Genomic DNA, 129471 nt, shown 5'->3' on the forward strand with positions numbered 1-129471 from the left:
TGTTTCTGCGACTGTCGCCTCCTTCGGAACGCGCTCCGCTTTTGAGTCGAAAAGATTGTCTGCTAAAGACGCTGGCTCTCGGCGCCGTATGCTCGTTCGTTGGCGGCGTTCGTTGCGCCATCTCTTGTGTACCGTGCGAAACGGCGCCGTGTTGTTTGAAGACCGGTGGCGTCGCTGCGTTTCCATAGGAGCTAAGTCTTTTTCTGTTTTTACTTTTTCCTCAGGTAAGTTCGCTCGTTGCAAATTTTACAAAAAAAAAAAAAAAAATGCACCATCTGTGGGCAACGCAGAACAAAGTCGTAGCGTGATACGTTAAGAAACCGAATTTTCCGGTCGATTTAAAGAGCCTGGCGTCTCCTTGTATCACCCTCTAGAACTGTGCCCGACGAGCACCTACTTCTCTTTCGCTGGTAGTTTTTTCAAGCAAAGTAGTGGTACCGCCATGGCAGCTGCTGTGTCCGGCACAGTAGCTAACCTCACAATAGAATGCATCGAGAAAAACACATTAAAGGGATGCTGAATCGAAATCTGGATTCCACAAAACACGCGGCAAAAGCGTGCAACGGGATGCTACAAACACCAAAACATCACTCATATAGTGAAATCTCGACCAGATGACCGTATTTTTCAAGAAAAGGAGGCGCATTTGACAGAAATGTTCACGTCATGTTTCTCCGAGAAGGAGAGGGAACGGCCTCGCGTCTTCTCCTCCTCGCCGCCTTGAGGGAGTGAAGCGAAAATAGGAGGAAACTAGGTATCTTCACGGTCACGCGCCTCGTCGGCTTGGTTCAATCTCGACCTCTTTTTTCAAAAATACGGCCGTCCATTCGAGATATCGCCTTACGATGTTGTAGGGATTGTAGCGTCCCCCCTACATCTCCTGCATTGTTATTTCTTAAATTCAAATTTCGGTTCAACATCCCTTTAAGCACGTCCTTTCCGACACGCACTATGTTTCTTCGCTATTGGGTACATCGATACTTTAGACCCATATGTTGTAAAAAAAAAAAAAAAAACTTTGGTCCAAAAACACGCTTTTCGTTCAAGGCACGTCAAATTATGAGGCACTAGAGACAAGCAGCCTTTTGCGTTAAGTCCTCAATTCGGACTCTTATTGTCCGCGTTCCGCCCATTGAAAAGCATGCAGGAAGGACCTCAGCACGCACCTGGTATATATCGCTGCGCCACGGCGTTCTTCCGCAACATAAAGTCCGTCTGCTTTCATCGCCGTCACCATGGCAACGAACGCTGAGTTAATGGAAGCACTCACGGTACCGCCGCGTGAAGCCAGAATCAGCTGTCGTCATTTTACGAATGCCGTCTGCTAGCCAAAGCCGAACGCGGTGTCTCAGATCGGCCGCGTTCGCCGGCGCGCCGCTGGCAAAGAGGACAAAGCTGAAACACGCCGACGGCGATTGAGCAAGCAAGAGCTTAGCGGGGTTGACGACTGCAACCGAGGCATTTATTGGGATCAAAGGCGCGAAATAAGCAAGATAAATATTTGTTTGAATCATAACGCGAGATTTCCTATAGTTGGGGACCGCATACCTCAGCTGGTTCTTTCCTGTGACTTTTTACGGCGACACGGGTGCCGCATTCAGAAAGCAGTTCCGTTTGCAAAATATGGGGGCCCCAAAAAGGGCTGTTTAGACCGCTACCAGGACCTAACTAACGTAACGAGCACTTGACAAGCGGTTGGCGCATAAGTCGTCTTTATGCACGCAAGCGGGCGACGGGCTCAGCGCAGTGCATCACTCGAAGTCACCGGGGCCGTCAGAATATTCGTCCTCCGCACTAGGGAAAGTCCCTGTCTGCGTCGAAGTTGTAGATTTCGGCGGCCGCGGCGACGAACGACTGAAACCTATCAGTGTTTTCGCGCGCCTTCTCTCTCCTCCAAAACATGAACTTTGCAAGGTGACCAGTGAAATGGTGGCTCTCTCGCCGTCCAGCTGGGAGAACGTTTTTGACGTGGGCCTGCAGGGGCCCTCCACCGTATTCGTGTGCGCACCAGTGTTCGGGTCGACAAAGTGCAGCTTGTGGTTGACGGTGAGGTGCGTGAAGCGAGCGTCATCTGCAAGTTTGCGATAGCCAGCCTACAGGCAGTTCTTGTTCCAGGGCGGGCCCACTCAAATATTAGCCCTTGCAGTGTTTTAGCGTCACGAGTCTCAACGGGTACAAGAAAGCAGCTCCCGCTGCCACACTCCACACTGCCGAGAACCCACTGGCCAGGCCTTAGATACTCGCGATGCTACTTTCGCCGCCCGAACATACTCTCGTCTAGTTCTAAAGTCCCACCTTCACCGCCAATTATATCTGTATGCGTAAAGACGGCATTTATCACAACCTTCAGACAAAGGCTCGTCCAATCAGTTATTGTCTTACTTGCGACATCAGTCTCCCACTGAATGACGGCGCACGGTAGGCTGGCACCAGAAGTAGATGATTTTCATGAGTTGGGGAAGCGTCATGTGCGATCCCTCGAAAAAGGAACCGCTGCGTACGGAGGCCTAGCCCCGGCACTGAACCTTGACCGGCTTCCTCTTGGGCACCTCACGAGTCATTCACACACTGCACTTCCATGAGTAGCCATCCGCAGATCTAGCGCGGACTTGCAGCGTCATCGCAGCTTCGCACTCTGGGCACGCACGAAAACCCAGGAGCAGGGCCCACGCCCTGAAGCAAATTAATTGCTTCAAGAGGGTCTTTCATGGCGTCATGAAGACGGCACAGGTTAAACGCCATGGCACTGCGATGCTCGCCTCTGGAAGAATAAAGGCCTGTTCACACTAGGGTGTTCACACATGAAGCGGAGCGCTACAAGCAGAGCGCTGACCTCGCGCTAAGCGCGTGCTGATGGGAGCCGGTTCTCACATTCAGCGAAGCGCTGATGTAGCGCTGCTCACGTGGCGTCAGCTACTTATCATCTGCCATGAGCAAGAGTTTTGACGGTACGATACAAAGTTGATGAAAGCTCCCGTCAGCACGCGCTTAGCGAGGAAAGGAGGAAAACTTTATTCAAAAGCTCAGGTCCGAGCCGTCTTAATCGTCCGTACTGGAGGAGGAACCGTCTTCTACGACTCGGTTTAGGGTTCTTCGTTGCGGAGGGTCTAGGATCTCCCGCACATGAAGAAGTAGGAGAGGCCAGAGCTCGTTTTGTAGGTCAGGAGGAGGAGCGGTCCAATATACCCAGGAGTAGGGGAGGTGGGCAGGGAAGTTCAGAGGAGTTGGGCGAGTGGGAGAGCTCGTGGCTCTTGGACAGAGCCAGTATGTGTGTTCGTTTGATGGGTATCCCCCGCACACCTGACACGAAGGCTGTCCGGGGCGGCCCTGTATGTAGTGATTGTATTGATCGCAAGGTAGGGAGTTAGTCTGTGCTTGGCGAATGAGGCTGGCGTCTGCTCTGTTGAAGATGGTGGAGGGTGATGAGAGGGTGCACCGCTGGTGCCGAAGCAGCCGGAGATGTTCTCTTCGTTCCTTGTGATTAGAGGCGCGAGCTTCTCGGGGGTTGTATGGTTCCGGCCAAGGCTTCGGAGGGCCCGGAGGATTGCTTGCGCGGGCCAGAGCGTGTGCACGCTCATTCTCCGGAATGCCTTGATGGCCCGGAACCCATTCGAGACGAACGTAGAGTTCAGGGTGAGTGGCCATGTAGTCCTGAAGGGTAGTGCGGGTGTGATCTGGCAGGCCTTGACATTCAAATGCTCGCAGCGCCGACTGGCTATCGGATCTGATTGTGATAGTCGAGGTCGAGTGGTCATGAAGGGTGATGGCTTCCTCGATCGCTTGGATCTCCGCCGCAGTTGGGGAAGGGACGCCGCAGTGTAGGCGGGTGGATGTGGAGTGGGGGCCGATGACTGCAGTGATGATCCGATCTGGTTGGATATGAGCGTCTGTGTAGTATGTGTCGTGAGATAGCGTCGGGAGGTAGTGAGCATAGTTTTGACGGCGCGTCTTGTTCCTATCTGGATCCATGTTTCGTGGAATGGGGCGTACTTCTATTCGTGGCACGCCGTCCCATGGCGGTGGGGGCGGAGGGATGGGGGGCAGGTGCTCCGTAGGATGGCCAAGGCTTTGAAGGATTGCCCGTCCCTGTCTGGAGGTTGAGAGACGGTGTAACTGGGCCTGGTGATGGGCCGCTGTTTTCTCTTCAAGTGTGTTGAAAAGTGCAGTGTCCGCTATTTTGGTATTGGCGGCATATACGGGAACTCCCAGGGCAGTACGGGTGAACTTGCGGAGGGAAGCCTCGATTTTGTTTGTCTGGGTGGTAGTGAGGGTTTGATATGGATACGCATACATGAGACGAGTGTACACGAGTGCCTCGATCACTTTGCGAAGTTCGTGCTCCCGTAAGCCGTGGCGTTGTCGTGTGATACGCCGGAGCATATGGAGAATTTGCTCTAGTTGTTTTAGAATGGTTCTTACCCATATCGTGCTTCGTCCGTCTTGTTGGAAGATGAATCCAAGAATTTTGATGTGGGTGCGACGGGGTATAGGGTTATTATCGATACGCAGTTGGATGAGGTTGCGGTATGCATCTCCTTTTTTGGTGTCATCGTTGGAGACCACAACATAAGCGGATTTATCATGGGAGCAGGTGAGGCCTACGCTGCGGGCGTGGCTTTGGATGATGTCGAGTCCTGTCTGGATAGTTTCCTCTTGTTCTGCTGGGCTGCCAGTTGAGGACCATATGGTTACATCGTCAGCATAAATGGCATGTTGGAGGCCAGGGACTTTTGAGAGTTTGTGTGGAAGATCCTTCATGACGAGGTTGAACAGTGTAGGTGATAAGACAGAGCCTTGTGGTGTTCCCTTGGTGAGAGGGTGAGGATCAGATGGGTTACCGTCCGGGCCTATGATTCTAATTGTTCGATCCGTAAGGAAGTTCTTAATGTAATTAAAAAGTCTTGCACCGGGGCGAGTGTCTGCGAGGTTGTGTAGAATTGCCGAGTGGTCTACCCCATCAAAGGCCTTTTTAATGTCCACTCCGGCGATTGTACGGAGTTGTGCTGTGCTTTTGTACGCGTATATATCTTCACGGATGCGGCGGGCGATGTCCTGAGTGCAAACATGGGAGCGGAATCCGACCATGGTGGGAGAAAGGTGGTTGTGAGCGTCGAGGTGCCACTCCAGCCGAGTAAGCGCCATCTTCTCCAATAGTTTTCCCAAACAGGAGGTCATGGAGATGGGGCGGAGGTTATTGATGGTGGTTGGGGGTTTACCAGGTTTCGGGATGACTAGGACGTTGGCAGTTTTCCACGACGCAGGGATGTTTCCAGAGCGCCATACCTCATTAAGAATTTCTAGGAGTTCAAGTAGCTTTATGTTAGGAAGATTTCGGAGGATTCCGTACGTGATTTTGTCAGGTCCAGGAGACGTGGTACGCGTAAAAGAACCAAGGGCTGTAAAGAGCTCCTCGAACGTGAAGTCCGAATTGATACCCTCTGCCTCAGGCTCGGGTGGTGATTGAGGATAGTAAAGGTTCTGAATGCTTTGTAGAGAGTGCGGATAGAAAACTTCTCTGATTTGGTTGGTGAGTTCCGATGACGACGCGTCTAATGCCAGTTGCAGTTTCTGTAAAGTGTTACGGGGTCGGTTCTGGCCGAGCAGAGTGCGCATGATCTGCCACACTCTAGGAGTGTGGAGGTGATCATTCATATTATCGCATGTCTTGAGCCATGTGTCCGTGGCTAGTTGGTCTGCATACTCCTGAGCTTCGTAGGTAAGGCATGCGATCTTCTCTTGGAGGGTGGTGCTGGATTTGTTCTTCTTCCAAGCCTTAACGACTCTGCGGCGTTTGCTCCAAATGTTGAGGAGGTGGGTGTCAATATAAGGGTGCTCTTCAGTGCGCTTAACATGGCGCGTGTATTTCGCCACGGTGTTCATGATGTTGGCGCACCATGCTGTTGGATCAGGGTTAGACGCGGGAAGGTCTTCAATCGCCTTTCTGGCTTTCGGCCAGTCTACAATTTGCGATATGGGGCTTCGTGAGTGCCGTTGCCGGGTGCCGTGCTTGGGAGTTAGGGTGATCTGTATGATATGGTGGTCACTACCTAGGTTCTCGTCAGTGTTATCCCAACTTGCACTCATGTCGCTGCGTATCCATGTAAGGTCTGGGGTTGTATCGTTTTCTCGGGCTGTGCCCTGGCGTGTCGGAGTGGACGTATCGTTCAGGAGAGTAAGGTGGTGAAGGCCTGCGAAAGCGTCCAGTTTCCTGCCGAGTGCGGAGGTCCTGTCGTATCCCCAATTGGGGTGCGGACAGTTGAAGTCTCCCAGGAGGAGGAGAGTCGATGGTGCCTTGGCTGCTACAACAGGGGTCTGGAGAGGTGGGAGGGGGGAGTCGTGACCACGTGGGGTCCAGTAGGCATTGATGATGGAGACCTTTTGTCCGTGGTAAGTGGAGTGGGTGATTACGTGCTCCTTGGTGGGGGAGTTGAGGGGCCCGGAATCATCCTGGATGGTTGGAATTTGTTTGCGCACGTATGTGACCGTCATCGCTTGGGGGGGAGGGGGTGTTTGGTGTCCTTTGTGTCTAGGGACGATGCTGGGTTGTATAAAACTGTCGTAGCCGGGAAGGGGAAAGTTGCCGTAGGTCTCTTGGAGGGCAATGATATATGGCTGCGTCCCTGCGTGAAGCATATACTGCAGGAGGGTGTTCTTTTTGCGTTTGAGGCTGCGACAGTTCCATTGCCATATGACGAGGGAAGTTTGGGTTGGTGTAGGGTGATGAAGGGCGTCAGGCATTTTGGGCCTCCGGGGTTTCTTCCATGGCGTTTATTTGGTGGTGGGCAGCACGTTTCCGGGGGTGCTCCTCTAGGGTGGTGAGGTATTGTTCGAGTTTGTCAATGCGGTCGGCTAGTCGTTGGACGGCTTGCATAATGGGGGCAAGGGCTTGTTGGATCATTTCGATGATGTCGCATTGGGAGGGGGGAGACGGAGTTGGTCGTAGGAGGGTTTGGGAATAAGTTGGGCGAAATGTGGGGCTACGGGCTTGAGGAGGGAGAGAGGCAGAAGCTGCGTGGTTCCCTTGTGGTGCCAGTGGGGTTGGGGTTGATGTCTTCGAGGGTCGCGACGTTCGGTCGGCCTTGGGAGTGTTGGAGTCCTTCTGCTTGTCCGGCTTTGGTGTTCGGTCCCGGTGTCGTGCGGTGTCGTGCGGTGGTTCGGTCTTGGTGTCGTGCGGTGGGCGACTCAGGCTGCGACTTTGGCTCCGCGGTGCCTGGAGGATGTCAAAGCGGTTTGTGGTAGGCAGGGCTGGCCAGCTCTGCAAATCCTGTGATGGCGGGGCGACCGCTCGAAAGCGGTGTCTTTTGTGAATGCGTTGCCACTTCTCAGCATCCTCGTCCGCCTTCGCCCTAGCCGGGCACGCAGAGGAGGACGGCGGGTGTTCCCCGTTGCAGTTGAAGCAGTGCGGGTCGCAGTCATGTGGTGTGTTCAAGGGGTCATGGTTATAGGGGAAGACCTTGCTGCAGATGGGACATCTTGTGAAGGAGGTCTTGTTGGGGCACACGTCGGCGCGGTGGCCAATGCCGTGGCACAACGTACATTGTTTACTTCTCGCTCGTTGAGGATAGATCGGGTAGGCTCCACAGCGAATGAATGCGTAACGGGGAAGGCGCGGCCCTTCAACGGTGAGGAGAATGGTGTTCGTGCGGCCGAGGCGGCGGATTCCGAGGAGTTTGGCGTTCTCAACACGAACGTGCTGCGAGAGGTATTCGTCAGTGATTTCGGCGGTGATACCATGTATTACCCCACGGGCATTCAGAGGATCGTTTGCTACGTAGGAGTTGGTTTCATGTGACTCGGCGTCGATGGTGACGTTCGTGAGTTGCAGAAGTTTCTGGTGGGCCGTCGGGCGAAACGTATCAATAGCCAAGAGATTTTGCGGTGCGCGGAGCCTAATGTAGGTGTCTTCTTGTTCGAGTTTAGTCAGTCTCGCTCCGTCCAGAATGGCGGCGCAGAGGGACGTGAAGCGAAGGGTGGTGATGTTTACGTGGTTTGCGAGTTTCATTATAATTGTTGTGCTTCTGGGTTGCTTGGGCGCGGGTGAGGTAAATTGGCATGAGAGAGGTGCCCCTCCAGCGGGCTGGACGGGCGAGCTTTCCGGCAATGTGTCGACAAGCATGGCGGTGAGGCGGTAGGCGGCCGGAACCGCGGCGCCGGTGTTAAGCGGGGTTCACATGCAGCGATTTTGGCCCTAGAGCGGCGCGATTTCTGTCGTCGCGGCGCTCGTGCCGCTTAACCGCTGGTGCTGGCCAGAGCGCCGCGACGGCAGAAATCGCGCCGCTCTAGAGCAAAAACCGCTGCATGTGAACTAGGCTTTAGGCTTAGTGAGGCCCGCCCCACAGGGGCGGCCTGTTTTTGCTCACTCGGTGATGGAGACGAGCCGTGGGTCTAGGATTAGGTTGACCAGGGTATGGAAGATGTTTGCGTACCTGTGTGGCGAGCTTCGTGGCCCTCGGAGTCGAGGAGCAGAAGAATAAAATGTTTAAAGCTGGAGCTCGGAAAGAACACGCCTCTGTCCTTCGAGCTTCTTCGTCTTTTTCAGCTTCTTCGTCTTTTTCGCTTAGCGAGGTCAGCGCTAAGCTAGTAGCTCTCCGCTGCATGTGCGAACGAGGGGGCTGTACGAGTAGAGCTGCGGTGCTCCTTTTCATTTATTATTTTAGGGGGCAGCTCTATATATCGCGGGGCAGCTCTATATACGCGGATCCGCTTCCAGTGTGAACGAGCGGTAACCGCTCGTTCACACTGGAAGCGGATCCGCGTTCGCGAAGCGGTTGCGAACGCGGTTGTATAAAGATCCAGTACAATTGCACGCGCACTCGATGTTATCGAGTGCGCGTGCAATTGTACTGGATCCTTAAGGCCCATACGCACATTCGCGTTTGAGCGCGGTGCGCTCCCACGCGGCAAGCGGACGCGTTGCGTTGCGAACACCGCTTGCGCCAAGCTTGTACGCACAGTTGCGTTGACACGCAGTCAACCGCAGTCAAGAGCCAATAAGAACGCGCTATCGTCGCTAGTGGCTCACCAATAGGAAGCGAAATCCAAGGCAACATGGCGGCACGGCGACAGCGTCGATGTTCGATCTTGGGACAATCTCGCCGGCTTCCCCGACGTTTTGCCATCGCAGCCTTGGAAAATAGTCCCCACCGCTCCCCAAAACGAAAAAGCAAGCACTGCGACCGGCGACCCGGATACGTCTCGCCGAGTCGGCCGGGTGGGGCGAGCGAACACGTCATCCCCTCTCCTCTTCGGCTTCTGATTGGTCGAACGCGCCCGAACGCACCGCAACGCTTCGGAAAGTTGAGCGAGTCTCTACTCGCTTGCGTCGCGCTACCGAGCGTCGCGGGAAGGCGCGCGTCGCTCTGCAAGCGACCGCGCCTGGCCGCAAGGACTCCGCAACGCACTCAAACGCGTTCAAACGCGAATGTGCGTATGGCCCTTTATACAACCGCGTTCGCAACCGCTTTGCGAACGCGGATCCGCTTCCAGTGTGAATGAGCGGTTAGGCGCCCGTTTCCGGCTTGAGCGGCGTAGCCGTCGGCGTAACCGCGCGGTGCATTATGCGTAAATTTTCCCGCTAAATTTAGAGGAAACCTTTCCTCGCTAAATTTTTAGTTGTTTGTTATTGCTTCGTTCCTGACGCCATCAAAATATGGGTGGGAGAAGTTAGCTCCACGTATAAAAAAATAAAAAAAAGTTTAGTTCATGGTCGGATTAGTTTGTTGATACAATTAGTTTAATAAAATTAGTCCAGTAATTAATTAGTCAAATTATTTAGCTTCGTTATTAACATCTTCTGTGTGCATGCTTGAAATACAGCACCAACGAGAGGACATGGGAAGAACTCTGCAACTGCTGGACCATATATAGAGCATTTAATGTCGCCAAAATCCTGGGCCGGAGAACTCTTGGCGGTATCAGCGTATCGTTTTGAAAGCGCTACAAAAACACATCGGAGACACTAGACTTCTGGACCAACTTAGAGTGTATGCGCGTGGGATTTGTGCGTATGCCGTTCTTTTCTCTAAACTTCTGTACTCCAGCTACCCTTCCCTGTGGAGTACCCACACCAAGAACTCGGGCTGACTTCCCTAGACTTTTAATAAATGTGCTATCCATCTCAGCAGATTACATAGTTGTGAAATAAAGGGCCCGAGCACTTTCGTGTTATAGCTCGTTTTCGCGGGTCCCTTTCACATGAGCAAATGACGTTTTAGGGAGCAGCAACGTTTTAGCGAATCGACGTTTTAGCGAGTAATCGGGGCAAGTATTACCCCCCCCCCCCCCCCCTCCCCCCGGGTTGCGCTTACGCCGCTTCGGGGAGGCAGTCTGCGGCGGCTCGTTACAACAATGTTAACCCACTTGGCCCAACCGTGAACGCTGCTTCGCGGCGGCCGACTATTCGTTAAAGTTTCATTCGGTGAAACGTCGGCGTTCGCTAAAACGTCATTCCATCAAGTGAGTGTCTCCCCGTCTTCGCAGTGAACACGTCCCAGCACTTCGATTGACGGTTAGAATGCCCGTGAACGTTTCTGAAAAGTTGCCCAACTATCAAAAAGTTTGTATCCCTAATGTGTCCTAACGCGCCACTATTATTCGCTAAGGCGTCGCTGTTCACTAAAGCGTCATTCGGTCATGTGATATGGACCCGCGAGAACAAGCTATGACAGGCAAATTCTCGGACGCTCCATTCCATAACTATATAACCTACTGAGGTGGATAAAAACATTTATTAAAATCTGGAGAAGTCAGCCCGAGTTCTTGGTGTGGGTACACCTAAGGGAAGGGTAAGCTGTAGTACAGAAGTTTAGAGGAAAGAATGGCATACACGCACATCACACGCGCACGCACTCTAAGTTGGTCTAGAAGTCCAGTGTCCCTGACGTGTTTTTGTAGCGCTTTCAAAACGACACACTGATACCGCCAAGTTTTCTCCGGTCCTGAATTTTGGCGACATTAAATGCTCTATTAAAACTTGTTGTTGGCCTAGTTGGTTCATGATGCAGTCTAGAGGTTTCTTGCGCGACACAAGGGACAATCACAAGCGAGTATACACGGACAAGCGCTTGTCCGTGTATACTCGCTTGTGATTGTCCCTTGTGTCGCGCAAAAAACCTCTAGACTGCATTAAATGATCTGTATATGGTCCAGCAGTTGCAGCGTTGTTCTCATGTCTTCTCGTTGGGTGCTGTATTTCAAGCATGCACACAAAAGATGCTAACGAAGCTAAATAATTGGACTAATTAATTATTGGACTAATTTTATTGGACTAATTGTGTATCCACAAACCAACCCGAACATGAACTAAACTTTTTATTTTATTATACGTGGCGCTAACTATTCCCGCCCCAATTTTGATGGCGTCACGAACGAAGCAGCATAGGGAGAACGCCCTTCAAACGAAAATAATAATAATTATGAAAAACTGCCGGGGGATCTCCGCTGGAAACTCCGAGGCACGGTGGAGTAGTCGTCACGATAAAAAATCTGAAGGAACAAAATAAATAGCCTAACGGTCATCGGCGGCGTCATGAGGCCTCGCCGAGTGCGGAGTGTAACGGTCTTGCAATACGGTATATATTGTGCATTCGTTCTTTCCTTTTCTTTTCGACTACGTCGAATTCTGACGCCAAGGCTATCTCCCCCCTCCGTTTCAAAGCGTTGTTTGTTATTAAATTAACAAATCAGCTTCAAATAAGGGTCGTGGTATCCTAAGGTAAAGAAACAAAAAAGAAAACAAACAAGGAACATTGCGAGCAGCACGGCCGCGCCTCCTCTCAACAAAGAACACTCCGTCGGAAACTTCCAACGGCTCCCTGCTTTTTTTTATTTTTTATTTACTTTGTTACTTCATTTTGTTGTCGGGTTTGACTGCTCCCTTCTCTGTGACGATGCCGTCGCAACCGTTGTGGCTATACGATAGGCGTTTGTTTTGTCACGCGATGGTGTGGTCCGATCGATCAACCAATGAGTTTGTTAGAATGGTGTCACAAGGTGTAAAATGACGGATCAACTAAAAAAAAATGAAAGACCTTTACAATCCCCTGTAACGCCGAATTAGAGCGCAGCTCTTGAGGAGGAGGAGGGGAACGTACGGAGAGAAGGCTATGCCCCTCCTCTTCTTCTGCTCGCCTCCCATCAGCACAAAATTTTCGCTAAACTGGGTGGGGAAATTTTTCCACTAGAATTAGCGGGGAAATTTTCCGCTAAATTTAGCCGTAATTTTTTTCGCTATACTTAGCGGAGAAATTTTTTGCCGCTAACTTTAGCGGAAAATTTTTTTCCGCTAAACTTTGCGGGAAATATTTTCTGCTAAATTTGGCGGGGAATTTTTTTCGATAAATTTAGCGGAAAATTTTTTCCGCTAAATTTAGCGGGGGAAATTTTTCTGCTAAATATAGCGGGGAAAGTTTTCCGCGAAATTTAGCGTGGATATTTCCCGCTATCTTTAGTGAGGAAAGTTTTCTGCTAAATTTAGCAGGGAAATTTACCCATAATGCACCGCGTGGTTACGCCGACGGCGACGCCGCTCAAGCCGGAAAGGGGCGCCTAAGAGCTGCGCTCTAGAACAATAAATGCAAAGGAGCGGCGCTGCTCTGCTCGTTCAGCCCCCTCGGCGATTTTTTCTTTCAGAGGCGAGCATCGCAGTGCCATGGCGTTTAACCTGTGCCGTTTTCATGACGCGATGAAAGACCCTCTTGAAGCAATTAATTTGCTCCAGGGCATGGGTCCGCTCCTGGGTTCTCGTGCGTGTCCAAAGTGCGAAGCTGCGATGACGCTGCATGTCCGCACCAGATCTGCGGATGACTACTCGTGGAGATCAGGTGTGTAGATGACTTGTGAGGTCCCCAAGAGGAAGCCGGTCAAGGTTCAGTGCCGGGGCGAGGTCTCGGTACGGGGCGGTTCCTTTTTCGAGGGATCGCACATGACGCTTCCCCAACTCATGAAAATAATTACCTCTGGTGATAGAGCCTACCGTGCGCACTCATTCAGCGGGAGACTGATGTCGCGAGTAAGACAATAATTGATTGGACGAGCCTTTGTCGGGAGGTTGTGGTAAATGCCGTCTTTACGTATTCAGAGATGGTTGGCGTCGAAGGCGTGACTTTAGAACAAGACGAGAGTACGTTCGGGCGGCGCAAGTACCATCGCGGGTATTTAAGACCTGACAAGTGGAGTTTCGGCGGTGTGGAGCGTGGCAGCGGGTGCTGCTTGTACCCGTGGAGACCCCTGACGCTAAAAAGCTGCAAGGGCTCATAGCCGAGTGGGTCCGCCCTGGAACAAGAATAATCACTGCCTGTAGGCTGGCTATCGCAAGCTTGCAGATGACCCTCGCTTCACGCACCTCAGCGTCAACCACAAGGTGCACTTTGTCGACCCGAATATTGGTGCGCACACCAATACGGTGGAGGGCACCTGGGTCTACGTCAAATCCATCTGGACGTTACGAGAGCCATCATTTCACTGGTCACCTTGGAGGAACGTTTTATGTCACATCCGGCAAACCTCTGGTTGGACTAAATGTCCTTAGGGGCTTGCAAATGAGGCTGGATATTGAAAAACATGCGTGTGACCAGCTCTCCGACAGAGGTATACAAAATCCTCTGCAGTATACAGAGATGTTTCCACAGCTATCCAAAGAGGGGCTGGGACGCGTGAAATTTTCGTTCACAAAGTCAAGACGCGATCATCGGTTGCCCCAGTGCAACAAAAACTTCGTCGTCTCCCTTTGACAGTACAAGACAAAGTCTCTGAGGCGTTGCAGAAGTTAGAAACAGCAGGGGTAATCGAAAGAATCAATGCGTCAGAGTGGGTTTCCCCTATCGTCGTGGCCTGGAAGAAAACAGAAGAAATCAGGCTATGCGTAGATCTACGAAGACCAAACGAAGCAATCGTCATTGACGGTCATCCGCTTCCACATCCGAAAGAAATCTTTCACCGGCTGACAGGTATCAGGGTCTTCCCCAAGCGAAACCTTTCATCAGCTTACCACCAAATGGAGCTGGCAGACGAGAGCAGAGACATTACAGCGTTTATAACGCATGAAGGTCTTTACCGTTACAAGAGGGTTTGCTTTGGACTAGCTTCGGCAGCATCAGCCTTTCAAAAGATACTGTCAACAGTGCTGAAGGGATGTCAAGGCACAGTTCACTACCTTGATGACATCCTCGTCGCAGGTTCATCACAAAAAGACCACGATGAAAATTTAAAGCGAGTCCTATCACGCTTAGAGAAAAGTGGGTTGAAGCTCAACACCCAAAAATGCACCTTTTCGGTCACAGAGTGGGGATATCTTGGACATCAAATATCAAAAGAAGGTATAAAACCAGCTGAAGAAACACTCGACGCTATCAGCAAGGCGCCATCCCCTACAGATGTCAAGTCCTTGCAATCCTTCCTCGAACTTGCATCGTGTTAGTTGAAGTTCGTTCCACACTACGCAAGAGTGGTTGATCCACTCCGTGCCTTGCTACACAAAGGTGTTGCTTTTTTGTGGACCGCTGAGCATGAACATGCATTTGAAGAGGTGAAGAGCCTGATAAAGAACTGTGGTACTCTAGCCATTTTCGACCCTACAATACAAACGATGGTGACAACAGATGCTCCCAACTATATGGACTGGGGGCTGTCCTGCAGCGGCTCCATCCAGAAGGCGTCAGGACAGGGGCGTTCGCGTTAAGGACATTGTCTGAGACCAAACGACGATACCACCTACGGGAACGAGAAGCTCTGGCTTGCCATTTTACGGTACAACACAACAGGCCCCTTCGCCTTCTCGTGGATCTCCAGCGAACTACCGTTTATTTACTCGTTACACTCCTTCCCCGTGCAAAAAGGCGAGTTTCCTCACTCAGTGGGATACACATCGTAACAGAAAGGCGCTAACAGTATAAAAAGCCATCATCCCTCCGTGGCGCCGGCACTCAACAAAGACGGTTCGAACCGTCACTAAGTTCCCTACTAGTATCGCTGGCATGCGGCGGTTCACCACATTCCTTGTCCGAGTTCGCTACTATTTTGGGCACCGGCTGAACACCCTCGAAAGGACTCCACAGCGTCGAAGAACTCTTTGTCATCGTTTGTGTCGAGGCCCATTCTTTGGGTCGGGGCTGGCTGGTCTCGTGGTGTGGTGGTAGGGTGTGTCGTATCTACCAAAACATCATCGGCTTCCTCTCTGGCGACGTAGGGTTTTAGACGTTCAATATTCACTATGTCACGCTTTCCCCGCCGGTTTCCCAGTTCCCAGTCGTTCTCAGCAGTTTGTCTCAGCAACCTGTATAGCCCATGGTAGAAGTGTAGCAACTTTGACGTCTTCCCCGTTGATAGGCTGGCTTGGGCACGTAGGCATGCCGTCTAGGTACGTCAGGCAAGCCTTCCAGCAGGAAACGCATGCGTGCGGCGTACCTGGTCATATCGAATCTTGCTTTTCTTCTTAACTCGTACCTCCCGTTCTGCAACAAACCTCCTGCCGTCTTGCCATTGCCGTACCACTTCATTGTTGGACAGTGACTTGGCCTGGCCCGCGGCGTCAAGTGCAAGCAGGCATCGATGGGGAGTGTGGGTTCGTGTCCGTATAGCAGGAAGAAAGGGAATGTCCAGTTGTTTCATACGTGGAGGAGTTGTAGGCGAAAACCACGTACGGGATGAACTGGTCCCAGTCACGGTGGTTCGCGGAGACGTACTTGCTAAGCATATCCGCCAAAGTTCGGTTGAAACGCTTGCAGAGGCCGTTGGTCTGCGGGTGATGCCGTTGTGCGGGAGTGATTCGTACTCGTCAGGCGGAAAAGTTCCTCCATCATCTCCAAAAAAAAGTGTTTTCCTCTGTCAGTAATGACACCCTCCGGCGCACCATGGCGCAGCACTATTGCATCTAAAAAGGCCCTTGCAGCACATGAAGCAGTTGCGTCCGGTGCCACAACGGCCTCCACCCATTCCGTATATGGTGATCCGTCATCACCACGACTTATTTGTTACCATTTTCTGAAGTTGTCATTGATCCAAGGAAGTTCACACCAATTCCTTGGAAAGGACGTTGAGCGGGCGGCAAGGGTTGGAGCAATCCAGCTGGCCTCAGGGGCGGTGTCTTCCTTGTCTGGCAGTCCGGGCGCGACATCACATATCGTATGATGTCGGCAAACATTTTTGGCCAGAAATAGCGCCGCCTGATTGCCTCCACAGTCCTCCGAATACCGAGGTGTCCCGCCATGATATCGTCGTGGTGGGCAGTCAGGATCTCTCGCCGGAGCCCTCTTGGTACCACCAGTGCAAAATCTCCTCAGCGAAACCCTTGGCTCCCCGGTAGAAGACATTCTCAATGATGGCGAAAGCCCGCGCCGCACGCTTGACTTTCTTGTGGTTGCTTCGTTCGGGCACCGCAGGTGCTTTAAGATTAGTCTCAGAAAAGAATCTGCCTCCTGGAGAGCCGCAAAATTATCTTCTCCTCTTGGCATCACCAACCGCGGTAGCTCTTCGTCACTGGTCGGAGCCGGATCATGAGGGATTCGAGATGGAGCATCAGCGTTGGCGTTTCTTGCTCCTGGGTGGTGCTTCAACGTGATATTAAAATCCTGTAGTAGCAGATTCCATCGTATCAGGCGACCTTTGGGATTCTTCACTGTCATACGCCACGTTCAGCTGACCTGGTCCGTGAGAACCGTAAAAGGTATGCCGAAAATATATGGCCGGAACTGTCTTGTGGCGTACACGACAGTAAGGCACTCTGTTCAGTAGTGCTGTAGTTTTTGGCAGCGTTCAGGGGGCGGCTGGCATACCCAATAACGTGCTCAATCGCGCCGTTTCTTTGCACCAGCACGGCTCTAATGCCGTAGCCACAGGCGTCCGTGTGGATTTCGACAGGCAAACTCGGGTCAAAAAGCTGGAGAACGGGAGCGCTTGTAAGACGCACTTTAGCGTGTTAAAAGCTCGCTGACAGTCCTCGTCCCAGCTCCATCGGATGTCCCTTTTGGTGAGTTCCGTCAAAGGTTGGGTGATATGGGCGAAATCCTTCACAAATTGTAGGAAATAACTACACAATTGAAGAGAGCTTCTCACCTCCTTGACATTCGTGGGTGTGGTGCTTTCCTAAACCACGTATATGTTGTCCGGATCGGGCCTGATGGTCTTGCCGTCAAAGATATGTCCCAGGTAGCGGACGCTGGTTGCTGCCACGTGACACTTCAGTGCCTGAAGCCGCAACCCTGATGCGTCCAAGGCTTCAAAGATATCTTGTAGATCCTCATGGTGTGCCGTCAGGGTAGGTGAAAAGACAATGATGCCGTCTAGGTACGCTAGGCAAGCCTTCCATGGCTGTCTTCAGAGTACCTTGTTCATCATTCGCTGGAACGTCGTGGGAGCGTTGCAGAGGCCAAATAGTACCACATTGAACTCATACAGTCCACGGTCAGTAGCAAAAGGCTGTCTTCTCTTTGTCGTTTTCCTTGATCGGAACTTGCTAGTAGCCCGATGCCAATTCCAGAGTAGTGAAGTATCAGGAACCTTGAAGTCTGTCGATAATGTCGTCGATTTCGGGCAGGGGGTGGACATCTTTGCGTGTCAAGGCATTTATTCATCGGAAGCCGACAAAAAACCTCCACGAACCATCCCGCTTGCGCACAAGAATAACTGGCAAGGACCAGGAGCTTGAGGATTTCCTGATTACTTCATCATGGAGCATTCCGGCGAATTGCTCGTTGATGGTGCTAAGCTCGAAGGCTGAACTGCGGTACGGGTTCTGATGTACCGGTCTGGACGTCCCAGTGTCGATCTCGTGTTCCATGAGGTTGGTCCAACTCATGGCGCTACCAGAATTCGCGAACAAATGAGAGTATTTCCCTATGAGTTGTTCCACCCGTTGTCGCTCCTCCGACGGAAGGTCGCTGCCAATTCTCACCTCGCCCGAGCCGCCGCTGGAGCCTAGGTCGCCGCTGTGCACAAGACCATATCTCGGAGAGGAGTTGCCCTCCCGATTGCAGTATCTCGAGGCATGACGATTTGGTAGGGGGTCGGGTTGGCGGCACGAACGACCGCTGTGCCACCTGTAACACAGGTCAGAGTCCGCGTCACGGTGACGCGAGAAGTTCGTGAAGATCCCGTAAGGGGTTCAACCAGGTACGGTCCCACAGTGGCAATCCTGACCGAGAGAATGATTTCTGTGCCAGGGGGTAGCTTGACCTTCTTAAGCCAGTAGGCATTGGTCACGACAGGGGTGTCAACGGTCTGGCTGCTTTCAAGATTACACGTGTTTCACGCGATGTCCCTGGAGCACCAGAAGGCGTTTCGGAAAGTCTATCACCATGTTTGTTGATCGGCAGAATGGCAACCCACAAAGTACCTCAGAAGGTAGACCCTTAAGCACAAGGATGTTTGCATAGATTTTCATTTCCCCTACTGCCACGTCGAGTGCCATTTGTCCCCAAGCGTTTACCAAATCGCCGTTCACACCATGTACCACCGATGCGGTTCATTCAAGACTCTTTCCAATTCGTTCTCCAAAGCTCACGGAAATAGCGTTGACGGCTGCACCGGCGTCCACGATCATTTCCACGTTGTGGCCGGCGATGATAGCGGGCATGGTCAGCAGCTGGGACTCGCGGAATGTGGCGTAGATGGCTTCTCCTTGTTTGTTTCCGGGTTCGGATTCCAGGACCCGAGCTCACTTGTTTCCCGGTAGCGGATACGAGTGACGTCCAGCAGAAGGCGGCTACGACGCCCGGCACTGGCGCATGATGTGACCCCGTCTGCCGCACTGGTAGCAGATGGCCTGGCCTGCCTGGTTCCGTGTTCTCCGGGAGGGAAATCGCTGTCTCTGCGAGGTCGTTTGGCGTTCCACTGCTGTTGTCAGCTCCTTAATGCTGTCTTGAAGAATGCTGATGATCTCGGTTGTGGCCTTCTCCTGGGTCGTTTGCCCTCGTGTTGTTCCCCCGCCATAGAGCATCTGGGAGACAGCTGGTCCGGGCTCTGCGACTGGGACGGGGACCGCCGCGGCAGGGGGTGATGTGACGAACCCAGGGAGCGGGTGCGATGGCATCGCCAAGAGGGCGTGGCGCGCCACAGCTCCGACGTGCGAAAGCCGCTGAAGATGGCGCAGGAACTCGGTGGGCGTTTGGGGGTTTGTGATGGCCACCCTCTCCGTCATTTTGGGTCGTAGTCCCCGCAGCAGGTACCGTACCGTGTTGACCTCAGACACATCGGGCTTCGCTCGGTCGCAGAGCTGTGGCATTGATAACACGCACTGTTGAGGTGTCTCTCCCAGCTGTTGGCACTTTTTTTGGAGCTGCAGGAACGCCCAGTCCTTGACTTGTTCACCAGCAAAGTCCCGCAGGATCGTCTTCCACTCCTCCCACTTCGGCGTCGGGCCCCGCAGTGTGGCGCTGTACCACCGCCGTGACTCTTTTTTCCAAGACAACGACCAGATTGTCTGCTTTCCGGGTGTCGGACCGTGTCAAGGCTTTGGAGTACCGGTCATATACGCGCAGCCAGTGCTCCAAATCTTCTTCGGTGCTCCCCTTGAATTTTGGCGGGGGACCGTACGGATGCATGATGTATTCGACGTGGGTTAAACGTGTGTTTTGCCGGATGCTGTCATTAGGGAGTTTTAGTACACCGTGTTTTCCCCTCTGCTAAGCACCTCCGCTACCCGGAACTCTACAGTCAAGGCCATCGGCACGCAGGCGCAGTGCTGGTTTCTTCGTTCCGGAGGGTTAGCGGAGGGGGAAACACGGTCTACTAAAACTCCCCGTTGCCGCCAAGGTCACTTTTCTGTTCCGGAGGATCCGCTCGTTCTCCCCTTGCATTCTCTATTTATTTTTGCTGAAGCTTTCGCAGAGTTGGAAGAGGTCAGCGAAACGTTCGCGGACGTTCCGAGCTTTTTGTTCGCCCTCAAGAGGTGTCGCGTCATCGTTCGTTGTTCGGCTACCCTGCAGTGTAGCACGGCGCACTCGCCTAGCAGCAGACTTAGACTTCGTTTCATTGTCCATTAAACGGGTCGATGGAGTACCCCGCACCTCCACCAAATGTTATATTCAGTTTTGGTAACAGAACAGACGACTCCGGGTACGTTTCAAAGTTCGCCGGAAACTGCCCAAGACCTTTCAGTTCGACAGAACGGCGTAGCCGGCCCGAAGGTTAACACAACGCGCTCGCCTACGTTTAAGGAGCGAGGAATGAAGGACCTCCAGAGTTCTCGTGACCGAGCAGCGAGCCTAACACACCGAGCTCTCTGTCGGGCACTCACTGCCTCGATCGGTCCTAGCGTCCCCTTTTTGTAGCTTGCCCTCTGCGCTTCCCTAGAAGGGAGCTCTTTTCCTCCAAGGTTATTTGCGCGAGCCCCCTCGATCTCTCGGGGTACGGGAGAACCCGTTATTCGTGAATTGTTTTTTGTAGGCAGCACTGTTGAGTGCCTCCTTGCATTTGACGAGGCTGTTCGTAAAAACACTAGGATAGAGAAGCTGACCCTCGGTCTATTCGGCATGGATGTTCCTAACTATTGTGTTTTTGTGCAAGCGCTGGCATGCAACGATTCACTTCAACTAGTCACCTTTCGGTAATTATCGGGCACTTCTTTCTATGACATCATATTACTCATGCAAGAGACAGGGATAGAAGGAAGATTGAGGATCGACGGTTGGATTGGTGACCCCAGGTATTTGACCAGCAGCCTGAAGAACTCCACAGACCTGACTAAGGTACGTTACTTCGCGTTGATCTGGTTTCCACCAGTGCTGCCAGGCACACTTCATCACCTGCTTCAATACCGTCACCTCTAAGAACTTAACATTAGACTGGGTCATCCGATCGAAATGGGGTCTGCCACTTCTTTGGCATTGTTTCTGTCGACCACCGGCAGCCTGAGGCATGTCGCTCTTGAGTTCCAAGTGAAGTATACTCGAACAATATCAAACAAGATTACCAATTTGAGCACGTGGACGTTCCAGTTCGGGGTCCAGGAGTTAATGCGACAGATTATGTTCACTTTGCATCGCGCCGTGCAAATTGTCATGGGGGCACATGGCCGACGCTTCGCTGAGGCTTTTAAACCGGTGTCCAAGGGCTCGACCCTTGTTAAAGCATTGAAGAGGGCTACCGGCGAATCGGACGAACTGATCGAAAGGAAGCTAGCAAGCAGCAGAAGCAGCGCGCACTACCTCGATGAACCTTTCCTGGCAGGAGCGGGAGTGGTCAGAGAGACCAAGGTGTGCGGTGAGAGCAGAAGAACTCGGCTGGATCGGATTGGCCTTGACAACTGGCTGTATATCCGGCAGTTCCTCAAGGTCACCGACATTATCCTAAAGCCCGGGGGACTCCTGGATAGCCCGAGCTGTTCCAATAAGCACGGCTGACAGATACGCGGTGTGAAGCTTTTGGGCAACCTAACTTGTTTTTTCTTGTAGCAGGTTTATTCTAAGGCTTTTTCATTGTTTATTTTCTAAGTTTGATGGCAGAGATTTTAGGAAAAGCCCTCAATCTGAGTAAGGTCTATACACCAACTCAACTCTCCTACGTCACGCCGCGGTGGTGGCGCGCCGGACGCACTTCCGGTCTCGGGCGGTGGGCAGAAGTCGCCGTGCCAGACATGCATTCCTGTGTTCCTTTGGAAGAAACGAGACAAAAAACCTGCCTTTTCGTCAAAATGCTGCGATGGGGGCTTTACCAAGAGAGTCTGGGAAGGTTTGAAGATCAGTTTTCATGTGTTTTTGCACCCTCCGTTCGTCCGAGAACGTGGATAGCAGCCGTGAAAAGGGCAAACCTGACGCTGTCGAACTACGATTGCGTGTGCGGGCCACAATTTGTAGTCGCCAGATGTGTTTGCTTTGTTCCAACATGACCGAGAGAAAACCCCCAAGTTGTCCGGACCACCCACGGATTCAGTGCGTCTTCAAATTCACACGGCCGCCTGATCGTTCGAACTTTCGTCTGCTCTTTCAAAGTTGTCTGCTTTTTGTCGTCTGCTCGTTCAAACAAAAGCGGCCCGTAGACCAAAGTTTGACCCGGTGATTGGAATAAGAAGTAATTGCAGGCCTCAAAAGACTTAAGTAGGCTCGGTGTAAACAGTAGATACATGTTAATTATTGGTACCGGTGGCCATCACCTACTTGTTACGCTTTGTCTGTTCCCGCTTCCGATTTTCAGTATCGATGTCGATCATCGCCGCTACCTTTTACACTTTTGCAGCACGAGCGGCGTCGCGACCGAAAATAGCTACAAGAATCTCATCATGGTTTTGGCGTCCATTCTGCAGCGTTCATGCGAATGAATCGCTGCACGTCAATTTACTTACGGAAAGTTTAGCGGCGTAACGAGCCTCGATAATTTCGCTCAGGCGATTGAAGTGGTAAGACATTGCGATGAGGACGTAGAATCGACAACTCCAACGCGAAAAAGAGTATGCAGACTCACACAGACGCCGACAACGTGACATTCGAATGGTTTGTTGACGCGGGACGCGGTGCTTCTTGGCCGTACTCCATTGCGCGTGCGTTCGAACTGTCGTCTGCTCTTTCAAACTTGGCTGCTTTTTGTCGTTAGTTCGTTCAAACGACAACGGCTCGTAAATCAAACGTTGACCCGGTAATTGCGATAAGAACTAAGTGCAGGCCTCAAAACATTTTTGAAGGTTGGTTGGGGTAAGTCGGCTAAGTGTAAACAGATACAAGAAGTTGTTGATCATTGTTACCAGTGGCCATCACCGACTTGTATTGCCCGATTCTACTTGAGGTTTTCAGTATCGATGTCCACCATCTCAGCTACGGTCCACGCTTTTGCAGTCCGAGCGACGTCGCGACTGAAAATAGCGAGCAGAATCTCGACGTGGGAGTCAGGCTTTAGCGCCCATTCTGCGGCGTCCACGTGAAATGAATCGCCGCACGTCACATTATCCACGCAAAGTTTTGCCTCGATAGTTTTGCTGAAGCCGCTCAAGTAGTCAGACATTGTTAGGAGGACGTAGAATCAACAATTCCAACGCGAAAAAGAGCACGGGGACTCCCACCGACGCCGACAACAACGCAATTCAATGGTCTGTTTATGGGCGACGGCGGACTTCTTGCCCACCATCCACGGCGCATGCGCGGCGCCGGTGACGTCCGCTAGGGGCGCTCCGGTTTGTTTGTAAACATGAGTTGGTGTATTACAGAATAAACGGTGATTTTGCCTGAGTTGGAGTGCAACTTGCACTTATGCCCTCTAGACTACTAGTGGGCAGCTAAAAGATCTGCCTCTTCTGGGTTTTGTTTGATCCCTGCACCTCTCCATCACTATAGTGGGTGACAGGTTAATAGTTAAGGGGAAGCTCCTCCCACTTCGTTCCACTTTATCAGGTCAAACGCTGGAAAGGAGGCGACCATATTCTCTCCAGCGTTCGCTCTGCTAAAGTGGCGAGAGAAGGGAGAGCTTCCCCGAACTCTTAACCCGCCACCCACTATAGTGAAGCCCTCTAATAATTTCACAGCTGCCAATAGTCTATAGTGAAAGGACTGAGTGGTCAGTGTGAAGGTTAGATGACAATAATTTTGCTCCTGGGATGAGCTTTTGGTTTGACTAGTGGTAGCTGTAAAATAGGTCTTGTAAGTTGTAGTTTGCCATGTGTGTAGGTCGGGGGAGCACAACATGTGGCCCACGGACATGAGACTGCGAGATGTGCTCAAGACGGCAACCAGTGCGATGATGCCAGATATTGAAAACCTGCCTGCCAGATATTGGAAATCCGCTTAGTTCCTAATAAACCTTCTTTTTTTTTTTGGCCCGCGTCATTTTTTAGTTGTGCACCCCTGGTGTAGGTATAGTTTTCATAAAAATGCATAACTCGTTTATTTTTTTCTGCATTTGTGTGTTTGAAGTTTATGTACGGACGTATGTGCCCCAAATAAAGACTGCGGTCGCTCTGGGGCACGGAACAATAAAGTATGAATGTATGTGTCTTTAATTGGAATAGTGCGACAGGTGAGCGTTGCCACGGTGCTGCAGGATTTCGCATCTGTAGCTCTGCCAATCAAAAACGTGCTACCGTGAGCTGGAGAGAAGGAAGGCAAAAGAGGTTGGTGGATCACTAGACCTCAACCGACTCCCGATCAAGCCGTGCCCCTTTCGACCCCAAGGAAGTCACACAATGCAACAAAGGAACGATGGAAAATGGTTTATACACTCACATATTCCACTTGGATCTCCTCTTGAGGCAGCAGGTCGCACACTCGCGCCCCCATCTCGCGCGGTTCTCAAACTGCCGATGACAACTTCAAAATCAAACCCTGAACCCCACATCCCGCGCATTTAGGCGCTTATATTGACATTGCTGAGATTTTTCCCGCCATCCGAGGAGCCAGTCAGATATCACTCTCTTTAGACCAATGGGAGCCACCCGGTACAAAACAAACATATACAATACAAAATCCCATTAAACCCTTTGAGTGCCACGCCCGAGTATACTCGGGCGCGCTTCCCCGCACATTCCCTGCCGCGCCCGAGTATACTCGTTTCGGGTTTTCAATTTACTCCCTGCCTCTCCCGGCTAAACTCGGGCTGACATTATTCTTCTAAACAGGAAGCGCCATCTATGGACAACCAATTGAATCAATGTTTTGAGTGATGGTTTCGCCTCTTGACGGCAGGTGGATATTTTTTGTAAAGGGTAAAGGCGACTTCCGTATGCGTTTCCGCGTCAACATTCTTCTCCAATGGCGAACGCACGTACTCCGACTTCGCGCTCCTTGACGGATGCTGAAATACAAGAACTTCTAATGAATTCAGGATCTCATGGCAGCGAAATCGAGTGCACTTTGTAGAGTGACGAAAGCGACGATGACTCGACGCCACCTGCGAGGCTACTCAAAAAGAAAAAAACAAACAAAAAAGCTGGACGGCACTGGCTACAACTGGACTACAGGTGACTTCGCTCCCATTCTCCCAGTTTTGACTCGTCGTCTATGGAGTCCGTACCTCGGGCATCACGAAAACCCCAAGTGAACTGGAGTACTTTGAGCTCCTGTTTCCCCAGATGTTGTGGATGTAATTGTTGCGCAGAGAAACCTTTATTACCGACAAGTGGTCGCTTCGTGTACGCCATCTGAGCAGTCGCGCATGCAACAATGGAAGAATGTCACCGCAAATGACGTGTACATGTTTCTGACGGTGACAATGCTAATAAACATACATATTGAAGCATGTAAATGTGTTATTACGCCCAAAATAAATTTGTTCGTACAGAAAGGGGGACACGTGCATATACCCCCGAAGCGTTAACCTCCTGGCGGTCGACCGCCAGCCGGACACCGCTTCCGGGAAAACTCCCCCGTCGGGCTGCAAGGACAGTACCGACGCTTCTTCTCAAAATAAAAAAAGGCTAGAAAACACCGAGGGGCCCCGCTGCGCTCGAGCGAGGCACAGCGCGTGGTACACACCCAGAGCGGGGGTCATGATGCCGAGTGCTCCGCGCTGTCGGTCGTCGAGCGGTTGGCCTCTGTGAGCGATCGGTCACGTTATCCACCCCAGTGGCACGCGCTGCGGAGCAAATCGAGCGTAACGCTCCCATCGCCACCGCTTTCATAGCGTCTGCCCTCGCTTTTTAAGTTTCGGTTCTCATTGCTATCTTGCTGAAAGCATAACGTTCCGATCGGAACTTCATGCTTTCAGTGTGAAACGGAATCTTAACGTCGGAACCCCGACGTTAAGACACCATTCATTTTCCTAACAGTTATATAAACCCGATGAAGACAACTAGAAGCACTTGTACGAGCGGTAGAGTGCAAATAAGCAATACCCAACACGTATGCCGTAAAAGATCATCATCTCCAAAGGAGAGTTCCATCTGCGGAGTATTTGGCGTATTGTCTTCTAATTATTTCAATTACATTACAGAGACAACAAAGACAACGAACAAATGACATACCTAGATCTTCATCCGAATATGTGCGCACAACGTCTTCGACGTAACGCGATATCTTGGGCCCGTTCGCTCGCAAGGCGAACGACTCAGAAACCACTTCACCGAGAACGGCTGCCTCGTCGTCACTCGAGCTGGAGCTGAGCTGGTATCTTCGTTGCTGATTTCGCTGTCACTAAGTTTTATTAGACCTCCTAAAATTAACTGCAACAATGTCATCGCGGCAGTATGCTCGGGCAAGTCGGTCATGACGAGAGGAACGAAAGCAAGCACAGCAATAGAGTCCACCTAGGAATCGATACAAAAAAGCCGCGAAACTCTTTCACTCCCCCGCGAAAACGTGGATAACGAAACTGAAATGTTGCGAGGGACTACAGATCGTACTCCTCCGAAAAAGCCTGCCCGGAGAACTACTCGGGACCGGCTCGACGCGCTCCGCCACATTCCCACAGATCGGTTGGAGCCGCAGGGAGAGATTGCTCGCTTCTCGCGCGGGGAACAAAAATCCTGCGCATAGTTGTAACCCGAGACCCGTATCCCCAGTCTCGGGTTACAGCTATGCTCAATTTACACCAGCTAGCCTGCACCCTCACCATTGCAACAAAAATCCGCTCGGCGAGCGCTCGGCGCGCGCTCGCTATTTGCTAGGGGAAAGGGGGGGGCGCTCCGTGCGACGACAAACCAGTCCTGGTGACTCCGCACGAGAAACATGGGTAGGGTGACCAGACGTCCCGTTTTGGCCGGGACAGTCCTGTCTTTGAGGTCCGCTTCTGCCGTCCCCTCTTTTTGTCCCAATAAGGAATCATGTCCCGTTTTCGGGACATTATTTCTTTTTGTATATAAGTGCGCAGACTTTTACAAAGAAGACAAACGGGGACATTAGGAGAAGGAGGACGAAGTACGGACAGTAGGAAAAGAACAACGGCTGGAACGCTCGTAACATCTTGGTGGCAGCAGTGGGATGTTCAGCATGAACGCCCGCTCCCAGCCTGCAAATCCGGAACCAAATTGGAAGCAACTCACCGAACAGCTTTACAATCGGTTGGTGGAGAAGAGCTCGACTGACGCTGCAAATATAATTGCACAGTTCGATGATCGTCTCGCCCCTCGCATTGCAAACGTAGAGCAGACTTTACATCAACAAGTCACCGATGTACATCAACACCTCTCATCTGTACATACTCGACTTAAGCACCTGGGACAGGCCCTTCAAACTGGTACGCGACTAGAAGGTTCGGGTGACCTTTCCACCAACCAGGAAGCAGCTGCGGTCCGCCATAGCAGAAACGATGAGCCCGAGATACAGGCAGAGACAGCTCCATCGGATTCCGGCGCTAGGCGGCTCGAACCCCCGACGTTCGATGGTCTTGGCTCCTGGAGGGGGTTCATCGTGCAATTCGAAACGGTGGCTCTACACAATGGGTGGGACTCCCATGGCAAGTCTGCTGCCTTAGTCGCCCAGCTACGCGGAAAAGCAGCAGAGTCCCTCGAGCGTATTCCGGATTCAAGTCGAAATACATATGAACATCTTTTACAAGCTCTGGACTCCCAATTTAATGATGCGCATCTACAACATCTACACCTAACGGCGCTCAAAACCTATCGCCAGGGAACAGAGTCGCTACAAGAGCTAGCCGACGCCGTCGAGAGATTGGCGAGGAAGGCTTTGGTAAGGTGCTCTGAAAATACACTCCACCTGATGAGCACTTCTGCTTCCATCGATGCCATCAAGGATCCCGAAGTTTAACGATGTGTACGGCTCGCGCGACCCTCCACGCTCCGCTCTGCCCTGGGTCACGCGTTGGAAATGCACGCGGTGATAAGAGCAACAGCGTCCACGGCGAGCCCAGCAAACCATATTGCTGCTACTGGTGAAACGCAAGACGGCCCCCACAGGCCTGACTGGCGTCAATGCTTTAACTGTGGACGACGAGGCCACCTTGCTCGATCTTGCCGGACCCTCTGCGCGTGCCCGACAGGGCGGGGTGCCGTGTGGTCTACGAAGTTCCCCTGGCTACAACATCGATGTGCCCATCGCTGACCCCACACGTCACTGTCTACCTAACTGGAATCGGACAATGTACCGATGCTATTATAGACACGGGAGCTGGGGTGTCCGTCATCGATGCTAAGTTGCTACGATCGGTCGACCGTATCGCATCAACAACAGACTAAAGAACTACGACTTCTCTCGCCAAACGGAAGCCACATTCCTCACATCGGACGCATCGAACTGACCGTGGAAACACTTGGGGAGAGTGTGACACTTTCATTCTTCGTTGTGCAGAATTTAAACCCTCCAGTTATTCTCGGATGTGACTGGTGTGCGGCAGTCAATCTGCTCGTCTCCTTTGAACACGGTCATGCACAGTTATCAACACAACGAGGATACAAGTCCCGTTGTACGGCTGCCGACGCATCAACGTTGGGACTTTGTGAGGATCTTAGGCCTAACATTAAGGAAACATCTGTGTACAAAGGTTTTTTCTGCTGCGCAGTTTTTCCTAATCACCTTCGTACAAAGAAGTTTGAACACTATGCGCCTACTTGCTGAAACGTTCAAGATTGTTTTACGCTCTTTGCTACCCCTCAAGTTCGTTCGCGAACCGTTCACGGGCTCAGTTGTTGCCACGGAAGACATTACGATTCCAAAGTCATTGGCGGTCTGGGTCCCAGCAACACTTCGTGGAGATAAGCTATCGGGAGACTTTATAATCGAAACTGTCCTGCACTCGCGCCCTGGGGCGGAATTCGCCACGCCCCGATGTCTCACCTCCTCTCGCCAAGGCGTCTTGGACATTCTTGTTGCTAACTTGGCCAGCGACGACCTTCACCTAAAGCGAGGAGACAGCTTAGGAGTTGCTTTTGAGGTTGAGTCACAAACGGTGGTTGCCACTCTTGTAAGTTGGCCTTCGGTTGCCGCTTCAGAAGAACAGTTGGGCAGAACCGGACCCCTGCCATGACCCGAGTTTAACTTTGGACCCAATCTAACCGCCGCAGAGAAAGAATCTATTCAGTCCCTACTCATGAATTTCCGAAGCTGCATCGCCGTTACAAAAGAAGAGCTGGGTTATACGCCCCTCGTGCGGCCATGCCATCAACACCGGTGACCACGCGCAGTACATCAACACCCACGACGTGTCTCTATGCCCAAGAGACGGGAAATCAACGCTCAAGTTAACGATATGCTCATGCTTCGAAGGGGCATAGTAACATCTTTTAACAGCCCGTGGTCGTCGCCTGTGGTACTCGTCAAGAAAAAAGATGGCTCGACATTTGTTCTGCGTCGACTATAGAAGGCTGAACAGCATCACTAAGCCCGATGTGTACCCCGTACCTCGACTTGATGATGCCCCTTGACCGTCTCCATGGCTCCCACTATTTCTCGACCTTGGGCCTCGTCTCGGGATACTGGCAAGTTGAACTCGATCCAGATGACACTGAAAAGTCAGGCTTCGTAACGCCTGACGGCCTGTTTCAGTTCAGACGTTTGCCGTTTGGATTGTGTAATGCACCGGCGACCTTCCGGCGTCTTATGGATAAAGTCCTCAGCCACTTGAAATGGACTATGGTTTTGGTGTACCTCGATGACGTAATCGTGTATGCCGAGAGCTTTGACGAGCATCAACATCGTCTTAGTCTTGTTTTAGATGCCCTCTCGAAAGCTGGACTTCGTGTAAAATCATCAAATGTTTCTTCGGATATGACGAAGTAATCGACCTCGGCCATGTCGTCAAAAAATACGGTATTCGTCCAGACCCTGCAAAGCTGTCAGATTTTGCTAATATACCCGTGCCCACAACGATAAAGGAACTAAAGAGCTTTCTAGGTTTGGCGTCCTACTTTCGCCGCTTTGTGGAGAACTTTTCAGTGAGGGCTTCTCCCCTAAACCGGCTCCTAAGAAAAGACGCCAAATTTGTATGGGGAGCAGAAGAAGCTGCAGCCTTCGCGGACCTCAAGAGAGCTCTTCTAGAACCGCCTACGCTGGCCCATTTTGTGGATGACACACGCACCGTCATCCCCACTGACGCCAGTGGAGAAGGCTTGGGTGCTGTCCTTCTTCAAAAGGACAAAGATGGTCGAGAACGCCCCGTTGCTTGCGCAAGCAGGAGGCTTAGTGAACCAGAAAGCCGGTACCACTCTTCCGAACTGGAGTGTCTCGCTGTAGTGTGGGCTGTGGAAATGTTTCGCCCTTACCTCTACGGCAAGACATTTACAGTGGTCACCGACAACTCTGCACTGCAGTGGCTCCAATCGAAGAGCAATCTTACGCCAAAGCTTGCTCGCTGGGCCATGAAACTTCAAGAGTACAATTTTGCAATAGTTCACCGAAGCGGAAGACACCATCATGACGCCGACTTCCTCTCCCGCAATCCCGTGGAGGATGGTTCATCAGTTTCTGTTTTAGCTCTGCTTGATTTGCATCCAGCTCAGTCAAACGACACAGAGACGTCAGCTATCATCAGTCATCTAGCAAACACAAACAATGACTCTTCTCGTCTTCACAGACGACGCCTGCAACGTTTGCGAGCACACTACCAGCTACGTGACGGGCTTCTCTGCCATCGATCACGGCAGTCAGATTCGTGGCTGTCTGTTGTTCCCACGAGTCTGCGCCGCAACATTATGGTCATGTCTCACGACGCTCCAACTGCTAGTCACCTTGGACAACGCCGGACACTAGAAAAAATCGCTCAAAGGTTCTGTTGGGCGGATTTGAGAGGTGACGTTCGGCGGTAGGTTGCTTCATGCACCACTTGCCAAATGCGAAAAACATTGCCGAACCAAAAAAAGGCAGGACTTCACCAGCTACCTCCCCCAAGAAGTCCGTTTGAAGTAATCGGTATAGACCATCTGAGACCATTCCCAAAATCAGAAGATGGCAACAGGCACATAATTGTGGCCATAGACTACTTAACGAAGTGGGTTCAGGTACACGCAGTTCCCGACACGTCAGCGACACACCTCGTCAGTTTTGTGAACAACCATCTGGTGTTGCGGCATGGGACTCCAGGGATGATCATTTCTGACCGAGAAGCATCGTTCATGTCTCGTGATTTCAAGGATGTCCTTAGGAACTACGGGATTGAGCATGCAGCGGCTTCAACCTACCACCCTCAAACAAACGGATTGGTAGAGCGCACTAACCGTACTTTGAGCGATATATTAGCTGCATTCGTAAATTCATCTCACAAGAACTGGGACCAATATATTGACACTGCTGCGTTTGCAATAAATACATCCCGTCAAGAAACAACGAGCCAATCGCCTTTCGAGCTGGTCCATGGAAGGCTTCCCACGCTTCCAGAGGAGACAGCGATGAACACGACGTGGACCCGCCGCGCGCGGGACTATAAATGCGACTTCTCTGGGCAACTGCATGAAGCAGGAGAAAGAGCTCGACTCGCCATCCTTCACAAGCAGTCACATCTCACCCAGAGCCTGCGCGCTTGAAGTTCCGGACCATCGTTCAATTCAGGAGATTTAGTGCTTCTTCGAAGTCACCTCAGACGACCGCAGCGATCCGAGAAATTGCTCCCAAGGTACTGCGGACCCTTCAAAATAAGCAGGCAACTCGGTCCTGTGACATATCGCTTCGAGGACTTGCGAGCGCTGCCTCAACGAGGAAGACATCGGACTCTTACAGCTCATGTCAGTCAACTCAAACTTTATGTGGTACGCGATGACTACGTTGGTTCTGTCCGCGACGGACAGTCACTTGGAGGGGGGCAATTGTAACGGGCGAAAGTACAGAAGACAAACGGGGACATTAGGAGAAGGAGGACGAAGCGCGGACAGTAGGAAAAGGACAACGGCTGGAACGCTCGTAACAAATATATTGTGAGGGTGTTTTGGGGACAAAGAATAAGCAGGCGGAGACGATGGACGACGATATGTGTGTGTGAGAGAGATTCACGCAGTGCCGGCTGCTCCGCGGCGATCGTTATATAAAACTATATTGAAACAGAAGAAAACGCAAAAGCAACATAACACATACACAAAAAGCAGATTGCGGAGGCCGCGGCTTACACGTACAATCGCGTAACACGCAGCCCTTGGTTACGTTTATCGCGATCTGTGGGGACCCACAAGGTATTAGAGCTCTGCACGGGGCCGGGCCGATTCGAAAGCCCGGGCCCGGGCCCGGCCCAGGCAGGGTAGCACAGGTTGTATCCGGACCTGGGCCGGGCCCGGGCCCGGGCCAAGTAGTACGGATTGTTTCCCAACCCGGGCCTGGCTCGGGCCCGGAAACACGCAAATACTGAAAAAGGTTGATCCATCGTGATTTTAGCTCATACTGGACTGCGTAGTATCTGTGACTTGCATATGTTCTATAATATCTCGAAACGAAACTTATCTTCGTCTTTTGAAGATAAATTGACATTCGCATTTTTATGCCGACACATAACGTATTGACAGTGTCTTTCACACCAATTAGGCAGGAAATGCATGTCTTTCATGCATACTTAGGCATGTCTTTTATGCCAATCATAAAGTAGGCCCGTGCAGTGCTCTACAAGGCACATAAAACATCAGATTGTAGCCCTATGGTGCCTTCATGATGTGTGCAATTCGAGTTGCTGATTTTAAGCCTTGTTTCATTACAGCCTTATATATATTTATTTTGTATTGTCTCTTTTTTTGCATAAGTCGACGGGTATTGCGGTAAGGACTGTCGCGGTTTCGTACGACGCCCTGACCCTTTACCTCCGCCTCGGTCAAGCGTAGTGTCGCTTTTCTCGCTGTGCTAAAGTGAACAAATATTGTTGAATAAGAGGCTGCAACCGAACGTGCTACTCCAAGTCACCGTCACGGCCCACCTCCCTCCTTAATAAAAAAAAATAAATAAATAAATGTTGAAAACAAAAAGAAAACCGTGTTCTCATGCAGAGCAATCCTCGCAATGACTTGGCCAACGACCGAAAATCGTTGCACCCGCCCCTTAAGCGCACTTTTAAGTGCAGTGCACACAAAGGGTGATTAGCACAGGGGCTCGCAAACTCGGTCGTCTGCGAACCCGTCCACCGTCGACCCTGGCAGGTTTTGACGTCGTCATTTGTTGCTCTGCCTTAAAAGATCAGCTGAAGTCCACCACCTCCCCGGTGCACGTTCGGTGAAACTTTGAACCGCAGCCACACTGATCATCATCATCTTACAAAGGACGCGGTGTTCGCGGCAGACAGTGGTGCCAACCTAAGGCATTGTTCCCTAGATCTAGGGATTTCCGTCATCGTTTAGGGGCAAAGGAAAATCTTTTCAAATCTAGGGATTGTTTTTTTCATGGATATCAGAGGGCATCAGATCACGTTCCTTCCCTTTTTTCTCCTCGCTTCGGCCGAGTGCAACGGGAAAAAGAGAGATAATCTGCAGTGGTAGTAGCAACGACGATTTTGGGAGGGGGGGGGGGGGGGGGGAGGGCACACAAACTTTAATTATGTAAGGAGGTTTGCACGAAGAAAATTTAACCTTTCAATGGCCACCTAACTACAGGAATATTAACGCAAATTAACACAATTTCTGAAAATCTAGGGACATCTAGGGAATGTTTCGACAAAATTTGGGCAAGAAACGATTGCAGAGGTTGGCAACACTGGCGGCAGACACAATAGGGAGTTTTAGGGAACCGACAAACACCCAGTCTTTGTTTGAGTGTGGAGTTTTAGCGGTTCGGTCTGAATGCCGGAGCTGCCCAACTTATCGTTATCTGATCGAAACGTTAGGACTCACGAGCGATTTTCCAAAATTTTGCAGCGGAGAAATGAGGCTCGTTTTTTTCCCGTATAGCAGCCGTCATTCGTCTCCGCGTATTTGTGGGCTCTGTAGGATGCCATTTTCTCGTTAAAAATTTCGGAAGGTTAAGTTTGGTACTTTGGCATCGTCTCCCAACTGCTCGCATATACGTTTGAGAGAAAAAAAAGACCAGAATTCGGTGATGCATAGTTTAGTTTTGCAGTGAGAAAAATTAGTTTATTTGCTTTCAAGCAACAAAAAGCGTCCCCTGCAGACCTAAAATAAAGCACGCATGACGCTTTTTTTTTCCTCGTAAAAAACATTTATTTGTTCCTATACCGCATATTTTTGATTATTTGATCGGCCAGTGTTTACCGTCGCCTTGCATGTTGAAAATTTGTTAACAATGACCAAAAACGTTTCACAAAAAACAACAACAACAAAAACACAAACGTGCACAAAATAAGCGGACTGAGTATTTACACACTTTGATCACATGGAAGACACACAACTGCCGAAATAAAAATAAAGGTCAGAGTTGTAACTAAAGCCACAGAAAAGCGAAATGGTCCACAAGAGGCAAAATGTAAAAAGAAAACTTGCATACTAAAAAGACTGACTCTTTTCATGCATTCAATCTGTAGAATCAGTTAGAAAACCTAAGGTGTGTGCGTTACTCATATGATTGGAATGTCTGCCCCAATGCATACTTTTGCACGGGATGTGATGTGGTCCATCGGTCATGCAACTAACTTTGCCGCGAGGAGCACAACAACAATTAAGAGTCTGTATACATGATCAATGCCTGCTTGAACGCAATGCCTTAGTGCTGACTCGTGACATGAGGTAGGCAAAAATCATCGCATCACGGCCACTTGATCAGTTTAGCCTGCAGCACATCCTAGACACAGTGATTGGCTCAACGGTACCGATAAAAACGCTACGTCACTGCGGCCCTCAGCCATTGGCCACTTTCTCATTTCACCTGCCTCATAACGTGACATCTTAATCGCTGACGACTTTACAATAACATGACGCAGCACTCCCCCCCAATCTCATTATCGGTGAACAGCCTGTCAGAGTCCCGCGTGATCTAGTAAGAACAAGGAACCAATGAGCGAACACCGACGTCACAATTAATCTCTTCTGGATAAAAGCGCAGCCTAGCGGTGGGCTGACTGTGAGACAGGCATGTAGCCAGGATTTTGTTTCCAGGGGGGGGGGGGGGAGCGATCATGACAAGCTGCTGCATGAGGAGAAAGGGGAGAGGAGGCCCCAGCAAAATGGAAGATTTCGGGGGAATGGGCCTCCCTCCCCCCCCCCCCCCCCCTCCCCCTGGCTACGTGCCTGCTTTGAGATACCCCTCTCCAAGCCGATTGAGTCAGTCAGTATGGAGATCAGCCGACGCCAGTGTCGTCTGCTATATTAGCAGCATTCGTTCCCACCAAAATACGTGCGTGCCTTTGCCGCTAGGTGGCGCAAGCTGCCGCTAATTAGACTAACTCAGACGTCTGCATTCGTTCATTCATCCAGCGCATACCTTTTTTGAAAATGTGCACTTGCACCGCCTTGTTTTTGTCAAGTCGTTAGTGATTGCAGGGCCCATGCGTCCAAAGAGGCGTTGACGATACCCGCTTGCATTCCGTCGCCGCGCATCGCGAGGCAGGCCTACAACAGTCAACAATATTCCCCGCACTTGCTGCGTGACAACACAGTTCCCGTTTAAACGAGTCCGAGCAACAGTGTCCGAAATCAGGCAAACCTTTACGAGGTACAATATTGCTTGAAGAGTGGTAACGCAAAAAAAAAAAAAAGCGTTATCACTTGGGCGTAACGCGACCACGTAGCAATTTAGAGGAAGTCCTCATTTGAACCTCGATGACTGACAACAACATGTTGAATTAGGGCTTGGATGGATCCGAAGGCGCCGGGCAGGGAGCCTTATGCCGGAAGGACCTGTCTGCACGCCTCCGGGATATCCTGGGTTTGCGGGTTGCCGGTTGCCTGTGAAAATAATTGCGGTTGTGGGGATATTTAGACAGCGTGTAGTTGGTCAGCCATTTCAAAGATGCGACGAGTCACTCGTTGTAGATGAGAACTTTAGCCAGTGCAGTACAACCGTTAGCATGGGGTCTTTAACGTGCACCACGCAGTAGTGGTACACGACCGCACGCCGGTATGATGCTCATCCAGATCGAAACGGGCAGGGGTGGGGATTGAGCCCAGGATCCCTGGGTTCTACAGCGCGGCTACACCTTGAGACGCGGCTCCCGAACGTCATCTATCAATGCGTGCGCCGAACACGCCCCCCCGCTCGACTCGGTCGTAAATGTGCAGTTGCACTCAATTACGTTTGAGGAGGGCTAGCTTTTCAAATAGCTTGCCAGTCAGCCGTTGCCGATGTAGGTAAAGCGTCACGTCGGTGAACGAGATTAAAAGGATGCTGAACCAAATTTGTAAGCGTCCATAATAAGTGGCGCACTATCTTTCCACGACGCACCAGCCGCCAGTGTGCGCAAGTACACGCGATGAAATTGACCTCAGCATCCAGCGTTCACACTTGATAGGGCACTGAAATGTGTGGGGTCCGGGGGAAAAAGGGAATAAAAACAGGCTTTTCATCTCCACAGATGGGGTCTGGCGATAAAAGGTAGGCGATTAATTGGTCTAACAAGCACGTATAGCTTCCGTTTGTGGAGATGAAAAGCCTTTCTTTCTTCTCCTCAATACGGACGTCAATTTCGTTGCGTGTGCTCTCGCACACCAGCGGTTGCTGGGTCGTGGAAAGATTGTGCGCCACTTATTATGAACTCTTAAATATTTGGTTCAGCATCCCTTTACGCTTCCACGGGTGCCGACGAACGCAGGTTCGCGTAATAAAATGAACGAAGACCGCCTTCACACTGGGAAAGTTTTGAGGCAGGCATTTCTTTAGTCTACATAATTATAGAAAGGCCTCGGCGCGGAGGTTGGTAATGGGTATAAACTTCGTTCACGGGGTTTGCACTGCAAATGCAAAAGGCAAATCCTCCGTTAAAAAGAAGAGGAAAAAATTTACTATACTTTGTTTTATATCAAGTCCACACGCAGTTGACGCTATGCAGCATCGAAAGCGCAAGTCACTTGGCCTTTTCTGATTGGTTCAGTGACGATATAACACGCAGATACGAACACCTTGATGCTTTTGACGCCCTCTGATTGGCCCTATGAGCTCGTAGCGTCGGCTGCGTCTAGACTTGAGCTAAAACTCAGTATAACCGTGAGATGCGCGGCCTGCAATTGAACACGGGCGTTCTCGAAGCCGAAATAATTTTTAGCGTAGGATTGGCATTTTGCTTTTAACGAGCTGTGAGAACCAAGAGAGCCTTCACTATAGGTTGGACTTTCCGTCCAGAATGAAGCGCAGTTCTTTAGACATCTTCACACCTTTGAAGCAAAATCGCACGAGCCTCTAATGCATCTTACTTAGGTCGACCCAAATTACCCCAACTGGGGCTCTCATCTGGGCACTTGGCAAAAAGTCGGCGAGGAATTCGAACGCCGTGATTAGCCGGTTTAAGGTCAAGTGAGGCGCCGGCCAATCACAGCCGCCGGGTTTCTCGCATGGACTTTGTTGCCAAGTGTCCAGGTAAGCATCCTCTAGTTCAATCCGGGCGCCTTTTCCCTGTAGTCATATCAAGACGTCGCCTCGGAATGAACTGGCGTTCTTTTGTCCGATGATCTGAAGGCAGAATTTTCCCCACCATCAAAATAAATGGGACAGGGAGCGCAATGTACTCTTGCAAAGGTCGCGCCCACAGCGGCTTTAACGCTTGGAATCTATGGAATTGTCTGCCGACTGATGCACCCCGGAAAACATACGTTATCATTGCAAAATAGGGAAGTGAGTCACCAACCTCGGGGACATTACTGCCTCACATTACTGATTTCTCAAACCTCGTAACGAAATGAACTGGCTCGTGATCGAATCGCGATACAAGAAATACTCAGATGTATTCCAACACAAATACCGATTGAAAATTTGTATCGCGATATAGAAACATAAATACTACAAAAAATATTTAAAAAATACCAACGCGATACGTTTGTATCGCGATACTGCCTCGTTCTCGCGCTATCCATCAGGCAGACCTGGAACACTTCCATCCAACCAGGATACAACTCTTGACTGGAAGTCTGGAGGGTATGAACAAAGATCAAATCTACGCAATATTTATGAGATCTAGTCGCTTATAACATTGTGTTGCTATTGTGTATTTTGTTGCTTTCTTTGAACTTCAGTTTTCCACATATGCTTGTGCAATAATAGGCCCCAGGTTGGGACCGCGAGCCTCCGTGGTATGGGCATCACTGCCTTTTGTGACCCTGTGTGCCTGGATCGAAAACTCCGAAGTGCGAAGAAAGTATTATTATTAGTATTAGTATTATTAATTAGGCGGTCGCTCGTTTGTTCTAAGTGTGTGGCGCTCTGCACAATTTCGTGCAGCCTAAAAACCAGGTAAAAGGAAGCGGCTTCTTTTTGCGGGTCATTCAAAGGCTGCCCTTCAGGCACACCGCGTCTTCCACACAGCTGAAGAACAATGAGAGAGAAGCGATAAAACAACCATAAAATGGCATAGGAAAGTTCCTTTTATGAAAGAAAAAATATCGAAGTTGAAAGTATATTTAGGTGCGCTGCTTCTCTTTTTACTAGAGTTCAAGCGAAAAGGGGATAAATGGGGGGAGGGGGGGGGGGGGGGGGGGGGGCTGGGCTGTTTCAAGAATATCTTTTGCCAACCACAGGCGCGCACATAATAAACAAAGTGCATCGTTCACTTCTGTCAGGCTGCTATAGTCGCTGGCAACGTGAGAATGGCGGGATTTGATACAGTTTTCCTGCCTCCAGCCCGAGCTTCCACCTTCGACAACGCTTCAATGTCTGGTGCACCTCAAGCGCGCGCACGCAGTCAAAGCACGGTGGAAGGCATGGAGTGCGTGCTAAAGGCCGGCCGGCCGTTCCAAATACACGCCCCTCCGTTTTCACATTCTGTAAGAGACATATGGACCTGCACGCTGTTTACAAACAGGTTCGCGTTTTTGCCCACAGTCCACGAGGGGGCGCTGCGTGTGACAGCAGGAACCAGACCCGCGTCAAGCGATACGTGTTGCGCATGCGCCGAGTCGACAGCAGCGCCACCGCAGCTGCATGACGTCAGAACCGCGTTTTAATGTATATACCTTTTCTTTATTTTTTTTTTACTGTGCACGTGAAAAAAGAAGACGAGCGTGCTCTTGGCGTCGGTATACCCTATCGGCATAATGCCTATCTCTGCGCGTTGTAGGTACGAAATCGTCAAAAACTGCACGAACTGTACACGCACGTCCGTTTCTCCCCTCCGCGCCTCGCAAACTATACAAACACAAAAGAGCAGTAGCCGCTGCCCCGGAGCGCGCGCGCTGCCGTCCCTACGAGCTTTTGCATCAATATCGGTACAGCCGCAAGATCTGCACAAACTGCGTTGAGAAAAAAACAAAAAACTCTGCCCCCCAAAAAAAACAAATCCCCGCCCACATGCAGTTGAGGGCTGCTGTGCCAATGGCCCTCCTTCCGGTAAACTATTAGTCGGTGGCAGGAATTTAAAAAAAACCGTCGATCTGACAATTCTACAGATTAAGTGATGTTGTGGATATCGACGATTTTCATCGCGTGTTTTTGAACCTATAATACTTTCACGGCTTCTTTAGACCGCTGCAGGCGCTGTAAATATCCGATTCGCTCGAGAAGGCTCGTGAGCGAACCTGCACCACAGCTTTTGTTCTAGCCACTGGGTGCCGTCGATTTCAGCAGAATTAGCCAATAGAGCCGCGTGTTTCGCGGTGTCCCATTTAGTGACACCAGTAGAATAGCGCGTTTCAACTAAGTAGGGCACTTTTATCCGGGAATTTCGGGGCGAAACATTCCCCGGGATCCTTCTTCGAAACGGACAATAGTAACGAAGAAATTACGATCGTGTACAGTAATCTGAATCCCGTAAGCTTTCCAAACAAACTCCTCGAGATAACCCCAAAACCTCAATATCGAAGTTTAGTTTTACAAGCCCTTTACTATACCGTCCCGAGAACGGTCCAACAAGCAAAGCACTCAACCGGCCCAGAACGCCTATTTTTGCTTCGGCGCTACACGCTACAATTGACTGCACTTACATCCGGGCAGGTTGTCTTGGCCATTCGGTCGTATTCTTCGCAGAGAGTTTTCTTGAACTCCGTGAAGGCGGAGAACATCTTGTCTTTCTGAAAGTGGGAGAATAAAAATGCACAACGTAAATACTATAATCTTTTTTTTGGAAGTGATAATGTCATGTACATTGCAGCGCAAGTTATTTTTCTCGTTTCAGAATTGACAAAAAAAAAAAAAAACTTGTCAAGTTAACAGACTAATATACAAGCACCTATACCCCCCCCCCCCCCCCCCCCCCCAATACACCCTTTAAAAACAAGCGAACGTCTGGCCACACCGGGTGTGGGCAGTGCGCGCGCGGAGAAACCAACATCACGTGATATTGCCGCGCGCGCAGCTTGCCAAGTCGGCAGCGCGCGGCAATATGAAGCATCTGCGCATGCGTAGTGCCGACAGCAGCACCACCGCAGTGGCCCGGTGACTATATACCGGAAGTGAAGCCGGGGGAGACTTCCGGTTTGCAGGGACACTCCCCCAACGGCGTCGTACTTACTTGCAGTTGACGAGAAAAACAATTTTGATAGTGCCAATCATGAATGGTGCAAAAGGTATGTTACACGCTCAGCAGCGAGGCCACCACAACACAGTGTTGGTGGCAACGGGTTACAGGTAACGGCGTTACGGGTAAAGCGTTGCTTTTTTTCAGTAACGTAGTAACCTACTCGTTACGTTTACAAAACCGTAACGAAGGACGCACTTACGTAACTTATTTTGAGTGACGGGTTACACAATTTGTAACCCGTTACATCTTCCCAAGACTTGACAAATCTGAACTTGCATTTTTTTCGTTCTTTTAAGCGTCAAGTTGTATGAATTCTTGCACTCCATGCCACATACCTCCAAAATCATAACCGTAAAAAAAGTTAACAGTTAAGGCTTGAAATACGGCGCTTATGCGTACCTGTAACCTCAAAACAGTAGCATGTTTTAACTCATAAATAAAAGTTTTGTGAATTACTTTTTAGTGGTAACCGTAACGGAAGCACGTTCCTTTTATTTTACTGTAGCGTAGGTTAGTAACGCAATTCTTTGATTTGCAAGTAACGAGTAATGCATTTAATTACTTTTTTTTTCGGTAACGCCTACAACACTGTTACAATGACAGCTAATGTGACGCCAGTGCAAGCCATGTATAGACTTGAGTTTACCCTCGTCACCCACCACGTAGCTGACAAATCCGGCATGCGGGGTGAAATAAAGCACAACGTTGCAGCTGGAACAAGCAAACAAATCTAGAAAAGGCAAAATAAGAGTTATAGACATTCTCGATTAAAACATGAGCTCCTCCCAGTAATGTGGAGAGAGCAAAACAATGTTTTTTCCGCAAACCGGAAGCTCCGCGATTAAAGATGGCGGCGCCCGCGTGGAAAAGGGTCCATGGTAATTGCCCACCGCTTGTTAACGACACGAAAGATCATGACTAACTCATTTTGCAACATTAGGCTTATGATATCGAAGAAAGTGGATTCAGATATTTGTTTTAGTACAGACTGTCACCTTGTTGTCCTAAGCAGTCGGCGAAACTCACCGAGTTCATGCGAATCCAGGGAACGAAGTCGAGGCGCTTCTTGGCGTTCACGCTCTCGGTCCACTCGGCGTACTTGACCATGAGGTCGTTGCCCTCCTTGTCGGTGTTGCACTTGGCTAGAACCTCCAGGTCAAAGCCTGACTTGAGGGCGCACTGTGGCACAGAAGGGAAAAAGAATTCAACGCTATACTCTTTATAGTCTTTTATAAGCTATATACTATACTTCGTTTCATGCTACGTCCTGTTGGACAAGTGTTTATTTCACCAATTTTTACGATAGATGAGCTGCATAACAAAAGATGGCGACACTTACGACGGTTTGTAATTTGGATAAGTATGCGTAAAATCCCGCACGAACGCCTTCACCCGAAAAATCGCCCATCCCGTTTTTCTGTCTAAAAGTAGCTACAAAATAGAAAAATTCGAAACAACGCCCCCCCCCCCCCCCCCCCCGCCCCCCCATTCCCGTCGGACATCACGATACGTACGACGGGAATCGGATCAACCGCACGATCTGCGGTACCGCTACGTGTGACAGGCGAGTTTGTAGCAGGTTCCCGCGGTTTTTGTCCGCGATCTGCGCGCGCGAACACGCGAGTTGTTCCCGCGTGTTTATTGCATCGTGAAGTGCGAATCTCCTGCGCCCGCGACTTGCGGTATCCGTTCCCGTGACATGCCAGCTCGTCGCGGGTTCCCGCGTTTTTTGTCCGCGATATGCGCGCGCGATATCGGTTCCCGTGACACGCAAGTTTGTAGCGGATTCCCGCGCGTTTCTTGCACCGCGAAACACAAATATGCTTGCTTCCGCAATCTGCGATATCCTTCCCCGTAACACGTAGCAATTCGTAGCGAATTCCCGCGTGTTTATCGAACCGCGAAACGCGAATTTGCCCGTGTACACAATCTGGGGCATCAGTTCCCGTGTCACGAGGCTTGTAGCGGGTGCCTTTGTGGTTACCACTAATTTTTAATGGGAATGCGTTAACTGGTACCATCCAGCGAAGCCGGCGCCGTCTGTTGGCTGAGCGAAACGGCACTTAAAGTCCCACTGGCTGCGACGCGGAAGCCCGCGGGGCCGCTCGAGACCGAAACAGACGCGCCTCAGAAATAAAACACAAAGAAAAGCACAGCAACGCAGATGCATCGTCCCCGAAGCCGTGGAGCCGGCGGTGCGCCGCGCCTCTGTAGTGGAGGAGAGTAATGCCACCGCCGGAACGCCATTTGAAAAAGGAGGGCGTGGCGCGCTGCTCGTAGAAATGCGCTACGTGTAGGAATGCTTTCGCATTCCTACACGTAAGCAGTGTCTCTGTCGAATTTTTTTATAAAGCATTGTTGTCTCATCTTCAAAGATAGCCCACCCGATATTTGTTCCCTAATTATCTTCTCGTTTCGGGTGGGCGTTCTTACGGGATTTTATGCTATATTTATGTCAACAATATTTACAATAGGTGAAATACATAATATATGGCGACACTTGCGACGTTTTGTAATAATGCATGACGATAGATGGCGACACTCGTCAGTCTCACATTTCGATCGCAGCCGACGCTACGAGCTGATAGGACCAATCGGACAGCGCATACATATAATAATGTAAAGTGTACCATCATGGTGTTCGCATGCCCAATACCTTCGCTGAACTAATCATAAATAGAAAAAGCCCAACGACTTGCGTTTTCCCTCGGGGTATAGCTAGATCCACTAAAAAGGCTGCGCCCGGAGTGTACGCACTCCATTGGAACTCATTTTCTCGTGAACGCCGCCATTTTGGTGCTCAGTTCGAAAATGCGACTTCCTGTGCTCGGGCGATAACGTCTTGCTCTGTCGTGGACTGTGTTTAACATTTCTGGAGGATAGAAAAGCGTTTCCTGCACATTTCTTTTTCTTTCTACTGGCACCGGGTGTTGACTGCCCTTGTTGTATAACACCTGAGAACCAGGACGGGCACGGTGCTATTGTTCCGAACTGGGCTACGTTTTACTGAAGTCACTGGATAGGAGGGAACTTTACGTTTTACTACAGCGTGACAGGTGATTACACGTATAAGCCGTTGATTTGTGGTTGAGCTCTTTAATGCTATTTGCAGGTTTTAAGTAGATCCCATTTGTGTACGAACAAGAAGGCCGGAGGGCTGAAATTTCGACATCATCTAAAGAGGCAAACGCTGTGCGCAAACTGGACATGGAGCGCCGCACTTTTGTTCGGCTGAGACCAGTCTCCTGCCAAACGCAGTACACTCGTGTCTAACCAATACCTTCAAGAAGACAAAGGCGCCTGCGCACGACGTCGTTATTAGCAAACCCACGACCTGCCACCAAGCGGCAAACACGCCGAAGCTTGACACGAGAGTCGCCGCAAAGCCGCAGGCGCGTCCGTCTTGGCGCCACCGCGTTTCTATAGCGTCGCGCTCGTTGTGAGAACACTGCCGAGACGCGTCGGCAGCGACGCTGACGCAAGCTATAGGCGTCGCTACGTGGAGCGAGTTCGTCTGCAGCTTCTTGCGCAGGAGCTGCGGTGACGTCAGAACGACGCCGGGCTCCAATTGGCTTTGATCGAAAGGATAGTGGGTGAACCTCAATGCTATAAACGCCAAACCGTCTGCTCACTATTTTTTTTTTAATCAGCCAATAAGAGTTCGGCGTTGTGACATCATCGCAACGCCTGTGCAAAAAAGCGGACGAACCTGCGCTCTGCATAGTGATGGCGTTTCGGGCTTCTAGGCGACATTGGTCTAACCCGTGCCTATGCCGTTTGCCTCTTTAGATGACCTTTGAAATTAAGACCTCCGCGGGTTTGTTTGAAACCTAGGATTTGGTGGAATCCCCCGGCTTGCACAACTTAAGTAAAAGAAAAAAATATAGGTTTAAAATGCTAAAAAGATATATAGAGATGAGAGGTGAACAACTCTTACCCTCCTGTAAGCGCTGTTCGGAGAGCTTGATTCGAACATGCAAGCAATGAACGGAAGGTGGACACTGGGGTCAGGATGATACTGGATTGCACACGCCTGGAAAGAAAAAAAAAAAAAGCAAAAAAAAAATAAAATATATATATATATATATATATAAATAACGAGTCGAGCAATTATTTCGCCGATCCGCGCGGTGTCTTATACCTGGTAGAGGTTTCCTTTGCATTCCTCGTCTCCGTGTTGACAGTCGAAGGTGTACCATTTTGTACTCGGCACCTGTCGCCTCTGTAGAAAAATATATTCACAAGAGGTGTTAAAAGCGCAAGCACAAAAGCCCAAATTGAACTCGCTATACGTACGTGTACGTTTCTTCTTTTTTTTTTTTTCGCTATACCAAGTACGTTTTAGCAATGGCTTTCAAGAATAACAAGGCGGTAAGTTGGGCTAGTTGGTTTAACATAGTCAAACGTTGAATTAGCGCAAAAAATTGAACAAAGGACAAGTGAAAGAAGTGCACGGACAAAGCGCTGACTGTCAACTAAAGTTTAATTTTCAGGCGGACCAGAAAAATAAACACAGAGCATAGAAAAGAACCAATAAAGACACAAAAAAATTTACAACCCAACCGACAAGATTTCTACCACGTCATCACCCTCACACATACCTGCCATTCTCCCATTCAAGAATCCCTAAAAATAGGGTGCTTGAGGGGTGAAAAAAACACAAACCATTATAGATCAATTTCTTCTTTATCGATATTTTCTAAAATTATTGGAACTATTATAAAGAATAAGCTGGAACGACTTCTTCAATAATCACAAAGTCACAAAGTCTTCTAGATTAGACTTCCAAAAACACAAGCCTACGAAGCAAGCTGTTCTAGACGTCAAAGAACAAATAATTGCGAACACTGAGAGTAAATTATATACTCTTGTTTTTTGTTTTTGTTTTTTTTACTTAAAAAAACGCATTCGATACTGTGCAACACGAAATATTATTACGGAAACTTGATAAATACGGCATACGCGGAATAACACAAAAATTAGTACAAATTTATTTGACCGACCGATATCAGTATGTAACTATCAATAAAATATCTTCTTCGTACCTAAAGATACAGCATAGTGCATGGTGTAAGCAACTGCTCGCTTTCTTATATATAGATTGTTATCATTTATATTCACTGTTTTTGTGCAAAAAGAGTTATTGTATTCTAAATTTTTCTTTCTCATTTTAGCAACATGTATTCGAAAAAAATTTGACAAATGCCCCTAGAATAAACTTGCACATAACTCTTGTGTTTTAGACTATTGGACTATTCCATAAAAATGTATCAAATTTTAAGTTTTTAGTGTGTCTAGGTGGTTGATTATTGATTTTGAACTATTTAGGTTGTCATTTTTTGTGATTTGATTTGACTATTGAGCCTATTTGCAATTTCGGTATGGCGCGTTTTTGTATTTTTTTTTCCTTTTGAGACTTTTACCTATATGATGACCGCTGCATATAAGAGGGGGCCAAGGCCTTGTCAGGCACTCGCGCATTTTGCATTAGGCCCCCCGCTACAAAACAAGTAGCCGAAAATACACACAAAAAATTATGTAAAGAAATTGTGAACAAGAATCGAAAACAAAAACAAAAACAGACTACTTAGCTAAATAAGTAGTTAAATTTACTAATTAACCTTTTAATTAATGAAAATAAACGCACGGTTCCAATGAGAAACTTGCTAAGCGTTAAGGCCCGTTCACACTCTTGCGACTGAGTACGACTGAGAGAGACGAGATCTCTTACAACTTCTTAAATGTTTTTAGAATGAGGGAACATACTGACATTGTGGCGCCATCTATGCGGTGACCCTGGAACTGCATTTCACAAGAGCAAAGGTTTTGCGGGATTTTCGAGGTCAAATGTGCGTAATACCCATAGAAAGGCTCGTTTATAACATTGTCAAAAGTTTTTGGAGCCAAGAAAGAAAGGATAATTCTCGAGAAATAAAAAAAATATGCCGGACCGCCGAGTTTACACTGCTTCCCAATAGATGGCGCCAGTGTGTTTTCTGGTTTAACAAGTTTTAAGGAACCCAGGTTTAAGAGGTCGCAAGAGTGTGAACGGGCCTTTATCGAAAACCATGAAATCCAGTCACTTTAGAAATATATACAGAAAGGGGTTAGTATGGCGCACGTGACGAGCAACACACGTGCGCCATACTAACCCCTCCTTCCCTCCCCTTTCCCCTCCCCCCTTCCCCCCTTTCTGCGAGAGAGGCGACGAGGTGGTGGCTTCACGCCTCGAACACCAGGGAGCAGAACCTGCAGGACAACTGGTGCAAAAACGCGCTTCGATAAAAAAAAATAAATAAATAAATAAAAGAAAAACGAAAATCTAGATAACGCAACCAAATTTAGCGTTTTTGCCTTCTTGCGGAACGCCGTAAATATTTTCTAAATTTATATCTCTTCAAAAAGAGTTGATTTAGTGGTTTTCGAAGGTGCTTAGCGACGTTTTCGTTTCAGCAATATCTTTACCTTCAGTAAATACAAAGTTGATTCGTAAATTTTAGTCAAGTATCTAGATAATTAGATTGTCTTTTGCAATTATCGGTGTTCCACGTGGCTGGCTGTTTGTTCCCGGAAAGAATTCCTGTTTCTCCTCAACCACTTTATTTTTTCAGTATTTTTGAAAGCCTTCGCAAAAACACCCGGTTGTAAGCAGCTGCCAAGGGCGGCAAAATTTTTGAAGCGGCCAATTTATGGCCGCTCCAAAATTAATCGGCTTAAAAAAAAAATTGGAAATTTTTTTACAAACTTTAAAATTTTAACTACAAACTTAGCTATCCCCCCCCCCCCCCCCCCCCTGCTCCCCATGGCCACTGACCATGGGGAGCGGGGGCGCTACAATTTTAAAAGGGCGGCAAAATACAAAGTCCGCCTCTGCGGTATCTGCAAAATGAACGGGAGTTGAGGGTCCTGCATCTGCGTCTAAACAAAAGATGGATCTCCAAACATTTCCCAAACTCTGTCAGCTACGAAACACACTCGCCGACGACTTTTTTTTTTTTTTTTTTTTTTTATGACATCTTTTTAAGTGGCGCAACCTTGAGATCCAAGTAAAAAGCTAAATGTGAATGATGAGCAGTATACTCTCTCAGGCGGTTCAAAACAAGATACCGCTTCGCCGTTCATAGCGTGTCATTGTCGTCTCCGTTAGAGAGAATCACAGAATACTCGTCAACGTTTTCACAAGTACGTATTCGTCAGCATAAAAATTTTTCTAGAAATTGTTGCGATCGTTGAAAAGCGAAAGAATTAATGATGTTCCAATATTATCCGATGAACTATAATGTCACTGGCAACTTTAGACACTCAAGGTGCGATCTCAAGTTAGACGTACACACCGAAATGATACAAAAGACAAAGAAAAGTCGAAGGAGAGAAGAAAGCTGCCAAAGGAAACTGCGAACACCCTGAAATAATAATACTAAAAACGGAAAGATACAAAATAAAAATAAAGAGAACGTAATGTACGTTTCTACTTCAAGGCTCCTTCTTTACTTCTAACTGCAATCATTTCTTTCTTTACACATCCTCACCGCCTTTATTTTATTTTCCTTCACTCCCTTTCTTTTTCCTCACAATTCTCCTCACGACCTCCTTTTTTTTTTTTTTTTAGTAAACGTTGTTAGTTAAAGCGAGCTTGTCCTGTCGCCTTGAACTCGCCGTTGTCCTTCGCGCTAGTTGGGCTTTCTTTTGAACGATCTCCGTAGGTCAAAGACTCGCGAGACATGGGACGAATAAACGCGAACGATTCGTACAAGACTTACGACATCCATCATAATCAAAGTGATAAACCGGAATAAAAATCCTTACCCACTGCATGTCGGAGAAGGAGAGGACAGTGTATTGTAAGGCAACGGGAATCACCCAGCGATCTACGACTATGTTGCATCTATACCCGTTTTCACCTCAAGAACCGAAGTAAAAAAAGTCCGGCTCCTCGCGGAGCATTACCAATTTCCCCTTTTACGAGGAGAATTAATATATATGTAGGTGCATTTTAGATTAGATATATGTTATCTAATCAAGACGTATACGTTTCAAACGCCAAAAGGATCGCTTCCTCCTTCGACAACCGAATCTTGTAAGAACTACTTCGTCCGGCGTATGAACAATGCGCAAAACGTCCTTTTTTCTTGAGGTGAAAACGAGTATAGTAGGCATCTTCCAGCGGCACGTACCGACGCCTTCCCGTATGGAATGAGCTGCAGCTCCATGATGTTGGAGAGTTCGCTGTACGTGGAGTTGAGCTGTTCGAGTACGAAGCGCTTGCTGTCCGGGCAGTACGATTCGTAGAACACCTCGACGTTCACTTTGGCCCCAGGTTCCTCGCATGCCTGCAAAGAAAGAAAAAAAAAAATTATTGTCCGCCTTTTTACTTGAATCTCTCTTTACTCGAATAGTTCATTCACACACGCACCATAATAGACTCCTTTAGGAATGCTGTCAAGCAACAATGGCGGCCGCCTCACACTTTGATCGCTTCCTGCGCGTAGCGTATGATTGGTTCTGAATTCGCGCCGAGCGCTAACGCAGCGCTCGTGTCGAATAGACGTGCACCCGAGTACGTGGGGATGCTGCGAACCCGCCGAAGGTCGAGTTCTACCAGGTTCGACTTTTTCGAACTTTCACCTCGAAGTTCGGCGAAGGTTCGAATGAAGTTCGACCTTTTCAATTTAAAATTCGAACTTTGTGTAGGAATATTTCGTAAAGTTCGAAGAGTCGCGGAACCAGGCGAACCTCAGTTTCGAGAAAAGTTCGCGATATAGTATGTTGAGATTTGGTCCATTCCAAGCTTAGCTAGGCTCAGACAATCTCCGTTACACTGGTTTTGCACCACGTACTTTATGACAGAGGCTAAGCATTGCTGTTCAGGCGGCAGATAGATAGGTGGAAATCTTCAAGTATCCCATGTCAAGTAAGTCATGCATAGCGGAAACTTTATCGGCAAAAAGACACTCACTATTCGTAAGAGCGCGGGCATGTTATGCAATCGTCCACGAGCGCGACATCAATGCGTACAGGCGGTGTTTACAAAAACCATCGCATCATTTGAAACATGCACGTATGGAATAATTGGAAACAATGCGCTCTAGAGTAAAAATGGCACAAAGGGGCCTGTCACTCCACATCAAGCTCTGGTGAACGGCACGGATGAAAAATAATTGGAAGCTTCCGATTCACCAATCTGAACTCATTTGCCGAGGAGGCAGACAGTTTCTGGGGAGACACCATCAATGGTGATCGGTGCCAAGAACTATGGCGCCTGACGGAGTGACTACGTATGATGATACATCATGCGTGTGCATACTGCCCTCGGCAGGTGATTAAAATTGCGCAATGTAAATGAAATATTTTCTTTGCAGCCATTACGAATCAGCATTTTTTAGGATATATCTATCAAACTTTTATTCCCATCACACTTTTGTTCGACCCATTATTTTCTTTAACATCTAGCCTCCTTCAAGCTGTGTATATCATCGTCGAGTTTTTATTCCTATCACCCTTAATCTTCATTAAATTACAAACTCGAAAGATTATCTTCTTCACACTGTCAACCTATATCGATCAAGTTGTTGTCAGAATCAACCTTTGTAACTTCATCAGCCTTTAGATTCACATTTCTATCAAATTATATCAGTCAATCGGTTTTCATCGTCATCTTTACAATCACTTGTATCTTTTTAATCGGAATCATCAACTTACATCGTCCGCAAACCTGTCTTTATTTACCTTTTATCATAATCAATATTTTATCTTCATAAACCTGCAGATTCACCAACTTCTACTCGTTCTCCTGCTTCCAACGATTTATTATCACGACTAACCTTTTATCTTCAGTAACCTAATAATCTTCATCGACATTTTACCACGATCCTCGTTTTCCCTTCAATAAGGAGGGAAGGGAGAATAGGGCTTGCTTTCGCGGACGCTTATGGATTCATACATTCCTCGACTTACCTTATCAACATATTTGCATCGACATTTGGTCGCTGTCAACCTTTGATCTTAAGTACCCTATATAATTTATCAAATCATCTTCGGTCGACCAAACTTTATCAATGAACAAAAGAGGGCAAACGAGGTGGTGTAAAATAAGTGTTTGCGCTGTCCTTGTCTTGCCTCAGTATCGGGGTTCTCTATAATTATCTTACCTCCCTCGTTATCACTATATTAACCTTTTATGTTCATACACTCATTAACTTACGTTAAAAAGTTAGGCTAGTTGGTTGCACATACTCCCGATTTGAAAACACAAGGGGCCAATACCAGCAACGAGGTGCATGTGTGTGCGAGGTGTGTGTGTGTGTTTTTTTTTTAATTCTGTAGCGATACGTGTAGCGATACGTTCATGTTGTCTTCATTAACAATTGTATAACAGTCTTCTTCCATTATGTACAGTCTCCGGCGATATGAAAGACCCACTGGGAGCGCGTGGCCGAGGCGGTGGCTGGCGGGGGCGCTGCGAGCGCTCCGGGCAGTTCCGTTCTGCTTCGAGGGGAGGACGCTCACTCGGGGCTCAGCTAAAGCGCGCGCTTATCAGTTTGTGCTGAGCCCCGAGTGAGCGTCCTCCCCTCGAAGCAGAATGGAATTGCCCGGAGCGCTCGTAGCGCCCCCGCCAGCCACTGGCTCGGCCACGCGCTCCCAGCGGGTCTTTCATATCGCCGGAGACTGTACATATGTATAGAGCTTAAATTTTTGATATGACTGTATATATATTGTTGATGCCTTTCCTGTAATAGCCTTCAAGTGAGTGCTGACAGTACTTTTAAATAAATAAATAAGTAAATAAAAAATTCTTAATCTATTAATCATCAAATTACATCCGCCGATCAACCAATCTTCATCAGCAATTTATCACTATTAACTTCTCCACCTTTATTAACCCTTACACCCATCAACACGCAGTCGTCCACCCATCTTCAGAGACTTGTCATCGCCAGAGTCCTCAATGACCTCGACTCGCAGACACCATCAACCCTCAATCACCTACATTCAGACGCGTTAACCCACACTCAGCAGCCATCTACCGCAGGCAACCCTCGACCTCTCCTGCCCACTGACACCGACTCCGTAACACACACACACAAACACACATCTTGACATCGACAGGCTCAAACTCAAAGTGAGACCACAAAGAGGGGGACGCGCGTGCAGGGAGCTGTGTCACCTCTCTCCCCCCTCAAGTTTCGACACGGTAGCCGCAGCAACAGTGGCATTGCGTCGCTGGCTACAGCTGTTCCACAAATGCATCCAGCCGAGAGCTGCCATCATTACAACATACTTTCTTCCGCCGCCATTGTGTGTCAGGGCCCCCCATTGTGACGGATCGTGTCCCCCCCCTTCCCGCGGGGCTACCACCGAGGCAGCATGAAGCGAGGCGCGTTCGAGCGAGACGCATGCACCGCACGTCCACAGAGACGTCGCCGCGGGTTGTTCGGGACGCTGCGAAGGGGGCGGGTGCCCAATAACCCCGAGAGAGAATCCAATCGCCTCGCCCGTAGCTGCTATTTATATGGCGAACGGAATCCGCGGGGACGACAACGTGAATTCTTTATTTGGATGACGTATGGACGATCGGGCTAATACTTTTGTTTCGGCCCAAGTCCAGATGCAGCCGACGCTAACGAGGTAATGGGTCGAAAAAAGCAGCGTCAAAAGCGCGTGTCATTAAGAATGTTTCCGTTTTATTGGTCCAGCGTCTGAACTCAAGTTGAAACAAAGTTTATAGTTGGATCATTCTCGAATTCACAAAAACAGCGCAACGACAAGGAGAGATTAAACGAGGACAGACAAACGGCGCTGACTTCCAACGTTAATAGTGCTGACGACGAGTATAAGTATAGTACATGTGTCACAGCAAAACGAGTTATGGGGGAAAAAAACATGCAGAAGATAAAGGTCACGTGCTTGTAAAGTCACTCGTGCGCAATAACCTTATCTGATAAAAAAAAGAGAACGCATCTTATTGAACAGCGAAGGGGCGCTGACACGCTTCGGCCCTTGTTGTCCGACCTCACGAGCCTCTATAATTACATAATTGTAGCACCTGCCGGCCATTGTAACGTCACGAAATGTTCACCCAGGGCGCTGAGATGTTCGGGTGAGCCTGGAGTTCTGGTTTCACAATCACTAAGGAACTTCGAGGGACGTGGTTAAAATAAATGGCATTTCCGAAAGGGCAAATCACTAGCTTTCAGAAACTAAGTATTTTTAATGCATTTATTTTTTTCTTTCTTTTTTTTAAAGAACAAGTCTTGAAAGGTGCGATCGGAGAAATCTATTTTTGCACGTACGAAACCTACCTTCAATAAAGCGTCTCCACGCCAAAGCGCCTTCGCCTTAGATCAGCGCGGTACCCCGCCATTTTCATGTTCTTTTTTTTTTTTTTTTTGAATTCAACTTTTGACAAGACGGATAGAGACTGTCAACAGGGTAGCATCCAATCCCCCAAAGAAAAGGTACAAAAGAAAACGCAAACTACCCAACGGGCTAAGAGAGCTTGAACGCAACACAATTCACTTTTCATATCTTCGCTTCCCATAAACATAGCCGAAAGCTGTTATCCCTTAGCTTTTTTTTTTCTTTTCTGCGCAAGTATTTACATTTTCGTGCTCCAGTTAAGTTTGATTGTTACTGCACGTACACACAGCCGGCGGCGAAAGAGCAAACTGAAACCCCGAATCTTCACAATACAACACATCTTCAAACAGCACGCCGCCGAAGTGAGACCATACAATACACCACGGAGGCGGCGGCGGACCCAGAACAGAAACGAGCATCGTCACGCGCACAGAGAGTCCCAACAAAAAGAACGGTTCGGCACAAAAGAATATAAGAAAGCCCTATTCTAAAAATAATATTATTAATAATAAATGAAAACAACGCCACCGTACCGTACCATAATAATAGAAGTTGAACTGCTGGCCACGGCAATGGACTCTATAATTATCGTTACTTGTTTAGGGGTGAGGGGTGGGCGTACACTCCTACATTGGAAGGAAGAAACCGGTGTGCCTAGATTCGAGAGTGTTTGCAACTGTCCCAATCGCGGTCACGTGGGTCATGGGCAGCGTTTGCAACGCGAGCTGCGAGGGGAAGACGAAAGCGTTCGTCGTCTGCAAGTGTCCCGCCCAGATGGATGTTACTGGCTATATACCCTCTGTAACGGGCGGTATCTTGCGTTACCTAGCCGAAGTCTAAAAAGACACCCGCTTTCCTCCCCGCCCCGCAACCGCGCATGCGCACAAGCAAGCAATCTGTCCAGAGAGGCGTCCGCCATTAAATTGCAAACGCTTCCCATGGATTGAGATGGAGACCCTCTGTACCCATCTAGGCTCTCTCTCTCTCTCTCTCTCTCTCTCTCTCTCTCTCTCTCTCTCGAGGAAACGATTCGAGGAGGACGCGGTTCTCGCATCTTGCGAGGGCGGGCTTCTTCGAGTTTGTTTCGTTCACGCTCGCAAGACTCGCCCGGGTTGTGTGTACACATATATATATGTATTCGGTCACGATCTCGTGACGGCACGTCACGTGGGCGACCTGCCCCCGTATTCCGTAATGCAACGCTGTGGATAGTGCTTCCTCATCTAGTATATACGGATACGTCAGACTTGTTGCTTTTTGGCCGCAGGCACGATCTCGCGTAACTGGTTTGTTATGGCTAACCTTTTTTCTTGCTGCAGTTTTTATTGTTTGTTTCCTTACGCCGAGGAAAATCTCGTTGCCGAGACTCGTTTTCTATCCCGGCATAATATCTATATATATATTTTTTTCCTGTAAATATTTACAATTACGTTCTATTGTAGCTTTACTAAATTTCGCGGTTGAATTGCCATTTTCCAAACACCGCAACTACTAAAAAAACAAATAAATAAAATAAAGATAGACATTTATTTCCCTACTGAAGAGAGAAGGAGGAAAAAAACAACGCTTTCCGGTACTCTTGCTGGTTTTTTTTATATTTCTTTTTTTTTAGGTGACGGTTAACATCGAAACAATGTACGTGCAATATTATCGAACAGAACCGCTTAGCGCTCTCGTTCTTTTCGCCCACGCACCATCCACTGTGTCACTGTCAACGCCGGAAAACATTTAAAAACTGCCCACGGGGGTTTCAGAAATACACGGTCATCAGAATACGCGGTCACCCGACTCTCTACATTTACCAGCAAAGAGTGATTTCGATGTATTTTCGGTCGCTTCTCGTTCAAAAGATCACGTGAAGTGTGGGCCCCCGATGCATTTCTATAGGAGGAGGAGGAGGTACTTCCGGGTCGCCCTTGGCGGGTTTGAATCCTATCCGAGGTGCTTGCCGCACGACGGGGGTTCGATCGTGGAGCTGAGGTTTCGGTTGCACTTTACTAGAGGCGCGCTGCCTTGTTGTACGGGGCGTGTCAGGTGTCCTTCGGAGGTTTCGCGTAAGCCCCCTCAAGGTTGCTTTTCAAGTAGGGCAACGCCGAACCACGTGGATTGGTACGGTTATTCATACATCTTGTTTGTTAGTTCGAGTGTGTTTGCTTGTTTTCGTAAATGAAATAGCGCAGTTCGGCTTACAGCTGTCCGAGTTTGAAAATTTTAAAATTCGTAACCAATGTCAAGTACTTTTTTTTTTTTTTTTAATAGAGCTTGGAATCGATAGCGATACAGTCGAAACTCGGAATGTGTAAGCTTCATATAATCGTCAAATAAACCTCTCAATAGAACATGATTGTATCAAATCTCGTCCAACTAAAAAAAAAAAAAAAAGAATCGCTGGATTATTTTTACGTTGCGCGATTCTCTGATTTGAGGAAGGACATTTTGGCCCCTGACAACTCAAGAAACGCAAAGCGCGGCGAATCCCAGGCATCTTAATATATACGCTTCTCGACCAATGAGAGCGCGGCATCAGCCGACACCAGCTTGGAAGAACCAATCACGACGCAAGAGGGGCGCGAACGTACCAAGCCGTGCCCTGCGTTTCATTAAGTTGAGCCAGTTCGTCTGCTTCTTTCGCGGGGGTTGTGGTGACGTAAGAAAGACGCTGAGCTCTGATTGGGCTGATTGAAAGGATAGTGGGTGTGGGCCATAGAGCTATTACAGGGTGTTTCGCGAAAAGTGGACAAATTTGATATTGCGAAAACTACGCGTCGCAACGAAAAAGGCTTGCGTCGTTTTGGTCCTGGGCCAGCGGCCTATTTAGGGAAATTATGAAAGTCCGGGATAAATTGATTGTTAAATCATTTTTTGTAATTAACTTTTTTTCTTATTGTGTTTAAGGGTATGGTTTCAATCAGAGAATTGCTCAACATCATCGAAAAACACTAAATCAACAAGCTGCAGCTTTTTTTAAAAAACCGTACAAATTCGACGGGTTTTTAAGTTTCGGTTTGCAATCGGAGCGCATCTCGGCCCCGACGGCACCGCGCCCCGTGGAGAAATAGTGCAACCAACCCCTACTGCGCTGCCCTCGCGCAACGCAGCAGAGATTGGTTGCACTATTTCTCCACGGGGCGCGGTGCCGTTGGGGCCGATATGCGCTCCGAGAGTAGGTTGGTTGGTCAGTTAGGACGTTTTCCTTTCAAATCAATTGTATTAAAGACGGTGCTAAAACGGCTTTGTGCATGTATTTATGTGCACTGTCGGACACTGTTAGCGCGAACACGACGTCGGCGCTTTTCAGCATGGGGGATATACCCCTTACAAAAAATTTATATCTGGCCAGATCTGAAGATTTCAGATATGGCCATATCAAAAATTGGCCACATATAACCTGATATGGTATATCTGCCAGATATAGCCTCATAACGCCAGATATAGCCTGATACCCCTGGCCAGATATCGAAATCCCAGATCTGGCTAAGTAAGGAAATTCCAGATCTGGCCAGGCATTTCAAAAGTACAAAAGCCTGAAATCAGCACTTTATATCTTTTTATTGTCTACAATTCTCCCAAGTGCCCCGGCCCGCACTCGAGGAGTTATGGAAATGGTGGTCCTTGAGCTCCTTAGTGATCGCTACTTTTGACCAATTCCATGATTACACAGTTTCGAGTGTAATTCGTAGTCACCGTGAACAAGCCTCCCATAGGGCTCAAGTACCTATCATATCACTTTTAAGTTTTTCGTCAATGGCAGCGTTCAGGATATTGTGCATTCTGTCCAAACTTCAACCAGGCTGAGCCGCCGAAATCTCTTACCATATTATCATTCTCGTGATTGTTGTTTTAGCAGGAATTACTTAAAAGCTGAGAAATCACAACAACCGAAACCGGGATTTAGCTCGGATTCCGCGGAGCCGTTTGTGACATTTTTAGCGTTTCTAACTTAATATCAGCGTCTTTGAAGTTGTACGAGAATGATAATAATGTAAGAGATATGTCTGCGGCTCACCCAGGTTGAAGGTTGGACGGAATGCACAGTACTGACACTGGCGGGACATTTTAAAAGTGGTATGGCAGGTATTTGGGTTCTGTACAGCACGTGTTCAGGGCGACTCCGAATTACACTCAAATCTGTGTAACCATAGAATTGCTCAAAATTATCGATCACTAGGCAGCTGAAGAAACACTGTCCCTATTCTTCCTCGAGTACAGGCCGAGGCACTTACGGGATTTAGCAAATTGTCTATTCGGGCGTAATGTTAACACTTTGAAATAATTAAGCTACATTTAAATCCTAGCGAAAACTAGCACAAATAACCTTAAACTTACGCTTGTCGAAGCAGAAGTTTGGAATTATTTGTGCTAACATTTAGGTCGCGAACAATAAGTCATTCAGAGTTTTCTAACAAAGAATTTTTTTTACTTGTTTTAACTTTTTAATATATTGAAAACCGGCCGCCAGATAAGTCTGTATATACGCCAGATAAGTCTGTATATACGCCATATCAGGCTGTGTATATGCCAGATAAGACTGTATATACGCCAGATAAGTCTGTATATACGCCATATCAGGCTGTATATACGCCAGATAAGTCTGTATATGCGCCAGATAAGACTGTATATAGGCCGTATATAATCATATAATGTTTGATATGGCCAGATATGGCCCAGATATAAGATTTCCATACGGGACGTGCCAAACGAGCGAAATACGTCTGGAAAACCAAGAAAGACTGCAAGTATTATGCAGTAACGGTGGACAAGTAACTCTTCATGCATGTCCAATGAAAACAAATTGAAGATCACGTAATATAATTCGATTTTCAATAAGTAAGCCTCTGCTTTAATCTTTCTGCGCTGTGCGAATATGCTTGTTCAACGTTCAAAACGTCACCCGCGCGCTCGAAATCTTATAGATAACAAGTGTCCGCTAAAGGCTGCACGACAGGGAAAATAATAAAGATACTATTCATAGCCCACGTTCTTTATTCTTTACGTTTCGACTGTTTTTAGCAGCTCGTAACGATGCAAAACGGAGTCGTTTTCATGCGACAAGACTGGTATATTAACACTATGCAGGTTTTTTTGTTTTGTTTTGTTTTTTTCCTTTTCCGGTTTGTTTAAAAAAAGCCACGAAAGCTGCACTTGTGAGGTTTGTGCAGGTGAGTTATTCGGCCAGGCTAATCTTTGCAATGAATCTTTGCAATGAATCTTTGTGAATGGCTAATCTTTGCAATAAATCGCCTAATTAATTAAAATTCGGTATTTAACTTTTTAGTTAGTGAAAATAGACATATGGTTTCAATTAGAAACTTCCTGAGCGTCATCGAAAACCACTAAATCAGTCATTTTCAGAAAGACTTTGACCGTGTGAGAAGTGTAGTAGCGCACTAAAGTTAGCACTCGTGGAGCAGGTACAAGGCTAGCGGTTGCGGTAAGGCGCCCGCGCGATCTTTTCCGTCTTTTATCTAGCCCCAGCCTCGTACCTACTCCACGAGCGGTAACTTTAGTACACTACTACGCTTCACAAACGCTGAAAGTCTTTCTGAAAATTACTGATTTAGTGGTTTTCGATGACGCTCAGGAAGTTTCTAATTGGAATTATTTCTATTTTCACTAATTAAAATGTAATTAACAAATTTTAACTAATTAGCCGACTTATCGCACAGATTAGCCACCCACATAATGTCCTCCCTGGCCATATAACTCACTCTCGCACAAACCGGGTAAGTGTAGCTTTCATGGCTTTTTTCAAACAAATGTGTAAAGAATAAAAAAAATAAGAAAAGAACACGTTGTATAAGCGTTACGGCGAGCGTTGAACACACTCTATATTCCTTTCGATCGTTATTTTGCTTAGAATCGTTGCTTGCTTGTACACACCTGCTGCAAAACAGAGGTCTGGGCCGGAAATTTAGAGAAGTTAAACGTTGCTCACTTTTGTACTTTTACACTGTTAATAAAGATATATACTATTCCGTAAGACCCAAATAACGAAATGCTCCCGCGTTTTCCCATAGGAATGCACAGGAACACCGCAAAGGTAGACCGGTTGCTTATCTGCTTCAATTTGCTCCCGGAAGTATACTAGCGCCAGTTGAACCTCTAGCGTGCATTATAAGAACTCTATGGCACAGACATCGCGGCAGCCTGCTTTGAGGTCTACCCACTATCCTTCCATCAGAGCCAATCAGAGCACGGCTTCTTTCTGACGTCACCGCGATTCCCGGGCAAGTAGCAGACGAACTAACTTGCTCTACGCACAGAATGCAGACGAGCTGGCGGAAGTGTCTGCCATTATGTAAATTAACCCAAGACTGTACTACCATTAAAGCCTCGCGGTCATACTGCGAATACATCGCACAAAAAGACAATTTGCAGACGCTGTCTGATGCGTTTTCTGTATGTTGAATTTGTCGCGTTAGTCATTAAAAAAAAACTTTTCAGTAATGTGATTGATGGGTCATTTTGGAGCACCTTTTTAAAGCAGCCAAAAGCTTTTTTTCTTTTTTTTGAGCAACAAAAAAAAAAAGAAAAAAAGGAGCTTTTGGAGCAAAACTGTGAATTTATTTTTCATTCAATCTACCGTAAATAACGTGTTAAAAAGGGGTAAGGTATTAGCACGTCAAGTAAAAACACGGTGCCTTCTTTGCTGTCACACTGCTGTGCAACTCCTACTCGTGGATTGCAAAGTATAATTCTCCCCAAAAACTGAACCAGCGGTTCAGCCCTGCTTAAAAGCACAAAACACGGAAATGAGACATTCGTACAGTATGTGTATGCTTTTGTCCTCTAGCAGCCAGCTGCATATTTTCTCTAAATTCCAAAAGTTTCATTAATGATCAGAATTTTATTTCACTTTAAAGGGGTGCTCCGGCCGTTTTCTGAGTTACCCAAACAAATCGTATTTTCTGGCTGCCCGGACTTTAGCCTTCCCAATATGATATTTATTTTCTCGAAATTCAAAACAGAAATTGAGAAAACCGTAAATGAAGATGATGCCGAAACCAGCAATCAAATTTCCGCAGGCTCTCCAGTGGTGTGACGTCACAAATGGTAAAGACTCTCAGGTCGTGCATGTCGGGTGTTTTTTTTTTTTTTTTTTTTTTTTTCTATTTCTCAGTGAATGAGCCTCCTAGCATTATTTTCCCACCATCAAACGTCTGGTAATCAGTTGAGAACATGACATACTGCCCACTTTGTACCATTTCTGTCATGACACTTCAGTGTTGCCAATAGGGGCTCCAGGTTTGAGAAACACGATGAAAACGAAATTCGAAAGTACAATAACTTCGCGAAATGTTTTTCTTTTCACACAATACTTGGGGTACTGGTAGAGCCGTATCTATCGGTATGTTGAGCCAATTTTGAAACCAATCGGCGACCATAAAAAAATCACCGGAGTACCCCTTTAAACGAAGCTTTCGTCATTATAGCAAACCAATGACCTTTTGCACGACGATGGCTTTATGGCTACGCAAAATCTGTATGTAAACAATAAACCTGTTTACCTAAACAAAATCCAGTAGATTTCGTTCAGCCTATTTGCAAGTTTCCATTAGTCCGTAGGCAAAACTAGTCTAATTTTAATCAAAAACTACTTACGAAATGACAGTGACTTCAGAGTCTAAGCTCTGAAGAAAGGTAAAAAAATAAAAACCCACGTGAAAAAAAGATAAATAAATAAAACCTAGAATGACACGTATTTATACCTACTCGGATTTGCATCAACTCTCTCGGTATACTCAGATATTATTTCTTGCATTTCAAACCAGATAAACAATCACGACCCCACCAATGACATCCGTAGCTATTCAAGACATTGCAGTCGTGGTGATTAATAACCGCTGTTTACTTTTGACAGCTTTGCTGCGATGTCAATGTGGCCGCTTCTCCACAATGCACCGAAGCCTATTAAGAAGCATACTTGCCGGAGCTAGCAAAGCCGCCCAAACTTTGAGCAATTATAGAGATACTGTTGGAGAACTTCCGACAAACTGTGGTGTTTGACACGAAGGTCAAACAATATACGCAATCCGAAACCAATATTTGCAAATTGTCCAAAATAGGCACCGTCCTGCCGCATAACGATCCGGCAATGTACCGAGACCCGAATGATTAAAAGGCAGCCAGTAGTAAAATGAGCTTTAGGTCGCAGCGTTGGCGCAAACGCGTCACATTTCGGTGAATTTTGTAGCAGGCTTGTAGCAGTGTGGGGGCCCATGGGCGTAGTTTTGGCGCAGCAATCACATCGCTGCATGTTCGAAGCCTGCACATCTGTTAAGCAGCATCAAACATACTTGAGGTATGTCCGCAGATATTTGTCATCATGTCTACGGAAAAACTGGAGCACAAAGCGCTTGGAAAAGCAAATCACCTCAACGTACAGAGGGAGCACGAAGAATGACAAAATTAAAAATATGCCTAAACTGAAAAAAAAAAAAGCAGTCTGCGTTGCGACATTGGGCATATCGTTTCACCTGCTTGCGTCATGCTCTGTGTCACAGCGCCAACCGTGTTCTCTATACGACTCTACACAGGGTGTCCCAAATAACTTGCACCAACTTTTCAAAAAAAAAGAGCGCTCTGCGAGTGTGAAACTAACTGTATGTTGTTAGAAAGCGTCTTGGGTAAGTGCAATATTTTTTTCAGTGCGCTTAGTTAATTAATTAATTCATACTAATTAGCATTTTTTTTAATTATCCGTTTAAGAGCCGGGGTGTGAAAGGGAACGTTGTAGAGCGCACTGAGAAACGCCTAATTAAGGTGTTCCATACATGATACACTTTGCGCGCTTCTTTTTATCAGCCTGAAAAGAATGCCCGCGAAATATAAACAAAGATCACGTGACAACGCGCCCGCGCGTGGCGCTTGCAACGCGACGCGAGGCTGGGTTTTTGCGGCAGCAGGTGCCCGCGCGCGTATTTCTGGAACCAACCCAACACGAAGCCCTGTCTCGGACTGCGCGCCACTGATAAGGTGGGCTTCGTTCCTTCAGAGCACGTCTGAGAGCGTTAGCTAGTTAGTCTTAACTAACTAGACGCACTGAAAATTGTGCAGGCTCTTAAGACGCTTTCTAACAACATACAGTTGGTACCACCCCATAGCCTCCTCTATACTCACAAAGCCTGGCAGTTTGACGACGGAGCCACAGAGTGCCCGGTCGCAGATTTGGAACGCGAGGATCTGGTAGCACAGATCATTTCTCGGGGGGTCTGGTATTCAGCGCACAGCCTTTGCAGCGGCGAGGACCCGAAACATGGATTTCAAATCAGACGAGAAAAGAAGCGGTAGCGCGAGGAACGCGAGGAGCGTGCACGAGCGGACATTCCATCTCTCGGGAGAAGTGCGTTTCGGCGTCTCGCCGCAGCGGGGCGCTCGTTACATGACTCTTGCTTTAGACTCTTCTCTGCCGCTGTACTTTTTCACTTTCGGCGGCCGCGTCTCGTAGCGATCTGCCAGGCTTTGTCAGTATATAGGGAGGCTATGGTATCACGCTGGCAGAGCACCTTTTTTTTTTTTTGAAGTTTGGTAGACGTTATTTGGGACATCGCATATATATATATATATACATATATATATGGAGTCCCTGGGAAAGGAGAACCGTGTTTATTGGGCCGGGTAAATAACCTTTGCATCGCAGAAAGCTCAAACACTGTGGAGAAGGAGGCGCCAACGGTTCAGATCGAACGCGAACGTTTGAGAACTCGACGTTACCTGGGTAAAGAGAGAATTAGTAAAAACAATATTTCTCTATAAGCCGATGTCCACTTAAGACCGTCAAAACAAGAAATGACATCAAAAACAACTGTAAATCTATTTAAAAAAAAAAAGACGTGTCAGTAAGAAAGGAGACAATATTCTCTTTCTTGCTAAAGAGTGCTTCTTACTTATATAAATACTGCAAGCGTACACAATGTGAATTTTTGACAATATTAGGTGGGCATCGGCTCATAGAAAAATATCGTCTTTCTTGATTATCTTTTTGTCCAGGTAACGTCGTGTTCTCAAACTTTCGTGCTCTATATCCAAACCACCACCGTCCCATTCTCACGGAGTTTGAGCTTTCTGAGATGCATCGTTTATTTACCCGGCTCAAAAAAACACGATTCTTTTTTCTGGAGAACTCCCGTACTTTTTTAGCCTCATCATTCGCCAAGGGCCCTGTGTATCGAATGCAGCGATAGGCTATTCTCCAAGTAATCTGCAGGAGAGTAGACACACGTGCATTTTTAGAGTGTATGGTTGAAGTAACTTGTCTTCCCAGTTAGTTTCATGCCCCTTTCACTTTCATGCCCCTTTGAAACGCGGCCAAGTTACGAATGCATTCAGCAGACAACACCGTGACCATATTCCTCACTTCTACGGCCATCGCGGTGTATGACGGCCGCCCAAGCACATTTCCTCTCCGCGTGCGTTCAGACGGAAGTGCGCTCTTGCGAGCAACCTGCCGCCGGACTTTCCTGCGTCCGTTTTCTTTGGAACGGCCGCGGCGTCTCTCTCTTTCTACGGAACGTTCCCTGTCGTGGGAGGCGAGCTTCCTGTCCGAATCAACCGCTGGCCTTTGCGCCGCGGGAGGTAACTGCTTGTGCGTCCGCGCGGCCGGCAGGCAAATGAGGGGGACGCCTTTCGCAGAACGCGGGTCGGACATGTTTGCAAGTAAAGTTCTGCCATAGCCTCCTCTATACTCACAAAGCCTAGCAGTTCGACAACGGAGCCATAGAGGGCCCGGTCACAGATTTGGAGCGCGAGGATCTGGTATAGCACAGAGCATCAAAGAGCCATTTCTCGGGGAACCTGAACATCAGCGCACAACATTTTAACGGCGAGGACCCGAAACACCCCTGTTCGCTCGGAGAAGTGTGTTTCGGCGTCTCGCCGCGGCGGGGCGCCAGTCACGTGGCTCTCTTTTCATCCGTTTTCTGCCCCTCCACCTTTTTCCATTTCGGCGGCCGCTTCTCGTGGCGATCTGCCAGGCTTTGTCTGTACATAAGACGTTATGGTTCTGGCCAATCGCGAGCCGCGAATAATCCTGTACAGTGTTGGAAGGTTATAAAACAATTGCTAATGCTGCAGCCTCACTAACGAAAAAAACGGTGGTAAGACGGAAACGGGCACCGAGAAGGAGGCAAATCCGGCCTAAACAGACAACACAACATTCACGCATGCATATACCGCCCCTCTTCTGCAAGCAACAGAGATCCATGCTTAGAGCGTGCGACGGTTGTCACGAGCATTTTACGCGGGAAGCAAGACCGAAAACTAGGAAGGGGATTGAGAGGAGAGGAGGGGCGTGGGGGATGCTCAGATACACGAGGGTGGCATACCCTTTTTTCCTGGCAGAGTCCAACCAGCGAACACCCGAACGAGGTCATCAGAAAAACTATGACTAGCAGCTGCAAAGAAGGGACACATACGCTCACTGTGCAGCAAACACACTTCGGAGCGTGAACACTAAGCAACGCTTCGTAATAAAATAAAATAAAAAGCAAACAATCAAAGCTCGAACGCTTAACGATGGGTTGTCTCTGCCTTTGAGGATATGTTTCAAACTATAAACACTAGGGGTTTCATGAGCCAGTAGCAATCGTACTAAGTATTCCACAATTAAAAAACAAGTAATGTTTGAAGTATTCCACCAATAAAGCACACCATAATCACCAAAAGCTAAAAAAAAATTAAAAAAAAATAAAACGTAGGGCGCGTGGCAATTACCGGGCACCTTATTAGAGACGATTTTAGCAGATCGTTCCGATGATTCCGATAACGCTACCCGATATTCCGCCGACGCCTTTGCGCATGCGCCACATCGTTATCGGGCATCGTCATCAAGGTCCCGTAGGCATCGGAACGATCTAATAAGAATCTATTGTCGCTCCGCAACCGAAAAAAACAAATTTAAAAAAAAACGAAAATTTTCTTTTTTTTTTTTTTTTTTTTTTTTTTTACAAACTTGCAGATTCGTTTATCTTCGTTACGTTTTTCATTCAAGGAGCAAAAAATCCTTACCAGGCGCCGAACAAGAGCATGCACGAGACAGCGTGTGGAGGTGACCTTGGTCAGAGACCGTGGCCCCCCCCCCCCCAATACTTGCCACGACAAACACTCAGCTGCGACGAACATGTTTGATGGCATCTATGAGTGCCACTAAATAAGCTACGCTTCTGAGTAATGACACTTGGCCATATTGTGAATTAAAATCATGGTTGCCAGTTATCTGAAGCTTTATCTGAAATCACAGGAAAGGCTTTTCCGCCCTCCACAAATGTTTAAACAGTTCGTGACAAAGCAAAGCAATATTACATGAGCTTCCTAACACCGAATTTAATGCTGAGGAAGTCGCACTTTTGAATCATGACGATCGGCAGTCGCGTCTGCTCTGCATACGAATTAAAATGGCGGCGCCCACAACAATGTCGGGGAACGGAGTGCCGATACTCTAAGCGCAGCTTATTTAGTGGCTCTAGGAGTGCCTAGTGCCACTAAATAAGCTACGCTTCAGAGTAACGACACTTGGCCATATTGTGGCTTAGAATCATGGTTGCCAGTTATCTGAAGCTTTATCTGAAATCATAGGAAACGCTTTTCTGCCCTCAACAAGGATTAAACAGTTCGCTACAGAGAAAATCAATATTACATGAGCGTCCTAGCACCGAGTATAATGCTGAGGGAGTCTCACTTTTGAATCATGACGATTGGCAGTTGCGTCTGCTCTGCACAAGCCCCAAAATGGCGGCGCTCACAACAATGTCGGGGAACGGAGTGCCGATACTCTAAGCGCAGCTCATTTAGTGGCTCTAGGAGTGCCGAAACTCTAAGCGCAGCTCATTTAGTGGCTCCAGTATCTATATAAAGAACGGAAACACCGTTGAAGTGAACAGTCTGATACCGTTCTTAAAGGGGCCATGAAACGAATTTTGGTTTGGGACGAATGATTTTAAATTGGGACTTTACTAATCGCATATCGTTTAGTTGGCCAAAAGAAAGAGGCTAGACAGTCAAAAGCCAGCTTTTCGGTTCGAACATTGAAAAATATAGCGGACTATTTTGTACCTGCTTGCCTTCGAAAGCTCTCTGCCTATGATACATCCGCGGTTCCAAAAGCGCGTCACCGGCGCCAAACTGACGTCAGCAGAGCCCAGCTCACGCATCGGACACGAGAACTGCGTCACTCGGACGTATGCGCTCGTCAACAATCAATCCGTCGACGAATATTTGGATTCGCGTTCGTGGCCAATGAGTGCCCTGACGGAACTTATCGTCACTGGGGAATGACAAGTTCTTTGGTGTCCATAAAAAGCACGGTGGAAGCTAGGAGTCATCGCACCGGTGCCGAAGGAATGTCACGACCACGTGATTTCACAATTCGCATTTGAGTTGAGGATTGAAGACAAGGAGGAAGAAGTAGGAAAATCGTTTCATGACCCCTTTAATTTCGCCAATAAAAAAAACAAACAAATTTTTTTTTTTTTTTTTTTTTTTTTGTCTTTTGAATACGATCAAAGTAAACCCGACGTGGCTAGTCAACGCCAACCGAGTAAAGTTTTCCGCCTCTGGGCAGGTTTCGCCTCCGAGAAGTTGTCCCCCCCTCGAAAAAACAAAATCGTTTCTGTTTTTTTTTTTTATTTTAGTAGAAATTATTGGCTACGTAAGCTACACAAAGGGTCGGTCTGGTCAGTTTCATGAGATTAGCAAAACGGGGAATAATTCTGCTTTTATCGACGGAAAAAAGAGTAATGTCAGGTTGCCAATGTTGACAGTGATCTTTTCAGGACGCGATGACACCAAGCTTTCATGATACACCATCAAGCTTGTCCCCGTCCATTCGCACACGCGCTATCGAATGTATAGGCCCTTTGCTCCCCGGTAGGGGGCGCGGGTGCGTCCGCAAGGCCAAAGTGCTGAATATCCTGCCGCGCTTTACGCAACACGCTACCCTCTAATGTTGGCTACACTGTCACTCTAGGCTGCACCATCCACGCGATACAACCATAAAAAGGGCGCTGTAACGCTCGATTATGCACGAGCCACGTTCGAATGCAAGCGTCTCTCAGCATCTGTCTATACGCAATAATAAATAACCTAAAAACATGAAAGACGTTTACAAATCTCTGCAATGCGAAATTAGAGCGCAGCTTTTGAGGAGGAAGAGGGGAGGGAGCGGAGGGGAGGGCATGCCTTCCGTACGCTCCCCCCTCCTCCCTAACCCGGTAAACTTAGCGGGGAAATTTCCTTTAAATTTAGCGGGAAAATGTCGCGGCTAAATTTAGCGGGTTAAACTTCTCTGCTAAATTTAGCGGTGAAACTGACGTCACATGACCTCAACACTAATTCCAATTCCCGCTAAATTTTGCGAAACGGTTATGCCGACGCCGCGAAACGCGGCGTCGGCGTTTCGCGGCGTCGGCGTCGCGAAACGCCGACGAGAACTTTCCGCCGGTAAGTGCAGTGCGTTCTATGGAATGCGTACGTTTCGAAGCACAGCGTCTAGATGGCGTTCCACCGTACCCTATGGAACACACACTTATGAAACGAAAATCTAGATGGCGCCTCAAACGACGGGAGGCGGACTGAAGTGAGTGAGGGGGGGTACGCGGGAGTTCCACAACTGAGGTAATCTGGTACCTAATGTTGGTAAGGATGTAGGGACACGGGGGCACGACGTCATCCGTGTGGCCATTCAACCGGCTGGCCCCACGGTGCTGCTCGCGCGCGCTCCGTTGACGCTCGCTACAACTTTGCGTTTCACAATCTCGCTGGACTTCGAGCACCGAGAGAGTTTGGATGCGTCACCGTCGCGAGAGTCCAATTAGAACGCCCCGCGAACTTCGGCCCCAACTTCGTGTTTGACGAGTTAAGCGACCCCCTGCTCTTATATTCAGTTCACCCCTGCAGGAGGCCGAAAATAAACTTTAAAGACAATTCTCGAAAGAGAATCCGGGAGTCGAGAAATAGAAAAGGACGGCGAGAATCAAGGGCTCGCCCCGTCAGAATGGTTGCTCCCGGTACAAGCAACCCATTTTGTTTGGAAGGATTCGTTGCTTCACGCGTCGATTACGATACGCAGCGGTTTAGCACTGCTGAACCACTTGGATCGCTGAGCAGCGCTGAACCTATAGCATGCTGAACCTCGGCGGCCCGCTAGTGGGACTTCCAAATATAAAAAAAGAAGAAAACGCAGGATTTTGTTCAAGTTAGCACGAGTAATTGGCGAGCCACAATACCGCTGTCCTGAAACCGCAGCTCACTCATTCAACGTTTACGCAGAGTGGATGCAAGACGGGAGATTTAGCAAATTATTAACGGAGATCCGATGCCACTCGGGACGCGCGCTTACAAGCAAAGTTTTCAAAGCTCACCGTTATCAGGTTCAAAAGTTACGAGCGATTATTCTCGGAAGTTTTCGATCGGGAAAATGGCCGCCGACGATGCTGGCAAACGCGCGGAGATCAACAGCGTGAACCACCGGGAAAACGAGCCCCCATTTTCTCACCCGAAATTTCCGAAAATCGTTCCTAAACGTTCGAACCAGATAACGGAGCCCTGAAACATTGGCATCTCGTTCGGACTGCCAGAGTTACGTTTGGACAGAGACTGGGTGTTCGGCGATGCGTAGTTCATTTTTTTTTTTTTTGCAGGTAAAATAAAAACAAAACAAATAACACGAAATATGTCGTTTTTTTGTAGCACCTTGTGCACAAAGAAAGCAGCGTTATTTACTGTATGACAGGCCTCACCACCCCTGCAAGTAAAAAAAAAATACACGCGGCACAAAAAAAAAAAACATTTTTGACATTTACATATGACGATGGTTAGCACGTGACGAATTGGCATGTATGTGACGAATTGATATGTGACGAATTGACATGCGACGAATTGACACGCGACGAATTGGCATGAGAGAACTGAGTTTCTCGAGTAGAAATATGTCAGAAAAGCTCTGGTACCATTTAGAGCGTTAAATTGTGGTCACTCTAAAATCCGCGGCATATTTTCTCTCGATCATGACGTTGTTTGTTGGATTGCAAAACAATAATTTTCTTTTTTTTTTTTTGCTACTGAAAAAAAAAAAGAAAAGGAGAAAGATTGCGCATTATATTTTTAGTCCCGGCAGAGATTGAACATACCAGGAATAGTCACGACAAAAAGCTTCCGAAGTGAAACGAACGCAAAACCTACTCTCGTTTTCCCTGTGTGGAGACCCTTTCTGCATGGACGCGCCGAGCGTTCGCACGCTACGAACATTCAAAACAGGTCAACTATACTTTACTTTCCAAAGTACTCCAAGCTGTCCTAAAAAATAAAAAAAAAAACTGAGAAAACGGAGCGCGTCTATACAAATTAAATTCGCGTGTTCTCCCCACCCTTACAAACAAATCGAACAAGGAAAAAAAAAGTCGAGACGTCCATCCGAAGCATTCCGTATATTTTAAGACCATTAAAAAATGCCCAAACTGAAAGTAGTCCGAAGAAAAGAAGAAAACAGAAAACAAAGAAGCGAGGAAGGGAGGGTCAAGACTTTGATCTCGAGGGTCGATGGATAGATGGAAGATACCATCGGACCGTGCAAGAGGGAAGAACAGGCGATCAAGAAAAAAAACGATCTTTGAGGCGTTCCACGTTTTATCGCCGAACTAGTCACGCTCGCTGAATAGCAACAAGTCGGCGGCGGCCCCCTGAGCAGCAGCAACGCAGCAGAAAAGACTGGTTCACTGTCAGACCCACAAACCGCTCGCGTTAATCTACGACAAAGATGGACCGAAAAGAAGCTTACGAGCCAGCTCTACCCGACGATACGCTTTCAATCAACTCCGGATTTTTTTTTCTCTCTCTCTCCGGGGCCGGACGAAGCAATCACGCTGCCCAGAACGACGTCGCGTCACCCCGAAGCTGACAATACGCTGGAAGCTACGTGCTCGTGGAGCCAATCGCGCGTTACGCTTTCGTCACGTGATCGCGCGTCCACCCCTACCCACGCGCACAGAGCGGTGTTCAGGGGGAGACGACGGTTTGGAAACTGCGAGCGCTTAGCTCCTATTGCACTGTCGGGGCTCAGTGGAGTGCAATCAAAGGCGAGTACTGCCCCAGACACGTCGCTTTTTGCCGAGAGCGTGCGCGCACGTGCGCGCTAGGGCTCAGGTTCAATCGACGCCGAAACGAAATGAAATGGTTGTCCGACTTGTTTTTTTTTTTTTGTTTTTTTTAGGGCTCCGGTTGTGGGGAGAACAGGTTTGTGCGCTGCGTAGCGTTCAAGCAGGCTTTCTTAACCTTCCCCCGCCTTCAACTCGTTCCAAGTACTTTGAGGGGATGTGATTGTAGGGAGTTGTACCGGTGCCGTGTAAGATCGCGGATCGAGCGCAGTGAGAGACGTACCAGGAAAAATGGTGGGACTCAAAGTGACTCTGATAGAATAATTTAGGACGGTCCTTCCGCTTTTTATGATCACCGACTCGCTGACAAGCTGAGAGGGACACTGACGGGGTATTTATGCTCGCCGAGATTTTCCTTCTTTTATTTTTTTATTATTATTTTTTTTTTTTTTTAATTTGAACGTGACTTTTAAGAGCATATCTATTCGGAACAGAATTGGCGGCTCGATATTAGTTTTCTTTCCGCCCGAAAACAGCCGGTCGAGAATTGGCCGGTTTCCGTCCCATGGTTCACGTTGCGTTCAAACCATGTGTACCAAATATATTCAAAGTCGCGGGCCACCTAAGGCACACATTCGATATTAAAGATGTAGAAGAATATGAGCCCCGTTTTCGTGGCCTCCAAGAACTACAAATACGGTAATCTAAAAAAAAAAGAAAAAAAAAGAATGTTGTAGACATTACATGAAGCACGCGCACACCTCATTTTCAATTTGGCGACGTACTGCGAGCTGGAGACCTATATGTTGCGCTTTTTGGACTCCCACGGCGACTAGGGAGAAGGAAGTGACGTCAACAACGCAAAAAATCGCAGATTGGATGTTTCTTCTGCGGAAGTTCGTCATCAGCGACTCTCACTAATCAACATCCAATCTGCGTTTGCTGCGTCGTTGACGTCACTTCCTTCTCCTCTTCCAGTCCAAGAAGCGCAACATAGCACTCCTGGACGATGGATGCGATGGCGCCGCACGACGGACGCGGGGACGCTATACTTCGGAACTCTCGTTCGTGCTACCGGCTAATACGTCTTCAATCGCAGAACATCGAGCGAAAGATATATGTAACCAACGTTCTGTAACTGCGAAACAATCGCACGACAAACAATGCACGTAACTTTGTATTCGTCGTCATCTGCTTCAAATGCCAAAGAAACAAAACAAAAAAATAGAAGAAACAAAAAGCGCGGTCGGGTGGGGGTGCTACGTAACTTCCGGCCATCAGCTTCAGTGCTCGTGTTTCGGTTTCAATTTTTTTTTAATTATACGTGATTTTGCAGCCAAATGCTTATTGGGTAGCCTCACAATTTCATATTTAATCGCCTGGCACAAAAGAAAAGATAAATAAAAAAAACAGTTTTGGGGGTGTCGGTGCGTCTTTAAAGGACACATATGCAAAGGAAAAAAACATTTTTTAAACAGCTTAGATGGAAAAAGGATGTCATAAAACGATTTTACAACGAAGAAAAAATTTTGAGAGCTATATTTACGGCGCTTTACGAATTTGTAATTGGCGCCCGCGGGCACCGCGGAAAAGTGGCCCTTATTTATCACGTGAGTGGCACATACTTGTCACGTGCTGCTTGCGCTCTTTCGGGAGCTTCTTATGGCTTCTAAAAGTAACTTATTCATCTTTGTTTGAGGTATAACAAAAAAACTAAGATTAATAAATAGCTTTTAGAGCCCAAAGGAAACTCCTGAAAAAGCGCAAGCAGACGCGATAGACCCGTGCGCCGGTCAGATGACGGCGGCGGCGCCCCAAAGCAAACGAACTTGTGCGGCGGCGGCGACGGCGACGCGGAGAAACGCGTTGAAGCGGAAAACAACGTTCAGAGTGACTTTGCGGCGGCGGCGACGCAGCGCGGCGGCGCACAGACCTACCATATGACCAGCGGCGGCTCCCGCGGGCGCCAACTACAAATTCGTTTTGTGCCGTAAATATAGCTCCAATTTTTTTCTTTGTTGTAAATTCGTTTTATAATATTCTTTTTCCATCTAGCCTGTTTAAAAAAAATGTATTGTTTCCTTTGCATGTGTACTTTAAGAAATGCAAGACGTGCATTTCTTGAAGGTGACACGAAAAGGAATTTTAAAACGAATTAAACGATTAGCGAAGAGCACCTGGGGGATGTCGCTCACGCCACGTTTGTAATGCCCGTCTAGGAACCTTGACAGCCAGTGACGATAACTGTCTCGCCTCCGGCCACGACAAGAAAAGAGCTGAAGGAGGAACTCCCCGCTCCCCGAGACTTTCTTTTGTGTGTCCCAGAAGTTGACATTGTCCCTGTACAAGAATATAGAAGTAACCCGTCACTCCAAATTCATATAAAGACAGCTTTGGGGTTACTTGAGGTGGCCAGATCGCTTGTGTGCTTAGGCTGCTTTCAGCGGATGCTACGAGCCATCGGGGCCTATCCAAGGCCGCGTGAATGTTACGTGACCTTGGAGAGGGGGGCAGAGTGACGCGCGGAAAGTGTATCGCGGGCTACGTCCACACAGCGGGATAGGCTGGGATAGCTCGCAGCGTCCGCTGCTTCCAAACGTAAAGTCCTGAGACAAACTACGTCACGATTACGGCAGATGTGACGTGCTCTCCACTGGCTGCTCTCCCGAGCGTTTGCCAGAATGGGCCGTTTATAACGAGAAATACGGCCATCAGGCTCGAAATACAAACGTGCGATTGTCATTTACGAATATTGTGGATGATATTCAGCCCATTTGTGAACACGACGGGTATATTTCAAATTTCGTTGAAGTACCCCTTTAATGGCTATACCCTTTTTAACGGGCGGTAGGTTGCGCCACCTAGCCTAAGTCCGCAGACGTAAACTGCCTGCGGACGTGTTCCAAGCATACATATGCATGAGGCCAGGGGCAGATCCAAGGGTGGGGGGGGGGGGGGGGGGTGACGGGGGCGGCCGCCCCTCCCCCCCCAACGAAGTCGTCCCCTCCCCCCTTCTCGGACATGGGTGGACCCGCCGGTGCACAAGAAAGAATAGGAGAATAGTATCCTTACGAATCTTCCGCCCCCCCCCCCCCCCCCAACCAAAAAAAAAAAAAAGAAAAAGAAAACGGAGTTCTGGATCCGCCTCGCTTGAGACGCGTGTTGGCAGATAAGTCTATCCGTGTCTCTCGTATGATGAAAAAGCGTGGCGACTGCGCCTTAAAAATGATCTATCAAGGCCGATTCCGAGATGTTTTCGTTTATATAGACGATCATACGCCTCCGATAGATAGGGCCGAAGAGAGAGGGATTCCTGAAAGCCAAGTGTTTACAGAAATATCAAGAGCACTCGCGACGAGTAATCTTCGATTAATACTTGTTGGCCTTCTCTCTTCGGTCCTATCAGTCTTAGCGTCGCCCACTTTATCGGCGTTCGAAGTTCGTCACATTATATACGCAAACAATATATATATCTCACTTCTGTTTTTCTTTTTCTTTTTTTTAGGAGCAAGGTCATGTGCGCTCCGAGTGCCTGCAGGAAATGATACTATTTGGCAGGCTTAGTCGACTAGGACAATGCGAACGGTGAGACCTTGGCCAGACCGCGAAGGAGCTCTTCGACTCAAACGATATATACGAAGGCTATAAAAGGAAATAACGAAAAATTCGCACGCAGGAAGAACCACCCCTCGTTGTTTTAAAGCGAGAGCTCTGTATGGAAACTTACGCACGGACCTTGCTCACACGTGTTGGTCGCACCGTTGTAGAGAGTGTCAGCGACGGAGCGCAGCAGTTGGTCTGACGTCATAGCCCATGTGACTAATAGTGCCGCGCCACAAGGACGGAAAAAAGGGGGGGGGGGGGGTGCTTAGCGCCTGCGCTAGCACTCTTCTCTCTCCCCTCCTTTCCGCTGTGTAGGAACGGGGGCTGCGCAGTAGGGTAGGAACTGCGTATTAGCGCTATCGCGCCTACATTGCGTTTGTACAGAATGTCTAATCCAGGATCTATATTTTTCAAGCTGCAGAAAGTGCTGACTAAAACCCCATGCATACAAACATGAAACAACAAATTTCTCCAAAAAAAACACACACATCTTTTTTTTTTTTTCTCATTTTATACAACGAACCCCAATGTCACATGCGCTCTTAAATCATTCAAGTTGTAATTGCGATGAAGTACATCCTGACTCTGCGGTTTCGATATGGATCCACTAGACAGAGACTCTCACGCCGTTCGTCACCGAGAGTACAATTAGGCGACTGTTATACGCTTTATTTTTAGCTACGTTCCAAGATACATGTCATCATCGTTGCTCTATTATTTGGGCCTAACAACGCCCGTTGGTTTCCTTCTTTTGTTCTCGCCACCAGTCGAATGACACAGGCTGAGAGGCAGAAACACCACCCCGCTGTTTTCGCCGGATGATATTTATATCCATCGGCTCGTTTGTACCTTTGCCATGCTTCTCCGCTCGCCGAGACAAATCGATTAGGCCTTGTTAGACGGGGAGGCCCTCCAGAACAAAACAAGCTCTATAGAAGTCACCGCATAATCTAGAATTACGCGCGTTCCACTATAGTGCAAACAACAGCAAACTATAAAGTGGAGTATAGGAATTCCACGGTCCGATCCGTCGAACGGACGCAAGTTTGAGAACAATTGGAAGTGGACTGTCTTCCTTTTCGTGGCTCGCCCGTGACGTCGTCACACCATGCTGGAGGTCATTCCTACTCGTTCTTACCGAGAGAACAAAAAAAAAATTGACTGTTGAAAACGAATGAGTTGGGGATGGTGCGTGCTCAGCGGCAAGACCAGCGCAATGGCCGCAAGTGTGCCGTCAATGCGAGCCATGTCCATATGCAAGAACAATGTACATAGATCAACTCAACTCAGTGACGTCACGTCACCACGGTAGCGCTGCCGTCTGCACTGCGCACGCACAAACGTTTTCTGTCACGCAATTCTGGTTTCATAATATTATAGAAGACAAGAGCGCAAAAGACACGGACAAGTATAAAGAACAGGAGAGGACAGGACAAAGCGGTTTCGGCGTGTTGGTCTAAAGACCATTCCGATAATGGCCACCCGTTTGCTATATATACTATCTTCCTCTCCTGGGCTGCGGAACGCGTTTTGAGCATGCCCGCTGGCTCTGCGGAACTCCAGACCACGCGGTCGCGCACACAGCGCAGTGATTCGTCATTTTTCGCTGGTCTCTCGTTTTTTTCGCATAGTCTGAATTCCAGGTCTTTTCTAAAACCTCTGGATTCTTCTGCTTTTTTTTTTTTTGCGCCAGTCACGCAACTTATTGATGCGCGTCCATGGAGCAACTGGAAGTCGAGCTCCTGAATACTCACGGCACGCTGTTCTAACAGACGGCAAGTCTGAACGAACTCTTTTAGGATCCTACCAGCTGAAGATATGCAAACAAGTGTCGCGAAGTTTTGCTCGCGCGAGTATTTAGTCTAATAGCTTCACTATATGTTTGTTGCCTTCTCCGAGAGTTCTTTCCGTCTCCACGGGACGGCTGTTGGATTCCACCGGAGTCGGGGGGCCCCAAATGGGGGAGAACGTGAGCGCTGTAACGCTACACTTAGTTTATTACAGAACCCCACGTTGGGGAAATGTTTTGTCTTGTGCATGTCTGCTTTCGGGATCTCTACTTCGGAGGGGGTTTTGCTCTGTGTATGTATAACTTCCCTGTCTACGAATGTGCTTTCTATTGTTTATGACTGCTCTTGTGCACTTCGTTTGGAAAGCGTTCTGTCTTGTGTATGCGCTTGTTTTTGGAATGTTCGTATTTGCTTTGGGCTTCGGCCTTTTGATTGGTGCTAATCAAACCCCTCTTGATTGGTCATTCCAAAACTTTCTGATTGGTGGACTGGAGGGCCACCGAAGGGCCGTAAGGGACTTGGCTTTCGGATTCCAAGTCCTGGACATGTCTCCCTGCCTCTGGAGACCAACCTGGACGTCCGACCCTTTCGGCTGTAGAGTCGTCCGCCCGCTAACTCGCAAACTTGGGACCCCTTACGGCTGTGGAAGAGTTCGGCTCACCCGCCTGGATCGTTGTTTTGTCAAGTTTGGCTGTGGTCGGGGCACCCGCTGAAGGTGTGGTCCAGGAGGACGGCACGGGAGGTCGCCAGAGGTTAGGATTACTCCCCACAGCATTCATTGACGAATTCTCTATATTTGTTACAAAAGGGTATCTCATATTCCTTAAAGAAAGCGTCATTTGTCCAAATCAGTATCGTTCATCAACGGAGAAGAGTATTCATATTTTCTTCGTTACACAAGGATGCTTGTAGATAACATATAAAAAGCACGAGGGTGTTCAACGCAGACGCGATGACAGAATTGTCTGCGCAGACACGCCCTCAAGCACGCTGGACAACGTGCTTGAAAACGTGATTGCGTACTAGAACGCATGTACGGAAAATCACCTGAAAATCGCACAAAAATCTGAACCTGCGAAAATTGGTTCATGCGGTCTTCGAGAAACGTGAGTATTCACTGCATGTAAACTGAACATATAACTTAATTTGTGTGCGATAAATACCAACCCTTTTTTTTTTCTTTGTGTGTGTGTGATTTTTTTTTCTTCTTTTTTTCAAAAAAATGGTCTGCGACTATTTATCCGTATTCCAAATTCAACACGATCTCCGCATGGTTTTTCGCGCGTGTGTTCCAGACTGTTGACAACTGAGCTGCCACTGAACCCGGAGAAGAGCTCGGTGGAAAGGAGGTGGAAACCGTGTGGGGGGTCATTTGCATATCTCCAAATCCGGCCGAGTGCATGCATGCGCTGCGCTGAGACGGGAAAGCGTCTTACTATATACACGAGCGCGCCGAAACCGCCGCCGCCCAATCTATAGTGGCAACCGGTTGGACTGGAATCCAGCAGATGCGCCAGACGACCGGCGAGGCATCTTCTAAGTTCGGGTTATGCGGCATCAAATCGAAACACAAAACGCGCGCCCAACATCTCAAAGAGTCCCACCCTTTAGCCGACAGTGCAGTGGAAGCTACATAAGCGCTCGTCGGACCATTCATACAGGGGGTATTCACTGGACGCCATATTTGAGGGCGATGTTTAGAGCCCATGCTCAGGACGAGCTAACATTAATAACCTGCTAAGACCGGCAATATTGGCGGTGCGGAATGCACGTGTCGAAAGAACTGTGCAAGCTCGCCCTCAGCACACACTCAGCAGTCGCGCACACAGCTATGGCCGCCAGTGAATACTTCCTCTCTTTCGCCACGTGACCACGGTTTCACCCCACACGCGCAGAGAGCGGGCCCAGGTGACGAAAGCGAGGCGGTTGAATGTTTGTCTGTTTAGACTTAGCTAGGTGGTGCAAGCTGCCGCCAGTCAACATCCGTCCATCCATGGTCCGGCACGCGCGGCGTAACTGCAGCAATAGACACTTTTAGTTAGGCGTACGCAACGAGCTTGCGTACGCAGGAACGTTGCGGGCCGCGAGTGCGCCTGCGCAGAACGTAACGTAGTGCTGCCGGCGTGCGTATACGCACGCTGTCAGACGTTGCGTGCGGGTCCCGCGAGCCACTGCGGGACGGTCTCGCGAGATCTCGGCCGAACGAGAGCGCATTTCAAGATGGCCGCTACCACGGGAAACGGCTGTGGAAACGGCGCCGCTCCTAATGGAAATCGCGTGTTTTATACGCTGAAAGTGGATATAGCGTTGCTGCTGGAAGTGCAAGCCAGTGATCCGTTCAGGAACCCGGACCAATGGGAAGAAATAGCCGTAAGGCTCAAGGCGGTTCTCGGCAAGCCGTTCAGCTCCCGCAGTGTGCGCGGGCGGTTCGACTTGCTCGTGTCGCGTTACGCGGAGTTCGGTGTTCTACTCCCTGCTGCACCTCATCTTGTATTTCAACTCGTCCAGCGTGAAATAGCTGCGTAACTGCGGTCACACTTTTAGCGCCACGAGATCGTCGATCTCCGCCCACGTCAGCATGGAGGCAACTTGGGGGTTTGACAAGATACTTCTTGGAGGCATTGCGATAAATCGCCGTACAACAGAACGAAGGAACCGGCTAAGCCTGCGGCTTGGCTTGGCTACTTTCGGTCAATACTTGAAAGATTGAAAAAACAGTTCTTTTCTCTAGCGCTAGATAGCGCTAAAATACACTATAAAGCATCTGTGGGTCTGTTTTATATATCCAGCTGGAAGAACGCTAACGCACGTCAAACGCGTCGAACTAAAAGTGTCGTGGACGCGCCACCTGCTGCGTACGCAACGCACCAAAGGTTGCGTACGCAAGCTTCCTGCGTACGCCCAACTAAAAGTGTCTAATGTCAGCTTAGGCCGGGCGTCACACTGCTTATGTATACATCGTACAAAAGACAGTCTGCAAACAGATTCGAACGCGAGTCGCCGCGAGATCTGTGCTTCGGATGCTTCATGGCAGTGAGTTCAAGGATAAAGATTGACACACGCACGGCAAGAAAAAGTTTGAATTACCGTGAATTTCCTCCCACAGAGACGCATAGGATGGGACCTGCGTGTTAGTTCGAATTATCCGTAAGTTCGAATTAAGAGAGTTTGAATTAACGAGATTCGACTTGGTTACTTTTTTTTTTACGAAGTAACGCTGTAGTTACTTTTTAAGCGAAGGAACGCATAACATATATTTTCCCTACTTTTTATGAAGTAACGAGTAAATGTATTTCGTTCGTTCTAGAGTGGAACGTTTATACAACACAAATACCCATCTTATAGTTGTCACCTCAGCTCGCGCGTGTAATTTGCACAACAAGAAAACGCGACATAGACCATAAAAAAAAGATGCGCACAAGCTATGTCAGTGTAGCCACAGTCACCCCTGTATGAACGCGTTAAAAAAAGCGAAGAATTATTAACGACAACGAATACTGGAAGCGATTAGTGCTTCATGAAACTTTGTTTCAGTTACGTAACTCTATTTCAGGTACGTGTACACGTCTGGGCGAAAGAGAGACATACGACTGGTCTAAAAGCACGTAACTTGCCCAGCGAACTGTGACAGCTCAGGGCTGAACGCGGTATTTATACGAGACCTGTATGAGCGCTCCCAGCTGTCGGCGAGATTTAGGAGGACAGCGAGAACGGTCGCAAACAGCTGGAAGAAAAGCTCGCCGGTAGCGGACTGTGACCAAGAACGAGTGCTTGAGGGCGAACATAATTTTTCCGGAAGAGTTTTCTAACGTTTGCGTGAACAGGTTCGTGCACTTTGTTCGTCGAGGTGGCTGTCGAGAGGGTCGCTCAAACATATAAAGAGCGCGAGCTGCCTGTCTAGTTAATTTCACGAGATCGCAAAAACAAACAGAAAACGTCACTAATTTTTTTTTTTTTTTTTTTGGGGGGGGGGGGGGGGGGGCGACGGTTTGGGACTTTTCACGAAGTCATATCTCATCTCGACCATCAACTGTACACATTGTCTCAACTTTTATTTTATTATTTACGCCATGCCTTCGTGCACGTAACCAATTAAGGGGGCACAATTCATTAACGGAAATAAAACGAAGCCACAACTCAGCTTTAGGTTGCAAGTGCGAGGAATGAAAAAAACACTAGTGCCATTTCGTACAATAATTGTTCAGAGTTAATTCGAAAAAAAAAATGTATATATAATATATACATATATAATATATCCTTCTAAAAATAGTTGATTTAGTGGTTTTAATGATGCTCAGCAAGTTTCTAATTGGAACTATATGTCTATTTTCACTAATTAAAAAGTTAATTAACGAATTTTAATTAATTAGCCGACTTATCGCAAAGATTAGCCACCCACATAATGTCCGCCTTTTTTTTTAACAAATCTGTAAGAATAAAAAAAAAACAGCATGTATATACAAATAAGATGCCGCATGTCCTGTTAGGTAATATACTAGTTATGTTCAACCATAGATCCAACAGCGGCTCAATGGGAGCAAATACTCGGTCACGTGACAGATCCTGCCACGCGTCGTAAAACGCCGGACAATGATTATCTCGCCACCAGAATAGCTTGTAGAGAAGTAAGGAACTCCGATTCACGTTTATTGAACGTTTTCCCAAAAATAAGAATTGTTTGTACGTCTCACAAAAAGATTATAAATAAAAAAAATAACAAATTCCTCACATTAATGTGCATTTTTTGTCTCCGGCACGTTTTGAGCATCAATCAATCAGTATCTCTAGCTGGCAAAGAAACATGCACCCAGACAGGCCTACCAAGCCACATTGAACTGACTGGCAGCGCCTAGCAGTTCTTAAAACAAACATCGAGCAAAGGCGTAATATATGAATACAAAAAAAAAAAGAGGAAGTCAATAAAATAACAAAGGAAGTCACACCCCAACCCGTATTTCTAAACAGCATGAAAGTTAGAACAAAAGAAAGCTCATGGAATGGAACGCTTCGACTAATACAGGTTATTGCGTCCTGAATACGGGTACAGCGTATTTTGCAGACGCATTATCGCGTAAGTGGCACCATGTGCGTCTCAGTTGTTTCGGAAACAATTTCTCAAAAAAAAAGCTGACCTAAAAAAAAAAAAAAAAAAAAAAAATCACACGCGCAAATTATAATCTTTCGTTATCTAATCGCGTCGATTAAGCCATTGTCCAACGTGGCGACATTGTGAAGCAAGGGCGCATTCAATAAGTCATTCCGGGGAGCCCCGGAGCGCTCCGTTTGCTGCATGCATGGACTAGTTTCGTTGAGAAAGTCGGAGCAAATAGCGCAAAGGCGACAACCACGGGTCAGCTACCGAATTCAGGCGTTCCTTCAAAGAGAACTTTGTACCTTTGAGAGAACGCTCTTTTAGCTCGGCGCAGTTTGAAGTTCTAAGGCACACGTATTCGTGTAGCTAATGTACCAAGGATAGATTTCCAATGCCATGTAGTGCAAAAAATAATAGAACATGTAAAAAAAATAAGAAAAAAAAAACATTTGCGCGATTTTTAACAGGATTGAAGCGCTATACAAAAGTTACATATAGTACTTCTAATACATTCCCGTTCTAAAACGTAACTACGCACGCAAACCGGATATGGAAGTCGGTACGATTAAGTTTTTTTGTTTTTTTAATCTTTAGAAAGACGACACACAATGCGCCCCACTGACATCATGGCGCAACAAGGGAGCTGTGCTTACTAAATTAGACGCTGGTTGGCGCAAGCCGAACCCCAATTCCACCGGTTCACCCCTTAGCCACTCACTCATCCATCCATCCATCCATCGATCGATCAAAGGCGCATCTCTTCATCTGTTTCAGCGATTGAAAGCTGTTTTCTGCGCTTGGGCGGTTCCCATGGACATCCCCGCGTAGGAGGCGCGCACACGGTTCTATAAACAGGAGATAGATCTTAACTCCATCTGCCATTGTTGCTTCATTTTCTTCTTGGTTTCGAGTATCCATACCATCGCGAACGTTTAAAGACGTCCACGATATGGTATCTATATGAGAAATAGTCGTTTATTACATTGTTAGAAGATTTCGAAGCCCACGCTAAAATATTAATGCACAAAAAAAAAAAAAAAAAAAAGAACATGTACAAAAATTGCCAGTGTTTCAGGGTTACTTTCGGGGGTGTGCCCGTTACCGGAAATAAGTAACGAAATGGGGTGAGTCGTTAGTTAGTCAAAAATTAACGCGTTACTAAGATCTGCTATTGTCCAGCCAATGTACCGAAATACCGCCAAGTTCCAAAGCTCACGAACGTTTCTTTAGATTTCAGTATACCAATTTCGACAACAAATTGAACTTTTACACGGCGATTTCGTGCTATTCTTATCCCTCGTCTCAAGAAAATTCGTAGAACACCGCGAAGTCCCGCTGGTGCTTTGTCCTTTCAAAGAAACCCGGACACACACACACAAAAAAAGACTAAAACAATACCGTGAAATAGTACCACAACTACTTTGCTCATTAGTTATATCGAAATCTACCGCGTACCGTAGTACGTTGCCGAAGAACTTAACGCGTTACCGGTAACGTCGTTACTTTTAACGCGTCACTTCCGACAGATGGTTACATTATATTTATAGGTAATGCCAGCGCGTTCCCTCCTCGCGAGCAAGCACGTGGAAATCCAACGCATTCGGTCAAAACCGAACGTAATGTGGAGAGCGAGGGTCCTAAACTCGTCAAGCACAAAGATGGCGCCGAAAGTTTGCAGAGTGCACCGATTGGGACGCCGGCGAAAAAAGCGCGAAGTCATTGTTGCGATAGTTCCGTAAACTTCGGCCCCGACTTTTTCACGAGTTTAGAGCCCCAAGCCGTCTGCTTCTTGTTTTGTTTTTTGTATCAGCCAAAAAGAGCTCGGCGTTCAGACATTATCCCAACCGTTCTGCAATTGAAGCAGACGAACTTGTATACTCCGCATTGTGCGGATCAGCCATTCTAGAGGTGCGTCGCACATGTTAACTCGCACACCCTTTTAGCGAGAGAGTGCAGACTCGCGGCGTCAACAAAACCTCGTACACCGGGCCGTTATCATCATTGTTCCGTGAGAAAAGACGGAGGAAACAACAGAGCTTACGAGGAAAGCGAGGGTATATAGGCAACGGGGCGATAAAAGATGGCAATCCGTACCGCACGTATCTTCTAATCGCTTTCGATACACTTTCCTTTATAGAAGAAAGAAAATGCCGGAGTCGACTGCAGTAGTGATGTCTCGTTGATATGAACACTTTCAACTTCCCCCCCCCCCCCCCCCCCCGTCAAAAAAAAAAAAAAAAACGGTCTATAATGTTTTTTTGTTTATAATAACGAGACACCAAAATGCATGTGTTCACCCAGCTCGTCTCCGAAAGTTTTATAGCTATTTTGTAGTAATCTAATTACGTTGATTAGGAAGTAATTCAAGAGTAATTTAATTACTTTTGGAAGTACTAAAATTACTCGCAGTCGTGACTATTTTCCCCTCTAGACTTTCTGAGGGTGCCCTTTGAGCAATTTTGCTACGTAGGAATCCTGGAACCAAGTCCCCGGCAAGGGAATGGTTTTCCAAAATTGGTGAATTAAGAAGATGGGTAATTTAATGTTCGGCGTTTCTAATCCAACCATGAAAAGTACGAAAGACACGATTTCAAACCCGGTAGAAATACTGCGTGTCCCCAATAGCGGCCAGGCTCTTTAAATCGACCGCAAAAATCGGTTTCTTCACCTATCACCACCGGTCTTCAAACCATATAGGGCGCCCTATGGTTTGAAGACCGGTGGCTTCGCTGCGTTTCCAAAAGAGTTAAGCATTTTTCTTTTTTTACTTTTTTTCTTAGGCAAGTTCGCTCATTGTGAATTTTATAGAAAAAATGCACCACCTGTGGCCAACGCTGTACAAAATCGGAACCCGATAGGTTAAGAAACCGAATGTTGCGGTCGATTTCAAGAGCCTGGCCACTATTTGGGACACGGAATATATCTGTCGTCTCAAAAATTTGAAGTAATTGGTCACTTTTTCAAGTAATCGCCAATTACTTTACCTCCCGAGTAAGCTAATTGAATACTCTTTTTTAATCGAGAGTAATTGTAATCCATTACTATAGACCTTTTCACCCTCCACCGCATAGGCGCTGCCATCTTGGAATCACGTGATGCGGCCGCCATTAGGTTGCTTCGACTTTTTGCTCCGCTCTCCCGTCCGCGCCTTGGCGGATACGTTGAATTCGTGTTTTTCGTCGCGTTTCACCGCGTTTCTTGCCTTACTCCGTAAAGTGTCGTCCGATACTTATTCCTACCATGCAATTGCATTAAATCATTATGCGGCCAAATTCTGTAGTTAATTTTGTAACACGTACGTTTTGAATATTTTTTACCGTCGGCGTGCGGGATACGTGTGAAAAGGCTTTATGGGAACAGGAATCAGCGTTAGCACTTGCGCACATTGAATACATATATGACTTGAAGAAAGCCTCGAGGGTTCAAATACCGATAACTTATGAGGACTGAGGTTCGGTTACTAATAAGGGCGAAACATTTGGAATAGGAAGCCCAATGTAATTATATATATGAGTGCGCATTGGTGGCAAGGAAGGAAACAAAAACACTTAGCGTAATTAGCCACGTGTTTTTCCTGAAAGCATGGTGTTTTGTAGGTACAACAGATCGAAAACAGTTTCTTTTGATCACACTAGGGAACTTGTGGACAAGACGCGGGAACAAACGTTTAGTTTGAATTATTCCTTATGCTAGAAATAATGGTACCTTAACATTAGGCGACTTGTTTGTTCGCAATATCACACCTCTCTCTGTTTTACGTTCTTAATCGCGTGTGTGATATAAGCATTCGCTTTATCGGTTTATTCATGAATTCCACGGAATTGTATATCGTGCTTGGTCCCATGTCCATGGTCTTTCAGTTGCTTGAGTCATTTTTTAATATAATCATGCAGTTTCAATTAATTTATTTCAACACAAATATTTTACCTCCCCGCGTAAGAAACTGTCACAGACAGCTTGATAGTGCCTATGATTCACAAAATGTGACGCCGAAAAGAATCCTTCCGCATGAAAATCCCCCGAGTGCAGCCGGTTGTTGACGGCGAATAGGGAGTTACTTTCAGTAGCTGGCGACGTCGAAATGTGCAAAGCGTATCGTTTCAAATCAGTGAACAGCTTTCTACACAGGTCCATTCGGTGGCGCCTGACGTTCGACTTCAGCCAAACTTATCGGAGATCATTTGCTTTGCGCTCTTCAATTTCATTCGGCCTATTTTACGGAAGATGAATATCAGGTTTTATTTGAAGTCTGGCATTCACTTATCTCACCATTCTCATACCTTGAGAACGTCGTAAGCAAATGTCCATATAACAAAAAGTTTATTTCATAAGGCCAATATTTGAAACTCTAGTTAAAGAAATTTTCTAGTCAGCCTAGGCTGGTCTATCAAAATATTTCTCAAGCGCTTAATTTCTTTAAATAAAACAGGCCGAGACAATATCACTTTTTTTTTTTATATGATCTACGTGATTATATGAAACTTTTCTAGTCATTATAAAAGACGTTTCCAGGCTCGAAGTTAGAAAAGGTTGGTGTACGAATAACAAACATCGAAAAGTAAACTTGTCAGTTCATCTGTTTTTGGTGATACAGCAGATTTTTAATCATGTTGTCGACCTGCTTTTTCACTAAGCACTCATGCAATATAGTCTGTTGCAATATAAGAGGATCGGTTCAATATCTGACTTGAGCGCGAGCTATCTACCTTTTGTACCGCTCGGTGCTCGCACAGGAAAAGCACGGTGGCAGGCAACGAACGCACGCTGCAGGCGGAGCTTGTCCTGCTCTTTATTTATTTTTTTTCTTCTGGAAATTAGTGTCCGCGGGTACGGCCGTGGACAATGGTACTTCTCCCTGTGCATCAGCGCAGTTGTTTCACCGCCGAACCTGGCCGAAATTAACGATGGACGGAATCAGACGCACATAGTGTTCGTAAAAAAAGATCGCAATTTAGGCTCGAAACCATTTTGTAGTTTGCCAAGTGGCTCAATACTATTGTTTCATTCGCTCTGTGCTACAAGAAAGAAATTTATATCGCAAAATTAATCGAAAGTGGCATGAAACTGCATTACAATCGCGTGCATGTCGAAACCGAAACCGACCAAATTGAAGCAACCTAATGGCGGCGAGTGCGCCAGCGCCCTCTACCCGCCGGTCAGGCAACTACTGAAATGAAAAGGTCTATATTCGAGTAACGTGTAATGGAATTCTTACTATACTCCGTTTCAAGACAGATTGGCGCACTGTGGAGGCAAAAGCAAACGCTCCCGTCACACCACGTCACGGGAGCGTTTGTGTCACTTCGCCAAACAAAGAAGGGATGACGAAAGGTTAGGCTAGGTGGCGCAAGCTGCCGCCCGTTAGAAAGGTTATAGCCATTACCATTCATCCATCCATCCAGGACCGCGGAGGAACCGGGCTGTCGTCTGCTGGCCAAAAAGTCGTCTGCTCGACCAACTTCGGGTGAACGGGGTGAACGTCCACCGCCGCAACATTGCCGTCCGCTGGAGCTCTTCGAGAACAGTTCGCGAGACAACCGCCGCTTCATTGACCCGCGAATCTGCGCGGGTGCTAATGCCAGGACGACGTTTTAAGCGGAAGTGGTCGGTTGCAAAGCTGCGATCGTTCGAATGTCGTTAAAAAAAAAACAAAAAAAAAACAGGTCGTTCTTTAAAAAAGGGTTGAACCGAATTAAGCATGGTTGAAAAGTAGCATGTCTTTGTCTTTTTTTCCGTGTCGTGTAGCGCAGTGTCGATAGAGATGCAATCGCAAGAGTTCGATTAAAATGAAAAAAAAAAAAAAAAGAAGTTTAGAACTACTTTTTATTGTGAATGGCGCTGTTGCTGTGGCGGTAACGAGGACTCCTCAATGGCCTCGACCATGGAGTGTTGTCACCTGCCTCGCTCCGACCCTTTATGCCCCTTTCCCCCTCTTTTGACGCAGCTTGGGGAGGGAGGGGCGGGGGGGGGGGGGGGGGAATACGATGAATCGCTTTCCTCCCCGTCCCCCCGTTTCGACGCCCCTGCTGAGAGGCGTTCCAACTTAGCGAGGAACGAGGAACAGAACTGCGTGCAATTTTCGAAATAATGGTTCCCGAGGTTCTGTTCGCGTTCCATGAACTCACGAACGGCCACGACAGAATTTCAAGCGAGAGGCTCCTGCTCGGGCTCGTGGAGCGCAGGCGCGTTCCGCGACGTCATTTTAGAGTACCTACCCATGACGTCAAGGTCAGGATGATCAGTTGTGAACGACAAATTCGATGGTGCCTGCTTGAATCGACGGTGACAAGTTTGATTGTATATGATAAAAGCTTGGGAGTCATAGCGTTCTCAACACTGTCGATGTTGGCAACCTGACATTACTCTTTTTTCCATTGATGAAAGCAGAATCAATCCAAGTTTGGCTAATCTTTGAAAGCCGACCACACAGACGCTCTTGGGGACCTACGTGGCCAATAGACCTATTGTTAAATAATCCAGACATCCAGGAGAAAGCGAGTCACCGGCACACCTGTGCTTCGTTGTGAAGCGTAGAATACAATTCAAGGAATAGCTTGGCACGCGACATAAGAAGCAGAGCTGTTCTGGTTTCTCGCAGCCCCAACGCAGTCAAACGCAACTGTGCGTAGGGACCTTAACTGTTCTGAAGCAAAAGTCGGAATCAAAAGGCATCTTGCACACGCCTTCGTCAACGCTTTATTTTGATTATTTACATCAAATCTTTTATACGGGGAAGGCATGCACGTGCGGCGCGTGGAACACCATTCCCTGCATTCTCCTTGATGCTTGGGTAATTTAGCAATAGGTCTATAATCACTACTGAGAAAAAAACCAATAAAATGGTTTTATCTCGCCGATGGAGGGAAAACTGTCCGGAGGCGAGATCCGCCCTCGGCTGGTTCTGACCTAGTCACGTCGGGCTAGGCTTTGATCGTATCCAAAAGGCCGACAGAACTGAAAGGGACGGCAGGGACGTATTGCAGTAAATTCTGCTTTACCGGCGGGAAAAAAGAACGACATCAGACTGCCTACTTCGACGTTGTCGATTTTAAAATGAATTGTGCCGAGCTCCCGCCGTACTTTTTACATGCCATCAAGCATGTGGGTCGCAGCTGATAATCTTTGTCGTGATATCACACGTATAACCAACGGTCGTCTCCGTGCGCTCTCTCGTGCTGCTCTTGTTCGGCGCCTAGGGAGTGGATACAAATTTCTCGCCCCTTCGATGAAAAACGCCACGGAGATAAACGGGTCTGCGGGTTTCTAAGAAAAGAAATCTTCGCGGCTAGCTTTCGGCTAATCTTTGTGTTTGACGAGTTTAGCGACCCTGGATGAGCATCGTACCAGCGTGCGGTCGTGTATCACTCTACTGCATGGTGCACGTTGAAGACCCCAGGCTAGCGGTTGTACTACTCTGGCTAAACTGCTCATTTATATTCAGCGAAGACACCAGACGGTCCATTGCGACTGACTGACTTCCGGCTATCGAAACAAACTTACAACACAAATACCTTTATGAGTGTGGGGCGTCTTCGGTGCCCTTTCTACAGATGTCTTTGACAATTCCCCTTACCCATGGCCAGCGGTTGCACTACACTGGCTAAATTGCTCAACTACAGCTGGGAGACTCGTCGCCCGTTGAGGCAGACCAAGTTCTAGGCTGTATAAACATACACACAACCCAATTTTTTTTTTTTTTTTAAACGCAGCTGCGCGTTTTCGGTCGGCGCTTTCGAAACCTCAAACGACTTAGCAGAAGGGAAATTAGTGCGGACGCTGGGATTATTTTCGCACGTCAGTGACTCTACAGAACAGAGCTGCATGCCTGAAATTAACGGGAAAAGAAAGTAGTCGGGATTGTAGTTCGAACTTCGCAATTCCTGAGGCTAAAAAGCATTCATGTACTAAACTTTAAACCAACAGTCCTTAATTCAATGACGAACGAACAAAAAAAATATAAGAAAGTTGTAGCAATTCAATCGCTGCAGTTCAACTAGACTACATAGCGAAATCTAGGGTAAACTCCAAAACAATCGTGCCACCCGCAAATTTCGCCTGTGCACGCGATTACGCGAAAGGAATCAATGTTTCGGAACACGCGATATGTGGTCTGTGTGTGTGCCCGTACGTGTGTGCGTGTTTTCTGCAATACGATACGCCGATACGAGCACTGAAGAAGGAATCAGGAAGCAAGACGCTTGAACATGGTAGGCCACGACCCGCATTCCTGTCACCGACTACAGCTTGAACCAGTAGCACGCCGCCATTAAAAACCGACAAGGTTCAAAAGTAACCAAGCACGAATTCGGCGAAGAGAAAGAACCACGCCTCAACCATGCATGCCACCGTCGCAAGCCAAGACGGCTATTTAGTTTCTATACCAGACGTATCTTTTATATTGTGTTTCGCTTTCGCCCCATTACCGTAGATTGAGCAACTGTAACCCCTTTGCCAAAAAAAAAAAGCAACAACAATAAAAAGCGACTAAATGCGATAAAGCGCGGTGAGGCGTAAAAAGAAAACCTGTTCTGACCGAGGATTTCCCAGCAAATATCATCAAAGGCACGCATGCATGCGAGCCACGGAGGTCATTTAGGCTATTTCCGAGTTTGCGTTCGGAAGGCGAGAAGTCTTTGCCTTGCTCCTGCACTGCGAGATAAGTACGCTATATGGTCCCCACTGTCATCTTCAGAGACGCGGGGGTGTGCCGGCAATCATTTGAGAAAACTAAACTACTTTATAATTTACTCGCTTCCCCCCCCCCTCCCCCCCCCCCCCCCCAAAAAAAAAAAAAAAGTCGAAGTATATATGTGCAGAGGTCGGGCAACACTGTTCGTAAAACGAACTTTGTTGATAGTGAAAAAATTGTAAGGGTGCAGGCGAGCTGGTGGAACTTAACCATAGTTTTGTTTAACCCGAGACTGGGGTATATCGGCAAAGGGACGAGAAGAAAAGAGGCATTGCATTGAGACGTCGCCTCCTTGTGGCCTCTTTTCTTCTCGTCCCTCTTCCGAAATACCCCAGTCTCGGGTTAAACAAAACTATGGTGAACTTTGTTGAATTTTGCTAGGAATTTGAAGGTTCGCCAAACCAGCCGAGCCTCAGGTTCGGAAAAGTTCGCCACACCCCTACTAGAAAGGGGCTGCTTTTCGTAACCGCGTCTTTGAATCGGATGATGGATGTTGGTCGAAGTTGGCTCGGAAACAATCCGCACAGAACTTTCGTTCATTTCCTCTTGAGTCAGCGCCAACGGCTACTGGGGTCCTTGACAGGTGGGTGGGTGTACACAACGGACGCATTATGCGGCAACGCCGACTTCACGCAGAAAAAAAGTCGACGTCCTTCCCGCTCGTTTTATTAATACTATTAATGACAATAATAACCCATTTTCACGTGCCCAAAAACAACCGGCAGGTCTTGTTGAATAAAAAAAAGAAAGACAGCGTGACAAAAACGAAGGACGAGTCAAAGAAACTGGGCAGACCGAGGTAGTGCTTGGTCTGTCCAGTTTCCTTGACTCGTCCTTCATCCTTTTGTTCAAGACGCATCATCAACTAACCCAGGTGTGTACTCTTCCCTTTGCTACACCAATCACAAACTTTATACGCAGACAAAACCGTCGAAACGGAGTAGTGTGTATGTGCACTAGCATTGAAAACTTCGTGGGTACACCCGAAGACTTCGATGGTGCGTCGCAGGCGGAATGCGAGCTCTTTTCGTGCGCGTGCATCCATAGTACCACTGAAGACAGCGATCTCCCTGTATTCACTGATGCTATTCATAAGGGACAGCCATACCTGTCCCTCCTGAACCGCCAGGCAATGTCCACACGACCTTCATTCATCCAAGACATCATTCGTTCAGCGTTCCTTACTATCAAACAACGGAATATTAAAGAAAAAAATGGCGGCTTCCATTGTCTGCGAAGATTCCTCGGCTGACCTATAGCACGTGACCCACCTCCCAAATCGTGTCATTGTTTTCCAACCTTGCAACGCCAACAGCCTTTGGACAAACGAAACAGTATGGTCCGCGCCGTGATTACTTCCTGCGATGCCGTGTGTAATTACCGACTTCCTCGACAACAGATAACGGGGTTAGAGGGGAGGTTCTGGGGACCCTCGTGCCGGCGCGGTTTATCGAGAAAGAGTGGCAGACGACCGGTTCAAAGAGGAAAATGGCCGCGAGTGCAGTGTCGTCTGGTAAGTATCGCACCGCTTTGCTCTGTAGCCGTCTTCGCGCCACGATGCATTAGGAACTGCTAAATACATACGAAAAATGCGATCATCCTCATTTTTTCTTTCTTTTTTTTTAGTCCCGTTTCGACACGTTAAGCCGGGGTCAGGCTGCTAATACATGCCATACGTATGGAGACATGCTACGGACGTGCTTGGGGTGTATCTGCAGCGAGCACTGTCTTTTGTAGGACGAATGAGTTGACTGAGGCTTTAGGGTAAAAAAAATTATACCCAAAATCAAAGGCCCCTTTTCAACCTGCTTTGAACTGCCACAAGGTATACGGTGGGACACTATGTTAGCGCGAACGAGCAATTGCCACCTTTTTCTCTCTGAAAATTAAGCAGCTGCCTTATAAAAAAGACAATTGAAGTGGTAAGTCTTCATTCAGTTCAGCAACCTAACCTCTACAGTTCGGTTTTCATCCAATACCCCCCGTTTGAATGCAGACAAGCGCCAATGCCATGTTCGCGTTTAGCGCGGTTATCTGTGGCCTTGAGGTTGCCAGCTGATAGCGGCCCCTCGTGGGCAAGTCAGCTGACAGCGCTTTAGATACAGTAAACAGACTCAGTGTGGGCGCGCTTGAGTGGCACTAAGGGTGCTCGAAGTGGCTCGATTGCACCTAGCCGCAGTACGATTTAAAATTCGCCAAAAAGCAGGTATTAAACGAGCGTTTAACTATGTCGCATCGAACGCCGGTTTTCTCGGAACTCTTCGGGAAACTCGTCCACATTGATATGCTTTTGCTTTAGATATCGCATCGTGTATCATGTTATGTCATAGCGAGATGTAAAAGTCGCCGATTCAGGGCAATGCACGCGCCCGCAATCAAATCTAAATAAAGTGGCACTCTTTCAAAGACACTTCGGTAAATGACGCTCACCCAATAATGCCAGTCGCAGTGTGCCATCAAAGATCTAAACAAACATATCGCAACTGCCCCACTTAAGCGTAATCAACATTTCACAAAATTACGTCAGGCTAAGACCGACAGATTGGCCGAGGCGGGCACAGGCACGCACAAAGACGGCGAAGGAGACAATCTGACGTTTGAATTCAAGTAAAGGCAGCCAACGGACGATTCCCCACGAGCACAGCGGACGAAATGCCGCAGAGCGTTGTCAAACATTCCCACCTGAACGCAGAGCAGGGCGATGATACCGATGAGGATGACAGGTAGCATTGTAGAGCTTTTTTTTTTCGATGAACGATGGTGAACCCTCCGGCCTGTGCGGCTTCCCAGAGCGGCTTCCCAAGCACAGGCGTCGGAAAACCGGTGAAGCAAGCGCAAGGAGCCGCTCTTTTTATGTCTGTGAGGCTTTTTGGACGAGAAACCACGTGTCGTGACGCATGGCGTTGGTGCTGCCTCCTGACGTCGAGAGACGGCGGCCGGGCGTTTCGAAACCGAAACTTGTTTATTGGTTGCGAAAACTCTGCTGGCGGTCGCGTTTGTTTCGTAATCATGTTTGCTAGCAAAGCGTGCGCTATTTGCTGTTTTGGACTTCGGTTTTTATATGGAGCTTGCGCGATGATCGATATATAAATTAAATGTGTCAAGGAAATAGCGTTCAAATTGTGAGATGCGAAATGTGTATGGAATGTTTAATGTTCCGAACGAGGTTTCGAACCCGCGTGTGTTTGACATTTTGACCTGTTTGAGGTCAAAATGTCAAACCGACCGACCGGTCACTGTCAGGTATACAACGCTTACAAAAATGTCTGGTTAATCTTGTTGTTGTCGTTGTTTGTAATATTTATTTATATCAAAGTACGGGCAATGGAAAGGAGAATTACTTCCCTCAATTAAAAAGAGGCATTAATATTCATTTTTGCTTTATAGGAGGAATGCACATCCGAAGTTGTAGCTGGCTGTATTAGTTCAATTACTACCGCGTGATTCACGGTAACGAACCAAGATTAGGAATTGTACTGCAAGCATCAAATTGCTGCGTAAACTGGAGAGACAGGGCTTCATTTTTAGCTGTTTAAGCTTCCATACAACCAAATAGATATGAATTGAGTTTTCAAGATGACAGTGACAAGAGTAATAGTTAACCATCTCTAAAAATGTGCACGAGCCTACCGATTCTTGAGTATCCCACTGACTGAATTGTGGTGAAATTGTTTATTGTAAAATGTGTATAACTGTAGAAGTGTAGTTGTCTTGTCTCGATAGTATCCAATAATTGGACACTATCGAGACAAGACAACTCGCGAAATCTTAGAAGCACATTGCATCAACAGCCTGGGGGACTGCTGCGTCAGCCACTTATCAGTGACACTACTAAACACTGAAACCTTGTTTTTAGATCGGACTATGGGGCAAAGACATTGCAGTTAGATGGTGTTGTGTCGCGTGCCATAAGCACTGCGTGCCCTGCGTGTCTTTCAGAACGTTTTCTTCTTCTTTCTTGTGTGTATAAATTCAGTTGCGAGTCAGCGCTTGTGTGTCCTGCATGTTCTTTTTGTCTGTCCTTGTCTTTGTGTGCGCTGTTCTGTTCATCGTGTATAACTGTCCCGCGTTCATTTTTTTTTTTTTTTTATACGCTTTGAAGTTGAGAATAATATACACCTGGCGCGTCAATGTTGTCGAAGAAAACACCGGAATGCCTGCCTGGGCTCTCCTCCTTAATTGCAATATTCGCTACGCTTTATATCAAATGGTTCTCATTCACACGAAGTTTAGATCTCCTTTAGAGCTAGCCCCGCGCAGCGCAATAAAAATATCTTCGGTGCGTAATAGAAACACACAAAAAACACACTCCCCAGCCTTGAAACAGTAATGGGCGATGGCATGGCCGTCGCATCGTCCACTAAGTTTCATTGAAAACCTCCAAATACACCAAAGCGGAATCCTCGAGCTGGTTCACTCCACCTAAAGATCACCAACATCTCCTACTGCCACTTCTGATCCAGCACGTCCACAACGTACTTGGGGAAGAGTGGTAAAGCTATATTGGGAGCGCCGGAATAGGCGTGTTAAAATAAATATTTTTTTTTCTCTCTCTCTCTCACGATTCAGACATTAATATATGTTCGGCCACACCTCCTGACCGAACGGACGATATGACATCATTGAGCCGCGATCATACTTGTAATGCATCATGCATACGATAGCCCATATACAATGCCCGATGCACATTTCTTCCTTGTCTGATGGTCCTGCCAGATTGATTCATACAAAAACAGCCTGCAGACATGTTCGAAGAGTACGTTTGTGTGAAGCAAACGTGCAAACTCCGTGTCTTTTGTATGATGGGCTAGCAGGGTATCACGACCACCAGTACAACAGTAAAGTGATAAAGACAGTTTCGTACGCGGATATATATAATTGATCGAGTTCACGAGAATGCAAACACTTTGAAGAAGTAGCAGTTTTTTTTTGTTATCGATTAGTTGTTCTTTAGAGCAGGACACATATGGAGCACCGAACCACCCGGTTGATCACGTTGTTCGGTCTGTCCCACGACTGCGGAGAACCGGGATTACTGTCGTGCGATTCCCGCTCTTCGTCCATGGGAACCGAAGCAGACGAAGGTAGTTCCTGTTGGGTAAAAGAAGAGGGTAACCACGGTGAGCTGGACGGCAGAAACGCACTTTGTAGAATGTTACCAGTATAGGGTGCCAACATACGTCCAAAGCAATATGTTTGCAGCGAGTATGTTGTACAAAGTAATATGTTTACAACGAATACCTCGTAAAAATAAATATTTCTATGACCAACAGGTGTTGGTTATGCTCTAGAAGTCTTTGATGGGCACACCTTCCTGTTCGCAGAGCGGAATAAAGTAAACAACCCCCACACTGTAGAACAGCTCACTCTCCCGCAGGCCAGCTTTCATGCACAGCTGCAGCAGTTTGGTGTCTCGAAGACCACTGGCACATCATTGCGCCGCGCCGCAGCTTTCATATTGTGCGGCACACCGTGAAGATGAGGTAGCACCTTGGGTCTCCGAGGCCTGTCCCGTGGGTATATTGCTCCTTCTAAAATTTTTGCCAAACCTCCTGATACTTGGTCGAAGACTCGTGGAGGAAACCTTGCCCCCGTTGATTTAGCGAATTGCTCACTCAAACTCTCAAAGTTTCCCTTACAGCGTGAATGAATGGCTTGCTAGGGATCACTCCAAGACATCTTGCTATCCCTTTTATTATTAATTAAGATTCACTTTTTTTTAATTCCTTTATTGAACCATGATGCTTTTTCAGATTACATCTCTTTTAAACGTGAACTTGAAATTTCACTTTACGATTCATGGTCATGTAGCATTCCCGCATAAGACTGACTTCAGTCGTTCTGAGGCACAAAATAATAATAATAATAAAATAAATAAAATAAATGATGTCCTGTCAAACCATGATGTCTTGTCAAAAAGGCAACATGACTTTAGACGAGGATTTTGTATTACTACTCAACCAATCAAAACAATTCATGACCTCGCATTTCCTCTGAACAAAAATAATGAACTAGATGTAATTTTTATGGAGTTCCCAAAAGCGTTCGATAAAGTGTCGCATGTAAAGCTTCTCGACAAAATGCGAAACTACTTAAAACACGATCAGATAGTTGACTGTATACAGGTTTATCTTACAAACCGTTACCAATATGTAGAACTTAATAATGAATGTTCATTCTCACTTTCGGTAGATTTTGACGTCCCCCAGGGATCGATATTTCCACCTCCTTTAATCTATATTGACGAAATTCCTGTCATAATACGTCTTTACGCCGAAGTTTGTGTTATATACAATTATGGTAATTGTGTTAGTAACCAGATTAAGCTCAATGACAATATAGGCAAGGTTGGGATATATGCAATACGGCAGATGTGTATAAACCACAACAGAAGTGTTAATATATGACTGTGACTAACAAAAAGAAGAATCTTTCATTTTGCTATAATCTAAAGCAACAATTTTATTTAGAGTCACCGAATTTAAATACCTGGGTCACTGGATCAGTTCCGATCTTCGATAGGATAAACACATCAGCATAGTTTCCGCTAACGCCTTGCCAAAATTATTATTTGTCAGTTGAGCATTAAAATCAGCCGTTTCAGACACCCAGCTCTTGGCTTACAGAACCCTCATTCGTCCAATTTTACATTACGCTAACATCATTTGGGATCCATTGACCCAAATAAGCATTAACCAAACGGAACGATTACAGAACAAGAGTGTCAACAAGCCCAACGGGTTTGTTTGAGTTCAAGTAAGAAACCGTACATTCAGACTTGGATTTTTATTTTAACTAATTAAGGGCCAGTATCAAATTAACGTGGGTGAATACATAACTTTTTCTACTAGCTACGCCACGTGACCCATTTACCATCTTGGCCTGCCAACCGCGCATCAATTTTCAAGTTTGCGTTTCTTCCTCGGACAGTTATAATATGGAATGGAGTTTCTTAAGCTATTACTAGAGTCGGATAAACTCGAAGAACTCCTAGAAACACTCGCCGATAAATGTTTCGTCAATTCGGATTTATCTGAAAATTCCGAATGCCGAAGGCCCCCTCCCCCCCCCCCCCCCCCCCCCCCCCCCAGAAAAAAAAATAATAATAACAATAAAAAACAAAAAATACGCTGTTTTACGAACAAGTTACGTGAGAGTACAGGGTCGGTGGTCCTAAGGAGATATTACTTGAGTTTCCTTTGAAATCTCATACTATTGGCAAAAGAGGGTTTAGAGTTTATCTCGTCGAGATTTGTTCAGAACAACGGGTCATTGTATTTCTGGACCACGACAAAAGCCTTTGTTCCAGTTTCCTGTTTGGAGCATACTATTTGTGAATTCTCGAAAGGAGCAAGGGTTGTGGTTTTATAAGAGTGAAAGCTATGAAATTGCAGATTTCATAGAAGGGGCAGGGCTGCCGGAGCTTCCCAGCGGCTGGTTCCAGGTGTTTAGTTATTTCAAAAGGATTGATTCGCAAGGTTTGCTGTGGGACATAATGCCAAATGCAGCTGCGGACATATATTTTGATACAAGTGAGCTCTATGTGAATTTAATGCGCGTTTGTGTCCGGATAGTATATACCGTTATTTTTAGTGCTGAAAATGTGAAAACAGGAATATTAAACTCCGAATTTCGGTGAACTGGAAAAAAAAATAAGATAAACTCCGATAACCCCCGAATGTTCAGCGAAAAATTAACTCCGAAATACACCCTCCGAATTTAATGAAAAATAAACTCTGAAAACATGAAATCCTAGATATTAGTAACCAAGATAGTGCTAGTGCATTTGCTTCTGCTTTGTATTCCAACTGATTGTATGACTATTTTGTATTTTTACATCGTAGTCCTTTGCATGTATTTCTACCCTACCACGATTCCCTGATGGAATCAGCATTATTTGAAAATCAAATAAATATTTTTTCTAGAACCTTTGTTACATTGTTATTTTTGTGCTGTAGATACTGCAGGAAAAAAAGGGGGGGGGGGGCAGCATAGGCGCTGTCAGGCACCAAGCATTTTAACAAGGATGTGTTTTATCAGCCGGATTCTATGAGAGAACCATCACGTTGAACTAAGACACCACATGACATTGTGACAAGAGAGTTTTAGTAGATCGTCCCGATGACTCCGATAACGATAACTGATACTGCATGCATTGCATCGTTATAGGGTATTGTTATCTGGAGTCTCGGAGGTACCGGAACGATTTACTAAAACTCTCTACTGAGACGTCGAGTTACATTACGACGTCACGTAACACCGCGAAGTCAGAAAGTCACGTGATGTTATGCAACGTCATGGTATCACACGACATCAGTGTCACTTGACGTCACCGTGTCAAGTGACGTCACTGTCACTTAATGTCAGGTGACATCACACACAACTCATTCTAAGCTCCGTGGTTGATGCAGCATGCTCACGCTACAGAGTAAAGTTTCTCTGCCCCCTTCGCAGACGACATTCGCGAAACAAAATAATAAAAGTATTAAGAACAAATAACGAAAGAAAGAAAATCCCGAATGAACGCCCACCCCGGCGGAGAGCTAAAAGGGAATAAAATATTATAGGTGGGCGATCTTTCGGGCTTTTACGACAGAGTTTGGTACAAGCGGGCACGCTATACGCACCCTTTCTTCTTCGTTCCTGGTCGTGCCACGGCTGAAGCTGGGACGAGGCGACGGGGTGGCGGCCTTGAGGACGCCGCTGGCTCCGGCCCGCAGCGGAGCGAGGGTCGCCTTCTGCGCCTTGGACTGCGGCCTGGAGCCCGATGCCACGGCCACGTTACCCGGGGCGCTGAGGAACTGCGCCACCCGGCCGGCGATCTCCTGGAAGCGCATCTCCCAGTCGGCCCTCCTCCCACTGCCGCCGTGGCCTCCTACGCCTGCAGGGGGAGATGACGACGGACTCTCTGGTTGGATGCGGAGTTTGTCTCTTTGACGGGGGCGTCTGGACTGTACATATAGACCTTTTCTGTGTACTCTCGTCTCCAGCCACCGAATAGGCGTATCCGGTATGGGCGACGAAAAAATAATCCAACGTTTCAACCTGCAAACAGTAAAAAAATAAAGAAGAGGCCAACTGAGCAAGTGTGACGGTTACGCTTGCATCCTAAATGCCTTCCATTGGCGTGGCAAAGGCAAAACAATGTTTCCGCCCATACTGAAAGTGACGTCAATTCAAGATGGCGGCACACTTGCAGAAAAGGTCTATACCTTCTGCAAAGCGTGCGGTGCCCTCCGCGGCACCAAAAAGAATGCCGGTAAGTGGCTGTATAGAACCGGCTGTAACCGACGCATCGTCATGTGATTTCCTATTAAAATACTTCAGTCGTCCTCGTCTGTTTTTCGCGCTGTTTCCTACGATGAATTACCATCAACTCACCCAGTCCATTCTTCTAAGTGGTAATAACCTCCCTTCCTAAGCCCCCAATCAGGTCAACCTTTTTTTGTCGAAAAATTTGCATACATCAACCAGTTTTTTGTGTTTTTTTTTTCTAGGTGGAAATGTTTAGTTTAGGGGTAACGTAAAAAAATATTAGGTTAACAAAATAAATCTGGGCAAGCTTCACCCGTGACGTCATCTCTCTGCCGATTCCCCGCCAACCTAATGCCTACCAATCCCCCCTCCCCCTCCAAAAAAAAATATGAAAAAAAGAAAACGAAAAAAATGGTTTATAATTTTGTCCTTGACTGAGTTTGCACAAGGGGTGTGACTATACGATGGAACCTTTTCAAAATTCAGTCTGACCACTTCGATAGCTATCATTACCCGAGTGTGTATCATCCGCATACAAGCTAATGTCGGCCCTTTGATGGCTGGTGAGGGAAGGATTTGAATACAGAAAGCGATGCGGAGCCCGAGCATCCAGTCGTTAGCCCGCTGTATTGTTGTTCGATATATCACCGTGACGAGACTTATAATGTAGAGTTCGGAGTTTTCGGTTTAAACCGATAAAAACCCATAGAAGTACGTCGAATCCATTTTTGGAAATTCGGTTTTAACCGAAAAAGGTCAGTATTTAGGTTCGGCATTTTGGGTTTAAACCGATAAAACTGATAAAAGTACGTCGAATTGATTTTCTAAAATTCAGTTTTAACCGGAAAAGGTCACTTTGACCTAGCAATCGTACCGCAGAGCCGTGGAAAAAAAAAAAAAAAAAAAAAAAAAAAGTGGAACGACAGTGTTTATCGAAACGTGTCCGAATGTATGGGATACACGGATGCCATCACGACGTTTTGGTTTAATGTGCGCATCATCGATCGGAACGTGAAGTCCGAAATGCGTAATGACTTCGCCATGTACGAGCCTGTTTTCGAACTCGTTGTAAGGAAGACTGACTTCGTGAAGCTCTGCATATTGTGTTGCGCTTCAAAACGTCGCAGCCTGTCTCTTTTGGCGGTCACAATTGGTTGATTGGCCAATATTGGCTCAGGCAGTGCTTCATCTCATCAGCCTGCCAATGTCCAGTGTTAGCGTTGAGTGGGCATTCTCAAAGCTCAAGGTCATATTAACAGGAAAGAAAGAGTACGGATCAACGAGGAGAACCTGGAAAAGCTAAAGTACACATGTGTGCACTATAATAAAATCACATAATCCTGATGCACAGAAAATGAAGTTCCATGTTTTTTGTTTTTTTTTACATAGGCTTTGTATCTGCCTTGTTTGTACTTCTGAGTTTTTTTTTTTTTTCTTGTTTCTTTTACAGTTGTACACATTTGCCAAATAAAGTGCTTATTTATTTTTCAGTGTATCGGTGCCATTATTCTTTGAGTTACCACAAATATCAGAGCTAGAAGGATCATCTGATCCAATGTCAGTTGGTGTTTATTTTATATTCACCGAAAAAAGCCGATAAACTTTTGTGGGCATAAATATACGCCGAAAAAAAAAACGAAAATTCATTTTTAAAATAAACATCGAAAAAAGTACGCCGAGTTTCGAAAAAATAGAAATCGAAAACGTGGAACCCTACTTATAAGCCCCCAGACAGCTCATGGCAATAAAACGTTAATTTTAGCAAGACGTTTGCTCAGCTGCAAGCACCTCTTGTACAGAGTACTTTCTTGATACCATCGAAACTAATGCAGATAGACAAATAACTGTTTAACGAAAAACACCGTAACTGTCGTACTTCTATACCGTTGATGACATGCAACTATTTGGACTGATATTTCAGCCACTATATGGCACTGAATGTGTGAAAGAGTTTATTGTAGGGTGACTATACAACCGAAATGGTCACCAAAAATGGAACTTCCATCTTTCTTTACCATTTACACAATGCACACCCAGAAGCAACACATTCGGCAAGCGAGTGGTGATTGCATCATCCTTAAAAACGAGGAAGTTTTCCCGTCAGTGAAGTTCAGGCGTGTTTCCAAACACCACGAAAATAAATCAACGTGTCTCTCATCAACTTGTGTGTTTGTATGTGTGTGTGTGTGCGCAGAACAGCGGAACAGTCATTAAATTTGAAAGCAATAGTAACTGCAGCTTTATGTCTGATTGTTGAGGACTTTAAATGGATGCACTCAAAACCAACTAAAGGTGTAATACTTTGCGTTCTATAAAAAAAAAGGCTCCAGGCACACCCGAACGCTTCTTATGAGTTGTCAATGCGAAAGCATACACGTCGTTATAGACCCTTTCCGAAATTCAGTCTGGCCACTTTGGTCGCTATCATCATCTGTGGAACGGCATCTGTGCCATATCAATGGCGGCCTTCTAGTGACTGATAAAGGAAGACGTTGAAGATGCTCCTAAGCGGATCTTGCGAGGCCTGTACATGGTCAGTACGACGCGACGTAGGAATGGAACACAAGAGCTACGTAAGCGTTTATTTCTAATAATTCAGATTCAGTCAATATGTGGGCGGCACACAATCGGCTTTAAAGCACTTTGGTGTAGAGAATTTTCTCGAGGCACTTGAGTGGGTTGGAGCTTTGTTCTGATGCAGGTTCTTGGTCACCATCGAACTGAAAGTGATCAAGAAAGAACTCACACTGAACAACATCGCGTGCCGCTGACTTTCGAAGGTGACGGTGCCGATCCAAGTTCATTTCCGCCATTGATATGGCAAAACCTAAACTGCTTTACAAACCACCAGATGGCACTGAATTTCGGAAAGGGTCTATTGCGCGCGTTCTCGTGAAGTGACCGCGCCGCGCTCCGGGGTATATGCTCGAGCGGGCTCTCTGGGAGAGGCCCCGCCAGCCGCACGCTTCCTTTTCCAAGCGCACTCAAGCACGGGCACGTAGCGCCATGGGGTGGCTCTTCTTGATACTGACGTGCCTCGGCCAATGGGAGCCTCGTTCCTTGAAACTATGATGGGCGCCAGCCAATGGGAGCCGTCAATGAAGCCGAAACCTATCAGATTTCGGCTTCATTTGGAGAGGGGAATTTATTTGCCGTTTGGCACGGCTTTTTGCGCGGCTTCAAAGCTGAGAGCCTTCAGATCGCGGCTTCACTTCGCTCCATTGGGAGAGGGAAGTTTAGCTGCCGTTTGGCGCGGCAGCTGATGACATCGGCTCTCTCCATGGGACAGTTAATGCTTTCGCATTAATAAGCTTTTGTAGGAATGTCTTTACCACGGAGAAAGCGTTGGTTTTCAAATCTCAATAAACAACTTGTAACACCGTAAAAAAATGGCTGCAGAAATCTGATTGCCTGTGAATTGCGATAACATTCGTCGTGAGACTCACGATGCAGCCCACTGTGAATACGACAACGAAAATTTCAAGTAAAGACTTTATTTTATGAATTCAATTTTCCCGCCAAATTCAGCGGGGAGACTGAATTGGCGCATTGGTTGTGACGTTAATTTTTTCGCAAATTTTAGCGGGCAAACGGAACTGGTGCATATGTCACGTGACGTAAGTTTAGCGCGGAACATGAATTTGTCTGTAGGCCCCATGACGCCAGGTCACTTAACATTACTATGTTTCGCCAAATTTAGCAGGGAACCTGAATTGCTGAATAAATCACGAGACATCAGTTTTCCCGCCAAGTTTAGCGGGGAAACTGAATTGGTGCAGAGGTTGCGACGTCAATTTTTTCGCTATGTTTAGCGGGGAAACTGAATTGGCGCATAAGTAACGTGACGTAAATTTTTTCGCTAAATTTAGCGGGGAACCTGTATTTGTCATTAGGTCCCGTGACGTCAGATCACGTCACATTACTTTTCCCGCCAAATTTAGCGGGGAAACTAAAAGGTCCACAAAACCGGGGGGGGGGGGGGGGGGGGGGGATTAGCTAGAGAATGCTATTGCAATAAAAAACAAAGGACGTGTTAGCTACGTCAGCAAGTGAAAATTCTGCGCCCCGCGTTTACATAAATTTCGCAACTGAATGCATGTCTCGCCAGTTCAGCAAAGGCGATTCGGGGATGAACCCCAGGTCCTTTATTCGGCGATTTAATCGTGTCTTGTTGGGGCGCCCTGCATGCAGAAGTTGGAGATGAGATAAGACGCGCCATATTGCAAAACACCGCCTAAGCTGATAGGATCTGATATATTACAGGGAGTTCCCTGGAAACGAGAGCCGTGTTTTTCGGTCCGGACAAATGAACTGTGCATCGCAGAAAGCTCAAACATCGTTGAGATTAGTACGCTAGCAGTTGGGATAGAACGCGAAAGTTTGAGAACACGGCGTTACCTCGATCAAAAAAAAATTGAAAAAAACAAACAAAAAAAAAACGAAATTCCTCTATGAGCCGAGGCCCACCTAAGCCTAATATCGTAAAAATAGAACTCGACGTTGTGGATGACACTTGTCAGCAAGTTGTTGTTGCTGTCAGAAAGTTGCTTACAAGTTTTTTTTTCTTTTTTTCAACCCCCCCCCCCTTTTCTTTTTTGTGGAATAGATGTTATAGGTGCCTACAATATCATTTCTTGTTTTGACAACATTAGGCTGACGTGGACGACGGCCCATAGAGAACTTTTTTTTTTCTTCTTAACCATCTTTTGATACACGTAACTTTATGCCCCCAAACTTTAACTTTTATTCCAATCGCTAGAGTCATATTCTTGCGGATTTTGAGCTTTCTGCGATGCAAAGTTTATTTACCTTAACCAAAGAACACGGTTCTTTTTTTTTTCTCGGAACTTTTTCTCAAGTTTGCCAAAATAAAGTGATGGTCAGACGTAATAACTTCGCTAAGCGCAAGAAGCGCCGCAGTTATTCGCCGGTGCATGTTTGTACACAATAACCGCACTGCCAAACAGCTTGAGCAGGCCGTTGTAATGGACTGTAGCCATCGACAGTTTTAAGAGACGCACGGTAAGGCTTATCATTTTCACGCTTCTTGCTTCGCGATTGGTTCTTCGGTTTTCTTATCGGTTAACGCTGCAATCTCATTGGCTGCGGAACAGTAATAGGATGCCAGGAACTCACCATGCTCTGCCTCTTTTTTTTTCTTGCTGTCAATGACTATACATTAACACACTGTTTAAAGTAAAGTGTTTGCGCATGCGCAGTGCCGACAGCAGCGCCACCGCGGTGCAGTGACATCAGAGAATTACGGCCTCTGACGACGTCACTACATCACCTCAGTTGTGGAACTCTCGTAGAGAGGGGTACCCCCCTCACTCACTTCAGTTCGTCTCCCGTCGTTTGAACCACCATCTAGATTTTCGTTTCATTACAGTGCGTTTCATAGAGCAGCGCCATCTAGACGCCGTGCTTCGAAACGTACGTATCCAAGAGAATACACTGCATTTACCATAGCGGCCGTCCGGTGCGTCACACGACGGGGGGCGAGTTGTGGTGAGTGAGGTGGGGTACTGCTCTTGGACGCAGCGTCTATGAGCAGTTCCGTAACTGAGCTAATCTAATAACGTTGGCCTCTGGGCGCCGCCATCTTGCTACTGGTGTGGGTTGATCGGGGAAGTAGGAAGTTTCTGGAGGCGACATGGACACCACCAGAGGTGAAGCCAGGGGTGTGTAGGGACACGCCCCCCCTTCCCCCCCCCCCCCCAACGATAGCCAAACCCACAGCTGTTTTGGTCATCGTTGGGAGGGGGGGGGGGGGGGGGGGTAGGTTCCCTACACGTCCCTCCAGAAGCATTTCTACCTCCGGGCGGCGGAGAAAAGCTCGCCGCAAAACCGGCAGATACGGTAAAAAGCTCACCGGCCTTTGAGCGGATGCAGATAAGAGCTCACCAATTTTACTTTTTTGATTTTTTCTTAGCTAAGCGGATTTCGCGTCACACGTGGCAATTGAACACAATTCGAATGCGTCACTTTATTAAAGAAATGTCTTTTTTTTTTTTTGTAATACTCTTGAAGTTCACTGGACATATTTACTACTTTCTCAGAAATTAGTAATAACCCATTTTGTATACTAACGACGCCGCAACTACGAAATCAGAACGATGGACACCGGTAAAAAAAATTAAAAAATTTAGTGACAGCTGACGGTGCGCCGTCGGTAGCTCTGTCAAATAAAGAGGTTTGTTCTTTGCCAGCTAATATGAATAGAGGTGCGTAAACCGCTTCAGCTCGAAAGATTGTGCAGTGCCTGATAGATAAGTAGATGTTTGTTGATGTAATCACTGTTGGCTACGCTGTTTTCTTTCTGTCAATTCCACCAATAAAACTTTAGTTGCGAGAACAGCTTCGTGCTGTCGTGTTTGTTGTCTTCACTCCGTCGTCGTCGTTCGAGCGGTTTCCATCATGCATAGCGTTTACCAACTGTTACCGTTTACCAACGGTGAGAGTGTGCAGCTCTGAAGGTCATGGGTGGCGCGCCGTAGAAGGGCACTGTCACATAAAGGCAACGTGTGGAAACATCAGCACGAACGGCTAGAAAATGTGCATGTCCGTGGAAAAAAGAAACCTCGATATAATATTGGCTGTTTTAACCTATTTTCAACGGTTAACAAAACTTTCAAAGAGAATTTCGGGCACCACGTTGTTGCGCCTGCATTTTCGGATTTTCGGCATTTACAGTTTTGATTTTTAGGTTTTAGGCACACATAGTGACCATATTCTACACCATAAAAAAACCGGACATCAAGGGAAAGAGGAGGGGAATGGAAGGGAGAGTGCGAAGCGAGACAGAAAGAAAAAAAGCTCTGCTACTATTCAGTTCACCGTAAAAACGCACATTTTTCTTGGGACTTTCCTTTGAGTAGTTGAGTATACAAGCACTTTTCTCACCCATTCTGCAAAACCCAAGCATGCCAAATTTAATAATATCGAAAAGCTCCTTGTGCGCACGTGTGTGTGCGTGAACAAAAGTTATTGGCAAGTGGAGCCACAGAAAAAACTAGAAATCGTACTCTGCTAGAGGTAACATTTTTATGCTATATTTCTTTTAATACATTGTCACGAGTAAACATTTTTGTTTTTATTTCACTCGCGTGGTAGCGATTTCGCAAGTTCCAACAAAAACGGGACATTTTACTTTATTCAGACAAAATGACGGGACGGCCGGTATGGTGCTCTAAAACGGGATGTCTGGTCACCCTAGACAGACTTAATTAAGTTTTCGAACTTTTTCCTGCTCATCAAGTTCATAACATGTTCAATTAGGCTTTCGTTACCATACAGAAGTAAACCACAGAAAACACTGGCCCGCAATAATTAAATTATGGGCAATATATCCAATAGTCTTAACAAATAACGCAAAAAAGCTGACGAATTTTGATGATAATAAGTTAATATATGTTACGCATGATCGAACAGTCTCAATATAATAAAAAGTAAAAAAATCGGCAAGCTTTTCTCCACATACGCTCAATGGCCGGTGAGCTTTTCTCCGCACACGCTGAATGGCCGGTGAGCTTTTTCCCGGATCCGCCGGTTTTTCTTTGAGCTTTTCTCCGGTGAGCATATCTCCGGTAAGCTTCTCTCCGGTGAGCTTTTCTCCGGGATTCATGTACCTTGGTTGGACGGGAATGTTGCGTCGCCGCCTTTTTCGTGGGTTCGCGTTCGGTCGGGGCTGTACACCGATCGAACACATGTCCCAGCAGAACGCGTACGCATAGCATTCGAGTTACGCGGCTCGAGTGCTACTCTCTATAAAACACACGGATACGCTCTTACTCTCCCCCAAAGCATTTGGAAGACCCAATCGCAGCAATCTACGGAGAAGACTGGGCGAATGACAAAGTCCAAAATATGTCTAGACCTTAAGAAACAGTCCGCATTGTGATGCTCAAGGCGATGTAAGCACGTGAAGCGCATTGCTCGGCATAAGACTGCAGACAATGATTTTTTGTTTGTTTGTTTGTTTTTAGGTCAAAACACACGTTTATTCCATCGATTGTCGACCTCCTTCCGCGTGAATTGCCACCCAAGTGCTTTGTGGTAAAACAGATGCTCCAGATTCCTCAGAGTGTAGCCAAGCTTATCACTGAAATCGTCGATACCGCTATGTTCTAAATGGTCCCCCCCCCCCCCCCCCCCCCCCCGCCCCATGCTTCCGGCAGAAAAAGAAGAACAAAAAGCAAGGTGACATCACTTGACCTTTCGCCCGCTCTTTTGAGGAGTTTGTTGGCCGTTTTTTCTTGTCGGGACATTCCACACTTCAACTTGAGGGTTGCTACTATCTTCTGAACGAGGTCATTTCCTATTGCCACTATGCCGAGGATCGCGGGACATTGAGAAAGCTTATTGTCACGTACTGATAGAACCATGCCAAAAAGAAAAAAAAATTTACAAACGTTTTTGAGAAATATCTGTAAAAAACAAAGACAACCAGGGTTCGAAGGTCGCCCTTTCTTTATTGTTCAACATTCTGGCACTCCCTGTATTTTATTTTATTTTTATTTTTTTTTTTGTATATTAACGTGTGGGTCATGTTTTATTTTAGTCTAGCACCATTGTCCCAGACCCGTATCCTTTTCTAGCCCCGAGGTCGCTCTAAGTGTGCATCAAGGAATGTGAGGCAAATTTAGAGCTCTTAAAGCGTTAAACCAACGAAGAGAATCCACCACGTCCCTGCGGAAGACCGAGGAATAACCTCGATCACCTGGAGGTCTTTGATGATGGGCAGCTAAAGTCTCGGTCACGAAGCTCCTCCTCCAGTCCACCAGGAGCTTCCCCGTCATACTGTAACAGCGCTGGCAGTAACTCGTTACAAGTAACGGCGCTACCGGTAACGCGTAACTTTTTTTTTGTAACGTATAGTATAACGTACTCGTCACTCTTTTACAGTGACGTTAGCGTACTTACGTTACTTTTTGCAAGTGACGAGTGACGTAGTTTCGTTACTCGTTTCATTTTGCCGACATTATGAGCTAATGGGATAAATCAGACGAAGGCGAAAGGGCGCATTCATGGCGGTTCGCCATGTTCCTCTACGTGTTCTTTTACCGCTAAACCAGTCATAATGAAGGCCAAGTGACTTGCACTTTGACACTGTTAGCTCGTAGCGTCGGCTGCGTCTGGACTGAAGCCGAAACAAAGTATTGGCGTCATTTATTGTTGCACTCGTTCCATGTCCCTTCGAAATTTTGCCTGTTGTTTCTCTACGCAAAAAGTCCCGCTCTAACGCCCACGCCCTTTGTCCCAGTGTTGAAGAACGCCAGTTACCGTCAATTTATAAATAAAACGTAATCTCGTTACTTTTTATCTGTAACGGGAACGCGTACTTTTTTTATCTTGAGGTAACGTAGGTCGGTAACGCATTCTTTTATTTGGCAAGTAAGGAGTAACGTATTTCGTTACCTTTTTTTAGATGCGGAGCATCTCTTGCTCGGGTCAATGTCCCGCGGCGTCGTAGTCCGCACTCACACTACGCATGCGCAACTCTCCTCCTTCCCTCTCTCGAACAGCTGCGCGTTACTCTCTCCGCTCTCTCTGTCTACCAGCTGCGCGCACTTGGCGTGCGTTCGCTTCTACTCACACCGCGCGCGCATGCGCAACTCTCCTCCTCTAGTCTCTTCTCCTTCCGGGCTGCGCGCGTTCATAGGTGACATATTGAGCTTCGGCTCAGCAACACTTCCTTTGATTTCCTTCCTCTCAAGACTCTGACTGACTGCGCGCGTTCAGTTCACCCGCTATTGACTCCACTTCACTCCGTTCGTCCGATGAAGTGTGATGGGAGCAAAAAAGTGAAAGCCGTTTACCACTCCCTGTAACGCCGAATTGGAGCGCAGCTCTCGAGGAGGAGGAGGAGTGAAGGGTACTGAGGGGAGGGTAGACCCCTCCTCCTCCTCCCCTCAATCTTTAATATGCTCCGGGGGGGTCACCTGACCTCGGGTGGAGGGGGTCACGTGACCTCGGAGGGGGGAGGGGGTCACGTGACCTCGGGGAAGGGTCCACGTGACCTGGGGGGCCACGTGATCTCGTGGGGTCACGAGACATTGGGGGCCACGTGACCCTGGGGGTCACGTGACCTTGGGGGGTCGCGTGACCTTGGGGGTCACGTGTCCTGGGGGTCACGTGACCTTGGGGTGACCTTGGTTACGCCGACGGCGACGCCGACGCCGCTCAAGCCGGAAACGGGCGCCTAAGAGCTGCGCCCTAAAAAATTACACCATGTTCCCGAAGGGAACCATGGGGTGATGCGGAGCATCGCGGAGTTTCCAACAACGTTCACGCGGTGTGTGGTAACCAACGCAAGTTAACAACGTAATAACACGCAAGCTAACAACGTTACTAACAACGTTAATAACACCGTTACTAACACCGTTAATAACACCGTTAATAACGATCCGCGATGCTCCGCATCACCCCATGGTTCCCCTCGGGAAGATGGTGTAATTTTTCGGCAACGCCTAGAACACTGTATAGAGGGCACCTCGGTCGGGATTCTTACCAGCTGACTGGGCATCCGTTAGGGTGGCGCTTTAATCGGCGTTGTCAGCTTTTGAAGCCGCGAAAGACGGCACCTAAATTTCCCATGGAGCGAAGCCTCTAGTCAGTAGCAGCGAAACAAGGAATAAATTCCCATTGGCTGCAACGCGTCATATCAGATGCTTCGTCGCGGAAGCCGCCGCGGCCGCTCAAGGACAATGCGGACGCGCTTCGGAAAAAAAAAAAATAAAACACAAAGAAAAGCACAGCAATGCAGATGCATGGTCACGAAAGCTGTGGTGCCGAGGGGGGGGGGGGGTGAAGCGCCTGCGCAGTGGGGGAGAGTTATGTCAACGCCGGAGCGCAGTCTCAAAAAGAAAGACGTGGCACGCTGCTTGGAGGAATGCGCTGCGTGTGACGAAAGTTTGTCTTCTCGACTTTTTTTTTTACTAATGCTTATTATGCATATTCTCAAACGCCGATGTACTATGCGGAGCGCAAGTTCGTCTGCTTCTTGCACAGGAGTTGCGATATCGTCACAACGCCAAGCTCTTATTGGTGGTAATCACTGGACGCCATATTTGAGGTAACTGTTCACAGCGCATGCGCATATTCGGGAGGGGTTTCCCGTCAGCTCTTGGGCACAAGAAAAGGAGGGAACGAGAAACTCTTTCCTGGTTGGAACTTTCCTTTGTATGCCCCAGGCTTCCCCAGACGTCGCCATTCTGCCTCTAGAAGATTACTGAAGATTACCTTTCACTCAAACTTCGCACAAAAGCAGCTTTCCCCCTCTCTCTCTTCCCCCGTAGATCGAAAGCAGCAACGAGGTGTTAGAGAACTACCAAAAAAAAATTGCTACAGCGTCACGTATATTTTTAATAACGTCATAAAACGCAATCGCTCGAAACCGAAACCGAAGCTGGACTTGGGAGGAAGAAGAAATATAGAGGAGGAGAGTTACCGGAAGCCACGTGGCTGAGCAACCTTCTTTTAGAGCGCAGCTCTTAGGGGCCCGTTCCCGGCTTGAGCGGCGTCGGCGTCGCCGTCGGCGTAACCAAGGTCATCCCAAGGTCACGTGGCCCCCCAAGGTCATCCCAAGGTCACGTGACCCCCCTTCGAGGTCACGTGACCCCCCCGGTCACGTGACACCCCCAGGTCACGTGACCCCCGCCGAGGTCACGTGACCTCGCCGATGACGTCAGTCAGTGATGACGTCACCGGCATCCGCATCGTCATCGTCATCAGTGATGATGACGATGACGATGCGGATGGCGGTGAGGTCATCAGTGACGTCACTGATGACGTCATCAGTGATGATGACGATGACGTCATCAGTGATGATGACGATGACGATGCGGATGCCGGTGACGTCACCAGTGACGTCACTGGTGACGTCAGCAGTGATGATGACGATGACGATGCGGATGCCGGTGAGGTCATCAGTGACGTCACTGATGACGTCATCAGTGATGATGACGATGCAGATGCCGGTGACGTCACTGGTGACGTCAGCAGTGATGATGACTATGACGATGCGGATGCTGGTGAGGTCATCAGTGACGTCACTGATGACCTCATCAGTGATGATGACGATGCGGATGCCGGTGACATCATCAGTGACGATGACGTCATTGAGGAGGTCACGTGACATCGGCGGGGGTCACGTGACCCTGGGGTTGGTCACGTGACCTGGGGGTGTCACGTGACTTCGGGGGCATCCGCATCGTCATCGTCACAGATGACGTCATCAGTGACGTCACAGATGACGTCATCAGTGACGTCACTGATGACGTCACCGACATCCGCATCGTCATCGTCATCATCGCTGATGACGTCATCGGAGTCCACATCGTCATCGTCACTGATGACGTCATCAGTGACGTCACTGATGACATCATCGGCATCGGCATGTGACTTCCCAAGGTCACGTGACCCCCCCCCCCCAGGTCACTTCACCCCCCCAGTACTCTTCCCTCCTCCTCCTCAAGAGCTGCGCTCTAATTCGGTGTTACAGGGAGTTGTAAACGGCTTTCACTTTTTTTATTCAACGTTTTTGCAGCTTTTTAGAAGCCACAAAAAAAAATAGGTATCGTATTTTGTTTCTTTTTTTAATATTGAGTATGTGCCTTCGATGACCCACGACTTTGATGATATTTGTTGGTTGTGTCTAAACCATCGAAAACGGCACGTGGCCACGGAGAAGAAAGTGAGCGCGACTCAAACAAGCCAGTTCTCGATCGGCGGTTTTCGGGCGGAAAGAAAACAAATTTCGAACCGCAAATTCTGTTCTGGGTAGCTGGGCTCTCGTATGTCATTTAGAAATAAAAACCTTGGTGAGCATAAATACCCTGTCTGTGTCGCTTGAAGCTATTGCACAAGAAGATCAATGTTAAATGCACGGATTCATATCTGAGGACAAAAACCGAGTTGACAGGAAACATCCTTCTTCACAGCTCAAATCAAAGAAGCATCAAAACCTCACTGAAAAAAATAAAGAAAGAAAGAAAGAAAGAAAGTGTGTATTCCAGAGGGTACTATATTGCAGTCTTGGGTAAGTTACTTCTAAAAGGTAATTCGTTACAGTTACAGTTACTTTCAGAAAAAACTAGCGAAGTTACTTTTCAGTTACTTTTCGATAACACAAAAAAAAAGTTAGGAAAAACTAGTGTCCGAAAGAAAAAAAATATAGACACGAATCAGTCAGACTTTCACCATAGCGGTAAATTCGAACTTTATAATTTAGCTGGAAACTTAGTCAATATTATAAAAAGAATAAATTCTAAAATTCAACTAAATGTGTTTTCTCAGATTTGAACTCGAAGACTTGTTGTCGGAGTGCTCCTTGTTGCAAAGTTTGCATACTGCGGTCAAATTGTTAGCAACCCCCTTCACCACAGCAAAATACTATCTGTACGCCGTTCATGCTAGTTCTTTGTTCTCATCAATATCCCTATCCTTGGTAGTATTAGCACATTGCTTGCTAGTTGACGGTTGCGCTGGGTTCATGGAGTTTTTGGACATATTTCAGTGCGTACACGGCAAGTCAGAAACAAACCCCGGGCAAACAACACGGTAAATTTTGCCTCCACTGTTGACACCACGCCGGAGTAGGGGCGCAAATCAAAATACGAAACATACGACTTCCCCTCCGCGTGTATCGTTGTTTCACGGTTGATTCACCCGATTAAAAAGCGTGCGCAGTAAAAAAAAAAAAAACACAAAAAAACGCAACAGAGATAGTGCTTCAAGATACTACTTTGTAAGTGTCAGTCACAAAGTACAAGCACAAGCGTAAAGATAACTAGATTCCTCTTTTCTTCTATTTTTCCATCAAATCTACACGTGGCTATATTCGGGTCGTGACTCGCGAGAAAGAACGTATTCCCAAGTCTGTGCAAGGCCAACTGACACTCGAAATGTCAAAACAGGCAATGTGGAAAGTGCAAGGAATAGCTAATTATACTCGTTCAATGATATATTATACATGAAGAACTGAAAAGTAACAACAAAAGTAACATCGTTACTTTAATTGTTACCTCAGAAAAAGTAACAGGAGTACAGCTACAAGTTACATTCTTAAAAAGTAACTCGTTACAGATACAAGCTACCGAAAAAGTAACGAAGTCACAGTAACGCGTTACTAGTAACGCGTTACTACTTAAGACTGTTATGCTGTGAATTCTCGGACTAACAATTATCCGGGCAGAAGTGATTTCACGCTTAGTAGTCTTATTGGTGGAGCGCTAATTGCCTCCACCAATCAGACGCCATTATGTCACTTCCTTGACCTTTTGGAACGTACACGTAAATGTCCAATCTAGCCACCCAGGAACAGCCCACGTAGTGTGAAGACCACGAAGCGAAGATATGGCAAGATAAAACTCAAAACTCCGCAGCAGATAAACAAAGCATCGTGTGATCCCGCAAGCGCACACAATGGTGATCTATTTTTGTATATCTGCAGCTCTGCGCGCGCGCGGGAGAGATAACCGAGCAGGTGCTAGGTTATCTCTCGTGTGCTAGCGGGGAACCGGCGTTACCGATGTCTGTCAGTAACTCAATGCGGGGAGCAAGTTCGTCTGCTTCTTGCATAGGGATTGCGATAATGTCAGAACTAGGGGTCTCGCGAACTTTTGCCGAACCTCAAGATTCGACTGGTTCGCCGAACCTTCGACCTTTCACTGAAGTTCGAAGAAGTTCGACTTTTGGACAGTGTTGTCCAGCTTCTGCACGAATATTTTGAATTCCGGGGAACAAATAACTAAGAAAGTAGTTTATTTTATATTTTATAAAATAGCTACCGATGTTTGCACTATATATAAAAGCGAAAATATGCGCTTTTATTGCTTTCGTTAGTAATGTGAACCACTGATGGCCAATACACCCAATGAATATTGCACTTTTCCTCCGCCAGGTGGAGTCAACTGGTTTTCTCATTTTCGCGCATGCGCACAAAAGTCGAATTTCAGTCGAACCTTCGTCGAACATCCCGTTGAAACGTCGAAAAAATCGAACATGGTTGAACCCGAACTTGGGCAGGTTTGCGATCGACACCCCTAGTCAGAACGCCGAGCTCTTATTGGCTGATTGAAAAACAAGTAGTGGGTAGACCTCAAGGCATCTAGCATTGAGGTCTACCCACACCGTTTCAATCAAAGCCGATCTGAACTCGGCGTTGCTCATGCTGACGTCACCGCAACTTTTGCGCTAGAAACAGACGACTTGCTCTCCCCTTAGAAGGGAGTGGGAAAGGAAACATAAAAACAACAAAAGACCAAAACATGTGCAGTCATTTGAAAGAAGAAAAATGACGTTTTCCACAAAGCGAAATAAAAGTAGAAAATCAGTCAGAAGCATCACAAGAAAACGCGAACAAATATTTCCGGAAAACAAAGATTGCCGGAAATTTGGGCATGAATTTTTTTATATTTTTGATTGCTACGTAAATCTCAGTAGACAATTAGATGAGACTATTTTCCGTCGCTAAAAATGTACTGTCGTGTTTTTTTTTCTCATGCTAGTTTTATCAGTTGAGCATGTTTTACAGCTGTGCAATTTTTTCACTGTGCCAGATTGTAAACCTTTTGTTGGTTGTTGATTGGCACAAATAAAGACGTTATGATGATGATGATGATGATGATAGTGTATAATTAGATATAGATGCCATGTCTGCGGGAAGGTGATTCCATTCGTTGACGTATGTGCGATGTAGAAATAAAAGTGTTCGTTTCGCAACGAGTTAGTCCAACTTTAGGCTGATGATCGACACGAAAAGAATGATACTTAGGCAATCCTCGGGTTGCCAGCGCGAGGTGACTCAATCAATCAGCCAATCAATCAATTGATCAAAGTGTTCTTTTTTCTCTCGTGGCAAGTTGCATTTCCGAACCAGAAAGTACAACTCAAAGAGCGAACAAAAGGAATGCCGGTTTCTTGCTGTTTTCAGCAAACAAAACTTCTGCGGCAGCCGAGGTACCCCACACTTTTTTGACTAGGACTACACACAATCACCCTGCACACTATTCATCACATCCTATGACGTGACAGTGTCCCGTGGCATTACTGTTTGACGTCATGTAATGGTATCCGTGGCGTCATGTGAGGGCACAGTGTGACGTGACGCCATGGTACCACGTGACGTCATCATATGACATGATATTACAGTGTCACGTGACTCCATGATGCTTAGCGTTGAAAACTTCCCCGCTAAATTTAGCGGAGAAATTCCCCAGCCACCGGGACGACCCTGCAGGAAAAACAAACCAGGGGAACCCCTGCGAGACGATGCAAATTATAACGGCCGTCGCCGTCGGAGACAGGGCCACTCACCGCACAGGTCCACGTAGACGAGGGAGCTCATGACGATGGCCAGCGGTCCGGGCGGAGGCCAGGGCGTCGGCTCCACCATGATGGGAATGATGGGCTTGCGGAGCACGTCCGCCAGGCTTACTTCGCGGGCGCACGACGCCGATGCGGCGTAGCGGGGCGTCAGGCAGCAGATGACCACCTGCGACGCAGACGCCATCGTTGGGAGTCAGACGCACAGTGCACGCTGCAAGGCCAAGACGCTACCATACCACACGATGACTAAGAAGTGCCGAGGAATTACCGGTGACTGAGGTTTGTGGCTGTACTATTTTCAGTTCTCTGGACAAAAGACGGTTTTGTACAACCCCACCCCCCTTCCCTTCAAAAAAAAAAATCATTCATGTTATTTAAAATAGACTATTTACAAAACGTGCATCACCCCCTACCGACGCCGGAAAGTGTTCTGGTCACCCTACATAGAACATGTAGCAGACGACGGAGTTCACGGAGGCACGTTGGCTGAGCGCGTGTGTTGCTGGCCAGCAACTGCGCTACTCGCAAGGAGAGGCATACAGGTAACAGGACGTTTCCAGAGTTTGTATCGTGCTTTGTTAATAGTTATTTTAATGGCCTATTGTTGACTTTATACGCATCGATCAATTATAATAAACATAAATTGTTTTTTGGTCATGGGGTCTGCATTTTTCGTCTTTCTCTTGAGATTCATAAAAAATGGCATCGTCAAATTGATATTCGGGTACAGTGTTCTAGAAGAGGAGTAGTGGCAAATGCGGCGCACCCAGCGCGAGGCATTCGAAGCGGATGCCGCTAGGTGGCACTGGCGTAGTTTCCCTGAGCGGCAGTGCTACCCTTATAAAAAATTTATATCTGGCCATATCTGAAGATTTCAGATATGACCATATACAAAATTGGCCACATAATGCCAGATATAGCCTGATACCCCTTGCCAGGTATGGAAATCCCAGATCTGGCTAAGTAAGAAAATTCCAGATCTGGCCAAGCATTTTAAAAGGACACAAGCCTGAAATCGGCACTTTACATCCTTTTATTGTCTACAATTCTCCCAAGTGCCCCGGCCCGCACTCCAGGAGTTATGGAAACGGTGGTCCTCTATACTCCGCGACAACTTTCCTTGGCAATGCAGTGGAAGGTACAGGCCCGCGTCCCCTCTCCCATTTTTGAGTGTGCGCAGGCTCTCCCCCTCCCCCATTCCCGGCGAGAGGAAGAGAGCCCGCGCACACTCAAAATGGGAGAGGGGACGCGGGCCTCTACTTTCCACTGCATTGCCAAGAAAAGTTGTCGCGGAGTATAGCTCCCTAGGGATCGCTAGTTTTGACATATTCCATGGTTACAGTGTTTCGAGTGTAATTCGTAGTCACCCTGAACAAGCATCCCATGGGGCTCAAGTATCTGTCATACCACTTTTAAATTCTCTCATCAATGGCAGCGTATATGATACTGTGCATTCTGTCAAAACTTCAATCAGGCTGAGCCGCCAAAATCTCTTACCATATTATCACTTTCGTGATTGTTGTTTTAGCAGGAATTACTTAAAAGTCGAGAAATCACAACAACCAAAACCGGGATTTAGCTGGGATTCAGCGGAGCTGTTTACGACATTTTTAGCGTTTCTAACTTAATACCAGCGTCTTTGAAGCTGTACGAGAATGATAATAATGTAAGAGATATGTCTGCAGCTCATCCAGGTTGAAGGTTGGACAGAATGCACAGTACTGACATTGGCGGGGCATTTTTAAAATTGGTATGGCCGGTGCTTGGGTTCTTTACGGCACGTGTTCAGGCTTGTGACTCCGAATTACGCTCAAATCTGTGTAACCATAGAATCGCTCGAAAGTTTTGATCACTAGGCAGCTGAAGAAACACTGTCCCCATGATTCCTCGAGTACGGGCCGAGGCGCATGGTGGATTTAGCAAATTGTCTATTCGGGCGTAATGTTAACACTTTGAAATAATTAAGCTACATTAAAATCCTCGTGAAAACTAGCACAAATAATCTCAAACTTAAGCTTGTCAAAGCTGAAGTTTAAGATTATTTGTGCTAATATTTTGCTCGCGAACAATGAGTCATTCAGAGTTTTCTAACAAAAAAATCTTTTTTAATTTTTTTAACTTTTTAATATATTGAAAACCGGCCGCCAGATAAGTCTGTATATACGCCAGATAAGTCTGTATATACACCACATCAGGCTGTATATACGCCAGATAAGTCTGTATATATGCGAGATAAGTCTGTATATACGCTATATCAGGCTGTATATACGCCAGATAAGTCTGTATATACGCGAGATAAGTCTGTATATAGGCCGTATATAATCATATAATGTTTGATATGGCCAGATATAAGATTTCCATTTGCTTGCAGTTCTATCTCGTGATGTTTTTATTACAGCACACCATTTATTCAGCTCTGCGTTCGCCAGACTTAACGAAAGAGTGTTTCGGATGCTTGAAAGGTGTCATGCGGTGGCGATGTGCTTCTTGGCGTTCATTATGACACAAGTGGCAAGTATAAAACACTATACGGCTATATGCCACTACAACAAAAATAAACTACATAAAGGCGATTGCTCAGTCAGCTCAGCCTTTACCCGATTGTATCTCTAGTGGTCCGGATAAGATGTTAAGTTTCAGAACTATGCGTTATATGAGCTATAAATAATTTTCAGAAAGCTTCAATGAAAAAAAAAAAAACTGTTACTAGCAGTTAGACGTCCCTGCATTCACGTGCTCTATTTGCTGCAATCTTCTTCTGAAGCTTACACGCTCAGTTATATATAAAATCGGACCCCAACGGCTAGCACTACATTCCGGAGTAGATTGAGGGTTAATTATTGAGGCGAGAAAAACACGGCTCTTATTTATCTCCAGTTTAATTCTGCCCCATGCATAAAACCTATAGTTAGCCGCCAAAATTATTTTAATGTCATGTTCGTTACTGGTGGACTGGCTTACAAGCTGGACACGGAAATTGAAGTCATGCCTGATTTTTTTAGCTGCTCACTGTTCATATATGCGGAAGTTGCCGAACGCTTGCTCTTAAATTCTTAGTATTCTACTGATCTGTAGTCGTAACTCCCCTTGAAAATACTCCCTACCTTGTTTTTCCACAACAAGAAAAGAAACAACAAATTCCCGCCATTATTGGAGAAACTAAAAAAAAAAAGCAGGTCTTTAGGAACGTATAACCAGTAACCAAAACCGTAAAAATTAAAACAGAAAAAAAAGTCTAAACAAACTGACATCAACAGGAAACGGTAACCGTAACTGTAACCGAAACGTAATATTTCATCGGCTTGAGTCCCTGGCTAAAATGCTGCTTGCCGGGTTTTTAACACGGAGTCGAGTATCTCGGACGATATAGTTTTTCTTTGTCGCTGACTAATTTAACGTTCCTGCGTGACCGAAAAGCGTTGCCTGCAGTTTCATATAACAATAATAATAATTGTTTATTTTCCCTTAAACGTAATGGTAGAGCCAAGATAAAAATCAGCGCTACGCGGCTTGACGAGTTCTCGACCCCGGTACATTCTGCAGCAGCTTCGACAAATCAATATCGAAACAAAATCGTGCATAATCGCAGGGGATACAAAAAAAAAAACCTAGAAAATAGAAAAAGTAACTCAGCACCATATCAGTCGATATTCGTAAATCAACACAAAACATACGTTTAAACTAAACAAAAAACTGTTGTCACGTGACCTACACACGGTAACCATGGTAACAACGCTAGAGCGAGCGTCGTAAGATGGCCGACGGTGACCGCAGTTGCGGAGTGGGGGAACTGCGATCCAGCAATTGTCATAAAGTTCAGGGGTTGTTACTTTTAAGCGTATACCCCATTTAGCGGCTCGAGATAGCCTCGTCAAAACCTACGAGAGGTTCTTTGGAGAGTCCGCATCGAAGAAACGTACTACCTTGGCCCTGCTGATGCCTTCGTAGATCTTCCCATAGAGCGAGTCTCCGCCACCGACTTGTCCGACGTCCATCCAGCACGGGAAGCCGGAAAACTCCAGGTGTTGCCGGATGTTGAGCACCACATCTTGGGCGTCCCATTGGTAGCTGATGAACACCGGGGGCACCAGCGACTCGGGCTCTGGAAGGGGCCGCGAGCAGCACTTCACACAGTGCGCGGGGGCGGAGTGACCACAATTATAGTATAAGGGGTAAATACTCTTCTAGGGCCGCTTTGAACGGTCATTTTAGTCCCTTCGCGTACTGTAAAAGACTCAAGGTTTGCAAGCGCCTAGGCTTCGCGAAATTTGTGATTACGAGAACCCCCTAAGGTCACGAATACGTAGCCTAACACTCCAAATCGCGAAATACTGCGTTCGCGAAATACTCCTCGAAACTCACATTACGCAAAATTCGCGAAATATCGAGCCCTCGACAATAAAGTCGTTTACGGATCCTAGGAAAGCGATGTGGGCAACACATTCTGGCCATCATTGTTGCATTCTCTAATATCTAGTACTTTGTATATTCAAAAGACGGAGGGGGACTTGCAGACTTTATGAGTAGCTAGGGTTTTCACGATTTATTTAATATCGTGAATGAATAAATACGGCTGACACCTTTTAATTAAGCGTTGGTTCGCACCACCTAACGGGTGTTCATAGCTAGTCTTCGGACGTCGTTTGACAATGTGCCTGCAAGTGTTCTGCTATAACAATTCAAACCCCCAGGAGCTGGCACAAAGTTTGAACAGTATCAAGAATGACTTTCTCTATCAAAAGCCAAGTCACTTGTCGAAAGGTCGGTTCCTATTCTAACGCTTGTTTGACAATCCCATTTAACGCGACAGCGGGAAAGCCGGCCTCAGTGGCGTGGCGGGAAAATCCTGATTGGTCGATTCGGTCATGACGTCACAGCCAGATGATCTCGCGCGGGAATTTCAAACAACCCACAACTCCCACGTGAAACCTGACGTCACTCGTGGAATGAAAGTGATTAAAAAACATGATATGAAATGCGAAATAAAGGTTACCGTATGTCTCAAATGATTTCACTTTATAAAGTAATTTACATCCCTAACAGTAAAACGTGAAGACTTTTAGGCGGGATTCGAACTCACGACCCTTCGGTTGCGAACCAGACAGGCTGACTAGGCCTTTTTTTTTTACGCTATTGACTATGCTCGTCTGCCGCACTTCCTGCTCACTGGCAGGAAGATCATGAGAAGCGAATGAGAAGGCGATGCGACCGAGGCCCAATAACGCTATCGCGTTCCACTCTTAAAGGCGAAGCTTAAGAGTCCTCCAATTGTTTTTTTGTGTTTTTCAGCGCTGCCATGATGAAAAAGAAAAAGAGGATGAGCGTATACCGCTGGGGCAGTGAACAGGGGGCGCATCGGTCGGCGCGGCTGGTGGAAAAAAAGGGCAACTTCGAACCGGCCATGCCACTGAACAACTGGACACGAGTGTAGCGTCACAGTTCGGCAGGACACTCGGAAGTTCAAGCTCGAGATTGAATACAAAGATCCCGGCCACGGGTCGACCCAGAGTTGCTAGACTTCCACGTAAAATGGCGCTACCCGTCGAACCAATCTTGATTGCCCTGTCGGTATATGTTACCCAATTCGTCCTGAATGAGCTTGGCCACGTTGTGCTTGCCCATCTGCTGGAGGCAGGAGACCAGGACGTCGACGCAGTACCTCGTGGCCCCGTTGCTCTCCCGCCAGTCCCGGAGCAGGGCGATGCCAGGGTTGGGCTCCTCCACGAACCGGCTCAACTCCTTGTCGGTGTAACCTGCGTCACAGGGGGCCACCACGATTCGTCCGGCGTAATCAGCGAACCTGAACCTTTTGTTTACGCGCAACATGCGCGATCTTATCAAAGATCTTATCTATTCCGAATTCCAATCACGTGTTTTGGGATCCTCCTTTTTCCAGCTTCACGTTTCAAGCCGATAAATGGCGTTTGTCCCATCTGGAGCTCACAGAAGTTCACAGTCCCATTTATGAGATCCCCGTTTCAGTTCCAGGTAGTTCTCACTTCCCGGCTAAGTTGTGACTGCCGCAATATGTCGTAACAAAATACGAAATTCTTTGAATTACGCAGAAGGAACTTCTTTATTAAAAATAAACAGGCAAAAAAACACCGCGTTTCCCGGTAAATTCAGAGCCTCACGTTGTGGTCACCGGGTGTTGCGAATACCTTGTAGTGAGGCTTTCGCAGCTTTATGCTTTTGAACCCTTGCCACTATCACGCTTTCGTGCCAAAGCACTAAAGTGCTCTACTGTGTTGTTGCAACCTAGCATAGTCGAGAGCGTTGCGGAGAAGTCCGGAGGGGTCCAATACGTCATACAATCAGCTTACCGCCGTGTGTCGGTTTGTGAACAAGTAACGCGCCTCTCTGAGTTTGAATTGATAAGAGGTTTTAGAGGGTCCGCGATGACGTTTTATTCCTTTGTGTCAAACGAGAGGCGTGAGTTTAGAAGGGTCTTTCCCCTTCTTTCGGTTCGTACAGAACTCTTATATAAAGGGTTCTATCCGCAATAAAATTTTAGCTGTGTTTGAGACGTTCTCTTTCTCTTAGTGTGTGTCAAGTTTCGTATTTCCACAGTCTCGGACTGCTTCAAAATATTCAGTATATACCGGCTCCTTTAAGCCCTTAAGTTCTGTTCAATAATATGGGTGACTGCTCTCCTGAGTGTCCCAACAGGTAAGTTTCGCAACAGCATTTGATTGCGGCGGCACACGAAGGCTACTTGCCCAGTCTCTTGGCGAGTGCCAGCCAGTCCCGGCCAGAGTTGCCGGACTCGAGGAATCTGGCGGCCTCGCGAAGCCAGGACGGCTCGTCCCACTGGTAGCTCCCGTAGCGCTCGTCCCATCCCATTCCTCCGAAGCCGAGACCTAGCGGTTGCTGGTCTGGATCCCAGGTCAGCGCGCTGGAGGTGCGCCGTAGGCCCGCACCTGGAACCGAACAAAGAACCAGACGGGTAAAGTCCCTTTGTACTAAAAAAAGTAGCGACAACCTATGATCAAGACGCCGATCTCAGCGGTAGGCCGGTGTATGACACGTGACCTTCCCCTAGCGCTCCGCCGCTTTGGCCACCATGAAGGATTAAGCAGATTTGGCCATGTTTCGTCGCTGGCCGTGCCAGCGCCGGGTTCGCTTTACGTCGGGTATAGATCCGGACTTGTTTGGCATCTCGCGCTGATTTTTTGTGTTATCGTTTGTCGGACTCGTTTACTTTTCGTAGCTTTTCGGCGAGACTAGAATCACTGTATACGCGCGTTTTGGTACGAATTGCGTTGTGCAACGGCCGAAATGCCTGGTTGTTGTGCAGTAAACTGCAGCACTCGAACAGGGAATGGCAAAAAGGTGTTCTGTGTTCCTCGCGCGACAGAGAACACCGCAAAAAGAAAAGTGTTGTTGCACAGAATCGGAAGAAAGGATTTTACACCCACAACAGGTACAATAGTGTATAAAGGAAGTAACGTAAACTTTAAAAAAAAGAAGACAAAAAAGTTAGGAAAGAAGGATTCTTAGGAATCTTAGCGGAACACAGTGATTCTTTTATTTTACTCGATCGTGAAAATTTGACCTTTCGGAAAGTCTCACGTTGTACGTACACATCCTAACACAATAATTGTTACTCCTTTAATTAAAGAGCAGTTAAAAAAAGTGACTATTCTGCCGGCACATGGCATTTTTCTGCGAGTGAATAGTATGCTGATCGCACATTGTAACAAAGGGTATCCGTTCGCGCAGATTGGTTGGCAAATGCACATCTACTCGAGCGGTGTGGACCATATATATGTATACAGCGATGCCAAAAAAAAACTGTTCCACGCACGGCATAATAATGCGCGGCCCTTTTCTTCTCTAGCGTATCAAAGGGTCGCATATCCGACGAATCCAACGCAGTATGCAGATCGTAATAAACCCTTTCCAAAATTCACTCCCATCTGGTGACTGAAATGGCGGTTTATTTTTTGTCGTACTAATGGCGGCAATGTACCTGCAGTCTGCAGTATTTTCTCGGGCACCGTCACTTTCGCAAGTCAACGGCAAAGGAGCCCAGACAACACCCGACATCTTCAGGACGTCCTCAAAACGTACAAACGTCTTCACAGTTTTCAAGACATCCTCAGGAAATCCTGAGAACGTCAGTCGCTGCTTCATCTTAGAACCGTAATTCCGAGGACTTATTGACGACGAAGAATACAAGTCATAGGCAATATATACGTCCTCAATTTGATTGCGTTTTCTTAAATAAATGAATGAAATGGCGGTAGTATACACAGTTCACGTTTACTGCTAAACTAAATTTCACATAGAAATCATTACATGTAGTTGTGTAAGCTTAGGACATCTTTTAACTATAATTTTGATCAAACAATTCTTTAATAAAACCAGGACGCACTACCATTATTATTAGTTTTGTATTTGCGCAGTATTTCGGAATTGAGTTCCATTGGCAACATTCAATCTAGGTGGCGCAAGCTACCGCCTACTACAACGCGTACCGTTATTGCAATTATCCACCCATCCGAAAGACCCAAGCAAGCTAAGCCAAGCCAGGACAGAAACAGAAATAGCCTCGAGGTTGATGATGGCTTGATAATGTGGATGCTTGGGCTAGTTGGTAATTCGTGCTTAGATGGGACAGCACGGATACAGTCACAGTCACACTCTATACAGCGTAACCCAATGTTGTATACAAGGGCGAAATAACATGTCTGTCTAAACGCGCTGTCTAAACATTCGCGCGTACCTAACGCTTCCTCTTTTCGACATGACAAAATCTAAGAACAACAACAATTTTAACTTTGGAGTTGACATCGTGATAGAAAACACTGCTCGTATTAAACGCACCCCCACTTTTTCTCTTCTTTTATTGACCCTCTTTAATGCATTTAAATGTGGATACACACAGTAGCGTTTATTACGTTAGAGGAGCTTACATCGAGATTCGACTGCAAGTCACCATGGTAGCAACCACTCGTTCACTTCTTTGGTTGATATGATAACTCGCAGCAATAACTGCACGTACAGGTCCCTGAACATACGGACGTTTGCAAATTTGGCCTCCGGGCGCCGCCATCTTGTTTTTTGGTCGCGTAGATCGTCTGCTAGTGAAACCCCGCCGAGACGTACCCGCGGTTGCCAGCCAGATTGGCGCCCAAACAAGGCATTTTCTCTTCTCGGTGGCCAGACCGCACAGTTCTTAAAGTGGGGCTGCTTGCAGACGTCCGCACGCTATTGTGACAAAGGAACTTTTAAACGGGCCTTTAGGTGCACGGTGGTGTGTGCCAGGAATAGGCGATTAGAGCGATCGCTCCTGGAGTGCCATAAAAGTAAAGAGCTTACTGTAGCCTCGCATTCCGTGGAACGACGCGTACGGGAAGTGGCGTCTCACGAATTCCGTCTGGACTCGCCGGTAGTCGCAGTAAACAACCTGGGAGGATAAAAAAAAAAAAAGAGACTAAAGCAAAAGGCAACACCAAACCCCTTTCTTCCTTTTTTCTTTTCTTTTTACTATCTGCTCTTGGGGAGGCAGTATTACCGGCTGTTCATATAGAGATTGTTACTTCTGTTTTCCCACACTCCGTACTATTTATTGAGCAGGAAGCTGAGTAGTAACCTGCGCAGCTAATAATGCGTCGTAATATTACGGAATACAGCGAAACCTTCAAAGTCAAATTCCTGTTTGGCTGAGACGACATAGTGCAATAAAACAAAAGCAATCAACACTGAACATCTACTCCAAGCAAAGGTACAGGAAAGGGCAGTGAGTGTCCAAGCTGTATTGCAAGCGGCTGATGTTTTTTTTTTTTTTTTTTTTTGTCTTTTCGGCAGCTTCTGCGGGGAATATGATTTTGCTAGCCTACCGTGCCATCAAGCAATCACTGAGTTTCCCCCCCCCCTTTTTTTTTCTCGCGAATATCGTCCAATGCGCAGCAAGGTCGTGATAGAAAAATAAAAATTACACAACAGTAAATTTATTTTCCGTCTTTGTATCGTATCGTCGCGTCAATTTTGAGAACATATGAGACGGCGGTAACATCACCAGAGGCTCATCCGGTTGCACATATTCGACGACTAATATTTTACGGATTCTTGACCTGCCTGTGTTTGTAAAGCCTTCAGGTATACAATCGTCAATACGTAAGTGCAAATCAGTTCAGGTGAAAAAAAAATGCAATGTGTGATATTTTTCCACCATAATATACCTACGCATATCTTTGTATCTTATGTGTTCCGAGAGATACCGGACGTCGATCAGCGCAGCGGACATTTACATCAGAGGGGAGTCTGCACAAGCATTCACACACCCCTAAAGCGGCCGTCACACCGCTTGTACATCATATAAAAGACAGTCTGCAGACACAGTTTTAGAGAAGCGTTTTTGCAGATTCGATACGGTATACGATGGGCCCTCCGATACCAACTGCGCATGCGCAAGCACAGGAGACTATACCATATGTGCAGCTCGCACCGGAGGGCCCACCGTACTGTATCGTATGTGCAAAAATGGCTCCCTAAACTCTCTACTGTCTCAGACAGGTTTCTTCCTTATATGACGGTCCTTTTCCCATTGGTCATACAAAAAACCGTTCGCAGAAACGTTCGAGGCATACGTATGTATGAAGCAGACATTGAACATGCTTGCATCCGGAGATAATTCTGTTATCGTGTCTTCGCTATGATGTAAGAGCATTGCTGGCTGCGGTTTAGAGGTGCCTCCACCAGCATAGTTGTTGTTGTTTCTAAGTGTGCAACTTGGGCGGGCAAAGAGGAGAAGTCGGACCATATACTTTTCTGTGCAGGCATTCGTCGAGGGGCAGGAAGTGAAGGCAGGTCTGCTCTTGGCAGTCCTTGGACGCGTGAGCTATGCAGGGCACCGCCTTGCAAGGGCAGACCACGAGGTACTTGAAGCAGAGACGGCAGTACCACAGCTCCCTCAGCTGCTCCATCTCGGCCTCGATCAAATGGACCACCTGCGAAGTTTGAAGCCGCGGGGGAATGGCCAGGGATTCTAGTATATACCAAGGTATGCAGTAGCGTTAGCTGCAGCACAAAGCGCATGCGCAGTCGCGCATTTCCACAATCAGTTCCAGTGTCGCCACAATGAACAGTCCTGGTGTCGCATATGTGTAATAAATTAGGACGACGAATCCAGAATATAAAGTTTTAACGTGTCTGTAGTAGAAAGAACACGCAGGAGTGGTGGTTCTAATTTAGACTCGTTTATTTTCAATTATCAAATGAGGGAGAGAGTATTTGCGCACATAGCACTCTGTACGACACTAGCCGAAATGACGCGAAAAGGGTCTACATCAACTGAGTTGTCACGGTTGGTTCCCACGTTTATAGAGAGTTTTAGGGAACCGTTTTTAGACATCCGATACTGTACGGTAGGCCCTACGGTACGAACTGCGCATGCGCTATCACAGAAGACTCGCATATGCGCAATTCGTACCGGAGGACCCATCGCACTGTATCAGACGTGCAAAGACGGCTCCCTTAAACTCTCTTGTGTCGGCTGCGTGTGGACGGTATACCCACGGTCGTCTCTAGGTTTATGGAAAGTCCAGAGTTTTTGCGATCATCAGCTGTGACTTACACCTCCGGAGGGATGTCGTGTGGAGTGAAATCAAGACGAAGAAAGAGTAAATACTACCTTTTCACATATGCTTGGCTGAGGGATGCCGCTCATCCAGGTCTCAAGGGTGTTCGTTTTTTGAATGACAACCTTTCGTCGAGGCCGGAAAAAAAAGGAGAGCGTTATTAAGGACTTGTTTTAGTTGTCGCTTACTCGACTAAACAAATGCTAAACATTAGGGACTTTTTTGTAGATGGTTTCAGCCTTCCGCGACACTCTCCGTAACTAAGACGCTATTGCACATGGACACCTTTACACTTATCTGATCAGTCCCGGACGTCGTAGCTAGTTCTGGTTTTGCGAAGAGAGTTGCCTGACGGCGGCAAAGACCGATGAAAAGCCTCTATCGTGTGGCGTTTGTTTCGCCAAGCAACAATGGTCCAATCTCACTAAGCGTTTGGCGCACGCGCGACGCCGCCACACCTTTAGTTAATATAGGAGGCAGAATGCTGAGCACGAGAGGGGCTCGTGACGTCTCATGCACTACACTCGCAAAGCTTCGCGAGTTTGCCACATGTGCAGAGAAACTAAAGTTCCCTAGGCAGCGGTGGTGTGTAGTCAAACTGACTGGTGAGATTGGTCTATTTGGGAGGAGCGTCGAACACGTCACTCCTCCCCCCCTCCCCCCCCCCCCCCCCCCCTCCCCCCCCCCCCCCCCGATCGACCAATCAGTGTCGAGCCTCGCGGCCACGCTTTTATCTGGGCTTCACAAAATACTGAACATCTAGTCAAAATCGAGATACTATAAGGGAATCGAGAGCGAGCGTTATTTGTTTTCGCAAACACTTGCCTGGATTCTACCTCTGTTCTGGCTTGGCGATGACTGGTGCAGTCTGAGCAACAGGTCGTGGTCCCGGTCCAGAGGAATCGTGGCGAACTCCGAGGCAAACGTGGCTTCGCGCCAGTCACACCAGCGCAGCAGACGCACCACGAGTCGAGTAAAGAAGCCAACTGCGTGCCGTTCAACCACCGAGTCATGAATAAGTTTTCAGTTGTGTAAAGGCCCGCCAACACAGTCGGGAGTTTTAGAGTAGAAGGACCCCAAAGCTTTGGGTCCCTCAAGCAGGCTTGGGGCGTCGCCTTGCGGATGCGTAGTGTGACGCCCCAAGCTATTCGGAGCGCAAGTTCGTCTGCTTTTTTGCAGGCCGAGCTCCTATTGGCTGATTGAAAACACTACCTTTTCAATCAAAGCCAATCAGATATCGGCGTCGTTCTGAAGTCACCGCAACTCATGTGCTAGAAGCAGACGACTTGCTGTCCCCATTTGGGGGACATAAAACGTTGGGGTCCCCTATTCAAAAACTCTCTAACAGCTTATGACAATGTTTGACTACGTTCGTTGGAGGAGATACATGAATTGCACATAATTCTGCCATCCTGGTGGTCATTTCTACTTGTTTCTGACCAAAAAAAAAAGTTATGGCGAATTCCCAGGTAATCATGTTGCATACGTGAACCGTTCTAGTATCTCAAGCGTTTAGCGATAATCTAAGTTTCCAGACGCCAGACGCCTACGTTTACTGCGCTCTTCATCGGATAATTTAACGCGTACCATGCGTGCACTTGATAGTTGTTCCTAGAGTAACTGTATAGGCTCTGCTTGCAGAAGCGGAGCATATACAGTTACTCTAGTTGTTCCTAGAATAAAGCGATACTACCACTAATCGGGCTGATAAGCCTGGCGATCTTCCACAGCCTTCCATACTCCCGAGCTCCTCTCCCTCAGCGCGCGCAGGTGGGCGAGCTCCTCCTCACCTACCCCTCTGGCCACATGACCTCTCCGTCAGCCAAACAGCGTCGAACACGTCACTCCCCCTCTCCCACCTGTCAGTCAATCAGTGTCGAGCCTCGCGGCCACGCGCTTTTCTCTTGGCTTCCCAAAATGCCGAACACCTAGTCAAAGAACGTTTCTCGTTAACAAATTTGATGGTGCGAAATATATACTGCGGAAGGTACGGGCTCAGCAGCAAGGCTACCCCAAAAATCGCTCATGTGACGTCAGTGAAAGCCATGTATACAATTGCAAGTTACCGGAACATCTATGGATTCGTGTACTTTAAGAGCATCATGTAAAGTTATTTCTGGGGAGGGTCGTGCTAATCGAAAATAAGAAAACAGACAAGGCTTACATCTGGTGAGCGGAATCGGCTGGAACGCAAGAAACTTTCTCCACACAGAGCCGGTCACGTGATTTCAAATTATCTCTTGCGGGTGAGTTAACCACCGGGAAACATACACGCGTTGCTTAGCAAACCGCTACAGGGCATGTGTCCTTATTCAATAACTCTTTCAAGACCCTACGGCGAGTACTTGTCTTTACCGGGGAGCAAGCCGGCGAAGTCGATGAAGAACACAAGAGCATCGCTGGTCGGCACGTTTCCGAGTGCTGGAGCTCTAACTTGCTGACAAGCGGTGAGCCACGGCACCACGCAGAAGACATCATCTTCATCGGCCACGGCCATCTCCTTGACATGGAACAAGATACAAAGGTGAAGGCTCAAGGTCACCATGCGCCCGATCATAGTTAGTGAAAGAGTGTAAAGGGGCCGCAATAGGGCTGACTGCACTTTGACTCCTCTTTTTACGGCGTATGGGCTTCAGGTCTAAGTGAAAAGGAAACTAACGTCAAGATACAAGGGACAAATGTCGGAACGAACAGGCCGAGTTCAAAACAGTTTTCTTTGTTGGACAACGCTCAATTTGCTTGTTTATTACCGTTCCATTGCGAAGCTCGTCACTTTTAGCTTTCCAGCTGCTTCATACAAGCTGTGTCCAAAGTTGGCTGGTTAATGACCTGAAGCTTCTAGATGTCCCAGTTATTTAAAGTAAGACTATATTGGACGATGTTATAGAGTTTTCGGTGAGGAAGAGCGTCATGAACGTACAGGAGGTATTCTGTCGTACGTGGCGACCAACACGTCGAGGGAATCCAGGATGGCGACCAGGGTGTCAAGCTGATCGGCCATCTCGTTCCACAGGGTCTTCAGATGTCTGTAGCTGAGCAGGTAGCTTCGCGTCATCTTCTTGCCGTTGGGGTCGTCTTCCCAGCACACCATTTTCTGCTCGTGGGCGAAAAGCAATTCATATCAGTTACATTTTGGTCGTGCTCGGTTTCTCAATGTACAGGGCGAGTCATATTCTTCCTCGAGTGAATAATCCATCTACGATGTGACACCGTGGTTTGATTAACTTATGCACACAACTTACTAATAGACGCACGCAAGACATGTTACGGCAATCGAAGGCAAACTCGTGAACCGGAGTTAAAGATGGCAACACTTTTAGATTGCAGCTCTTAGGCGCCCGTTTCCGACTTGAGCGGCGTCGGC

General features: G+C 47.3%; 2 protein-coding genes across 2 annotated transcripts; both read right to left on the bottom strand.

The window, feature by feature from the left end:
* Nucleotides 1–33900: 33900 nt before the first annotated feature.
* LOC8041691 (gamma-interferon-inducible lysosomal thiol reductase) lies at nt 33901–91793 on the bottom strand. Its single transcript, XM_029971375.4, has 7 exons — nt 91621–91793; nt 48495–48650; nt 44462–44542; nt 44258–44353; nt 41347–41499; nt 39785–39871; nt 33901–35605 (listed from the first exon to the last, which is right to left on the bottom strand). Exons 1-7 carry the CDS (start codon nt 91666–91668, stop codon nt 35543–35545), a joined length of 684 nt encoding a protein of 227 aa, XP_029827235.2. The 5' UTR covers nt 91669–91793; the 3' UTR covers nt 33901–35542.
* Nucleotides 91794–93844: 2051 nt separating this feature from the next.
* Nucleotides 93845–121477, bottom strand: LOC8041692. Its single transcript, XM_040205795.3, has 6 exons — nt 121242–121477; nt 120102–120275; nt 118446–118624; nt 114511–114688; nt 97566–97819; nt 93845–94029 (listed from the first exon to the last, which is right to left on the bottom strand). The coding sequence occupies exons 1-6, from the start codon at nt 121363–121365 to the stop codon at nt 93889–93891; spliced, it is 1050 nt and encodes a 349-aa protein (XP_040061729.3). The 5' UTR covers nt 121366–121477; the 3' UTR covers nt 93845–93888.
* Nucleotides 121478–129471: the final 7994 nt, after the last annotated feature.

The sequence above is a fragment of the Ixodes scapularis genome, unplaced genomic scaffold, assembly GCF_016920785.2.
Source record: "Ixodes scapularis isolate PalLabHiFi unplaced genomic scaffold, ASM1692078v2 PGA_scaffold12__126_contigs__length_90152505, whole genome shotgun sequence".
Lineage (NCBI taxonomy): Eukaryota > Metazoa > Arthropoda > Arachnida > Ixodida > Ixodidae > Ixodes > Ixodes scapularis.

Excerpts from the sequence above, each read along its gene's own strand:
- LOC8041692 (XM_040205795.3), bottom strand. The coding sequence starts at position 121,365 with ATGGGATGGGACGAGCGCTACGGGAGCTACCAGTGGGACGAGCCGTCC. Across the intron at positions 118,625-120,101 it reads GCTCATTCAGGACGAATTGG|AGCCCGAGTCGCTGGTGCCC; the intron begins GTAACATATACC and ends GGCCCCTTCCAG. Across the intron at positions 94,030-97,565 it reads CCAGGAACGAAGAAGAAAGG|GAACTACCTTCGTCTGCTTC; the intron begins GTGCGTATAGCG and ends TTTACCCAACAG.
- LOC8041691 (XM_029971375.4), bottom strand. The coding sequence starts at position 91,668 with ATGCTACCTGTCATCCTCATCGGTATCATCGCCCTGCTCTGCGTTCAG. Across the intron at positions 44,354-44,461 it reads GCAAAGGAAACCTCTACCAG|GCGTGTGCAATCCAGTATCA; the intron begins GTATAAGACACC and ends TTTTCTTTCCAG. Across the intron at positions 39,872-41,346 it reads CCTGGATTCGCATGAACTCG|AAAGACAAGATGTTCTCCGC; the intron begins GTGAGTTTCGCC and ends TCCCACTTTCAG.